General features: G+C 41.2%; 6 protein-coding genes across 9 annotated transcripts; 2 read left to right on the top strand and 4 right to left on the bottom strand.

The window, feature by feature from the left end:
• Positions 1-22,102: 22,102 nt before the first annotated feature.
• LOC125285602 lies at positions 22,103-29,874 on the bottom strand. The gene is made up of 9 exons (XM_048230129.1): positions 29,706-29,874; positions 26,993-27,147; positions 26,675-26,745; positions 26,409-26,557; positions 25,975-26,157; positions 24,856-25,022; positions 24,380-24,499; positions 23,829-23,923; positions 22,103-22,767 (listed from the first exon to the last, which is right to left on the bottom strand). Exons 1-8 carry the CDS (start codon positions 29,782-29,784, stop codon positions 23,852-23,854), a joined length of 996 nt encoding a protein of 331 aa, XP_048086086.1. The 5' UTR covers positions 29,785-29,874; the 3' UTR covers positions 22,103-22,767; positions 23,829-23,851.
• Positions 29,875-47,693: 17,819 nt separating this feature from the next.
• On the bottom strand, positions 47,694-56,604 carry LOC125285348. Its single transcript, XM_048229762.1, has 8 exons — positions 56,393-56,604; positions 55,474-55,743; positions 54,453-54,566; positions 53,910-53,966; positions 52,696-52,833; positions 52,300-52,413; positions 51,868-51,939; positions 47,694-49,131 (listed from the first exon to the last, which is right to left on the bottom strand). Exons 2-8 carry the CDS (start codon positions 55,567-55,569, stop codon positions 48,817-48,819), a joined length of 906 nt encoding a protein of 301 aa, XP_048085719.1. The 5' UTR covers positions 55,570-55,743; positions 56,393-56,604; the 3' UTR covers positions 47,694-48,816.
• A 648-nt stretch (positions 56,605-57,252) lies between these two features.
• On the bottom strand, positions 57,253-62,127 carry LOC125285362. 2 transcript variants are annotated; one of them, XM_048229780.1, is made up of 9 exons: positions 61,859-62,127; positions 61,140-61,318; positions 60,610-60,732; positions 60,214-60,270; positions 59,733-59,870; positions 59,507-59,557; positions 58,975-59,088; positions 58,600-58,677; positions 57,253-57,925 (listed from the first exon to the last, which is right to left on the bottom strand). In XM_048229780.1, exons 2-9 carry the CDS (start codon positions 61,233-61,235, stop codon positions 57,836-57,838), a joined length of 747 nt encoding a protein of 248 aa, XP_048085737.1. In that variant the 5' UTR covers positions 61,236-61,318; positions 61,859-62,127; the 3' UTR covers positions 57,253-57,835. The 2 variants fall into 2 exon arrangements, with proteins under 2 accessions (XP_048085737.1, XP_048085736.1); XM_048229779.1 differs by having other exon boundaries at positions 61,140-61,295; positions 61,859-62,120.
• Positions 62,128-64,218: 2,091 nt separating this feature from the next.
• Positions 64,219-101,710, bottom strand: sema4ab (sema domain, immunoglobulin domain (Ig), transmembrane domain (TM) and short cytoplasmic domain, (semaphorin) 4Ab). Its single transcript, XM_048230160.1, has 15 exons — positions 101,438-101,710; positions 90,764-91,056; positions 79,035-79,195; positions 78,466-78,525; positions 76,551-76,649; positions 73,683-73,788; positions 73,305-73,427; positions 71,868-71,995; positions 70,672-70,853; positions 70,214-70,376; positions 69,111-69,255; positions 68,667-68,782; positions 66,585-66,748; positions 65,783-65,877; positions 64,219-65,286 (listed from the first exon to the last, which is right to left on the bottom strand). Exons 2-15 carry the CDS (start codon positions 90,858-90,860, stop codon positions 64,343-64,345), a joined length of 2,583 nt encoding a protein of 860 aa, XP_048086117.1. The 5' UTR covers positions 90,861-91,056; positions 101,438-101,710; the 3' UTR covers positions 64,219-64,342.
• Positions 101,711-102,489: 779 nt separating this feature from the next.
• LOC125285203 lies at positions 102,490-109,535 on the top strand. 3 transcript variants are annotated; one of them, XM_048229514.1, is made up of 8 exons: positions 102,490-102,728; positions 105,804-105,888; positions 106,108-106,443; positions 106,538-106,837; positions 107,228-107,326; positions 107,566-107,613; positions 107,744-107,784; positions 109,258-109,535. In XM_048229514.1, exons 1-8 carry the CDS (start codon positions 102,666-102,668, stop codon positions 109,360-109,362), a joined length of 1,077 nt encoding a protein of 358 aa, XP_048085471.1. In that variant the 5' UTR covers positions 102,490-102,665; the 3' UTR covers positions 109,363-109,535. The 3 variants fall into 3 exon arrangements, with proteins under 3 accessions (XP_048085471.1, XP_048085472.1, XP_048085473.1); XM_048229515.1 differs by having other exon boundaries at positions 105,722-105,888; XM_048229516.1 differs by having other exon boundaries at positions 102,663-102,728; positions 105,738-105,888.
• A 1,243-nt stretch (positions 109,536-110,778) lies between these two features.
• Positions 110,779-113,122, top strand: LOC125285756. Its single transcript, XM_048230350.1, has 7 exons — positions 110,779-110,862; positions 111,081-111,395; positions 111,484-111,783; positions 112,094-112,195; positions 112,450-112,500; positions 112,661-112,701; positions 113,035-113,122. Exons 1-7 carry the CDS (start codon positions 110,793-110,795, stop codon positions 113,077-113,079), a joined length of 924 nt encoding a protein of 307 aa, XP_048086307.1. The 5' UTR covers positions 110,779-110,792; the 3' UTR covers positions 113,080-113,122.
• Positions 113,123-119,287: the final 6,165 nt, after the last annotated feature.

The raw sequence follows: 119,287 nt of genomic DNA, 5'->3' as shown, positions 1-119,287 counted from the left end.
GCTCGGTGGTCATTAACGGCTTCGCGGCGACATGCGAGCTGCCATGCCCCAGCATCGTGTCGCTACTCCTTACTGGCGTGGCGAACGTTAGGGCCGCCATCTTGGATCGGTCATCCACTCCACTCAGTATCAATCTCTTTGGCCTGGTACCAGCCAGGCTGTCAAGCGCTGTTAAATTAATCATACCTCACTGGGCTACGAACAGATTTTCAACGCGGTTTTGTTTTGCTGCAAAAGGTCATACATGTAGCTATGATACGAAGCCACATTGGTGAAAATACAAGTAACCAATAGTGCGGTAATGTTAAATCTTGTAGCGAAAATAAATCCCAGTATGGTCCGCCCGATTTAGGCACTGTCATAAACGTGTCAAAAACAAGTCATAAAAATGTATGACATAACGCTTCTGTTATTAACTGACATTCAATTTTTGTCATAGCAAGTTAGGGTTAGGATTAGAGTTAGGTATAAGGTTAGGGTTAGGATTAATGTGTCATGACAGTGTCATGTCACTCTTATGTCGATACTGTCAAGTAAAGTGTTACCGAACATTCTTTAAACGCCCCCTAAAGAGTTTTTACCTTAAAATAACGTTTCAAAAATCCTTTTGATGGTACATGAACTATTAATAGGGCGAATGACACTTCTGCCGCACTCTGAGCAAGTGTTATCGGTTGTAAAATAGTCTCAACATTTGTTGCTAATGTGCTAACACTGCGACTACAATTTCCATCCATTGTTTTTTAGCACCAATGAATTCCTACTTTGCTTATAAAGGCATAACTTGTATCAGTGTAAATTAGTTATTACTGCCAAGCCCATTGTGACATTTTCTAGAAAGATTGTTAGCATCTCTTTACATATCTATAGGCAGATCACACTCTTATTATACACACCTCAAGTATTTCTCACATGTGTATTTAACATCAACAACAACACATTACATTTTATAGCACTTTATCTAAGCACCAAAAGCGCTTTACAGTGAAGAGGGGAAGGGTCACCTTAGCCACCACCAATGTGTAACCACCTCGGTGATGCATGGCAGCCATTTTATAACAAAATGCTCCACACACAACAGCTTGAGGTGGAGACTGAGGTTAATTATCTAATAATACAGGGTGGCCAAATGAAATGAGCCAGTTCTGGGAATTTATCCAGGATATTGGGGAACCCCTTACTCTTTCTGATGGGTATCATTTTATGACATAGGTGACTATGGACAACATCTGATTAACGTCTCATCTCCTCTGAAGGACTAGAATTCTGAATTAGACAAACCTGTTGGCAAATTGGAACTTGCTCTGCACGTCCATCCTGAAAGTATCCCATTAATGCCTGTTTCTGAATAATGAGACACCCAGGCTACAATTACAATCGCTTATCCAGCATGGAGGGAGCTTTATATGATGGCAGGTAGAGAAGTGAATTCAACACAACACAGCTACGCTGATGGCAAAAGGGTTAAACTGATATGGACGTGTATTTTCTTTGGAATTAAGTAAACGACTGCATTTAAAACCTTTGTTTATAGAAAGCAGTAACAGGGGAAAAAAAGTTTGGAAAAGTGGATTAAATCTGGTATTTTCACTAGAGCCAAGGACAAGCATATAAACATGATAACTTCTGTATAGGACATACAAACACCCCGTATAGGACATGTAAACATGATGGCGTTTGTTCTCAGGATGACGTCCCGCAGACCCCAGAGAAACCCAAGGGGAACAGAACCGGGATGTATGTGGTGAATCCCTGAGTGTGAACCTTACAAAAAGAAAGGTAAAGTTGAAGACTGTCAGAAATATTTTGGATGTTCTAACATTTTCTGGAGAACCCTATGGCCTCTAATGATTTTATACCGTTTTTGCATTTCATATCCACATGAAAACTACAGTGCACAACACTGTAAATAACAGTTTGTTGTAAAGAACATCCAATTTAACGTTGTTTGAAATGGGTTATACAAACAAACATTGTCTAATTTGGTTCTGCATAATTTGTCTAATTAATCCAAGTTTTAGATAAGGATGTATGTTGCAAGTTGACTACTCCAGTGAATTGTTTCCTGTGAAATTGTAAAACTGAAATGTTTTTTTTTCTCTAGATAAGCACAGCAACAATTCTGCCTTGGGGCTGTGGAGATCTGTGAATGACTACGAGGAGCTGTCCAAAATAAAAGTGCTATATCTGTAATAACACTGTGTAACACTCAAACTATTTAAGCGATTTCATTGGCATATTGGTTGAGGATGTTTATTTATTAAGCATGTTGTTTGAATTATGATGAGCAGAAAATTAACCTTTCACTTTTAATAGCCTCAAATAATATCTGCTATTGTATTCATTAATGTTGTATATTTCTTACATTTACATACTGTACGCATGTAGTAATGATTCAGATTCAAGTTAGTCAGTCAAACCTTGAAATTGATTAACTACACCTACAGTAAAGCTTTGAATGGGGTTGTTTGCTATTTGCTCTCTCATCCTATGGCAATGCAAAGAAGTTGTGTGAAGCTCATAAAGCTCATGCTATACATGCTGATAAAGGAACACATAACAGAGCTACGAACAAAATTAAGCTCAATTATTGCTGTTTGAAATGGCCAGCAGTGATCTGTATGCAGTGGCGCAAAAAGTGGGTATGCGTTTGTCTCTTGAAACATAGCCTATTCCATTCAGATAGCTAGGTGGCTAGCATGCTCATACTGCGCTTTTAATGGCCAACTGCAAACAGAAATGTCATGCTAGCAGCAACTCATTACATGTTTCCATATCCTAACAATGAAGGCTCCTTGTAATAACTTAATATTGTGTTGACAATGTGGTGCAAACAAACAAGGCTAGAGTGCCTATCAGCCTTATCCATTGTGAGCAATAACTGGCAAAAGGACATTATGAGAACCGTTTAGACTCTCTTAAAGTGGCAATGCACCATTTATCAATACTTATCAAGTATAACATCAAGTTAAACATCAAATTGGCAGCATTTCTTTAAAAAACATATTCAATAGACACTAAATGTACAGTAATGGTGTAAATTATTGGCCTTTTGTTTTGCTTTAGTTGTTTGTGTTTTTTTTTTTTTTTTTTTTTTTGGGGTGATATTGTTGTTGCATACCCCTCAAAAATGGTAGCATGCGCCCCTGTCTGTATGCATTGCAGTTGTGCTCTCTAGTCCTATTCATGAAATCAGTTCCAATGCTTTGCCTTTGAATATTATTTTGATTGGTTTTATTTTTGATATTTGTTGCTTATTTTTCTCATCAATGCCAGATTGGTGCATTGTTTAGTGTATAAGCATATTGTTCTCAGTAAAAATGTCAAGTTTTTGCCTGAAATTGCACTCTGCCTATTTACAAGGGCATTGTTCCCACCTCTTTTGGGGTCAACCATCAAATGTTGGACCTCTATAGAAAGCTGAGAACTAGAATATAGTTTTTTCTTTCTGCCGGATTACAAGCATCTCTGAACTGACCACATTTCAGCCCTCTAGGTCATTTGATATCCCTTAGAAACACAACTGAGCCCTAGCACCAGGTCTTGTGAAGCTGTGTGCAAAAGTAGATCAATATAGAATGAAAATATGAGTGCTTTAGACTATTATTTGCCAAGGTATGCCCATGAGTTTTGTAAAATGCCTATGGATACTCTCCATAGGACTTTTTGTTATCCAAAATGCATACTGACAATGAAATGCTTACTGCACATAAACCCCTTTGTGTAGAAGCATAATCCTGGTCTCAAATGAAAGGTAACACTTTGAGGTTTCTTGCTTCTATTTAGATTGTATGTCAGGTGTTCTGATATAGGCTGACTACACAAAATATGGAATAATTACAAAAAAGTCTCTATTTTTGCATTTACTTTGTTGGTTCAATGAGTGTGTATAAGATAGACTATACATCTGTACAACTAATATTGGATAATACAACATGAAGATTCAATTTCTATGGATTCTTGTGAATATTTCAGTACCCAATATGCTGCATCTACTTATTGTGCTGCAGCTACACTGCAGCCAGAAGTCAGGGTAGCACCAAAATCGCGTGCGCAAGGCTTCACGACACCAATCTTGCTCCAGCGGCGAGTTCACAACACATGATTGGCATGATGTCTTCACAACACACCATATGATTGGCTCAATGTATTCACATCACACCACATGATTGGCTCAATGTGCTAAAAAACAAAAAAGCCAATACAATTCTTAACAATTTTCCCATTTATTTATAATGTGCATTGAAAACACAATATAAAACTAAAATATAATAGACACTTCAGTGGAAATACATTGATATAATTGAAACAGAAATCATACACACATTTTTCGTTCAATAAAACTGTTTCCCCTTTTGTTGATAAGAGAAACTACTTTCACTGCCAGTTTGCGTACATTAAAACAAACACACACACACACACACACACACAGCATGTGAGCAACAACTACATCATATTTACACAATTTTTTCAACAACTTATTTGGAATGGTCTTTGAAGCCACCGTCTTGCTTCCAGTTAGAAAAGCCTGATTCTGATTTGAAGACTGACGATGGGTCATTTGAAAGCGAAAATTACGGAAGGGGTAGCAAAACACTAAAGATGGAATATTCCTACCATTTGAAGTTTTTGTATCAGAAGTCATTGAGTGGCCTCTTCCTATTTCCGTGCTGCATCTTGCGGAATACCAGTTTAGGAGAGGTTGCACAGAACCATCTGCTCTAGAATGGGAAATGTCTGGAGAGAAGAAAATTAAACAAGCTTGAGTAACTTAATTATTATTAACTTTCATAACCCACTGTCAACCTGGCGTTTCTAAAATGAATGACAAAATATGTTCACTGTAGTGGCAATAGGAAATAGCATCATACCATTAGGAGCAGCTATGCTTGGTGACTGGTGGTTCTGAAGACTGTGGGTTGAAGTCAGCTCCTGCGCCATCCCAGTCTGTAGGTGTAGGTTTCACAAAATCCATGCTTGTATTCAGCATGTCGTCTGGCAACTGTAAAACCAGTTATTACAGTGCATGAAAATGCACTGTACTGTTATTCCAAGGCTTTTTACAGTGCATGAAAATGCACTGTACTGTTATTCCAAGGCTTTTTCTTCTTCTTCTTCTTCTTCTTCTTATTCTTCTTCTTCTAACGCAGTTAATGCAGCTTAAACCGTGTAACGTAGAAACTTCATTCAAACTATGTTACGTAGGTCTTACTTAGGACATGTGGGCTTTGTATTTTTTCAACTTTGTAACTTTTATACTTTTTAAACTATTAATTAAAAACTAGTCAAAATTTCCCCATAGACTTAACATGGGCTGATGACATCACAATAGAGCCGTTAAGCAATTAGAATCCTATGGCAGGTGTTCGGGCCACCTGGACCAACTGCCAGTCTCAGGCTTTAAGCATACAAACTGGCCCTATTAAGACTACACATCCTGTTCAACTGCTTCCTCTGCCAAAAACTGTTTCAAAATAAAAGTCCTCACTACAATATTTCACTGTTAAACAATTTAACGCTTTAAACTACTGAACTTTTTAACTGTTCAGCCATTGTAACTGTTACTTGTCATCAACTATGACTCCTACCCACTGTAGCTAGTTAGCTAAGTTAGCTAAGTAACATGGTTAGCATAGTTAGCATGCTAGCATGTTAGCACGCTAGTTAGCATTTTTAGCAAAACTGCTAAAAATGATTAGCTAAGTTAGCTAAGTCACATGGTTAGCATGCTTAGCATGTTAGCATGCTAGTTAGCATTTTTAGCAAAACTACTTATAATGATTAGCTAAGTTAGCTAAGTCACATGGTTAGTAAAGTTAGCATGCTAGCATGTTAGCATGCTAGTTAGCATTTTTAGCAAAACTACTTATAATGATTAGCTAAGTCACATGGTTAGCAAAGTTAGCATGCTAGCATGTTAGCATGCTAGTTAGCATTTTTAGCAAAACTGCTAAAAATGATTAGCTAAGTTAGCTAAGTCACATGGTTAGCATACTTAGCATTTTAACATTGTTAGCATGCTAGTTAGCATACTTGGTTAACATTATTATCTTTGTTAACATAGTTAGCATAACTGCTAGCAAACATTAGAGCCATTCCAAGTGTCAGTTATCGTCAACTATCTACCTAAATAATTTAACCATTTAAACTATCCACTTATTTAACTGTTCAGTCATTCCAACTATATTAAACCTCATCTACCTAGCAACCAATATAGTTTGTTTTTACTCTGTATGATATTTTACATCATATTTTTGCATTTTCATGCACTGTATTTCCTTCAGGAAATGCTTTTCTAGTTCTTCTTCTTCTTCTTCTTCTTCTTCTTCTTCTTCTTCTAACACAGTTAATGCAGCTTAAACCGTGTAACGTAGAAACTTCATTCAAACTATGTTACGTAGGTCTTACTTAGGACATGTGGGCTTTGTATTTTTCAACTTAGTAACTTTTATAATTTTTAAACTATTAATTAAAAACTAGTCAAAATTTCCCCATAGACTTAACATGGGCTGATGACATCACAATAGAGCCGTTAAGCAATTAGAATCCTATGGCGGGTGTTGGACCACCTGGACCAACTGCCAGTCTCGAACTTTAAGCATACAAACTGGCCCTATTAAGACTACACATCCTGTTCAACTGCTTCCTCTGCCAAAAACTGTTTCAAAATAAAAGTCCTCACTACAATATTTCACTGTTAAACAATTTAACCCTTACTGAACTTTTTAACTGTTCAGCCATTGTAACTGTTACTTGTCATCAACTATGACTCCTACCCACTGTAGCTAGTTAACATAGTTAGCATGTTAGCATTGTTAACATTTTTAGCAAAACTGCTAAAAACGATTAGCTAAGTTAGCTAAGTAACATGGTTAGCATAGTTAGCCAGCTAACATGCTAGTTAGCATTTTTAGCAAAACTGCTAAAAACAATTAGCTAAGTTAGCGAAGTAACATGGTTAGCATAGTTAGCAAGCTAGCATGTTAGCATGCTAGTTAGCATTTTTAGCAAAACTGTTAAAAATGATTAGCTAAGTTAGCTAAGTAACGTGGTTAGCATAGTTAGCATGCTAGCATGTTAGTTAGCATTTTTAGCAAAACTACTAAAAATGATTAGCTAAGTTATCTAAGTAACATGGTTAGCATAGTTAGCATGATAACATGCTAGTTAGCATAACTACTAAAAATTATTAGCTAGGTTAGCTAAGTCACATGGTTACCATAATTAGCATTTTAACATTGTTAGCATGCTAGTTAGCATAGTAACTTGGTTAACATTATTATCTTTGTTAACATAGTTAGCAAAACTACTAGCAAACATTAGAGCCATTCCAACTGTCAGTTATCGTCAACTATCTACCTAAATAATTTAACCATTTAAACTATCCACCTATTTAACTGTTCAGTCATTCCAACTATATTAAACCTCATCTACTTAGCAACCAGTATAGTTTGTTTTTACTCTGTATGATATTTTACATCATATTTTTTGCATTTTCATGCACTGTATTTCCTTCAGGAAATGCTTTTCTAGTTATTTTTTAAAATCATATAAAGCTTGAGTGAATAGAGTAGAACATTTAACCAATTTATCTTAATGAAACTCTCCTTGTCCTAACACTTTGAGACAGAATTCATGCGAAGCCCATGAATCAAATAAACTCAGAATAGTGGTTAATAACTTTGCAATGATAGCTCATTTACTAACTTTAATTATTATTTAATGATTAACTACAAAAACGTAGCGTTAGCTATTAGGCATGTATTCTCATGTTCATGTTAGCAGCTGCCAAACGTTTTCCTCAAGCAAAAAAAAATCGAAAGTTACTTACATTTGGTAAGGCTCACGCACTAGTGCATGTAATATTATTAATTTCGGACCCCAAACAAACAGGATGTTCTGCATTTCATATAACACCATTTCAAACACTTCATACATTACCTTTCCATACATAAAATCTATCAGCATGCTAACAAACAATCAAACCTCAACTCAAGTAACCTAACGTTAAGTTAATGTTAACAGTTCCCTGATTCACATATTGTGACAGCAACAAATAAACGTCCCTTTCACATAATGATGATAACCAACATAGAGAATTGTGACTCACCAAGAAACTTCTGTGGAGGATGAAACGCTGCCATCGGTTCTTCACGTTCTAGCTGATACTTTCGTTAGCCAAATGTATCGGTTCTTCACGTTAGCTGATACTTCCGTGAGCCAAATGTATCGTTTCTTCACATTAGCAGAGACATTTCTTGTTAGCCAGTTTTACAGTTCACTGTGTGCTTTAGCTTTAGCATTACTGCCACCAGTTGTTTGGGAATGGAATTGCATCTCTGATCGTCATTCTCAACAAGTTTGACACTTATTGATGATTGACGGTACAGGGGCCAGTCAGGGGCCACTGAGATTTCAGATGGGGCCCCTGTGTCCCCGCCCCTGCCTCTGCCCCTCATATTGATTAATGCTACTTCATATAAGTAAAGCGCTGCAACGTGAGAACAGTCTAGTAGGCTAGCCTACATAATAATCTGACTTCAGAAACGCACCGTCACCATCAGCACTGATGCTGCTGACACAGTGGATGCGTGATAACTTAATTTGGCCTTGATCGTGCAGGACATTTCAGAATGTCGAGTGTGTAATCCATCATAAATGGCTAGGTTCAATGGAAAAGTTAGCTGGACAAATGAAAGAAAGCGAGAAGGATTCAGTGAAGCATAATAATGTTTTAGAACCTTCAAAATTAGAAAACTGATGCAACTGAGATGGAGGACAACTGCACGTAGAGTAGAGCGTGGGCCTATTGTCGAAGGAACTTACATTAAATGAGGAGATATTTGCTGATTGTCACAAAAGTGTTACAGAAATTGCTTGGCATCGGCTTATTCAATGGCTCTCACGGAAACACCTGTAGTTTGGCGGAGGAACGAGAAAAGCACTCGTTTGATAAATCAGCCAGTAGTAGACAAATAACTTTTAGAAATAATCTGTACTGCAAAACGAATGTTGGTGGGTATTTAAACTATCTAGCGGGTGTTTTAACAGCTGCAAAAATAGAACCTTCATGGTCTTTATGTTCTGGTTCGTCAATTATTTTGCCCTATAGTTGCCCTATAACTTTACTCTCCAAACTCTTCACTGCACTGTAGGCAATTAACTGACAGTATGATAGGCTATTTATTTTCTGTAGGCTACAATAAACACATTTATTTTTCAACTTTTGCAATATTGCGCACTTGGCTACTGAGCATAAATCAGCAGGGAGAGAGAATGCCGCGTAGCCCTCGCGGCGTGTGGCGCAATGTGTAGGCTATTTGGTTACCAACTAACACTGTTAGCCAATTCACTAACTTAAGACTTCAGTGCCATCATATACAACGTTTTTTTACACAACAAATACAGAAAGGATGGAGGCAGCAAAAGTAGAGAAGTCATTTCAGATGGGGCAAGAACATGGTGAATTTGTATGCTTGTCTAAACGTAGTCCTACCCTGCATTAGAGGAGCTGATCATCACGGTAAACTAAAACTAAAATGTTACAAAGGTGGCAGAAATAATATAGGGTATTATTAGCCATGACATTACTAGGCTATGAATGGATTAAGTTAATTTTTTTTTTTTTTTTTTTGGGGGGGGGGTTTACAAACTTATTCAAAATCACCCCCTCTGGTTTTTACAGAAATCGCACCCTGTATAACATTACTATGCTACATAGCAATATGGTGCATACAATTGATTTAGAATGTCCATACGGTTTCGCAAGCAGCCTCCTTCAAATGCCCATTGAATGTCAAAATACCGATGCATTTATTTGACATCACGCTTTGCGCCGTTAAAGGGAATGACAGATGTCATTCTCATTGGTTTAAATGATGTTACGCCCCAAACACACTCATATCTGATTAAAAAACCTAGGAACACCTTGTTGCACCATGCGCTCGACGTTTAACGAAAACCCTCCCAATGTGGACTGGACATCCTACTAAATTTGAATAAGCTTTTGACGAGTGACGATGCGCTTTAAAATGTCATGATAGGGCCCTAGAACTAAAACACAACGCAACAACCAGAGAATCAAACAATGTGCATCTTTAACCTCCCTCCATGTTTCTCCAGATACCAATTAGTAGCCTACAACCGCTCAATAATGCTCGATCGCTCCCTGTACTGTCTCAATAAATGGTAACAATGGTTCACTTGGATAGTCCACCCATAGATATTTAACAGTTCATATGTAAAATTGTTGTTGAACAATTACTGAACTTCCCCTTAACCAAATCCAACTCCCAACCTTAACCTTAATTATTAATTGTAGATAACTGTGTCAGCACATAGTTTGTTGATAATCTGATCATCTGTAGACAGTCTGTGGGCGGACCATCCAAATAAAGTGTGACCCAATAAATGAGCAAATATTGGTATCACCACTTGTTCTCACTATATGGTTTCCATTTCACAGAATTGTGTGTTGGGGTCTCAAATTAGGGTCACTTGTTGTGTGTTTGTATTGCTATTGAATCCAAGAAAGATGTCAAAGTGCTAAAAGATCTCTTGTTTGTCAGTGGCTGAAACCAACGTACCCATCACCACCACCACCAGGTCTCCCAGCACCTCCATCTCCAGAGGGGTGTCCCCCAGTGAGAGTACGTCCCCAACCACAGATGCAAAATCTTCCAGCGCCAGCAGTGAGTCAGCCTCTACTACTCCTCATTCACTGAGCACTGACAGACGACATTTGGAGACAAGCGGCACAACCTCTTCAGCCGCTACTAACCACACTACACCTTCACAAAGTCACACAACAGGTGAGTCCAGCAGCGGCAATAGACCTCTAAAGTTTGCCTACAAAAAAGAACCAAAACGGCCATCTTTGCCCATATTAGGAGATCCGGTTGTTAATTGAAGCTAACTACCTATGGCAAGTTGCATTGCAAGTTAGCACTGGGGTAGCAAAAATCTAAGTGTGCCACCTTCACGTACCGGAGATCACAGTATCTACTCGAAGGCAGAGGACAAAAGTGTGTTCAGGAAAACGTCTGCATTTCAGACTTTTTCATCCCTGCGAGAGTTTAACAGGTGCGATAATTCAAAATCCCCATGTTATTTTCCCATAGGAAAAATTGCCAGATACCGGATGTCAAAGATGGCAGCTTTTTTTCTAAGCTAAAATTCAGAGGTCTATGGTAGACCGGCCACTTCAGTGTTCAGGAACTAAAGGAAGATTAATTTGTTTGACTTGCTCTGTGTGTGCTCTGTTTGTGTTGACTTTGTAAAGTGACCTTGAGTCTGAGAAACGCACTATATAAATAAAATGTTTTTATTATTATTATTATTATTATTATTATTATTATTATGTTTTTTTACCGCGGCTCTTCACAATGCAAGTAGAAGCGTTCCATTGACTTGAATGGGATTTCCCAAAGTTCTAGCGGTCATTATTTTCGACTAAAGGACTTCTGAAAAAAATAATGACGGCTGTCAATGGCAACGGAGTTGGGGATAGTACAACTAATTTCCATTCTGGCCCTCATATTTCAATCAAGGCCCTCAAGTCATCACCATATATCAACTGCTTAGCCAGGATTCCAGTACATTGCCCAAAGTGAGCTTAATTTTGCAGACTGTCCTCTTAGGCAGAAGCTTTCAGAAACTCCTTGGCCATTCTCCCTAGAGCAACTCAAGGTTAAGTTGGTCTTACTCAAGGGTATGATGGTGGCAATCATGAAATTAACCCACAACTTTCCTGGCAGCTGGGGCAGTGGTAGCGTAGTGGCTAAGGATGGGCTAGTAGTAGCTTGAAAAGTTGTGGGTTTAAATCCCAGCTTCCACCATTGTGCTCTTGAGCAAGGCTCTTAACCAGAGACCTTCTAATGAGGAGACACAGCACTCAAAAAATCCTCCATAGAAATGCATAGGGTTAGTTTGTAGCGCCAATAAGGCAGTTGTCTACACATATCCCACCCTTCCGTGGGAAAATGTCGACATGTGAATACATTGAGCCAATCATGTGGTGTGTTGTGCAGGCATCGTGCCAATCATGTGTTGTGATCTCGCCCGCTGGAGCAAGATTGGTGTCGTGAAGCCTTTACGCATGCATTTCTGCCAAAATAGATGCCCGATAAGTGCCCAAGAAGTGATGGCCGCCGAGTGGAGGGACTTGCCTAAAAGGACTTTGTCTTAACTAATAAATGTACATGTGTAAAGCAGCTTCTTCGCTACTACCACCTCCTCTGGATCGTGTTCTGTCTGTGTGCAGATTGGATCTCTACTCTACCCACTACGGTCCCACCAGATCCTGCAACCTCCAGCGTTTCTAGTCCCACCCCAATCAACCAGACAGGGTCCAGCACCACGGGCACCACTCCATACCCACTCGTGCCTTACTGGCTGGACTGGGTGCGAGGTGGGGTATCGCTCTGCTTGTACTGGCCTCCCTCATCCTCCTGCTTCTCATCATTCTGATAATCCTGCTGGTAAGACCAACATGCTCTAAAGAAGAAGAAAAAAAGAAAAACAGAAACAAACCAAAAGAAACTAAAGAACCTCAACATCTCGCACAAAAGCATCTTTCACCATCATTACCAAACTTGTTGTTTAATAATATTGTGAAGCTGATATGTCTTCATATTAAATGTGTTTTAATTTCTTTCATATTGACCTGTTCTCCTTACAGTCTCACTGTAGTATATCTCCACACTGTTTCTTGATGTCTCCTCAGCTGCTGCGCTGGTGTTGTATGGATGAGCCTGAGAAGGAACCTCAACCCAGATATGATCCATACTCACATGAGCCATATTCATCCCACTCTCCAGCCAAAACACCCACCCTCAAACACATGGTGAGAGAAATGAGTACAGGAACACACACACAGTATATATATATATATATATATATTTTGCAGTCTTTGCATGGTTCTAATGGAATAGTTATTAGCCACATTCTGCCAACTTCTCCTCGTGAACTTTTGCATAGATCATTGAGTATGTGCAGTCAAAAACACTGGCTCAACAAATTGGCCGGAGTCAATGGCCAGAGTTAGGTAGAATTGGTAGAATTGTTACATATTGTTGCTTTAACCAATGCATTATATTTTTTATAGTGTCAGCATAAATCGACCCGTGAATTAGGTGTTACAATCTTTCATTAAAGCATTTTTAACTTCATTAACTTATGACACATCATAATGCTGATCTAGCCATTAAGCTGTTCCTAGGAAATTATCATCTCTCTTTCCAGAGAAATACAAACAGTGCAACTAATTCACTTATCAGTACACTGATTTAGAGCCGATTGTGGTTCTTTGAGATAGCATAGATAAAAGATTTTAAAGGGAAGGAACACAATGGAGGCTCTCGTCACCTCTTTGTCTAAGCAGTTCAGTTACATTGTTTATAGGATAGCCATTGAGCAAATATATGACACAACTACAAAGAGATATAAACAAAGAGTGAATTTCCCTGAATGTAATTGTTTTGTGTTCAGCGTCACATAGCTTAGCATAGCATTGAGTCTCAACATGTATTGCTAACACTGGTACTACAATTTCCTTCCTCTGTTTTCTAGCATTAGTGAATTCCTACCTTGCAAAGGCATAGCTGATATCAGTGGAAATTAGTTATTATTACCAAGCTCATTGTGACATTTCTAGAAAGATTACTAGCTACTGGTACTGGTTGCATGTAGTTCACACTCCTCATAGTTTTTCACACATCTGTAATTAACACCACCAACAACAAACTACATTTTATATCACTTTGGACAAAGGTGTCTGCCAAATCCATAACCATAACCATAACCATAGCACTTTATCTAAGCACCAAAAGCACTTCACAGTGAAGGAAAGTGTCACCTTAGCTACCATCAATGTGTAGTCATCACCTCAGTGATGCCGCGGCAGCCATTTTATATGAAAACGCTTACCACATAACAGCTTACCAACACAACACGTCGACTTTCAAGGCACCTAACCCTTAACCTGACTCTGCCAGATGAATTACGTTCCGCCTAGCTCCACTCATCCATCTGGGATCAATCTATTGAAGTGTTGCTTCAGAAGGCTGGGCCTAATCAAAAAATGCTTGCATATGATTGGATAAGCCACTTGTCCGTCATCTATTGGCGTGCTACTTCAACCACTCACATGAAGCCAACCCGTGGCGCTGATAACAGTCTCACAGTCGCTTCAACGCTATGTCACATCTATGAAACTCCCGCCCTGCGTCCTGATTGGCTCTACCATAAAATCTGGTGCAGAAATCACTCTCAACGGAAGAGGTCCCAGATGGATGTGAGTGGAGCTAGGCAGAGCTAAAGCGGAGCGAAATTCATCTGGCGAGAGTCAGGTTACCTAACCCTAACATTAACCCTAACATTGACCATTGCATAACCCTAGTGCCTTCCATGCAGCGCTGCCTGGAAGACAACGTTAGGGGCTTAAAACACCAAAAGGCAATAATAAAGTGTGTCTAGTTGTAATGAGACAGTTATGGTAAACTATCCAGGATATTGAGGAACCACTTAATCTTTGTGATGAGTATAATTTTATGACTTCAGGGACTAAGGTAAAGTAGGGTGCTTGCAAAGGTCTGCAGAGTCTGGAAGATGAGTTCTGAATTACTGTTTTCCTCAATGTTTTGCTCAATGTTTTGTTTGAATTCATGAAATAAATTGTACAAAGAGCAAAAAAGACAATGTTTGTTCTCAGGGTGATGACATCCTTGGGTTGAACAGTTTGCACTCCTTACACAAGCATCGCTTGCCCTGGATGGCCTCGATGGAGGGGAGAGGAACGGTGATGCGCTTGGCAGTTTTCACCACCCTCTGCAGCTTTTCAGTCGTGAGGCAGAGCAGTTGCCATACTAAACTGATACAGTTGGTGAGGATGCTCTCGATGGTGCAGTGGTAGAAGTTTACCAGGATCTGAGGAGAAAGGTGGACCTTCTTTAGTCTCCTCAGAAAGAAGAGACGCTGGTGAGCCTTCTTAATCAGGGTAGAGGTGTTGAGGGTCCAAGAGGTCCTCAGAGATGTGGACACCCAGAAACTTGAAGCTGGTGACAGCTCAACCTCAGTCCCATCGATAAGAATGGGCCTTTTATATTGATAGGCTTTTTGCCTTTATTGTGATAGGATACAAGGATACAAGGATACAAGGAAGTTTATTGTCACATGCATATAGTTACTGGAAGTAAGAAATGCAGTGAAATTATGTCTGGTGTCAGCCTATTTGTGCATTAATGGGGGTAAAAAGTGCAGTAGAAGAGGGTTTAGTAGATTAAGTGGCAAGGGCTGCATAAAAAAGGTGGGGGAGGATTGGGATTGGGTGGGGCGCACCAACAAGGAGCACCCAAGAGCTCCTTGTTGGTGCCCAGGATAGTGAAGAGAGTGACAGGAAGCAAGTGGAAGAGAGAAGTAGGGAGGGATTACTGAACTTCCCCTTAACCAAATCCAACTCCCAACCTTAACCTTAATTATTAATTGTAGATAACTGTGTCAGCACATAGTTTGTTGATAATCTGATCATCTGTAGACAGTCTGTGGGCGGACCATCCAAATAAAGTGTGACCCAATAAATGAGCAAATATTGGTATCACCACTTGTTCTCACTATATGGTTTCCATTTCACAGAATTGTGTGTTGGGGTCTCAAATTAGGGTCACTTGTTGTGTGTTTGTATTGCTATTGAATCCAAGAAAGATGTCAAAGTGCTAAAAGATCTCTTGTTTGTCAGTGGCTGAAACCAACGTACCCATCACCACCACCACCAGGTCTCCCAGCACCTCCATCTCCAGAGGGGTGTCCCCCAGTGAGAGTACGTCCCCAACCACAGATGCAAAATCTTCCAGCGCCAGCAGTGAGTCAGCCTCTACTACTCCTCATTCACTGAGCACTGACAGACGACATTTGGAGACAAGCGGCACAACCTCTTCAGCCGCTACTAACCACACTACACCTTCACAAAGTCACACAACAGGTGAGTCCAGCAGCGGCAATAGACCTCTAAAGTTTGCCTACAAAAAAGAACCAAAACGGCCATCTTTGCCCATATTAGGAGATCCGGTTGTTAATTGAAGCTAACTACCTATGGCAAGTTGCATTGCAAGTTAGCACTGGGGTAGCAAAAATCTAAGTGTGCCACCTTCACGTACCGGAGATCACAGTATCTACTCGAAGGCAGAGGACAAAAGTGTGTTCAGGAAAACGCCTGCATTTCAGACTTTTTCATCCCCTCTTAGAGTTTAACAGGTGCGATAATTCAAAATCCCCATGTTATTTTCCCATAGGAAAAATTGCCAGATACCGGATGTCAAAGATGGCAGCTTTTTTCTAGGCGAAATTCAGAGGTCTATGGTAGACCGGCCACTTCAGTGTTCAGGAACTAAAGGAAGATTAATTTGTTTGACTTGCTCTGTGTGTGCTCTGTTTGTGTTGACTTTGTAAAGTGACCTTGAGTCTGAGAAACGCACTATATAAATAAAATGTTTTTTATTATTATTATTATTATTATTATTATTATTATTATGTTTTATTACACGGCTCTTCACAATGCAAGTAGAACGTTCCATTGACTTGAATGGGATTTCCCAAAGTTCTAGCGGTCATTATTTTCGACTAAAGGACTTCTGAAAAAAATAATGACGGCTGTCAATGGCAACGGAGTTGGGGATAGTACAACTAATTTCCATTCTGGCCCTCATATTTCAATCAAGGCCCTCAAGTCATCACCATATATCAACTGCTTAGCCAGGATTCCAGTACATTGCCCAAAGTGAGCTTAATTTTGCAGACTGTCCTCTTAGGCAGAAGCTTTCAGAAACTCCTTGGCCATTCTCCCTAGAGCAACTCAAGGTTAAGTTGGTCTTACTCAAGGGTATGATGGTGGCAATCATGAAATTAACCCACAACTTTCCTGGCAGCTGGGGCAGTGGTAGCGTAGTGGCTAAGGATGGGCTAGTAGTAGCTTGAAAAGTTGTGGGTTTAAATCCCAGCTTCCACCATTGTGCTCTTGAGCAAGGCTCTTAACCAGAGACCTTCTAATGAGGAGACACAGCACTCAAAAAATCCTCCATAGAAATGCATAGGGTTAGTTTGTAACGCCAATAAGGCAGTTGTCTACACATATCCCACCCCTTCCGTGGGAAAATGTCGACATGTGAATACATTGAGCCAATCATGTGGTGTGTTGTGCAGGCATCGTGCCAATCATGTGTTGTGATCTCGCCGCTGGAGCAAGATTGGTGTCGTGAAGCCTTACGCATGCGCATTTCTGCCAAAATAGATGCCCGATAAGTGCCCAAGAAGTGATGGCCGCCGAGTGGAGGGACTTGCCTAAAAGGACTTTGTCTTAACTAATAAATGTACATGTGTAAAGCAGCTTCTTCGCTACTACCACCTCCTCTGGATCGTGTTCTGTCTGTGTGCAGATTGGATCTCTACTCTACCCACTACGGTCCCACCAGATCCTGCAACCTCCAGCGTTTCTAGTCCCACCCCAATCAACCAGACAGGGTCCAGCACCACGGGCACCACTCCATACCCACTCGTGCCTTACTGGCTGGACTGGGTGCCGGGGTGGGGTATCGCTCTGCTTGTACTGGCCTCCCTCATCCTCCTGCTTCTCATCATTCTGATAATCCTGCTGGTAAGACCAACATGCTCTAAAGAAGAAGAAAAAAAGAAAAACAGAAACAAACCAAAAGAAACTAAAGAACCTCAACATCTCAAGACAAAAAGCATCTTTCACCATCATTACCAAACTTGTTGTTTAATAATATTGTGAAGCTGATATGTCTTCATATTAAATGTGTTTTAATTTCTTTCATATTGACCTGTTCTCCTTACAGTCTCACTGTAGTATATCTCCACACTGTTTCTTGATGTCTCCTCAGCTGCTGCGCTGGTGTTGTATGGATGAGCCTGAGAAGGAACCTCAACCCAGATATGATCCATACTCACATGAGCCATATTCATCCCACTCTCCAGCCAAAACACCCACCCTCAAACACATGGTGAGAGAAATGAGTACAGGAACACACACACAGTATATATATATATATATATATATTTTGCAGTCTTTGCATGGTTCTAATGGAATAGTTATTAGCCACATTCTGCCAACTTCTCCTCGTGAACTTTTGCATAGATCATTGAGTATGTGCAGTCAAAAACACTGGCTCAACAAATTGGCCGGAGTCAATGGCCAGAGTTAGGTAGAATTGGTAGAATTGTTACATATTGTTGCTTTAACCAATGCATTATATTTTTTATAGTGTCAGCATAAATCGACCCGTGAATTAGGTGTTACAATCTTTCATTAAAGCATTTTTAACTTCATTAACTTATGACACATCATAATGCTGATCTAGCCATTAAGCTGTTCCTAGGAAATTATCATCTCTCTTTCCAGAGAAATACAAACAGTGCAACTAATTCACTTATCAGTACACTGATTTAGAGCGATTGTGGTTCTTTGAGATAGCATAGATAAAGATTTTAAAGGGGAAGGAACACAATGGAGGCTCTCGTCACCTCTTTGTCTAAGCAGTTCAGTTACATTGTTTATAGGATAGCCATTGAGCAAATATATGACACAACTACAAAGAGATATAAACAAAGAGTGAATTTCCCTGAATGTAATTGTTTTGTGTTCAGCGTCACATAGCTTAGCATAGCATTGAGTCTCAACATGTATTGCTAACACTGGTACTACAATTTCCTTCCTCTGTTTTCTAGCATTAGTGAATTCCTACCTTGCAAAGGCATAGCTGATATCAGTGGAAATTAGTTATTATTACCAAGCTCATTGTGACATTTCTAGAAAGATTACTAGCTACTGGTACTGGTTGCATGTAGTTCACACTCCTCATAGTTTTTCACACATCTGTAATTAACACCACCAACAACAAACTACATTTTATATCACTTTGGACAAAGGTGTCTGCCAAATCCATAACCATAACCATAACCATAGCACTTTATCTAAGCACCAAAAGCACTTCACAGTGAAGGAAAGTGTCACCTTAGCTACCATCAATGTGTAGTCATCACCTCAGTGATGCACGGCAGCCATTTTATATGAAAACGCTTACCACATAACAGCTTACCAACACAACACCGTCGACTTCAAGGCACCTAACCCTTAACCTGACTCTCGCCAGATGAATTACGTTCCGCCTAGCTCCACTCATCCATCTGGGATCAATCTATTGAAGTGTTGCTTCAGAAGGCTGGGCCTAATCAAAAAATGCTTGCATATGATTGGATAAGCCACTTGTCCGTCATCTATTGACGTGCTACTTCAACCACTCACATCGAAGCCAACCCGTGACGCTGATAACAGTCTCACAGTCGCTTCAACGCTATGTCACATCTATGAAACTCCCGCCCTGCGTCCTGATTGGCTCTACCATAAAATCTGGTGCAGAAATCACTCTCAACGGAAGAGGTCCCAGATGGATGTGAGTGGAGCTAGGCAGAGCTAAGCGGAACGAAATTCATCTGGCGAGAGTCAGGTTACCTAACCCTAACATTAACCCTAACATTGACCATTGCATAACCCTAGTGCCTTCCATGCAGCGCTGCCTGGAAGACAACGTTAGGGGCTTAAAACACCAAAAGGCAATAATAAAGTGTGTCTAGATGTAATGAGACAGTTATGGTAAACTATCCAGGATATTGAGGAACCACTTAATCTTTGTGATGAGTATCATTTTATGACTTCAGGGACTAAGGTAAAGTAGGGTGCTTGCAAATGTCTGCAGAGTCTGGAAGATGAGTTCTGAATTACTGTTTTCCTCAATGTTTTGCTCAATGTTTTGTTTGAATTCATGAAATAAATTGTACAAAGAGCAAAAAAGACAATGTTTGTTCTCAGGGTGATGACATCCTTGGGTTGAACTGTTTGCACTCCTTACACAAGCATCGCTTGCCCTGGATGGCCTCGATGGAGGGGAGTGAGGAACCGGTGATGCGCTTGGCAGTTTTCACCACCCTCTGCAGCGCTTTTCAGTCGTAGGCAGACCAGTTGCCATACTAAACTGATACAGTTGGTGAGGATGCTCTCGATGGTGCAGTGGTAGAAGTTTACCAGGATCTGAGGAGAAAGGTGGACCTTCTTTAGTCTCCTCAGAAAGAAGAGACGCTGGTGAGCCTTCTTAATCAGGGTAGAGGTGTTGAGGGTCCAAGAGAGGTCCTCAGAGATGTGGACACCCAGAAACTTGAAGCTGGTGACACGCTCAACCTCAGTCCCATCGATAAGAATGGGCCTTTTATATTGATAGGCTTTTTGCCTTTATTGTGATAGGATACAAGGATACAAGGAAGTTTATTGTCACATGCATATAGTTACTGGAGGTAAGAAATGCAGTGAAATTATGTCTGGTGTCAGCCTATTTGTGCATTAATGGGGGGGGGGGGTTAAAAGTGCAGTAGAAGAGGGGTTTAGTAGATTAAGTGGCAAGGGCTGCATAAAAAAGGTGGGGGAGGATTGGGATTGGGTGGGGGGCACCAACAAGGAGCACCCAAGAGCTCCTTGTTGGTGCCCAGGATAGTGAAGAGAGTGACAGGAAGCAAGTGGAAGAGAGAAGTAGGGAGGGATTGTGAAATGACCCGGGTCACCCTTGAACCCAGGGCACTTGGACCCGATTGTGGGATGGGCACTGTAGCCAGTTGTGCCTCAGCGCCCTTACACATTGTAATTGTTTTTAATTATAAGCCTTAAATAGAAATGCTAGCAAGTGCTAGTTGGTCTGTCGAGTGAACATATAGCATGATGTTTAGTGAACAAAAAAATAAATAAGAAAATAAAAAAAATAGACTTATTAAATAGACTTCCACTGTGGATGCCCAGGAACCGGAACCGGAAGTCCGAGACCCTCTCCACACAAAGTTTGTAATCTTTACTAAGAAGGCCTCTCAGCTTTAAACTTTCTGCTGGCCATTAATACCACTTTTCTTGACCACTGATTCATAAGACTGGAATAACTATGTTAGAGTCGTTGCATGGTAGTGGTAATGTCATAATAAGTTATGACAGTCAATCTGTGTCCTGTGGTGTGAAGGCCAATGCCCAGTGGTGTGAAGGCCAATGCCCAGTGGTGTCGTCGTTCTGTCTTCCACATTCATGAAAGGTTTGGTATGAATGTTGAGTCATGTCTCATGAAACAGTCATTAATGCCTTATGTGCAGTTTATGACAGCTGCTATGAATGTGTTATGAACTCACCCGTCAAGTGAAGTGTTACCATACATTTTTATGAAACAAAAATGATATGCTTGACCATGTTCTGTCTTTTTGGTACTGGAGTAGCCCATTGACTCAGATGTGACATGATCAGGTAAGAGATCTGGAACAAAAACGACAATGCTGCTTTGCGATTGTTGGACTTTTATTTTGACAAGTTGTTGTCGTTCTGTCTTCCACATTCATGACACGGTTTGGTATGAATGTTGAGTCATGTCTCATGAAACAGTCATGAATGCTTTATGTATAAGTATAAGTATAGTATAAGTATATATACTCTTTTGATCCCATGAGGGAAATTTTGGTCTCTGCATTTATCCCAATCCGTGAATTAGTGAAACACACTCAACCGTGTCATATCAACATGATCAGTTATAGTCATGACGGTATAATGGTGACACCATCAATGATGGGTGTTGTGCCCTCCTTCACGTACAATGTTGCTTGTAGCCTGCCCAAACAAAGCACCATGAACTCCAATAAGGCTACCTTTGTGAGCAAGTAGTAAGTGCTTGAAGTGCTTGTTCCCTGTTGATGCAGGATCTAAGCAAAGTCAATAACCAAAATGGACAACCAAAGAATCGAAACAGCAAAAAAATCACCAATGGAGCAGCCAGAACATCATTGATTGTTGACATGACAGTATGATGCTATGACAGCACCTGCTAGCATCTTTATTTTAAGGAATATATATATTTATTTATTTTTTGGGGGGTGGTACCACACCATTGGCTCCAATCTCTCTTTACTAGTAAAAAAACAATTACAATGTACAAACTACGAAAAGTGTTTATTTAGAGGGTTCACATGAACAACATTTAGAACAATCCAAAATGTTATTGATTCATTGTCTATTTTTGTGATATAAAAACAAGAATACTCATAAATATTAGGAGTACACCTTGATTTAAATACGCTTATACACTTAACACTGTCACCAATCTGACACTGATGAGAAACATTAGCAAGAAATATAAAAAAATAAAACCAATACAAATAATATTCAAAGGCATAAATAGTACTAGAGAGCACAACTTCAATGCATACAGATCACTGCTGGCCTTTTCAAACAGCAATAATTGAGCTCAATTTTGTTCGTAGCTCTGTTATGTGTTTCTTTCAGCATGTAGCATGAATCTTATGAGCTTCACACAACTTCATTGCATTGCCATAGGATGAGAGAGCAGAATGAACATAGCTAAAGTAACCTCATTCAAAGCCTTAGGTGCAGTTAATCAATTTCAATGTTTGACTGAGTATACAACATTAATTAATGCATTTTTAGCAGATATTATGTGAGGCTATTAAAAGTTATTATGCCCATCATAATTCAAACAACATGCTATACTTAATACATGCTTTAGATAATAAATAAACAGCCTCAACCAATATGCCAGTGAAATCGCTTATATAGTTTGAGTGTTACACAGTGTTATTACAGATATAGCACTTCTATTTTGGACAGCTCCCCGTAGTCATTCTCAGATCTCCACAGCCCCAGAGCAGAATTGTTGCTGTGCTTATCTAGAAAAAAAAAACATTTCAGTTTTACAATTAAATTCTATTTCAATCAAAGGGAAATTCACTAGAGGTGTAGGAATTTAATACATGGCAGACATCCTTATCCAAAACATACACTACTAGTAAAATACAAGTTATGAGTTATCCCTTTAAAAACAAAACAGTCACAAAGATCGGTGCAGGTGACTTGACCATCCTGGCACTCTTGAGTCACTTGTTAAATACACAGGTGACGACCAAGTCGGATCAAAAAGGCCCCACCCGGACACTCCTTATAAGAAAGTCACCACAGGATGTTCACAAGCAGGCAGGTTTATATGTTGGAGAGACTCAGTCAATCAATCAAAAATCATTTTGCAGTTCTGACTTTACAAATGGATTTTTATAAAAAATAATAAATAATAATAAAATAATTAGTAATAGAATAGTAATAATCTTCCTAGTAAACAAACAACACTTGTCCAACACTTGGCAGTGCTAGAAGGCTCTAGGATTACCCTGGAAACCCAGAGTTCTCGCGAGAGCACAATTTGAATTGTGCCCGCAAGATACTCTGGCCACGAGCAATGATCCAAATTTCTTCTATCTCTCGAGCGAGAGGGACCAATCAAATCGGTGTAGGCGGGACAAAGGCGAGCTACACTGATGACTGACACTGATGAATTGTTGTGATTGGTCGTAGCGTTATCCAACTGTGTGCAGTGAGAGTTTCAAATGCATGCTTGGTGCCGCCCCTCGAATTGGGCCATTTTCATTACTCGTGGCCAGACCCTTAATCTGAAAGATTCCAGGGTCTGGTTTACCAGGCTACTCTAGGGTTAGGGTCAGGCAAGACCTACCACCTGCCTTGAAGTCACCGGTGGGGGCCCAAAACACCATCAAGCTCAATTTGAATCCATGAGGTCTGTGTCAAATATGACATTTTCATCAACTAAATGGTTGGACCATTTCAGAGTCTAAAGGTCTACTAAATTTAAATTTAAAGCTTTCTCTTTCTGTAATTGTAACAAAACAGCATCCAAATCTCACCAGATGAAATGTGTTACACAGAATATTAAGTTTACCTTTCTTTTTGTATGGTTCACACTCAGGGATTCACCACATACATCCCGGTACTGGTCCCCCTGGGTTTCTCTGGGGTTCGCAGGCCAGGGTCACCCTGAGAACAAACATTATCATGTTTATATCTTACATTCACTCATTTGACAGACACATCTATCCAAAGTGACTTACATAGGTCAATTATTTTACAAGGGCCATCGTGCCTGGAGCCATTTGTTGGGGTTAAGTGCCTTGCTGGAGGGCACAGGGAGTTCAAAGGGAATTGAACCCAAAACCCATGTTGCTAGGCCAGCTCCTTAATCACTATGCTACCAGCAACCCAGGCGCTTCGCTTCCACCCCATATTGTAGAGTTTTATTAGGAGAAGTTGGCAGAATGTGGCTAATAACTGTATTCCATTAGAATCTCAAACGGCTCCTTAGCCCTCAAAGCCTCCCTGCAAAAGGAATACTCTTTTCCTAAACCATGCAAAGAGTGCAAATATATGTGTGTGTGTGTGTATGTGTGTGTGTGTGTGTGTGTGTGTGTGTGTTCCTGTACTCATTTCTCTCACCATGTGTTTGAGGGTGGGTGATTTGGCTGGAGAGTGGGATGAATATGGCTCATGTGAGTATGGATCATATCTGGGTTGAGGTTCCTTCTCAGGCTCATCCATACAACACCAGCGCAGCAGCTGAGGAGACATCAAGAAACAGTGTGAAGAAATACTACAGTGTGACTGTAAGGAGAACAGTGTGGAGAAATACTACAGTGAGACTGTAAGGAGAACAGTGTGGAGAAATACTACAGTGAGACTGTAAGAAGAACAGTGTGGAGAAATACTACAGTAAGACTGTAGGAGAACCGGTCAATATGAAAGAAATTAAGTCAAAATTAGACATATCAGCTTCACAATCTTAAAAACAACAAGTTTGGCAATGATGGTGAAAGACTTTTTTTGTGGGAGATGATGATGATGTTGAGGTTCTTGGGTATTCATTTGGTGTGTTTGTGTTTTTCTTTTTTTTTTTTAGAGCATGTTGGTCTTACCAACAGGATTATCAGAATGATGAGAAGCAGGAGGATGAGGGAGGCCAGTACAAGCAGAGCGATACCCCACCCTGGCACCCAGTCCAGCCAGTAAGGCACGAGTGGTTTGGAAACGCTGGAGGTTGAGTGGACCGTGTTGGGGACTCCAGGTGCAGTAGAGGTCCAATCTGTAAACAGAGAGAGAGCCGATCCAGAGGAGGTGGTGGTAGCGTATTAGCAAAGGAGAAAGGAAGTGTTCTTTTTTTTAACAGTTTTTTTTTTAAAGTTGCTTTAGAACAGTGTGTTTTGGACAATGATTCATGCCATGTTTCTGTGTGTACTATATGTGCTATACTTCCTGCAAAGAGTAATTTGGATAAACTGGCTAATATGAATTTGGCTAATATGCATTTACATGTATTAATTTAAAGGCGAACTATGCAGGTTTTTTGGCTTAATATGCATGCTTAATTTATGTTAACTTAACAGCTTCAGAGTCATTGGAATGGTTATATGACTTATTTCGGGTTGAATGGTGGCCGACTCGCTTCCCCCTCGCACCACCTAGCGGAAAAACCACCCTTGCAACTGTGGGCCGGCGGGCCGACGGTCTCAGTGTCAGGAAGTATAACGAGTGTAACGAATTGCTTTACTGCATTTAAATACACATACACGCCAGGCACCGGCTAGAACAAGGTAGTGATGGAGTTTCTCAGACATTCGTCATGACAGAGCCAGTGAAAAAGAAGCAAAAACGATAAAAACAACGAAGAAATTGCCAATACTGCATAGTTTCTCTTTAACTTACAAATGCCAATTATATTACAAGGGCCAGAGCAACTTGGAGGTAAATGCCTTGCTCAAGGGCACAACGGGAAGGCAAGGGCACAAGGCAGGAATTGAACCCACAACTTTTCAAGCAACTGCATGCTAGCCTAGCTCCTTAGCCACTACGCTAGCACCACCTGAATCAAATCAGAGCTTTTGGCTGTATTAAATCTGAACACTGAAGTGAGAGTGTGAGTGGGTTGGTAGTAGCATAGTGATTAAGGAGCTGGGCTAGCATGTAGTAGCCTGAAAACTTGTGGATTCAATTCCCTTTGAATTCCCTGGTGATTGGTCCACCATTGCTGGACTCACCTGTTGCGTTATTATGCAAAGGTGTAGTGTGGTTAGTAGCAGCTCCCGTCGGATCTTGTCTATGGGGGCTCATCGAATGAGGAGTAAGAGAGGCTGGCTCACTGTTGGACCTGGAAGCTTCTGTGGTTGTGGTTCTGGAGGTGGTGGGAGACCTGGTGGTGATGGGTACGGTGGTTTCGTTCACTGACAAAGCAGAGATCTTTTAGCACTTTGACATCTTTGTTGGATTCAGTAGCAATACAAACACAAAACAACACAAAACAAGGTACCCAGCCCAGGCTCCGAAAACTGGAATTCTGGGATTATTTGTTTGGTCCTTGGTTAAAATAATAAAAAAGAGAAGGCCCTGGTCTATGCTTTTACCTGGGAATTAATGTTTAAAATGTAATTTAAATTTGTAAATTAGTGATAAACTATATATCAAAATGCCTTACCGAATGTTTGAATAGGGTTAATTTGGATCGGTGAGCTTGATGTTTGGACCATAAAGTCCAATAATTCGTTTCTAACCACAATGGTTCCTAGGGTGCTTGGACTTAAGGAGAAAAGAATAGTTGTCTCCACATGAATATGTTTACCTTCCCTGCAAGAGAGGAGATGAGCATGAGATGGACATCATCTGATAAATAAATAGTAAGATGTTGTCAGTAAGGAGGATATGTGTGCATATCAGACTGACTTGGTATGAATGAATGCTTACGTGAATGACATGTCAGTAGTTCCCAAGAAATGTCCTTCTGGGTCAATGGAGATATTGTAGGCTTGAATAAACTGCACATAAATAACAAAACAGTATTTTCAAAATCATCCATAAGTTCCTGTGAGGCAACTGGCAGTGTGTATGTGTGTGTGTGTGTGTGTATGTGTGTAGACATTGACCTCACACATACAATACTAGACCCATATCTGAACAGATGAATTTGTTCTCTGTCACACCAGTTGGCCAATACATTTTTTTCTACAAAAAGCATGCTACACATCAGCACCATGTAGAGTGTATACTGTAATTTCCTCTTACCACAAAATCAACCAAGGACTTCAGGTAATTGTAGTAATTACTGCTGGAATCGAGGAGGGAGTTAGAGAACTCAAAGTTGGTGATCTCTGTGGACAATGAATAAGCAGCCATAGCCACTGCCCGTTGACTGCGGATCCGTCCATTCGGTTGTGTGGCTGGAGGAGATTCAACAAAAGAGTGGTTTCATAAGATCTCCATTCCTCCCCACTATCACTGGTTAACATATAGCAGGAAATGCTATCTATAGGCCTTTATTTTTGGGTTAATTTAGTTGTTCAGCTTTTAAAGTATGTTTACAGGCCCTAATTTAAATTATGAAAGTGCAAAGCCAGTCAATGAGCAAAGTGATTTTTTTATGTCCTAAGACGTATTTGTTACATGTGATTGTTACATTGTTAGTTGTGGGGGCTAACTGTTTTGCTTTTTGCTAGTTTTTGTGCTTGTAACTTTCTGTTTAGCCTTAAATCTTTCGGGCAAGCTTCGAAGGGAGGCTGGGTGCCATTTTCGTTTAACCTTGTCATTTTTCTCCTGTTTTTGGTTAGTTAGAGAGTGAGGTTAGTTTATGTTGTTAATTTTATCTTTTGTTAATTAGTTAATTCCTCTCCTTGTAGATATTTGGGTTGGTTTATTATTTTGGCCTTTCCCCCTCCTGAAGTTTTATGTTAATGCTTCCTGTGTTTTGTGTAAATGTAATAAATTCAAACTTTATTTCATACATCTCTTGTGTTGTGAGGCGCTGAGGTCAGGAGAAGGTATAATTTCTACTTTTTCAGTTATATCGCCCTAACGCCTAGCACCAAAAGGGGGGCTGCTATACAGTATGTGCTATACTACCTGCAAAGAGGAATTTGGAAGTTGGAAGTCTAACACAAGTGGTTACTTGTTACTGCATGTTGATTTAAATCAGCTGATGTCCTCATTAATGTGTTGGCTTAGTACTGCAGATTCTTATATAACAATGCAGTCCTGCTACCTGGTTAAGATTCAGGGTCTCACTCTGGCTCAAGTGGGAATCGAATCCGGAAGGATGACTTACCATGGAGTTATGGACAAAACTGCAGTTTTGACATGTGTGAGAGTTTATACAATTGAATGGATACAGATTGTCAATATTTTAGATGTTTTTTTTTTATTTTATTTTTTTTCATTTTACAAGTGTAGTGCAATACTGCAAATTAAGTTTTGTGATGATGAGATATGTGCTACAAAGTCATCCTGGGACACTTCCTTGTATGCTCATTGATGTGTAACTGAAAAATAAATCAATAAACGAATAAAAAATTGAAGGAATAAATCAACGAACAATTCAACAAATGAACAAAGTCATTTTTGTCAGCATAGTCTATATATGAAGTAGAATGAGTTGCAAGACAATGGATTCAAATGGCCGCTGGCTAATTCATTTTGCTTTCACTTCAATTAAATTATTTGAAAATTGTGGGACAAGTTGACAATTTTAGAGCAGAAATCCAAAGGGGAAAATCGCATATGAATATATGGAATAAAATGATGCAAAACTGGTGAAGCTAGGACTCATTGTTGTTGAGATATAAGACAACATGTAAAATTGATTATTATAGCACCACCTATAGGCGCAGCTACCCATTTTTTGAGGGGTATGCAACAACAACTTAAGTAAAACAAAAGGCCAATAATGTATTACATATTATTATTTTTAAAGAAATTCTGCCGATTTAAACTTGAAGTATTGTTAAATGTCGCATTGTCACTTTAAGATAGTCTAAACGGTTCTCATAACATCCTTTTGCCAGCTGTTGCTCACAAAGGATCAGGCTGATCTAGCCTTTGTTTGCGCCACATTGACAGCACAATATTAAGTTATTACAAGGAGTCCTCATTGTTAGGAAATGGAAACATGAGTTGTTGCTAGTGTGACATTTATGTTTGCAGTTTGCCATTAAAAGTGCAGTATGAGCATGGTAGCCACCTAGCTATCTGAATGATATAGGCTATGTTTCAATCGGCATATGCTTAGCAAACGATAGTTAGTCACATAAATAGGTAACATGAATAACATGAACATGAAACGTGTGCCTCCAAGCACAGACGTCACACTTTAAATCCTACCTGTTGCTTTTCAACATCCACTTATTTAGCTACTGTCGCATCCCTTGACATGCCATCTCATTTTCCCTTTCTTTTTCTATTTTTAGCCCCCGACAGCTTTTTTGCTTTATCCACCTTTTTCCACAGACGAAAACTCACTACTCGTATCTGCTCACTCAGCGCTCAAGGCGCCCCCACTCCCTCTTCTATGTAAAAATTCTATGATAGAAGAAAAGTTGCAATTGGTGGATAAACTCGTTTGAGAAGTGGATCAACTCTAATAAGAGGTGGATAAACTGTGTTTACTTGAGCCTCCACTACATCCCTGCTGCTGAGCTACTACCACAACTGTCCACTTAACAGATCAGAGACACCACAACTTGATTTATATTTTAACCATTTCACAAAGTATAAGTCCTATTCTTGCTGCCATTCCTATGTCTACAGTGTATGGCTTTTGCAACCATTTCTGTATTTCTTTAATTTCCTTCCCATTCCTTGTAAAAACAATACAATGAGGTCCTACTACGGGGTACAATGTAAAGAACTCCTGCTGTAGTTCAGGTTCAGTCTTAGTCATTAAAAACCTAAATTAACAGCAATACACGTAGATGAGGAAAGAGCATGACTAACCTCCACAACCCACCTGAAACCAGGAGTATCACTGCGCTTGTTAGGAAAACCCACACAAGTCCTCTTGACCATAGATGTGATAGTTGTGCCATTGTCACAGTTCTGAATGTCGCCAAAACTCCCAGGTTTCAGCAGTTTTCTTGTTCTTCGTCTGCTTCCTCTTGCTGCAGTGATACACTGATGTGCTGATGGCAGTGGGAAAAGCTTTGTGTGGCAAGGTCCTGATATAGACTAAAAGCTAATTCGTCAATTTTTAATTTAAATTTAGGCGTGTCATGTAACGTATTTAACGGTGTTATATAACTAGCCTATCAGCGATCATATTATATCACAATCAATCTTCCTTGTGATAGAACATGGTCATGTTGACATGTAATCACACCTGTCATTGTAGCCTAGGAAATGCGTAATGTTTGCTGCTGTCATAGCATCATAATTCCGATTGCTATGTAATACATGTTTTTGAAAACGGGATTGTAGACCTCCCTCACATTCAGGGTGGGGGATTGCATGCATAGCCGTGGGGACGGGGCTGGATATAAGGGTTTCTGCTTCGCAAGATTTCCCATTAGCAGCAAAAATTATGCATAGGCTGCTTATGAAATTGCAGCACATTTCTGCAATCTGCAAACGTGGGACGGTGGCAGCAAAGTTTTTATGGAGCAGTAGCCTGCAAAGTTGTAGGCTACGTTCAACTCCTAGCTTCTGTTGTGCCCTTGAACAAGACACTTAAACCCGAGTTGCTCCGGGGACAGTGACCCTTGTCATATAAAGGTAAAATGTGTGTCGCTTTGGATAGAAGCTAAATGTATAAAGTAAATTTCTACAGGGTTTCCAACTTTGGCCTGACATTCTAATGTAACAGCTCCCCAACATAATGAGTTTGCATTCCATGTCAAGAAGCAAAAGTTTGCGATGCAGGAAGTAAAGGGCAATTCCACGGAAAATGGATTTTTTGTCACATCCAACGTCAGTGAAATGCCTTGGCATTTGTATGATGTGAATGATAACATTCATTTGTTTGTGCATTTTCTCTCATGTACATCCTTCAGCCAAAAATAGCAAATGCTCAAATTTAATGTAATCATTCACATCATACCATACCATCACATTTTATTGGTGTTATGGATGTTACAAAAAACATAATTTTCCATGGAATTGCCCTAAAAAAATGTCTCATCTTACCCTGCTCTCCCCTAAGCCATTGTTTCTGTTGCCAACAATAAGGCCTCTAGTCAGAAGATGCTTGTTCATACTACAACCAAAATCTTATCCCTGTGCACAACTATAAAGTGTCCTTCTAAAAACAGACCAGATAAACCAGATAAGATTAACCAGATAAATCATAGTGTATTAAAATGATGTAGTGGTGATTCTCCTCAGTTTAAACACATGTATAATAATACATTAAAGTGGCACAATCTCACAAACTGCTAGATGATAGCTGATTAACTGATTAAAAGCAGTTATGTTCGAGTTACTGACCTTTCCAAATATGATGTAATTGGGAATGCTGTACCCATACAAGAACACAGCCTAGCAAGAGTGAGTGTAGAAACAGACATCCATCTCCCCGAGCCAACTGAGGCTCTTTAACAGATTCTGATGCTAATTGCTCTTCAATGGCCTGTGTTCTGACGCAAGCCTGTGTTGGATTATTGCACAATTAGTGCCAGTCAGAGCCAGAGATAGCGGCAATAGGTGATAACCTTGCTTGTGGATATAGTGCCTGATAAAGTTGTTTTGCGTAATGTTTTTTTTTTTTTTCATTTTCCCCTTTTTGCAAATTTAAATCATCTATATTCATTATTTGATTAACTGAGGAAATTCAGTTTGATACATGTGCATAGATATTGGCATATGGTGAAACATATGGTGTCCGTTAAGAGTGGACTTGCATATCACAGAGGCTCGATCAGTGTAAGTATACTCTTTTGATCCTGCGAGGGTCTCTGCTTTTATCTCAATCCGTGAATTAGTGAAACACACTCAGCACACAGTGAACACACAGTGAGGTGAAGCACACACTATCCCGGCGCAGTGAGCTGCCTGCATCAACAGCGGCGCCTGGGGAGCAGTGAGGGGTTAAGCTTAGGTGCCTTGCTCAAGGGCACTTCAGCCGTTCCTACTGGGTTCGAACCGTCAACCCTCCGGTTACAAGTTACCCCATTATTTAATTAACTGAGGAAATTCATTTTGATATATGTGCATATATTTTGGCATATGGTGAAACATAATGGTGTCCGTTAAGAGAGGACTTTCATATCACAGAGGCTCGATCACAGTATCACTCTTCCCTCTGTTGTTTAACTAACCCTAACCAGAGATGTATTTCAGAATATTCAAATTGCCTATCAGCATCTTATCTGCATTATTAAAAATAAACAAAATATGTCACTCCTTTTCCCAATGTTGGTATTTGATAAATGTCACTGATGTAATTCCCAGAGGAAAGAAAATGTTAAAACGAGAGCTCCTCTCTTTCTCAATTGTTTCTCCTATAATGAGATCACAGTGATATAAAAATGAGATTATTGCTTTTGTCTCCCGCTTCTCAGGTTTGTCTCTGGAGCAAAAGAGTTAAGTTATCTCAGTGTAGACTCCCTTTAATCTACAAATGAGATCTCATCAATATTTTAAATAATGCTCAGTGTTGTCTAATTTATACATCTCATATTTTACTCAGGCTGATCCACCAGAGAGCTCTCTCTGTAAACTCATGCAATTCTCATTTCAGATATTTTTGGTAAATCTCAGATTAGGCTCCATCAGTTCTGTAAAAGAGATCTCTTCACAAGCTTGAACCGTTCTCATTCTAGTCATCTCAGTTTAGTCCTTTTTGATTTACAAAAAAGAGATCTCAGCAAAGGCTTATACAATACTCAGACTTGCTCAATTTATATATCTCATATTTTACTCAGGCTTATCCATCAGAGAGCTCTCTAAGTGAACTCATGTAATGCTCATCCAGACCTATTTGTTTTATAAATTAGTCTGATCTGTAAGAGCTCTAGCTGTTGTACAACAATTCACAAATGATTTTCATTGGCTTATTTGTTTTAATTGCACATATTTTCAAGTTCACATTTGCAAACAGTAGGCCTAACCATGTGATGTGACCACCACACATGACGATGCTCTGACAGACCTCTGAAGTTCGCCTACAAAAAAAGCTACCATCTATGCCCATATAAGGAGATCACCTGTTAAATTTTCGCGCAGGGAGACAAAGAAATTGGAGATGCATGCAGACGTTTTCCTGAACGCACTTTTGTCTTCAACCTTCGAGTAGATATTATAATCAATGGTACGTGAAGGCGGCACAATTTGATTTTTGCTACCCCAGAGCTAACTTGCGACTTGCAAGTTAGAGAAATCAAGTTAGACTCCAGAGGTCTATGATGGTCGGACGTGACAAACTTGTCTGCAGAAGACTCCTACCAGAAAACGCAGTCTAGATTTGGCGCCCAGTGAAACCAAGTGAAACGATGTGTGGGTATGAAGGATTGTGCCACCACGAAAACTCAGAGAAGGTACATTAACATTTTGGTAATTTGCTAACGTTCTTGCATATTTTTAGACTCAATAAATCATTGAACAACCTGACGAAGCAGCACATAAAGTTAGCTAGCTAGTTACAGTGCAGTGCATGAAAATGCACTGTTCTGTTATCCGAAGTCTTCTTCTTCTTCTTCTTCCCACCAAATTTCTGCGTCTAATTCAGCTTTAACCGTTTAACTAGAAACTTCGTTCAAACTTTGTAACGTAGGTCTTGAAAAGGACACGTGGGGAATGTATTTTTCACTTTTGTAAACTTTATACTTTTGAGATATTAATAAAAACAAGCTTTATTTTTCCCCATAGACTTAACATGGGCTGATGACATCACAATGGGCTAATTACCTTGATTTGCACCTGTATCAACTTCCAGCTGCTCACTACTAGGACTCATCAAAGGGCCAGTTAAACTGATTGCACCTGTATCAACTGCTTTCTGCTTAACTAGGGCCAACTCTCTGTGTCTCTCCATTCTACAAGGATATAAGGCACATTCCATCCAACTTTCTATCCATTCATCCTCTTCAAACCATTCACTCATCCACCCATTAAACAATCTGCCTATCAACATCCATTCAACTTTCTGTCTATCAACATCCATTACACTATCTAAATTCAACTTTTAAACTATATACTCTGTCTCAGGCTTTAAGCATACAATCTGGCTCTCTTTAAGACTACAGATTCTGTTCCTATTTCCTCTGCCCACAACTGTTTCAAAAATAAATGTCCTCACTACAATAATTCACTATTAAATAATTTAACTATTTAAACTACTCAACTATTTAACTGTTTAGACATTTAAACTGTCAGTTGTTATCAACTATGACTCCTGCCAACTGTTTCCAAATAAAAGTTTGTTTTGCATTTTATGTTAATATACAGTATGTTTTTATTTTCATGCACTGGTAATTTCCTCGAAATTACATTTTCTAGTTAATGTTAGCTACTTGTAAGTTACATCACTGGCCCGCTTGTATATAAAGCTAACGTTAGACAATTTAACGTTGCTAGCTTACTTTGCCTTATACAGCTTTAGTCTGTATGTTTTGAATGGTGTTAAGCCATGCTGTAGCCAAAATGCACAGAATTTTAAAATGTCTTTGGGATGTCAGTCAAGATGACGAAGCTAACGTTATTGCCACTGGTTCCAGCTCAATGCCACTGAAAAGAGACTTCTTAAAAAAGACTGCGCTAGACCATCTGATCAAATTGCTGAACAAACAGCGTACCAAAATGGTATATTTTCCCCCACAATATGTTCTCACTTTTGTTTAACCTGCTATACATTACAGCATATTGTAACAGGAGTGAAAGGGCATTCTTGTAACCCAGGTAAACTAGGAAGTAGCGTTGCTGCGGTCGGGTTGATCGAAAATAGGCAAGTCAGCATCTGCAGTCATGAATAACTTACCAGTCAACATTTCTTTTGCAATTAATAGAATCTGTAGCATGCAAATCAAACCAGCTATTAGCCTAACTGAAATAAAACCATGATATATCTAGGTATGGTGAAAGGTATGTGATGTGGGGCTATCTATCTATCTTTTAATTACCAAGGGAACTTTATCAGGATGCATAGTATCCTGAGTCCATTCAATAACTGGCCTTTAAAAATAAAAATCTGCCTATGGGATTTTAACATAGGGGGTTCCTTACCTATGCCCCCTGTATTTTAAGGAATAACATTTATTAATTTACGATACCTGGTTCATTCACAAAGAATATTGGTGTGTTTAAAGGTTGGATTTTTTCCTCATTTGTTAATTGAGGCATTAAGATAAATTTCCAACAGATGATTTATTGTATTCCTCTTTTAGTCATTTCAGCCTGGTTGTCTTACCTTATGCACAGTTGATGGTTTTATAAAGACACCCCTACACCAATAAATAGTTCATGTAGACTGTCACACAATGGTAAGTGGAACATTGGCCACAGCTTGTAACAACTTTTTTACCATTCTTTGCGTAGGGATGTATACACAAGGATGTGTAACCTTGTGTAAGGTTAACTTGGGAATTACAACAGAAAGGAACACGTTTCAGCTAATCAAAATCAATGACTGGAACTGTCAGTTTCAGAGCTATTATTACCACACTGATAGATTGATTTTGATTTTTATTTGCAGCCTACGTTATGCACTGTGGAGCGCTCTGCCTATGGACAGCTGTGGAATCCGCAAAGGTCAAGAAGGCTTTTGTTACGAGGGCTGGAGGTTCCAAAACATCCATGATTCTGGGGTAATTTTCTCTTATTTTAAATTATTTCCAATTGTGGTGAGCATTATTGGTGGGCTTTTTATAAACGGTAGGCCTCTATTGCACTAAAATTATTCAACCTTTATACAGTTAACGCCAAACTGTGTAGCTACGAAAGCTACAAAATCACATTGTCATAGAAATGATAGAGGTGAAATTTCCACTAGGTTTTATGAAGATATTTTACAGATGGGCTGAACATACATCAAAAGTAAAAAAAATGACATGGCCAAAATGATTAACGTAAAATGATTAAGTATAGCCTAGAGCCGTATAGAAGTACTTTTGGTATTCCTGACCTAATGCAGGGTAGCCGTGGGGTCTTAAAAGTCTTTAAACGGTCTTAAATGTCATGTTCCTTAATTAAGGTCTGAAAAAGTCTTAAATTCTGTTGCCGAAGTCTTAATTTTTTAAACGAAGGTCTTAAATTTTAACTAGAAAATGTAATTTCGAGGAAATTACCAGTGCATGAAAATATAAACATACTATATTGACATAAAATACCAAACAAACTTTTATTTGGAAACAGTTGGCAGGAGTCATAGTTGATAACAACTGACAGTTTAAATGGCTGAACAGTTAAATAGTTGAGTAGTTTAAATAGTTAAATTATTTAATAGTGAAATATTGTAGTGAGGACATTTATTTTGAAACAGTTGTGGGCAGAGGAAATAGTAGTCTTAAGAGAGACAGATTGTATGCTTAAACCCTGAGACAGAGTATATAGTTTAAAAGTTGAATGTAGATAGGATGTTGATAAACAGAAAGTTGAATGGATGTTGATAGACAGATTGTTTAATGGATGTTGATGGATAGGTTAATGGGTGGATGAGTGAATGGTTTGAAGAGGATGAATGGATAGAAAGTTGGATGGAATGTGCCTTATATCCTTGTAGAATGAAGAGACACAGAGAGAGTTGGCCTAGTTAAGCAGAAATCAGTTGATACAGGTGCAATCAGTTTAACTGGCCCTTTGATGGGTACTAGTTGAGCAGCTGGAAGTTGATACAGGTGCAAATCAAGTTAATTAGTCCATTGTGATGTCATAGTGCTAATGCAAAGTCTATGGGGAAAAATAAGCTTGTTTTTTGTTAATATCTCAAAAAGTATAAAGTTTACAAAAGTGAAAAATACATTCCTCAAGTGTCCTTTTCAAGACCTACGTTACAAAGTTTGAACGAAGTTTCTACGTCAAACGGTTGAAGCTGAATTAGACGCAGAAATTTGGTGGGAAGAAGAAGAAGAAGAAGAAGAAGAAGAAGAAGAAGACTTCGGATAACAGAACAGTGCATTTTCATGCACTGTAATTATACTAGCCTAGCCTAGAAATCTAGACGCACCCCTACATTTGCTGCCAGGGCTAGTCTAGCAACCTCCGTTGGCTTGTGAGCTCCAGAAATCAAAACTCAATCAGGCCAATGAAATCGCGGTATAGAGTCGTTAGGTGGGCTTAACATAATGATTGATGGCAGAGTTGCAACGGTTTGGCTTGAATTCCCCTGCTACTTGAAAACAAATAAGATGGATGTTGCTGTTGGCTTAACAGTGTGACACGAAGTTAAGCTTTTATTAAGTTGGCAAACGTTTGAACTAGCCAACTAGCTCCGCTGGTGGGAAACGATGGGACTCATAGTGCTGCCCCTGTCCCATTAAGTGCAGAGGGAATTTGAAAGACAATTGATTATCCCGCCCCTCGGACTGAGCACTGCGAACGGTGAGTGCCCAGACCCTACATTTTAATTATAATTTTAACACTTTAACAAGCAAGGTGAAATCGGGAAAAACAACAACAATGTGAAAATTCAACAGGGGGTTGCGTAACGTCAGAGATCGTCTAATTTAGTGTTGTACGGTGCACCGATACTACAAAAGTGTCGCAATAGCTATTAGCAGTTGTCACAGTACCTAATTTTATTAGTATCAATACTTTTAAGAATGACCGTGTTCTTGTTCGTGTGCACAAGGCATGCTTCTAGTGCCTCCTCCCCAAGCCTGTGGCTGTGCTGCCTTTCTCCTCACACACATACGCCAAGAGCTGTCGTGCCATAAACAGCGAGACATGGCTGCTAGTTTAGCTTAAGTGATTCTGTGGTAACACATAATAATAGGCTAATATCAAGTTGATTTGCTCACTTGCACCTCTCAACTTTGTGTTGCTAACCTACCTAGGATATGAGATGTACGTAGGTCTATTATTGGGTTTAATGTCATTTAGAAATAGGCAGCGCAACCTTTGCAAACTTTTACATCTGGAGAGAGCTCCTTGCTAACTAATTCTGCTAGCTCAGGTCATGTATGTCATTCGTCATTAGTGCTAAAATCATTATTGAACATGATCCCTTCTATGAACTTGATAGCTTTTCATTTACATTTATTTTATCTAATGACAGACAACAATAAATTGCATCCACATATCCTTATACATTATGTGCAACTATTATTCAATAGCCTAAAACCGTGAGACTGAAGGCTACAGTAATTACTCACGTATTTCTTAAGATAGATAGAGATAGATAGATAGATACTTTATTGATCCCCAGGGAAAATTCAGCAGCAGCATACATACAACACAAACACATTCTTTAACAGCAGAAAGAGTAATTAAAGTATATAATATAAAAACACAACTAAGCATTAAGGACAGTAGAAGATAAAGAATATGCTAAATATACTAAAATACAAATTATACTAACAATGCAATGACTTGCATTGTTAGTATAATTGGCAATGACTGAGGCAGGGACTGAGCCTGTGATTCTCTGTGCATAGTAAGGTATGGTAAGGCGCTCTAAGGTGCTCTGTGCGAATGAGTGTCGTGGTGGTAGTGCAATGGTGATAGTGGTCATGGTGATAGTGCAAATGAGTAAGTCAACAGTGCAACAATGCAGAAATAAAGTAAAGTAAAGTCTATATATCTATATATTTAACTATTTAAGAAAATGTATAAGTGTGGCCACAGTTTGGCTGTGGCATGGAGGGGGGGGGGGTTATGCATATGTGCTAATGTGCTAATATAGCACGCAAAACAGTGAGGCATAAAGACAGTGGTACAAGTGGCTAGTGGACAGACAGTACCAAACATGGAGGGGGGTGAAGAGGCAGACAGACTATGCAGAGAAGTCTATCTCTCCTCTTCCCTTAAGTGAGGCATTGAACAGTTCAATGGCCCTGGGGACAAATGACTTTCTCAGTCTGTCAGTTGTGCAAGGCAGTGAGCTTAAGTCTCCAGCTGATCAGGCTCTTCTGCTTAACAATAGTGCTGTGGAGTGGGTGACAATCATTGTCCAAGATGTTGATCAGTTTGTTCAGGGTCCTTTTGTCAGATAGTGAAGTGATGCACTCCAGTTCAGCTCCCACTACAGAGCCAGCTTTCCTTACCAGCCTGTCAATTCGCCCCACATCCTTCTTCCTTGTGCTTCCTCCCCAGCATACTACTGCATAGAAGAGGACGCTGGCAACAACAGACTGGTAGAACATCCTGAGGAGCTTACTGCACACATTGAAGGACCGCAGCCTCCTCAGGAAGTACAGCCTGCTCTGCCCTTTTCTTGTAGAGTGCATCAGTGTTGGCTGACCAGTCCAGTTTATTGTCCAGGTGGAGACCCAGATACTTGTAGGTGCTAACCACCTCCACATTGACCCCATCAATGTGGACTGGTAGCAGAGTGGGCTTAGACCTGCAGAAATCCACCACCATCTCCTTTGTCTTTGAAGTGTTAAGTTGAAGATGATTGAGTTTGCACCATTGCACAAAGTCCTCCACCAGGCTCCTGTACTCCTCCTCCTGCCCGTTCCTGATACACCCCACAATTGCAGTATCATCAGAAAACTTCTGCATGTGGCATGACTCGGTGTTGTAGCAGAAGTCAGATGTGTACAGGGTGAACCGAACTGGAGAGAGCACAGTTCCCTGTGGCGCTCCAGTGCTGCAGATCACAGTGTCGGAGAGACAGTTCTTCAGTCTGACGAACTGTGGTCGCTCGGTCAGGTAATCTGTAATCCAGGTTACCAGGTGAGCGTCCACACCCATCTGCAATAGCTTGTCTCCCAATCTGAGGGGCTGGATGGTGTTAAAAGCACTTGAGAAATCAAAGAACATGATTCTCACAGCACTTTTCCCCTTGTCCAGGTGGGAATGTGTCCTGTGTAGAAGATAAGTGATGGCATCGTCCCACCACTTTCTCCTGGTAAGCAAACTGTAACGGGTCTAGTGCATGGCGCATCTGGGGGTCTGAGCATGCCTAAGACCAATCGCCCATTGTCTTCATCACATGTGATGTAAGAGCCACAGGTCTGTAGTCATTAAGCTCACTAGGGTGTGGCTTCTTAGGGACAGGGGTAAGACATGATGTCTTCCACAGTGTTGGAACTTGTCCAAGGCGTAGGCTCAAATTGAAGATGTGCTTCAGTGGTTCCCCCAGTTCAGCAGCACAGGCCTTGAGTAGCCTTGGGCACAGTCTGTCAAGCCCAGCTGCTTTATTGCTGCGCAATTTCTTAAGTTGGACTGTCACTTGATCCTTTGTAATGGTGAGGGGTGTAAGGGGAGGGAGGGGAGGGTGCATCTGGGATCTGTGTGCCTGATGGCTGTTGACTGAGGTCGTTGTCACCTCATTGTTCGGATCGCCATGTGGGGGAGGGGTGCAAAATCCAGTGATGGTGGGGGTCACGATAGCCTGTGATGATGGAGGTGAGTGTTGCGCTGGTATGGAGGGGGTGTGAGGGTGGGGGCTGGGGGATGGTGGACAGACCACCGCCATTGGAGCTGGAGCAGGGCAGTCAAACCTGTTGTAGAAGTGGTTCAACTGGTTTGCCCTGTCCAGGTCCCCTCGAGCTGCTGTTCTTCTTCAGGCCAGTGATAACCTTCATGCAGTCCCATGTCTCCTTCAAGTTGTTTTCCTGCCGCTTCTGTTCCACCTTCTTTCTGTAATCCTCCTTAGCTTCCTTCAGCTTGAATTTGAGTTCCCCTTGCACGCGCCTCAGCTCTGCCATGTCCCCCTCTCTGAACGCCATCTTTTTCGTGTTGAGAAGGGTCTTGACATTGCTGGTTATCCAAGGCTTGTTGTTGGGAAAGCAGCGTACAGTTCTGGTGGGAACAACAATGTCCATGCAGAAGTTCAGGTAGTCAGTTGTGCACTGTGTGACCTCCTCCAAGTCCTCTCCATTCTGTAACACACTCCAGTCAGTACACTCGAAGCAGTCTCTCAGAGCCTCATCCACTTCGGGTGTCCACTTCCTGAAGGTGCGCGTGGGAACTGGTAGCCTCTGTACTTTGGGCTTGTACATTGGCTGGAGATGAATGAGGTTGTGGTCTGACTTTCCCAGTGGGGGGAAGAGCTCGAGGTGGAACGTAAACACAGACAGCAATTGCGTGCGAGAACTCCCTCTTAAAGTGACAAGCACTCAATTACACCTAGGCCTACACACCACATTAAAATTTGCCTAGGTGTAATAGTTAAAAAATAAATGTTAAGTATTCAAATGACTAAATATGTTTAGCAATTAAGCAGATTAATAGTAATTATGCAGATTAAAAAAATACTATACATTAACTGTACACTTTATATGAATTTGAAGGTGTATGATATAGAAACATATGAAATAAGCCATAATTTTCCGTGTGTGTGGAAAGATTCAAGCAGAATCTAGGATGCCCACTGGTGTGAATGATAACACTATATTCAATATTACTGATGATGTGAAGGTGGTCTGGGCCCCCAAATCAAATAAATTTTTTCGTTATCGAATTATCAAAGAAGTATCGAAATCGCTATTCTTAATGTGGTATCGGTATCGAAACAATAATTTTGGTATCGTGACAACTACACTAGTCTAAATTCTTGGAATATGCGCAAACAATACTTTGGGTTTTCGCACCGGCAGCAATGAATCAACATAATCAGTCGAAAGGAGAGGACAGCACATCATGGGGAAGTGTTGTTTTAATTGTTATTATGGATTTGATCTGGTGTTTTACAACCGCATAATGGGTGTAAAACACCAGATCAGCTTTACTTTCTTGTCCATAACTTGTCTAGGTTATGACACATTTTATTGTTCTTTGTCCTTTGGACAGTGCCTGGTGAGCTCGAACAACAAGGCTTTGAATCAGTTTACACCAGATTTGCCCTTCAATGAGACTGTGTGACATGTTCCAGCAATACTCATCACTTAAACCTCACTGATCACAGGAGAAATGTTCCTGTTGAAACCCGCTATCAGAACTAAACAAGGCAACGCTGCATTTAGTTGTTATGCGTTCGGACTATGGAGCCAGCTCCCAGATGACAAAAAAATTGCCCAAATTACTTTTTTGACATCAGGACTCTGAACTAAACTATTTTCAGATACACTGAATAGGCTTAGTCCAACCAAAACAAGGTTTTGCCTAGCGGTAAACTGGATAGGGGTTAATCCTAGCCTGACAATACAGTTTACTCACTAGATGAGGTGAGGGAATTCAACAAACTTGTTTAAGCTTGACAAATATATCAATAAAATCTGTTTTTCAATTGGGCAACATAGCAAATGTGAGTGGTAGCTATCACATCCCCCATTCTGTAAGTGATTAATAAGGTGTGTCTGATCTTTGTGCTGTATCAAAATTCCCACAGTTATGAAAGCAGACGGTCAAACAAATGTCTTACTTTGTATTTTTGAGTGGCTCACAGACTAACAATGTTCTATTTTCTGCTCTTCTCTCCCTCCTCCCTTTGGTTGGTTCCACCACCAGGATAAAAGACGCAGATTGACCAGCCCACGCTTTCATCCACCATTGTACACAGTATGTCACACTGTAAAAAGTTTAACGTAAAATTTACAGCAACTTGCTGGCAGCAAATAACCAGCAAGTTGCTGTATTTCACTCTACAGTACACCTACTGTATATGAAATCACAGTACCTATGCCTGATACTGTAAATGCAAACTACAGTAGTACTACCAGTGCTGTAATGTATACAGTATTGAATTGTCTACTGTATTTTTAATCACAGTACTTATGGATCATACTGTAACTTAGTACAGTAGTAATACCAGTGCTGTAATATTATATACAGTAATTTTGGGAAATTCATATCCTGCTTTATCTACAGCCAGGATAAATTTGACTAGGCCTAGGTATGGTTTAGGCTACACAAACTTGCATAAATAACCATTGACAACCTGTTATCAGTTTGAAAAGCAAGTACATTTATTCACTTTTTCCGTTTAGAAATTCTCGTGTGCTGCATCCTAACGTTAGACCAATGGTTGCAGTCAGCCTGATCCACCACCAGTAGCAGAGTGAAGCAGCACCTACCAGAAATAGAAGAAAAAAAGATAAACAGTGTTAGATAACAATTTTCAACTGAAACTGAAGGCTACTTACAAGTGAAACTTTAGAATAATCATTTATATATATACTGTATGTTTTTTGAGTTTACTGTCAAAATGCCAGGCTGAAGATGGTGTTAGCATAACTCAGTTTCGCAAGGTATATTTAGCTGCTAACGTTAGCCAGCTGGGTGAGCTCATTGATGATGTTTGCTTGCAGCAACACATTTGGCAGCAACAGCCATTCGCGCTGTTCATCCGAACAACGGTTAATGATAGTCAGATGTGACTTAAAGTTAACTTATATCAATATTGCTAAAGTTAGCCTATTAAACTCACAAAACCGTACATGATTACGATGAGTTAACGTTACATAAGTTAGCTGGTAGCAGCTAAACCTCCACGTTAACGTTAACCAGCAGCACATCATCTTCAGCCTAACATTGTGACAGTAACATACTAGGCCTAGCACTACTAGCGAATGTTTTATATAAATTATATGAATATAATAAACTGTAACTTACTGAGAACTAAGGTAGGCCTAATATAAATGAGACTGCCAAAACGTTAACGTAACATAAAACATTAACGTTAATGCCACCTTCACAGCAACTATGATAGCTAGCCTAACGTTACTTAGTTGATCCAACAAGAATGGATGAGTTTGTAAGTTAGACAGTACAACGTACATAGACTGTACACATGCCCGAATTTAATGTAGTACAATTTCACAATGAAACATTAACGTTACATAAATAAATGCTTGCTTACCATTAAGGTGGAGCTGCGAACTTGACAGTGCTGAACACTGTTGGTCTGACTGACTGAACTGTTGCTCAAAAATGATCTCCCGCCGCCGGACAGTTCAAACGTCGTCGCGCGGTACACGTTTCAATCACCACGTCAACATTTCCCAGTAAACCATAAATTCATGACTTTTCAATATCTTTTCAAAATGATGATTTGGATGGAAAAACAACATAATATCAATGTCACCTTGCTATCTGGGAGCTTAACTTTGTATTTATGTGCAAAAAGAAAACAGAAAACCCCAAATGATTTTCTGCCATGTTTTTTCAAAATTTTTCAAAAAAGCTGACAAGTGAGGGAGGAGTCAGATTTATTACTGTGTTATGATTCGCAGCAAATTTTTATTACTGTAGTTTGACCATTTTTGACCATAATTCATAGCGAAACTACAGCAACATACTGTATTCACAAATACAGTACACATTTTTCTCAAAAACAGCAGTGATGCTGTGAAAATCACAGAATCTTGTTACAGTGCACGCTTTGGCACAAGTTCAGTTTGTTTATGTTATTGTTTATTAGTTCATTTCTCCATGTTGTATGATTTATAGATAGACTTAAATTGTCATTGTGCAGTTGGTCCGTACAATGCAATTTGCTATGTGTCTCATCTTTTGCTTGTTTTATTTCTCCTAAGGCAAAATTAGGAGAAATAATTGTGACAAAAGTAATACTTAAATGATCCTTAAAAGAGAATCACCATTTTGCCTCTTTAGCAACAGAAGGGATACAAATGAGAAGCAAAAGTTTCCTCTGGGTTGATGGTACTTAGAAAGAGTGACACAAGAGTGTTACGTTTATTACATCCATTCACATTGTTTTAATTTAGCTGGCACTTTTGTCCACAGTGACTTTCAAAGGGGATAACAATCAAAGTAGGCCTACAGAGTATGAAAATAACAATAAAACTGCCTTGTATATGACGCAAAATGAAATAATAACTCCTTCATTTCAACCAGCAATCCATCGCTGTACAATAAGACTTTAAAGGTGTTAATTTCCTCTGCTATGTGACATGCCATGTAATAGCATCACATCGCTATCAGTGCAAACAATTCAAAGCACAATTAGCTTCAATGTGTAATATGATAGCCTGTCATGCGGGTCGCATTTGATATGCGTCATTTGCGTTGTGATTAATGGGGGGGTAATTGACAAGAGAGAGAAAGCGGTAGAGAGAGAGAGCCCCAAGACAATGGACCAGGAGAGGTCAGCCGCACAATGGAGGGTGTAACTAAACACAAACGAGTGGCCAAGGTCCCTGCCTTGTGAACCTAAACAGGTTAAAAAAAAAACATAGTAGGACACACACACACACACACACACACACACACACACACACACACACGTGCTGCATCAACAAACATGTGCATTCCTCAAGACATTTCCAATGGCACATAACAAAACACTGAGCTAATGGTAACTCGGGAGACAAACAAACTAAATTTGACCTTTTTGTAGAATATTATGCTAGTCCGATTAATTTGGTTTTGAAAGTTTCAAACAGAAATCCTCCAGGAACAGATTGAAAGGGTCTGCATACACATGCACACACACACACACACACACATGTATATACTGTCTGACAGATGATTATTGATATCAACATTTCTCCCTATACGTTCACATTTATATAATCATATAGTCATACAGTCATATTCTGATATAGTGTGACTATCTCTTTCACAATGTATTGGCTTCGATTATTGTTTATTTATTTTAACATGAAATGCCAAGGATGATGATAGGGGACTATTCTTCCCATGTAGGCCTACTCCCTTCCAGCTGAGCATGGAGCACCTTCCTATGGTCACTCGCCCCTTACACTGTCACTTCCTTCTCCTTATATAGTCATGGTCAAACATGTTGCATGTGAAAACTAGATAACAACAACCAAAACTGAGTTGTGCCGTGTCTATGGAGCCTGGACATCAAGGTACAGTGCTGTAGGTCACCCAAATTAGTTTAATGGAACTGGTCCCAATTCCCATGCAGGTGGCTCAGCCAATTCTTTGACAGACAGAAAATCGCTATAGTGCCAAACTGTGTGAGAATTGGTTTGTTGGCCACAAAAATGGCATGTGCCTTTTGTTTACTTTACGCCACCCCCGAGAGGCTTGCCCGGCACTGGATAATGTGCAGGTCAAGCCAACAGCATTTGTGCACAATGTGTTCTATCTTTGGAAAGGTCTTTGCGTCACTGTGATACAGGAGCTCTGAATAGGTGAAGTGTTCATTGATAAATAAATAGGAGGCTTGCTATTAAAGAATCATGATTACTGTGAGCAGGGCACCAACGCCCATGTGAACTGGGAGTGGCGATTGGTGATTGGTGTGTGTGTATGGTGGGAAGAAATCCTGCTGCATGGACACACATGCTTATGCCCAAGTACACACACACACACACACACACACACAGACAATCACATACTTACACACACACACAAGCAGATATAGAAACACACACACATTTCACTAATATCCCTACAATAACAAAAACAATACATTTGTGTGAGCTCTGATTTCTATGTCAGCAGTGAATTGCATAAATTCTGAAATAATTCTCATGTTATGCCCCATAACATGAGAATTGTCTTTACTTCTCCCACTGTTTGAGTCCACTGCCCGCAACACATGTCCCCTTGTTTTATCACTTGCCTATCTGTGACTATTTAATGCCTATCCAATGACTATAGGCACACTTCACCTGATACAGCCAATGTGACGGCATTTCAGCGCACAATATGTTCGACATCTGCTCTGTATTTTAATATGGGCTTTCCTTTCTTGTAACATTATCAGAATGCTTTTGGATTGCAACACCAAAACAAAAGGCTGCTGAGTTCTACAATATTGACAATAGTCCCACTACAATAACTTGATGAAGAAATATAATTTGACAGGGCATAAAAATAGATGAAAAATGTTAATAAATAATGTTTGTGCATGAAGGAGATAAAATGTAGTTGTTTTTATTGGCTGTCTCTATTTAGTTTTTGGTTTACAATGCGTTACTCCCAAATGAGGGCCAGCTTCCTCACACTGCACATATGAGCGTTACAGAGGACTGTTACATCAACATCAAGTCAGCTGACTCTGCCTCCATCTAGTGGGCTCTTCTGAAATTACATCTCCCTTACAGTATGGAAATCAATGTCAGAAATAGTTGTATAACTACTCAATACTACTACCACTACTACTACCACCACTACCACTACCACTACCACCACTACCACTACCACTACTACCACTACTACTACCACCACTACCACTACTACCACCACCACTACCACTACTACTACTACTACCACTACCACCACCACTACTACTACTACCACTACCACCACCACTACCACTACTACTACTACCACCACCACTACCACTACCACTACTACTACTACTACTACTACCACTACCACTACTACTACCACTACCACCACCACTACTACTACCACTACTACTACTACTACCACCACCACTAGACCCTTTCAACAGCATAAACGAAGATGTGTCTTCCTAAGCCATTTCCAGTAGTACACAGAAAACAACGCTGAGCTAATGGAAACAACCAAAATAAAATACTAAAAAAAGTCGACATTTTGTAGCGCATTACGCTAAAGTCTGATTCATTTCCATTTCAAAATATCTGTGTTGGTTTTGAACGTGTCAAACGAAAATCTTCAGGAACAGATTGGAAGAATCTATTATAATAATAATAATAATAATAATAATAATAATAATAATGTGCACTTTCACTGATTTTTTACATACATTCAAAGTGGTTATTGACTAGGCCCAGAGCCATATAAAGGTATCTATCTATAAGGCTCTGACTAGGCCTATTACCATCTATTGCTACATCATAAAGGGAGGAAATGGACAAGAAATGAGGGGAAAGAGAAGAGGCAAAATGATCATGTAAACAAGTAATAACTCCTTTTTTTAGAAGATAAATGACTCACTGACATTGGTTTGCAGTGGATTTCACCTAACCATCATCTCATTAATTTCATTCAAATCACTCAACTGTTTTTTCCCCCCACAAAACCATACATGACAACATGAGAAGAAAAAAAACCATTTAATATTTCTAATCCATCTCTTGTTGACATTTTTTTTTTTCAAAAATATAACCTTGACAATTAGTGATGACATCATTTTGACATGTTGATATCCTTTGAGAGTGTCAGCTGAAATGCAATGGTGTGAGGGTGTGTGTGAGTGTGTGTTTGATTGCAAATGAATTTGTGTACTTTAATGCCCAGTGTGAACATGTGATGTTTTTGTGGGAGTGCTAAGCCTATGGCTGAAATAGCATAAAATGCCTTTACACAAACTAACTATCTCAGTGAATTAAGTATGTTGGATCAGAAATCTGACTGATAAAATGGCAAATCATCGAGTCTGATACATTTGTATTTCATACTGACACATGAGTTCCCTCGGTTTGCTGTGCAGCATTTCAAATAATTAATTTATTAGTCCCTTTCCCATTCGTGTTGCGAAATCGGAATGTCGTCCTAGGAACAGCAGCTCTTTGTGCACCTAACCAGATATCCTCTGTCATAAATGCCACATATAAGAGATTCATTAAAGAGACTTTTTTTCATTACCATATCTAAACTAGAAATATCACACACTGGCATTCAGAGTCATTGCAGGGAGATGAATTGAAAAGCAAGCAGAACAAAAGTATAATGTATAGTATGTTGCAAGTTGAAAGCTGTCTACGAGGATTCTAGCAAGAACAAATCAATTGAGGATTGCAGGTACAACTGGTCACAGTTTATCCCACAGAGAGAAGCCAAAGGACCATAGATATTAAATAGCACCTTATTACAGTACAGTACACAGTATGGAGATTTAGCTACATTGGTTACAACTCAGAACAGTGGAACAGTAATTTGCCACAATTTTGAATGATCAACACAAGAGCGATTGGGTACCTTGAACTAAATTACTTTCGCATGTGGATTCCATGACAGAGGAGACCATGTTAGGCGTTCCTGCGCAATCTTCACCTGATTCCACTCTTTTGATTTAGATGTCACCCTTCACAGGTTCCACATTTTGTCCGAGAGTCCCTTTCCTCCATGTTTACCATTTTACCATTTCCCACAATCCACCTCTCTCCCTCAGGTCACCTAGACGATGACTGATTGTTCAAAGCCTACTCATTGGCTGTTAGTTACAGAGGCTCGACCTGGGGTTCCAATGGCACCACCTGTGGTTCCATAGATACAACCTGTGGCTCCATCATCACCATCTGAGGTTCTATTGGGACCACCTGTGGTTCTATTGGAACCACCTGCGGTTCTGTTGACAGCACCTGTGGTTCTATAGGCACCACCTGTGGTTCAGTGCTCTCCATAGGTGGGGATGGAACTTTCACAATGGGCGCCGGTACTACTGCGGCATGCACAGGTTTTGGTGCCGGCTCTGGCTCAGGAGTGCACTCCGGTTCTGCTTGAGGTTCAGTCACCACCACAGACACCTGGGCCATCTACACACAGACAGGGAGAGAGAGAGAGAGAGAGAGAGAGAGAGAGAGAGAGAGAGAGAGAGAGAGAGAGAGAGAGAGAGAGAGAGAGAGAGAGAGAGAGAGAGAGAGAGAGAGAGAGAGAGAGAGAGAGAGAGAGAGAGAGAGAGAGAGAGAGAGAGAGAGAGAGAGAGAGAGAGAGACATTACCACAGACACCTGGACATCTACATATGGACATATGGGGGGGGGGGGGAGAGGAAGGGAGGGGGGGGAGGTAAATGAGACAGAGAGAGGAGAAGAGTGGGAGGGAGGGGGAGAACAGACAGAGAGAGAGAGAGAGCGAGAGAGAAAGAGAGGCAGAGGGGAAGAGAGCGTTATGTTGAGGGAAAGGAGAATGTTTAGGGAGGAAGGTGACAGTGAGATAGAGAGAGGAACAAAATATAGACAAACATAGGAGGAGGGCAGAGATAAAGGACAACATCACATATCAGCATTTCAGTGAGAGAGAGAGAGAGAAGGAGAAAGAGAAAAAGAGAGAGAATGACAAGTCAATGACATCTTATTATGGTGTGTGGGTTTCTGCAAAATCAGGCATTTTTCCACACACACACACACACACCAAGGACATGACGACCTGTATTTGTGTACTTCACGTGATGTGGATTCTATTTCAAAGAGAGGCCCAATGCATTGACATACTGTAACAGTACAAAATGCCTACTGACGTAATCAAACACATTTGGTGAACACATTTAAAGGTACAGTACACAGTCCTACTGACGTAATCAAACACATTTGGTGAACACATTTAAAGGTACAGTACACAGTCCTACTCCATTTATCTCAAATTCAGCAAACCGCTCATTTCCTTTCAGTGCGAGGTCTGAAAAACAATTCTAGTGTCCGTAACATGTCCTGGCTCTGTGAGTTGGAATTAAGAAAAGTTTCAGCCAATCAGCATGTTGCTTCAGAAGCACGAAATGGAAGCGTGCCATTTTATTGACTAAAATATAATGAGTTTTTTGCCATTATTGCGGACCACACCTTAAAGTTGTGGCCCGATGAGTTGTTTACATGTTGCTTTTTTCCTGAAATAAACTTCCCAGATTGTAGAAGTATCAAAGAGAAGGCGCCTTGAGACATCACCAACTGTTGTTATAAAATTGAACTAAACGGAATTGAATTGAATTAAATTGAAGTCACCTGAACTAAATTGAATTGAATTGAGCAAAACTGAATTGAGGTGGCCTCAGTGAGCACCCTACCTGGTCTGAGTGAGCACTTGATCTGAGTGAGCACCTGAACTGAGTGAACATCCTACCTGAGCTGAGTGAGCACCCTACCTGGGCTGAGTGAGCACCCTACCTGGGCTGAGTGAGCACCCTACCTGGGCTGAGTGAGCACCCTACCTGGGCTGAGTGAGCACCCTACCTGAGCTGAGTGAGCACCTGGGCTAAGTGAGCACCTGGGCTGAGTGAGCACCTGGGCTAAGTGAACACCTGGGCTGAGTGAGCACCCTATAAGTACAAAAAAGAACGCGCACATCCAGATTCAAACAGGTGCTGGACCAGAATACTTCAGAAATAAAAAATGACGTTAGTCCGCACACTGAGAACTCCTTTTTAAAAAAGACTTTAATCACCACATGTGATGTTTCGGGCTGAATACTAGGGGTGTGAATCTCTCATGTAAAAGACGATACTATTCGCATCTAGATACATGGGCACAATTCAATACAAGAAAAGATACATGTTTATAAAAAACGATTCAGTACGATTCGATGCGATTCGATACAGTTCAAGAATGGAAAGCATTCTGAAAGATTTGTTATCATTTGCTCATGGTGCACATTAATTTTATATTATCAATTATCATGGTCATGGTTGTCAATTAGGCAAAAAAAATGTGTGAATATGATTATTTAAACTGAGGTTTGTTTCATATACTGTATTGAAATGAAAAAAGAATAGTCTACATTTCAGTCAAACTCAGTCAAACACAGTAGCCAAATACAACATAAAAATACATTTTTATAGACTTTATAGATCTTTCACAGATTTTATAGAGTTATATCTGATTGTTTTCATGGAGCTGTAGCCTTGTTGAGGTAAGACAATACCAAAATAAAAGTGCTTAAGAAACTCTTGGCCTTTTCTCATATAGCCTCGCCTACCCTACAAGAATAAAATAGGCCTACAAATCAATAAACTCTCTGGGCTTATTTTGTTCCAACAGTAGACCTAATGCAGAAACCTATAATGCCACAAGTCTGAGTGAATATGAACAAAATCATGAACAAATTATTATTTAACATTAAGGAAATCCCTTCATCAAAGGTAAGGCTACTCTACAGACTATCGTTGCTGTTTAGGAATGCTATAAGTGTTTAATTTGGCCTGGATTTCGAAAAGCAAAAAAGCCGAATCGAGTGCAAGTTGTCACATGCTTAAGTTGCAGTAGATGTATGGGTAATGAGGTCATTTGACAACTTTGGGCAATGAATGTAACCAAAAACGAACTGCATTACCCACAATTCCGTACCACGTATAGTTTGATGTAGCCGTATCTTACACGTTAAAAACGGATACCGATACGTATCGGTTAATCTTTACACCCCTACTGAATACTCTTCTTCAGACATGAAGACAGCAAAAAGACAAGGCACATATATACACACACCAATCGAAGTCACCTGACAGAACACCTGTTACAGGTTATTATGAGTGAGCACCCTACCTGGGCTGAGTGAGCATCCTACCTGAGCTGGAGCGACCATGACAGGCTGCACTTGTACGGGAGGCGTGGTCAATCTCTGGCTTACTCCAGGAAGCTAAAAACAGCAGAAGGACAAAAACAAAGCAGTCTTTCAACGAATTCAATAACTTAGCTTGTCATATTACTAACGTTCTCTATGAAAACATCAAATAAAAAAAGTAAGTACTTACAATGCATCACTTTATCAGCTATTTATGCTGATAGCAATTTATATACCGGTATCAGCTATTTGTTTTTTTATCTATTAATGCATCAATCTATTATTATATTAACCATTAACAAAAATAAGATCAAAGATTCAAGTCTTAAAATAGTGCACTTCTGTTGTGTACACTTTTAAAGACTTACATCCAGTATAAGACTTCCTAGGGAGCCATTCCCACCTGGGCCTCTGAGCAGGCTGTGTTTTGCTTACCTGAATTCCTCCTTGAGCAAGGACACTGAGCCCGACCAATATGGCCACAATGCAGATCACAAGCTCCACAATCAGGAACAGGACTAGTGTACCAAGGATGCCATCAATAAGCAGCTGAGAGAGGTAGAAAGATGGAGAGAGAAGACAGGAAAGAAAAAGAAAGAAAGAAAGAAAGAAAGAAAGACAAAAGAGAAGAGAAGAAGAGGAGAGAAAGAAAAATGCAGATGCATCAACAAAAAAGAAGAGAAATGGAAAACATATCTGAGCTTATCTATTGTGCTACCAAAAGCCCTGTATTCAACCCAGTGTATACTTGTCATCACAGCACAGCACTCTTAATTAATGCTAAAAACTTCAAATCCCATGATGCATGCTGATGGGGTCTTCCTTACTCACCACAGAGAAGATTTCAAAGCGACGGCAGTGTTCACAGTGGTAAGATAATTGTCGGAAAGGCAGGTTCTTTGACAGTAGGCCCAAGGCTGCCGTAGTGAAGGCCAAACTCACCAGGTGGACCACCAACATTGCTTTCAACTGATCAGAGAGAGAGAGAGAGAGAGAGAGAGAGAGAGAGAGAGAGAGAGAGAGAGAGAGAGAGAGAGAGAGAGAGAGATAGAGAGAGAGAGAGAGAGAGAGAGAGAGAGAGAGAGAGAGAGAGAGAGAGAGAGAGAGAACATTAGAACATTATGGCTTGGACCCAACTCAAAAAGTACACTTGCTGGGGTAGTGATGGGAGTCAAGCGGAAAGCTTCCCAGTATGTTTCCCTTTGTTTAAAAGTCAATAAACATTGCATTACAAAAAAGTAAGAGTTTTAAACCTCACGCTTATGTGTCAAACACCAGATATAATGTGATTGACTTGATTTGCCCATGTGGCTACTGATCTTCACGGCTAATCAGCATGTTTATGATGTTCCTTCTACCTCAGCTCCTACCTTCCACTGGTCAACTGGCCTTGTGGTGAGGAGCCAGCTGTTTGTAAACACACTACGCTGACACTTTACTGACGCAGACTACGCTGAAGCTACTCTTTGGAGAGTGGCACAGGAAAGGAGCTATTCAAACTGATTGATTGATTGATTGATTGATTGATTTGTCAGCCTCTGCTATTGATTGATTGAAGTTTTCAGCTGGAGGCTGCATCAACTTTGCTATAATAAAGACCATTATAGAAAGTCACTCCAGCCCACTCTAACAATTTACATTGACACAGAAATGTATTTATTTTTGCTGCTGTAACACCATAATTTCCCTTTAGGGATGAATAAAGTAATTTATCTAATTATCTATCTATCTATCTTGATATATATTGAGGGGCAGCCGTGGCCTACTGGTTAGCGCTTCAGACTTGTAACTGGAGGGTTGCCGGTTCGAACCCCGACCAGTAGGCACAGCTGAAGTGCCCTTGAGCAAGGCACCTTACCCCTCACTGCTCCCCGAGTGCCGCTGTTGTTGCAGGCAGCTCACTGCCCCGGGATTAGTGTGTGCTTCACCTCACTGTGTGTTCACTGTGTGCTGAGTGTGTTTCACTAATTCACGGATTGCAGACCAAATTTCCCTCACGGGATCAAAAGAGTATATATCTGTCTCTATCTATCTATGCAACTCACCCAGAGGAGAGTAGGATATAACCCCGTGGTAATCAGGATGCACCCAGAAAGAATAATCTGTGAAGAAAGAAAAAGTACATTTTGTCCCAAAACTCCAGCAGAGGCAGGCAGAGACAGTCTCGTTCAAACCCTGGGATAAAAACATTGCATTTCACAAGTATATATCTAAAAATATGCTTCAAGCACCAGAAGGGTTGCATAACTTGGTGTAGTCTTGCATGTTAGATTTACTTGTACCACCCAACTGCTACTAGAGTTCATGACCTACCACTACAGTCCTTAAAGTAACATAATGTAGGTCTTTTACCTTAAAATAACGCCTTCACTCTAATGTTGATGATATGCAGAATCAGCAGAATTGTGTCTCAACATCAGTGTGTGCCGGGGACCCTTGGTGTTGCACTGTGTAGCTTTGTTATTCTGGACCGAACATGACCCTATTGGTCATTGTGTGATGAATTGGTAACACCTGAGTGTGAAATGAGTCCTAATGTAAATGGAGGTGAAGGGGGATTCCTACATTGTATTCTTCAGATGCCTCACCTCCAGGGCAAACAGCAGCAGGATGACGATATCTCCAAAGAAGTGCAGCTCGGTGATCTGCAACAGGGTGGCACTCAGACACAGGGTCAAGATGCCGATTAGCACCTGGATGGCCTGAACATACCATGGAAAGATCTATGTTATCTTTAGCTGGGTTTCCACCTTTTCCATGCAAATTTTGACTATATGAATAGGAAATCTTGAGTAGAAACACTTGCAATTAGCATAAAGTCGAATAAGAAATCGATTTGCTAGAGAGGTGAATTAACTCCTGATTTGCATTGGGCATCTTCCCTTAAGATATGGGAATGAGTTGTACAGAAACCCAGTGAGGCCTGTGCAGATCCTACAAGGCTATGATGGCCAAGAGCAGCCATACACATGCATGCTGCTACAGCCATTCAACACTTACCCAACACTTACGTAACATTGTAATAACTGTTATTGTAGAATTGCTATTTGTTACTTGTCAGATTGAAAGGAAATATTGTGCAATGATAAGAAGACAGCAATAGACACAGGACATAAAACTACATTTTCTGCAGATGCTATAGTTAAGAGTCAGCGCCATCTGCTTTCCATCAGCAGCTGCATGCAGCATGCAGCACAGAAATCAGAGAGATCTGCTCCTTCATCTCTTATCTAATCTCTAACGGCTGACACTGAATTCATTTATTATACTCACAACCCACAAATCAAAATTCCTAATTAATCCAAAGCATCTTTTTTCCCCCCTCACTTGTGATACGTCATTTCCTACCTTGCCTCTCTCTTGCAACCCCCTTCAACCCCCCCTCTCATTCTTCATTATTTCCCCTCTGGCACCACTAACACACGCACACACACACACACACACACACACACACACACAAAGTCAAAAAGTCCAAATGAATCAATAAGATCTTTTTTCTCACATGCTACACATCATTCCCCTTGTGCACCCCCCACCCCACCCTCTCTCTCTCTCTGACCCCCCCCTCCTCTCTCTCATATGCCTGTATGTGTAACAGCGGTCACTCACCCCCAGCGTCTTGGGCTCCAGTCTCAGGTAGGTGTCCACCTGGGTGATTTTTAGGTCACCGGGGGCTGGGTTGGGGGTCTGGCTTTCGAGTCCCATGTTGTTGCCGGGCAGGATAGGGTGTGGCAGGAGATGTGGTGGGTGTCAGGGAAATGATGATATGGGATCTCAGGTGGCAGAAACTGTAGATAGGATTGTTAAGGCACAGCAGGTACTGCACAACTGTCCATAGGATGTTGGAATGGAAGTTGGAAGAGAAGGGAAGGGCACTTTCTGTAAAGATTTAAAAGCACATGAATATACCGTTAATCAAAATGAAAACAGACATTAAAAACACTGTTAAATGTAGGCTACTGATGATTACATTTCAGAATTAATTCAAATTCAGAACATATGCTATAGCCTACCTGTAGTACCCTACATCACAATATGAAATGTAAAGGTAGGTGGGTGTTTCAATTGGCTTAACTGTTTTAACTTTAAGGTACACTATTTGTACACTTAAGTTACACTAATAGTTACACTATTTGTAGGCTAAGTATTGTGGTCGGGATATGAGGTACAGAAGACTGACCCACGTGTTCTCGATGAATAAAATACAACGCATGTGTTTGATGAATAGATTACTTATATTACTTATATTTTGTGCAAAGCCTGTCACAAAAGGCAGGCAAATCATACAACTTGACCCTAGGTGTGAGCTTTACTCAGTGCATCTTATTGTAGAGAAATCAAAACCATAAACAGAACAATACCGAAGTGCTTATACGCGAAGGTCGAACGGAATTTGGATATGAAGAGGGCTACAAGCTACACGCGCGTTTCTTACGGAATTATGTCCGCAGTGCTCTATGAAACGGCTAAGGTACGTCCCATGTCACGTTTCTGCCAATGCAAGCCATTTTAAATGTGTCTCGCTTACCTCGCCTCCTTTAAATTTACAGTCTTCTTCTTAAACCGGGTTTTAGCAGGAATATAAGACGCGAGCCGTTAATCCTAGTGCCTTGCAGAGGTGACAAAAATGAGTTAAATCAATGGGCGTGTGCGGTGCTGAAGTGCATGGACCGGTTTTTCTACCGCATTGAGTACGGAGGATGCGCCGTGCCGGGATGGGGGTGTTTAAACGAAGTGCTACTGCGGCGCTCTGGCAACTTCCATGACTCTTTTTTCGAGATGCTTTCGTGTAATGCGCGTCAGTAGAGAGGAGGGGTTTCTCCATTGACACTTAACGTAATACTTCTGAACACTGGAATAAACACTGCTCTTTAAACGGGCTACAGAAACCTGAATGGACGTTTGTTCATTTCTCTCAAGGAATATATATTTGTTAAAATATGGAATCTGACAGCAATTTCACGGTCGTTAAGGTATGCATTCACATTTCCCTAGTAATTATATATCCTAAGATGACGATACTTCCAGAACATTTTGTTGCTTGTCTGTTTGCAAGTGCATCCGCAGAAAGAAGCAATTCGTCATCATTTGACGGATCGTCCTAGACGCTGGCAGTCTGCCATTATTGACAACCTGGGGACGGCGGCACCTCATGGTTTACGCGCTATTCTGCAAAATCTGCTTGCAGCAATAGCACAGCTTCAATTGGCAGTCATAAACATTTGTACATAACCTTTAAACATGGCAGACATGCCGGTATAAAACTCAATAACTTACATGATACAAGTTAATATACGAATCCCGTCTTTTTCAGCAACACACTATCTAGGCCTATACATATAATTATAAGACTAGCCTAAGGGCCACCCCAAAGAAATGCCAATGCAATTTCTTAATCTGGAAAAATCTTTATTTGATTTTTGACAACAATAGTTTATAAAAAATAAGCACAAAACAAATATATAAAGTCTGAATTGTACATGGTTGAAATGTGTGTCAGATTTATGAATGTGAATCTGAAAAGGAACAGTCTGTAATAAACAAAAGCTATACAGTAATGTGCCATTACACACTTCTCTGGGTAACCATCAATTACATTGTTCTTGCAAGCGTGACACTACATAGGATATGCATACATTCCCCATCACTACACCATAGTAATAGGACACACAGGTGTCTACAATGCAGTCTATTCTCCCGTATGATCACAACAGACATGCCAGATCCAGTTACAGAAAAAAATATACATGAACATGGAATATTTGCATTTACTTAGGTTATACACTGATTAACTGATCCACATATACATACAATATGCAGGTATACAGTTAGGTTAGTGGGTTTGCCATGTTAGTGGGTTTGCCAACAGAAATAAAGCTACAACAAAGCAATCTTTCAGCATTTCTCTAAGCACCATTTTCATTCTCCCAGAAGCCTTTCACTTCGTGTGGATGTGTGGAGGATGGTAGCCTCAGGACTTGTACTGTGGCGGTGGATCCACCTGAGGTTCTGCTGGAAGAGTCTCTACCTCCACAGCAATAGTACCCCCATCCACTGCCTCCTGATAGATAGATATATAGACAGACAGAGAGATAGAGACAGAAAGAGAGAGAGAGAGGCAGTGGATGGAGAAGAAATGAAAGAAGAAGAGAATAAGAAAACAAGATGGATGGGTGAGTAAGGGAGGGACAAGTGCTGAGGTGTCACTCTCACTGTTGCCATTCTGTATTTTACTGTAATCGTGGTTCAGAGGGTAGAAGCTGACATTTAGCCTTCTACATTTATATGGACATTTACTATTTACATTTACCATTTACATCTACTATTCCGATTTATTCAGAATATGACAATATTGTGATTATGGGGTTTACATGAGTTGTTGATAGAACATTCCATTCATATTATCGTTTACATATTAACACAGCATAGACTAATCAGCAGAGACAGTTGATTCTGTAAAAGTTTCTGAACAGAAAATTGTGATAATGCAATTAAGGCGTACACATGCATGCAACACAACTCAATAATGCGACTAAAATCAGATTATTCCGTCTTAGTTTGATTATTGTGTATTCCGACTATGACCTTATTCGGATTAAGGAAATCAGAAAAAGCTGTTTACATGGCAGTGTCTTCTTCAGAATATTGTCTTAATGGAGGTAATATTGTAATGTTAATGTTCATGTAAATGCAGTCATTGGCACTTTTGGCCTCTTAGTTGAAACTGTACTGTACCTGTGGCTGAGACTTTGGATCCTCAATAGACTGGCCTTGAACTTCTGTAACAGCAGTTTGCTGAAGGAGGGGAGGAGGCTATATAGCAGAGTCAGAGAGAGAGAGAGAGAGAGAGAGAGAGAGAGAGAGAGAGAGCATGACAAGTCAAAAGAAAGAGAGCATGTAAACCTTGTCATGCCAATAAGCTCACTTGAATTGAACTGAATATATATATAGATATTTAGCCTAATGTTAACGTTAGAACATACTTGTTTGGCTGTAGCCAAATTGCATATGTCTAGGCCCATCATGATATTATATATACACACAAATATACAAATATATACAAAGTATACAGATCTCACTAAATTAGATCTGCAGAGGAATTGCTCTCACCTGTGCTCTACCTCGGATAATCACCTGCAGGCCGAACAGAATGGCTATGATGCAGATCACAAGCTCCAGAACTATAAACACGACTATGGTACAGAGGAGCCCGTCAATCAAATACTTATAATAAGAGAAGAAAAGAGGGGGAGGAAGGGGGGAAGAGAGAATGTTCATCGTTTTATGACTTCTTTGACCAATCGTAGATCATAAAAGAATGTCCACAGAAATTCTGATAAGGGCTTTAAATGTTGTATCAGAGATTTCAGGCCCAAAAAAGGCCCAAACATAAATAACCGACGAGATGCACGTTTAGGAGAGTTTCAATTGCACGGGAGGGAGGGAGAGGGAGTAGCGAGCCAGCTCTCTGTTTTGTTTGCACATCAACAGAAGTGACGTTACCCCGTCATCGCTGATACAACCTTTAAGGTGACAAAGTAGTGGAAAGGGTGGTATGTTCTCAAGGATCATGGAAACCATGATAACCATGTGAGTGCAGTTTGTCTGTTTGTATTGTAGATGAGGATAGCAGCATGCTTACTTTACAGGGCTTTTCGATCTTGTACGTGCACATCTTGAAACAGTGTTGTTGCTTTAAAAACAAGCAAAAGAAGAGCACATCTGAAACATGACTCGACAAGAAGAGTACTAAACAGGCAACAGCAATCAATCCAAAGAGTAAAATGCCCCTCATCCTCCCTTTGCCATAAATCTCAAAACAGCCATCGTGTACGGTGCATTGGTTGGACCCTCCAGTTGAAACCTACCGCCACATCGAGCTCCAGTTGACTGCAGTGTTCACAGTGGTACATGTTCTGTCGATATGGCAGGTGGTTGGACAGTAGAGCGATGATCGTCGTGCTGAAGATCAGACTCACCAGGTGGAATATCAGAGTTGCTTTGACCTGCAGGGATAAACAGGCACAGGGATGAAGACCATTCATTGCAGCTATGCAGTCATTTAGCAGTACAGTATAGTATATATATGAAATGGTATCAATTAGATGTCCAGTAACTAAACTTTATTATACATCATTAGAAACAAATAAAGGCCCACGTGGACTTTATTTTGACAAAACTGACACTATTTCTGATGTTTTTATCCATGCTTGGTGTATATTGGTGACATTTTACAAAGTACAAATGAGAGTAAGTGCAACTAATTCATCAATAGAATAATCAATAAAGGCGATTACTCATTGATTCACCAATATATTGATTCACTGAATTCATGTCAGCCAGACTCACCATGCAAAGCGAGGGTCGTCTCCCTGTGTGAATTAGAATGGCCCCTGATACGATTAGCTGGGGAATTAAACAGTGTTATGGGATGCATGTAATGGGATCAGTACAGATGACCAGGGGATCATTTTCAGATTAACATTAACATACAGTAAAAGACCATGATTTGGGTCCATTTATCAGATATCAAACTGAGGATGCTTCTTGTGAAGCTGTGGACTAATTGGTGTTTAATTAAGTCAACCGATCTGGTCATTAGACCAGACAACTTATGTTAAAAAAAATAACAGTTCTTGCAAAATTCCTTGTGTCACAACCGATCGACATGACATCACCAACAGCTATGCAGGTGAGCCCCTGGGACAGGTATTGTTCTCGGGCACGGCAAAAGCCCAGGCTTACCCCGGCTGCACCTATGAGCATCACAATGCTGTGTGTGATGAAGTCTTGGGACGTGAGGTCATAGGGCGTCAGCAGAGAGACCCCCAGGAATAGAGTCAACACTGCAATCAAGATCTGGATGGACTGAGGGAGAAGATAAGTTGTTTACTGCACATCTAAATATCTATTGGTGCCTTAGTAATAATAACAAACAAATAAACTATTGTTTATTGTACAACATGTACTTAACATATTACGCTACTAAGTAAACGTGAAGCACACACTGTAAGGCCAAGCACTAGCATTTGTTTCAATATTGCAATACAAACATCAATACAAACATCAACACCAACCCCACAAATACAAACAAAAGTGCCTACTGCTCCTAAGAATGTATATAGCACTGCATATAGCTTGAAGTTGCCTAGTCACTATGACACATTTCTGCCATAGGAGACAGCAAAGGCCAATTCTAGCCTATCCTACCATCTTCTATCATATCCTATGATGTAGGCCTATTAGCATGCCCTAGCTGTAGAACTGGGACTTACCCCCAGCGTAATGGGTTCCGATCGCATAAAGCCCTTCGCCTGCGTCCTGGTGAGGTTCCCAGGGGGTGGCAGTGGGTCCTGGCTGTCTATACCCATACTTCACCCAGAGGGATAGTACAGCAGGTGAGTACTGTGGTGGTCAATGGCACAGGCGACCTGAGAGATTGTGGATTTTAGTCCTGGTATACGATGGTTGATAATGATTAAGGAGAAGGAGACATGTTTGGGTGTGTAACTCAGGGTAATAAAAAGTAAGAGAAGGCAAGTGAGGAGCACTGCATTACATCTGGTCCATAAGTGATGTAATAGGCTACGTGATGTAGGCTAGGGTATGCAAGTGCTCATCAATACTTAACACCCAAGACCCACACGTGCATATAGCCTACTTTAGTCGGATAATGATGCGAGGGTGGGTAGATTTCTTTCAATCCTAATACACAAATTAGTGTTACCCTATGTCAGAGTCTTAACAAGGTGGGGATGCCTCAACATATCAATTGTAGAATAGTTTAACAGCATCCTATCTGCCTTGCGTATACAGCCTCTATTCTCTAAATGCATTTCAAGCACACAGCTAGGATGGGTAGACATAAAAATTATATGCAATGCCGACTCAACTCAACCATTCGACTGCAACCGCCGTCCCATCAGAGAATCTATCTGGTGGACAGATTCATTATGTTCGTCCGAAAGAAAATGTCCCAAATGATGTCGCTTACCTTGACGTATTCCGTGCCGGATGGTCGTTTTCTCCCTTTTAATTAGCGGCTATTCTTGCTGTTACTCTAAGCCTGTTACAGTTGCAGACCCCTAACAAGCTCCATCAGTGGGTGTGTGCAAGTATGATGAAGGAGGGACTGTTTTTTCTACCGCACTGAAGATGGGAAACTGCGCTAGTGCAGCTCTGGCAGCTCTGGCAACTTCCATGACTCATGGTATTCTAAGACCGGGCGATGGACGGACAGAACTTAGACAGCGCATCAATAATACATCACTATTTTCTAACATGTGATAGGTTTGTCTTCCATAGAGCTTGCATATCAATTGAAAGGCTCATGGAATGAGATCTTCTTTTATATTATGTTTCCATTTGTATGATAAAATCAGTTGATGCGGAGGAAGTTGCCCACACTGGCTGAGTAAGCGTTTCTTAACATACAAATGACTTGGAGAATGACATGACAAATGCTACATTTTGCGTTGCATTCGGTCCTGCGATACCAATGTAGATAATGCCTTTCAAACACTCCCAAGGTCATCATCGAGTAATAAACAAACAGAATGTATGCCCGAGGCCTATCCTACTAAACCTCAATGACATTCTATTCCATGACTTCGAGCATCACCGTAGCAGCAGGATGCGCTCCGCCTTAAAGCGACAATTACCTGTGAAATCTGTTACTGCCATCGGCATCGCCGCCAGTAAATGAATGTTTGAACTAACTAGGAATAGGCCTACATACATTTTAGAATAAGCACCTAACAAAACAATTAGAATATCTACACCCCAAATTAGTAATTAAAGAGAAGAATGTATAGTGGTAAGATTAGAGCAAGTTGGTCATCATATGACTACAAAGAGAAACCACACCAGACTGGAGATGGTTGCAAAATGGAAAGGACAGCATGTGTTTTTATTTTAACACTCAGATAAACACTGTAAAAAAATAAAGACAAAATAACTCTTTAGAAATAACAGTGGTCGGTTGATTTTGATCTGTACCTTGTGTTCAGATGTAAGTCACTTCCAAACAATTTCTCACTGAACAAAAAAAAGAGAAGATATTATGCCGGTCTAACATGTGGTTGCAATAGTTTAAAGTCTTTGTACCGATACATTTAGGAAATGTTCGCCTTTGGCAATCTCACATCTTCCAGGTGAAATTCATATTTGTGGATTCTACTCCAGTCTGTGCCTCATTGTGACATCAAATACGTGAGCAGAGTGAAAGCACACAACAACAAATACAAAACAAACGCTCCAATTTGACATCACTAACCACATCTTGAGAAATTCGTACCGATTTCTGAGCAGCATGACAGAGAGCACGATTGAAGCACGATTTCCAAAGTGGTGGCACCTCTTCAAGTAAAGAGGCAAGTAGGATACCAATTCCCACTATAGTCTTCTTCACAGTGACCTTCAACCATAAGCCACTGTGAGCAACGGCTAAGAAAATGACTGAACTGATGAACGTGAAGATGTAGCAGATGATTTACATTGGCAGCAGAGATGAAACATTTTAAAATATTTGCAAAATAAATAAAGCTAGAAAAGTGGTTATGCTGTGGAGCCTCACTCATGTCTGGGAGTCGAAGGACAGGAAGATGTGTCCCTGTTGGCATGCTGTGATAAAACACCCTTTCCATGGCCATTTTGATGGTACCCTTAAGGTGTTCTGATCCAAAGTGCGGATTCATTACATCAACATATGTTGCTCTAGCTTTATCAGTGGTTTCTAGAACACTCAGTGAAGAAGAAGATATTCCTTAATTTCTGTTTTGATACTAAGTGTTGGTAAAGAATAGCTGACTGAAGTTTCGAAGAATAGCTGAAGTTTTTGATTGTGGATAATTAATACAATAAGTATGCTCATTAAGCACAAACACAGTACCAACGTTTGATATCACTCTTTCGTCGAAGTTAACGGTTATGTGTTTCTCTCTACACTCGGACATTGATTGGGGGTAGGCAGTGTACCGCTAGTGCCTTTCATATACATTCATTCACATACATTTCAGAACATTTAACTTACATTTAAATATGCGCACGCACAGAATTTACACAGGTATGCAAGGAAAGAAAATAATCGTTATTCCAGTATTCTCAACGGTGAGGTCAGTCAGACAAGACTAGAAAAGAGAGGAAGCGATTTTTTAAATCTGGATTGGTTGAAAGGTCCACTCCGCTACTTTCTTTCTCTGAGAGTTTATTCTCTGAAATACAAAAGGAAGTTTTTGCTCTTTTTCCCACCACAGGTGGTGGTTGTTTGTAGGAAAAGTGTGTGTGTGTGTGTGAGTGTGTGTGTGTGTGAGTGTGTGTGTAAAGCAGGCTGTGTGTATGTGCATTAAAGGGGGTTGGGGGTTGGTCTTTCTGTGGCTCAGTGCAATGTTCCGTACATGAGGTTCCATCGTGTGCTAGGGGTGCAGGGGAGGTACTAACTAAAGTACTGAGGGATGGGATGTTGTGCTCCACGGCGCCCTCATATGGGCGTGTTGGGAAGGTGCCCGTTGGAACCGTTGGTCACGCCGTTGCACAGGGTCTTCCCGCCGTTTTGCGCCTGGCCGTTTTGCGCCTGCCCGTTGCGTTTCGTCTCCCGCGGCGACGCCCTCAGGGACTCCCTCTCCTGCGGCGTGGAGGCCGCCCCCCCGGCCGCGTTTCCGTTGCTGCCGGCCCCCCCTCTCTCGGCGTCGCGCCGCGACGAGCAGCCCTGGGGCGCGGTCCGGCTGTGGCAGCGTTGCCTCATGCCGTAGAGGCCAAAGGTCAGCAGCACGCTCACGCTCAGCACCAGCAGCACCGACACCACCACCAGCTCCTGCAGGTAGCACGCCGTGGTGGTCTGCAGCTGATGCTCCCCTCCGTCGTCTTCTCCTCCTGCCTGCCCCTTGGTGGGCGGGCGGTCCCTCGGCTTCGCGTCCGCCTCGGCCTGCAGCACCGGGTTCAGCCAGAAGGTGAAGTTCCTCTCCTGGCGCGGCGTCACGCCCGCCGTCTCCCGCGGTGACAGTGTGGGCGCGAGCGGTGGTGGCGGCTGGCGGCCTCGGCCCGCTTTGCCCTCGGTCCTCCGCGGTCCCCAGGCCGACGTGGCCGGCAGCTGGCGACCCTGCGTGGTCTGCGTCGTCGTCGGTCCAGCGCTCACCGGTTGGCTCGTGGGGACGCCGCCGCTGGCTCCACCTCCGTTGCTGCTGCTCTTCTGCTTGACCTGATAGACGGCCAGCACCTGCTGAAAGCCGTTCTCCACCGACAGGCACAGGTAGTGGCCGAGTGTGATGGGCGTGGCCAAGAAGCGGAGGCTACCGTCGTCCTGCTGCAGGTAGAGGTCCGGCGACAGGCGGCTATTGGGCCGCTCCCAGTGGCGGCGGGCAAGCCGCGAGGCCTCGGGGCACTGCAGCCGGACCACCTCGTTCAGAGAAACCGGAACCAGCTCACCTGGGACACAAGTAGCTACAGACATCAGAGATCTACGCGTCACACACAAACACGAACACTGGCACGGGCACAGCACGGACACAGGACAGGACAGGACACGTCACAGGGGCCGGCTCTCTAAACGCACACCAACATTACAGGAATGCAGCATACTTAAAATAACTAAAAAAAAGTCAAGTATGTTTACCGGTAAGTATGTTTTCATATAAACATACATAGAGAGAAATGTCTTAGAGTGAAATCTCTGAGATCCTGCTTGAAGGAGAGTGCAGAGAATCTGATGTAGACGTTTTGAAAGACGGCCAATGTGCACACAGTAACACAACGCACAAAACAGCTTCGCTAGAACACCACAAACATTCAAAACATGCAACACATTCAAAACATGCAACACACACATAACACCACAAGGGGGCAGTGCAGTCCACATATCCACAGAGCCCATAGAGATACAGCTCTGCCTGTACTGTATATCGATGTTCCACATCACACACACCTGTGGGGGGGCGAAGAGGTGGGAAGCTGGACCTGGGGTTAGGAGCTGGGGGCTTGCACTTCTCATGCACATTGCCTTTCTCCACGTCCTGGGCCCTGGAAGGCATCCAAACACAAGCATGGTTTACATTGGCAGCAGACAGGCACATTCAGTTCATCCCAAAGTCTATCGGTCACTATTAGACCAGGCCACATAACACTTCACCCTTTAAGACTTTGTCAAAGTAGAAGTAGTAGTAGGTTTTGGTTTAATGCCATATGAGAACCTGCGGTTTCATGGCAAAAAGGTATTAAAACAATATACTAAAATGAACAAACAAATAAAAATGACATCCACAATATTCTCCAGCCAACAATGGGCGTCGCCATGACACCTCAGCATTCAGAAATCTGATTGTCTATTTCCGGCCGAAGCTGCGTTGTATTGGTTTTAATGTGATGGCAGAGAGTGCTTGACCCATCCCAAGCCATGTAAAAGCAAACTTTTATATTTCTCTGTCAGTCGTATATTATATAGAATATCCATATTGAGTACAGAATTGTCAACATTTCAAAAGAAAGTTGAAGCATATTCTAGTTAGCCTGCTGAGACTGCACGTTATAATGTAAACAGAATGGACAGAAGATGAAAACCGGACAGATTTCCGGTTTCATGAATAAGGCGGATAAACAAACATGTACTCTGTCAAAGAGTTGCACAATTGGAACTTTTCCTTTTCCTCGGGTATGCAAGTCGGACATTCTCTGTGGCTACTTGGAATCTGGGCAATGAAAGGGGTTAGTGGAGTCCACAGTCCACTCACGCGTTAGACTGGATGCTTGTGATGTCCGTGCAAATACGCAGAGAGGGATCCCAGCCACAGAAGGGGTCTCGGGCGAGCACGCACTCCGCACAGCTCCAGTAGAACGAACAGTTGGCCACGGGGACCTCCGTCACTCCCTCAGACGAGCCGACAAACAAGGAACCCTGGGCAGAGCCAAAATAAAGAGGAGTTAAAGATGCGGCCTGCGATTCTACAGAGAGGTTGTTGACATTTGAGCTAAACAGCTGATTATAACGCTCCCTTCTGTGCCGCCGATGTTACATTATTTATACAAAAAATCGGAATACTGTACTGCTCCGTAGACACCACTGTGTTTCTGCAAATTCATAAGTAAGATCAATGACATGGTGTTTTTTTTTCTCCATGTATAAACAAACTGAATGACCAGTGATCAATGATTTTAACCCATTTAGCATCTACACTAATCATTCGATACAGCAATATGCAAGTAGATCTATACAGGATGGCATGAAGACAAAAAGGTTTAAAAGAACCAGCAACAAGGTCCAGATAATGTAATATTCCCTTGAATACGGAGAATGTATTTGAGCCCCATCGTACATCTGCTTTAGAGGAATGCATGAAGCCACAGCTGTTTTATTGGTGGCAAGACCCTCAACCCACAAACTATTTACAATCCAAAAAGGACGAGAGTCACTCGCAGCAAGAACAACACTCCCACTGTACGTCAAACCTTCCCCGGGTCTGCAAACTGTCTACCACTTCACATTCCTCTTAAATTAAATTCCCATATAATGTGAAGCCTAAGAAAAATATAGTTCCACAAAATCACACAGCCTAATCTATCTGAATGAAGTCCAGGTGTGTGGACTGCAAGAAGCACTCGAGCTCAACATGCTTTTAAAAAGGAACATCCTGCCCTCCAGCCCAATGGATGGCTGCTTTTCAGTCTCCCCAACTGTTAACTGCATGGAGCCTATACGGGTATATGCTCACAGAGGAAGACATCCAGTGTCCCATTGTCCACAACCCCACAACAACCCTGCGTGTTGAGACAGATGGTGCACCATACAGTCAGTGTGTGTGTGTGTGCGTGCGTGCGTGCAAGTGATCACAGGGTTTAGAGCTGGGGGTGGTTCACAATATCTGTACCTGAAGTTGAAAAAGCTGCGATTATCTATTTTCAAAAGATTTTCAAGAATCAGAATGATGATGCAGTTACACGAGAAACAGCGTGCAAGGACTTTCTACGAGTCATCTCAGCAATGCTGGCACTCACAAGCGCAGATGGCAAGCAGCATGCCTCCCACATCTATTAACACAACACACACGTAGACAGACGGCGAATTAGCCTAAGCCTCACAGCCCGACAGGTGTCAATCACAGGTCAGACCAGTCTGGACCAGCTGTTCCCATTAATGCATTTTCTCCAGTTTAATGAGAAGTGTAAATACACTTAGTTCACTAATGTATTTACACAATTATGTTTCTAATGCCTTTATGTAACCTGAATGTGCACATCCTGTACAAAAACAGACAATCCTCAGTTTATCGTTGCTGCTGTCAGCCATCATCAACTAAGGATGTAACAAAGCACCATGAATCGGCCAAAAAATCAATACCAGTGTTTCCCACAGAATTGAATTCCATTTGTGGTGGTTGGTTTGCAGAATTAACTTAAATACAACAGTTTTTAACAAATTAGCACAGCGTGGTTATGATGCTAACCAGATTTAAGCACAATTTAGTACAACCTGGAAAATCATTGTGTGGTGGGCAATGTTGATATTGTGGTGGGCCGCCACAAATAAGTCAATGTATGGTAAACACTGAATACAAATGTCTAAAGATTGCAACCGGATGAGATAACATCCCCATCATTAACGTCAGAACATTCAACATTCACTGACTTAAATGTTTTTCGTTTTTAAAATATAAGGAATTATTACACTGAACAAAAGCATGTACGGAGTCCATAAACACAAACATAGTCAACCTGTGGATGCACAGAGGACCAACACTCAATAGAGAGAGAGTGCAGAAGGTCCGACTGAAGGAATAAAGTCTGACTGAAGGAAGGGAGAGAGTGAGGAGCGTCACCTTCGATAAGGACAGCAGGAGGTTCTTGACTGGCTGAGGCTGGCGGAACACCTGCACCTCCTCTATGATGTGAGGTCCGTTCTCCAGCAGAACCGTTTTGTGCAGGTAGCCCGATTCTGAACAAGCAGGAAAACCAGATTACCCACTAACAATCCACAAAATACTGTCATTACAGATTATAATCTTGTGATCAAAACATGTGCTTGGCATTGTTTTCAGTGCAGTTTTATTTGTCTGTTAAGATACGCTGCGTGGGCAAATATACAGTTGCTACAGTACCTGCATATTGCATGCAGTACTAAACACAGTGAAGAAACCGTTGGCTAACCGTTGGCTAATGTGAGTACCAAGTCTACAACCTCTGCAACAACCAGAGCAAACTGGGCATCGTTACAAATAAGAAGACGCTGCAGTCACGTCATGGCAACCACGTTTACGTCGCACCTGTGAGCAGGTAAAGCACGGTGTAGTTCTTGCCCTTGGCACCGCGCACCCTCTGCACGGCGATGTTGCTATAGCGATAGTCGGGCGACACCATGCTGACCCTCTGGCCGCTGGGCAGGAAGTTCTCCTCGTCGGTCAGGAAGTTCTCAGAGAAAGGTAGAGAGAGAGAGAGAGCGTGTTGTCTGAGAGGAGAGAGAGAGAGAGAGAGAGAGAGACAGAGAGAGAGAGAGAGAGAGAGAGAGAAAGAAAGAAAGAAAGAAAGAAAGAAAGAAAGAAAGAAAGAAAGAAAGAAAGAAAGAAAGAAAGAAAGAAAGAAAGAAAGAAAGAAAGAAAGAAAGAAAGAAAGAGAGAGAGAGAGAGAGAAAGAAAGAAAGAAAGAAAAAGAAAGGAAAGAAAGAAAGAAAGAAAGAAAGAAAGAAGAGAGAGAGAGAGAGAGAGAGGTGTCCTGGGTGTGACCTGTTCAAAAAAAAACACACAACACGTGACAGAAAGTCGACATCCATCTGCAGTAACAAAGCTGAAAAATCAAATCAAATCATCATGAATCATGTTACAGTACATTACGATGTTTTCATAGAGAATCACAAGCCTGACATTCATCCTTTTACAAACACAAGAAGGCAAATAAAGAAAAGTAAAAAAATAAAATTCCCATAGTGCCCAGGAGGACATCATAACTTCCCACGTGACGTGTTTAACCCAATTCAATTAGATGGCTTTACAAAGCTGCAGTGGACTGTTAACCACCACCTGAGGAAAATGAGGCCAAACTGCCTGAACACTTGGCTCCATTCACAGCCTTGGGTGCTCACACAACGGAAGACAGATTAACCTCATCATCAACATGCTGCATCAGCGACTTCAGTCTCCCCTGACCAGCAACAACGCTCCTGGGGGCAATGCAACTTCTCCTCAATGTCTTAAAACATTTTACCTGACTGAAGACGGCTTGACGCCGAAACGCGTCTAGTCAAGGGCATGCTGCAATAAATCCTTTTAAAAGTAACACACAAGAGAGTGCGGTTTCCTCCACTTTTAAAACATTTTACCCTCATGGCCTTAATCTATTTTGACAAAGAAATATAGAAATAAAGTTCTCAAACAATAATTGGTGGACTCACTGAGCCAGGGTTGGCCACTTTCTCCTGCACCCGGGTGCTCCACCTCAGGGTGTCGCGGTTCAAGACCTTGTAGTTCCCCGCAAACACGGCCTTGATGTCGTCGAGGCTGAACACACACACAGCTGAGCGCCCGGAGTTAACGGACCTGGGGGAGGGGAGGGGGTGGAAGAGAGGTCAAGTATATGTGTCGATATAACGATTGGCTGAGATAAAAGGTGGCTTGTACTGAAATGTTTCTTATTCAAACAAGTTTTCAGTTGACATGGTTTGGGGTTAGATATTTCAGTTATGATGCATGATAATGTTACAGGCTACAAAGTGAAATCGTATCCCCAAGAGAAACAAAGGACCCAAAGTTCATGGCCAAAGATACAGTCAGTCATACATACAAGAGGTACAATAGTCCTACATAAGAGATGCAATGGTTATTATTTCCTCACCACTGTGAACTGAAGATGCCGTAGAAGAGTGTGTCCTCCTCAGGAGCTCCCTCTAGTGGCTGGAGGGTGAACATGTCCTCCAGCACGTTGTATGGCAGCTCCCCCTGCGACTGGCACAGCAGCTGGGCTTTGGCAAAGGTGGTCCAGCGCCGCTGCAGGGTCCGCTGTCCACCCACGTCACTCTGGGGCACAGGAATAGCATACACGTTTTTATTCACCGTCATCCATTCAACTCACTTTTAACCAAAGCCCCCCCAAAACAACACAGTACAGTAATGTATCATGGCATGACAAACATGTGTTTCCTGGGAAATGCGCACACAAGAAATAATTACAACCACTAGGACACTCTGCGTGTAGACCCTTTCAGCCTGTTCCTAGAGGGTTTCCGGTTTAAACGTTCAAAACAAACGCAGATACTTTGAAATGAAAATGAATCAAACTAGCGTAATGCTCTTCACAAAATGTGGAGTTTAAAACTTTCCATTTTTGTTTGGCCCCAAGAAACAGTTAGCTCGATGTTGTTTTCGGTGCCACCGGAAAGGCCTTAGGAACACACGTGCTTGTTTATGCAGTTGAAAGGGTCAGTAGATTCTGACCCTTGTGGAGCTCACATTGACCTGACCCTAACAAAAATGTATTAGCAAGATAAGATGAAGGCTTGTCTGATGTGGCAAAGTATGCTATTTACAATCTCAGGCTGAGTCACAGCCCAGTAGAGATGATGCTTGGTACAGTATAGCACTGGCTGTGCTTTGGTACACAAACGATTAATCACACTTCTATAGACACCGACAAAGCCCCAGGATCACAATACAACAGCACTGTACACAACCACTGTGTGCATTGGGTGTGAGAAAATGGGTGTTAACGCAAATAACTTTCTCGTTCTTTCAATTCTTTCCTCTGCTCTCAATTTCAACACAAAAAAAAACACCCCCCCACAAAACAACAGAATACTACAGAGACTATCAAACTGAACCACAAGTATGCAGAAGGGAAATTATGCTCCATTATCAAAGCCACGCAGCACAGCTTATCAATAATGAAAGCACAACTGACCACAAACAGTCACGCTCAAAAGACTGTGTAGAACAAACACGGGTCCTATTCTCGTTCTAAAACAAACTCTCTCTTTCTCTCACACACACACACACACACACGTTTTTGTGAAATACCGCACACAGCGGTCTCACCGTGCAGACTTGTGCGACGCGGGACACTGTGAGCTTGTCGATGAAGTCGTACTCTCGTCCCACCTCGCTGAAGAAGAAGTACACCTTCTCTTCACTGGGCACGTAGCTGGAGCTGATGAAGGTGGGGTCTGCGGAGGAAACAGAGCGACAGTTGAGAAGAGGACACAACACTGCTGTCAAATAAAATAAAATCATCATCATCAAGAATAAATCATGTGATTCTTAAATAATGGTCTTTGTTTAATTATTTTACAATACTGTTTGTTAGCAGACATTCACAAAACAACTTCCAATGTAAGGAACATGCACATTTCATCTGCATTGAATGACCTTTGACATTTTTGATGTTAATAATAAGAAAAATGTTTTTAAATGATTAATTCAGAGGAAATAATAACGTGACAAACTATTGCAACTTGAACAAATAAATAAAAACTCCTCAACTGTTAAGTTTTTCCCTCACACAGCAACAGTCACTTCTGTGTATTTCTGTGTATCATTCATGTGCATTTTTCAAAACAATCTCTGCAAAAATAAGCTTTTACAATGCACACAAGTGACTAGATAATGTGGAGGTTGAAGGAGTGTTTTGAGAATTTCAATTCTGACCTGAGATGTCCCAAAGCGACTGAGGAAAAACTGTATTAATTCATCAAAACCAGTACTACTGCCCTAACACACTGGCTACAAACATTTACATGTATTCATTTAGCAGACGCATTTATCCAAAGCAATGTACGAAACTAAGCAATAACATTCAAGCTACAGTGCAGAGGAGACCTTAGGTAGGGAATGATACTGCATCAAACAATACTATAGTCATTTCCTGAGTATTTGCCACATTGTGTATAAACCGCAGGAAAGTGTTTTATGCAAGTTAAAAAAACTAAACCATATTAATACCATTTTAACTTCCCCCGTGTATTAACCTAATAGCTGAGTAAATTTTGCAAAATCTATGTATAAACCTCGGCTAATAGTTGGGAAATTAGGGTATAACTATAGGATGAGAGTGCAGACGTTATAAGTGGCAGTCAAGTGGGGTAGGAGGAGAAAGTGGTAGAAGAAGATGGAGATGGAGATGGGGGAGAGACAAAGACGCATCCAGCGCTGCACAGGATTAATGTAAACGTAAATGTAAATCAGGTTTCTAGGCCAAGTATACTTGCGTATACAAGGAATTGTGAGGGCAGTGAGGGGTTAGGTGCCTTGCTCAAGGGCACTTCAGCCGTGGATGTGGACATGGGGAGAGCAGCGCTCAACCACTTCCCCCGCCCACATTTTTCCTACTGGTCGGGGAATCGAACCGGCAACCCTTTGGTTACAAGCCCGAAGCCCTAACCAGTAGGCCACGGCTGCCCCTCCGTTATAACTCCATCACGAGAGGAAAGGGGGAGGCCTGAGGAGAAGGCCTGAGGCGTCCATGCGCCGACTCACCCTCCAGCCAGCCAAGAGTGTCGTCCAGCTTCAGGTCAACATGGCCGCCCTCACTCAGGTGCCGGGAGATGACCGGCCGATTGCCCCGGTAGTCTGCTACTGTGCCTGTGTAGAGTTCTCCGTCTGTAAAGCACGCGCACACACACACACACAGACACACGCACGCACGCACGGTGAGCTATCAGAGCAGGCGTTTGTATTGGCACTGTGGTCACGTCACACACCCAAAGATAAGCGGCTAAGGACAGGGGCTTAAAAGCAAGAGGATTTGGAGTGTCTGCTCTCCCATGCTCTTTCTCCCGCAGCTCAAGATTAAAACAACAGGGCCTTGTCATGGCAAGAGTTATCCTGTGTGTGTGTGTGTGTCCTGTCTCTTACCCACGGTGATGGCGGTGTTTTTCTGGTAAGGGTCGTAAGGACAACGACCTCTACCCTCCTCAGGTTTACCAGTAGGGCCCAGCACCAATGAGAATGTCTCAGAGTTCTGAGAGAGAGAGAGAGAGAGAGAGAGAGAGAGAGAGAGAGAAGAGAGAGAGAGAGAGAGAGAGAGAGAGAGAGAGAGAGAGAGAGAGAGAGAGAGAGAGAAAGAAAGAAAGAAAGAAAGAAAGAAAGAGATTAGGGAAAGTCAGTGCTCTATATGTAGCTTCCAGTATAGTGAGGAGTCTAGCACAGACGCCAATTCTTAACAAAGACATTATCTTTTATAAAGTGGACCACCACATATAAAGCCTAATATTAGTTGCCCAATAAAGTCTTGTAATGTCAAGTCAGCACATTTTAACTTTATCCAACACATTTTGTGACTAGTACTGAGGCAAGGGGCACCACAGCTGTGTCTGGCTTTACACAATTGGATTAGAGTCATTCAGGTGAAAAGGTCGTCCGTTCATATGATCTCCAATCTACCAAGAGTACTACGTTTTTTAGTAGCCACTCTGGATCCCGTGCTTGACAAGTAAGCTTCTAACCAAACGGCCATTATTTCTGACGTGACCACTTAAAGTATTGCGTACCAACTAGTTCTAGAGGGCTTTTCATGCAAATTTCCTCTGACAATTAAACCGGATAATACCCAATCCCATGTGCACACACGCATGCCAACACACACACACACTTCATTTCATACACTGCACACAAAACATGGTCTCAGGCAGCTAAGCATGCCTCACACACAAGGGGATTAGAGAGCAAGTGGTCAGGAGTGTGTTGTGTTTAGGTTTAGCACGAACTTTCCAGGAGGAACAAAAGTTTGCATGACAATGCAATAAGTGGATGAACTGCAGCGAGCAGCAACGACCTGTGGACCGCCAAACGCACGGCAACGGTCACATAGTTCACGAGATGCCAGGGATGGATTACTGCACGGGCCTACCGGGCCCAGGCCCAGGGGCCCAAGGGGTCAGGGGGCCCTGAAGCCTAAGCCTTTGCATGGAATCATTGCCTCAATATCAACAAATCAGGATGTACTGTAGCCTATGAATCTGATTGAATTTAGTATTGGCCATCCCCAAAATGCACCAGAATACAGGAAATCACATCAAACAAATTAAAAAAATTCTGGGGGAGGACCCCCAAACCCCCCCCCTCCCACATATACAACAATAAGTGGGGGCCCGAAAGTTCATAATCCGCCCATGCGAGATGCCGACTAAGGACACTAACGTGTGTGGGAGAAAGTAAATGAATGCAGATGTGTACCAATCTAAAACTGACACACTCACAGTGTTTCAAATTAGACGCTTCACATCTCCCAATGGCCAATAAAAACGATCCACTACTCCCAAAACTATGGGACAGATATGGGCGGCAGCTTCTTGTCCAATAACACGGACACACCGCCCGCCAGAAGCCAGACAAGAACCAGGAGCCGTTTTGGATTTCCGGAGGTTTCCTCGATCCAAGTTCCTGAGCCATGGGCCATCCACGGTCCACAGAGTCCACGGTGGAGGGAGGCTGACCAAAAATGTCTGGAATGAAATGTGGGGTGCTGCACTGGTCTGTGGTAGCAAAACACTAATTTGGCCTTGTTTTTTATTATTTTTATTGCTTTTTTTCCCCTCTTATTAAATATTCTTTATTTTTATGTTTTCTTTTTATTATAATCTTTACCTTTGACTATATTGCCATTCTATGCTTTTATTTGTTATTTCTGTTTGCTTTTGTTTACGTAAAGCACATTGAATGACCTGTGTATGAAATGCGCTATATAAATAAACTTGACTTGACTTGACTAATGCGAAGAGCAGCAGCAGAAAGATGTCCACCATTGTTTTCTGCTGGTGTGGACAGAGGTGGAAGCATCTAGTGGAGCGCTGGAGCGACAGCTGAGGGACAGGATATGATCCCTGACCCCTGATGATGAAATGAGATCCAACATGCTGGGCCTCAGCCTGACGTTGTGCTATTAGCGCTGCTGCTGTGGCTAATGGTGCTGTCGGCTAAAAGGATGGTCGTCCACTAAGGAGGACGAGAGCGTTCCGTAAATGACCAAAATGTACACGGAAACGCATTACTGCTAATGGAGGGTATGTACAGTATGGGAATGTACGGGAAGTGGAGGGATGGTTGAGAAAGACAGAGTCCAGATATCTATTTCATTGGAACTGATGACCCACCCAGGGACCACAAAACCACTTTGTTTATAGACTAGGAAATCCCAGTGCCTTCCAGATTTTATAATGACAAATACACGGAGAACGAACGTTCAACAAAACAACTTCTTCAAACAGATTTGCACTGAGTACTTTCAGGGTACAATCATTATCAGAATCTATATAATATATAAAAACCACATCATACATACCGGAGCAGAGATACATGTATAAAGTGAACATCTAAAGCCATAATACTGTAACAGAACAATAGTGACAACAACGTAAAAAAGTCTAGTGTGGGAGTGAAGAAGAAGGAAAGATGGAGAAAAAAAGAAAAGTGAAGAGACTGAGAATGAAAAAATAAAAAAAGGGGTCAGAAAGAGACAAGAGGAATGACATGGGAGATAAAAAGCAAATGAGTGAGTGACAGACAGATGTGAGAGTGAGAGGAGGCTCATAGGTGCTAATCAGATGAAAAAAGAGAGCAAAAGAGAAGTGTTTGTGTGTGAGAGAGAGAGAGAGAGAGAGAGAGAGTGTGAGAGAGAGAGAGAGAGAGAGAGAGAGAGAGAGAGAGAGAGAGAGAGAGAGAGAGAGAGAGAGAGAGAGAGAGAGAGAGAGAGAGAGAGAGAGTGAGTGAGTGCTGTTGCCTTACAATGTAGGTGCAGCGCGGGCTGAAGGCAAAGGTTCCACAGGCGTACATATGGGTGGAGTTTAGGACCTGGAGAACACGGACAAAGTTGGGGCAGTCAGCCTGCAGGGGGCGGGAGAGAGGCGAGAGAGGGGAGAGAGGAAGACATGGTTACCAAGGACACGCCGTGGCTTTGATCCCATTAACCCGCCTGGGAGAGACAGCACGTGTTGGCCCAGCAGGACGTCCCTCTCTCTCGCTCACCGTCAGTCAGACAGACAGACAGACAGACACACAGACACAATTGGCCAATTCTATTCATGAAATATTACAGACATAAATAGACAAAAAACTATCACAACATAAGAAATGTGAAGTCATTACGAGGACTCTGACTTGAAGGAGTGTGTTAATATTGAATGGGCATATATGTTGTAAACACACTCCAATAAAACATTTACAGGATATCATTCCTTACAACATCCCTTAAAATAACACAGCATCATTCATTTAAGCCATTTAGTCTTTAGAGTAAAAGCATATGCACATTTTTTGCATACATATGTAAATGATAAGACTCCTCATATTCAGTAATGGATTTTTTTTTAAAATAAATAAATAATAATAACGGCTTCAGGGCAATTAACACAAAAACAAACAAACAAAAAACGACTTCTGGGACCAAAGAGCTGGAGAAGATTGACATCAGCAGTTGTGCCTGGAGGGCAGGTCCACTGCTCCACTGGCCTGCTGGAGGGCCCTGCCAACGGTCTTGGCCCAGGATGAGATCAGTGGGCCTGTGCTGGGATAAGCTGGATGCTACTTAAAATGTAGGCTCTCCCATCCTCTGGTATTAGTATTGACAGATGCAGTGGTGATTCCTAGCTATTGTCTCCCATCCTCTAGTACTAGTATTGACAGATGCAGTGGTGATTCCTAGTTAAAATGTTATTCTATTGCTGTAGCTTTATCTGTAGTTATGTAGCTTAAATGTTATTCTATTGCTGTAGCTTTAGCACAGATCCTTAATATACTTTATCAACAGTCTCTGGCTGTTTATGTAGCTTGCACGTTATTCTATTGCTGTAGCTCTGTAGCTTAAATGTTATTCTATTCTAAGTAGCTCAGTAGCTTAAATGTTATTGTTTTTGTTATTATTTGTTGTTATTATAATTGTATTATTATTCTATTCATGTAAGTCCCTTTGGAAAAAAAGCATCTGCCAAATGAATACATGTAAATGTAATGCTGGCCTGGGACAGCATCTTCGTGTATGTGTGTGTGTGTGTGTGTGTGTGTGTGTGTGTGTGTGTGTGTGTGTGTGTGTGTGTGTGTGTGTGTGTGGGGGGGGGAAATGAGCTGAAGTCAAACTCTCCTCTCATCCAATCACAGGGCTAATGGGATCCATTAGACCACTGTATGAGGAACGCAGGTGAGGAAGGACAGGGTGGACAGGGTGGACGAGTTAAACCAGGGTGGACCCAAGAGGGTGGACCCAAGAGAGGGATGTGTGTGTGTGTGTGTGTGCGTGCGTGCTTGTGATTAAGTTTGTTAGTTTGTGTGTGTGTCTGTGTTTTAAGTTAGTGGTGGGTGTTATTGTTTTGTGTGTGTGTGTGTGTGTGTGTGTGTGCGTGTGTGTGTGTGTGTGTGCGTGTGTGTGTGTGTGTGTGTGTGTGTGTGTGTGTGTGTGTGTGTGTGTGTGTGTGTGTGTGTGTGTGTGTGTGTGTGTGTGTGTGTGTGTGTGTGTGTGTGTGTGTGTGTGTGTGTAAGTGTGTGTGTGTGTGTGCGTGTGTGTGTGTGTGTGTGTGTGTGTGTGTGCATGTGTGTGTGTGTGTGTGTGTGTGTGTGTGTGTGTGTGTGTGTGTGTGTGTGTGTGTGTGTGTGTGTGTGTGTGTGTGTGTGTGTGTGTGTGTGTGCACACACACATGTTTCAACTTGCCTTTTTCTTGCCTTTCATTGCACAGTCATTTAAGTCTTTCTCTGTTGGTGACCAGTCCAACTAAAAAGTAAAGAAAACAAATAAAGAATGTCAGAAAAGATTGACAGCATGTTCTGGCCAATCACAGCCTACTATTTGGAACCAGACCTGAATGTCTTGGTACAAATTAACTAGAAGTAATCAAAGGGTGTGTCTGCAGCTACGGGTGTGTCTAAAACATTTTAAGTGTCAGTTCTGCTGAGGCATGTAAGCATCATGTGTACAGACTTCAAACTAAATCCTTCCCCTCTGTCCCACAAATTGCTTGGACCGTGTATACTCATTATCAGACGTATAATGAGCATTTTAATGAAGTACATGTGTACGTACACATGCACACACGCAAAACACATATATGCATGCATGCAGGCGAACACAGACACATACATGTACACACGCAAACACACACACACCCCTGTTCATTCACAGAGAGCTCTCTAAGGCTCTTTTAGTGCACACTAAGTATAACCATACTGATTTTGCAATAGCAGATGCGGATTTTGATGACTATGGGCCAAGGCAGTACTGACCTTGTTCTTCATCACAACAGCCCTGGGCTCACTGATGTCCAATGAGACGATGGCATTGCGCGCACCCACAAATAGCGTGTCCTCATCGCTGCTCAGCAACAGGGTGGTGGTGTTGCCAACCTCTAGACTGGTAAACTGGGTTAATGATCTACCAGGGCTATCTGTTGGAAACAAAACATGATGAAGATTAAAAGTTAGCCTGGTTAAATTAAAGCAAAGGCATAGTTAGTAAGTGAACCATCTCTCAATCACTACACACGTGTAATAATAAAAAAAAAAAAGTTAAATAAAAAAGCATATGACTACTTGCCTGGAGCTTTAATACTATGTAGGTAAAACCTATACAAATCTCACATAAATAATGCTTGGCTGATCGCCGTCATTTGTAATTTCTCCCAACCAGCTCACTTGGCCCGCTAATGCTCTACTTAACTTCATAAACAATTAAAAAAGACCTGCGGTCAATGCAGATGATGTCAATAGAATATTTATGGTGTTGAACTACTGTCAGGGCTAACCACTGTAGGCTCTGTAATGGAGTATAATGGATTGTGACGTGACTTTACTGACAGTCCCATCATGCCTCACTCATAGTAATAATAATAATAATACCCAGCTCAGTGAGGTGGCGAGAAGTGAAAATAAAGAAAGCCATCAATAATAATGGCCATCTTACATCAATAATAATGGCCATCTTACAACAATAATAATGGCCATCTTACAACAATAATAATAATAATAATAATAATAATAATAAACAACAACACCAATGCATATTGTGAGAAAAGTACCCTCAAAAGTTTCTGTGGAATCAAATGACTTGGTTTCCATGGTAAGCATGAACATTCATCGGAATAGAGTCAGTTCTTGAGTGAACCTAACCAGTGCTCTGGTCATTATGCATGCTCTTGCTCCAAACAGACACCTACTAGGAAGAATACTTTTATCCATACGATATAGCAGCTTTACTTCTGACTTAATTTCAATGTGACGCAAGGGCACACCGGCATGCTGTCCATGTTAACACTTTCCACCCGTAAGTGCAAAGGTCTGGAAAAAAATTGACGGTCATATTCAAATTTGCAGTGGAGAGAGAGAGAGAGAGAGAGAGAGAGAGAGGGGAGGGAGAGGGAGAGGGAGAGAGAGAAAGAGAAAGAGAGAGAGACCTGGTTAGACCTGGTAGTTTGACCTGGTTGGCCAGACATATTGTGAGTGTCATACTGAAGGAAAGCAAACAAACAAACAAAAAAAACAAACAAACAAGGTAAAGTGGTATTTCCACCCATTGGCTTATGGGAAATTCCATCCAACTTCCCCAGAGAGTTTTAGTCACAGGGTCAGTGATGTGCAACACGCCATTGCAATGTTCATCAGAAGCCTGCTTGAAAACCACAGATTCTGGAGGGCTCCATTCAGGCTGAGAGGAAGTAGAAAGTAGTAAGTAGGAAGTGGCGTGTAGTGAATAACAGCAGGGGGCAGCCAAGAACCTGAACATTATACTCATCAGGAGCAAAGGGAATAAATACTGGGGTATTTAGATTATCCCATAATACACTCTCAAAGTTCATATTGATAGTTTCATGCATGTTTACTGCACTCGCACATACTAGGCCTAGGTTTCTGGAGTTTATTGATGAAAATGTATATCTGATGAACATGTATCTGCACTAATCGTAAATGCAATGGACAGTCACATATTATGCTTTTTAAAAAAGTTAATATTGAGTAAAAATCAATACAATGCTTTGATACTTCGACTACAGTGTTAGAGCAGTGCTGTGCTCTTCCTTAGAAAGATTTGCTGTTAACATGCATTTGGCCATAATCACAAAGAAGGAACTAAAACTGCATAGTTTGACAGACATGTCACCGCATGAGCGGTTTTGCATGTTTCAGAAAGATAAACAACCAGGCAGGAACATATAAATGTAGCTAGCAAGTGTGACACGTTTCCATATGTGCATGTTAACCCAATCTGTTCACACCTATAACAACAAAACAAAATGCTACTTAAGTCTAACAGATGACAATTCTTTCTTGATCCTCCTTTCACACAAGACAAAGATCTACCATGGTCAAGTCACACAAAGTGAGCAGATCATATCTCAAAGAGTTTTTTCTTGATAAAATGAGAGTGCAGTGTGTGTCTGGCTAAGGAGGACTAGATGTTTCACAGGAATTGCTGACACACACACACACACCCACACACACACACACACACACGTCACGGTAGCTGTTGTCCTCAGACAGTAGTAGCCTACCTCATCAAGATTAGACACAGTCACCCGAGTTAGCCAACCGCAGCCAAAGGTAACAGAGTACTGCAGAGCAAAGGGGAAAGCAAAGGGGTCTGGGTCTGTGTGTGTGTGTGTGTGTATATATATACAGCGTCTGAGTGTCTGAGTGTTCGTTTTCAACCAAACCCAGGCCAAGTCATTAGCCTAACAAATGAGGTAAGTTCAGGAGGGGAAAATGGACAAAGTCTGAGTGTGAGTGTCTGATCCACACACTTTCTGATTAGCTTGACTGATTAACATTCTCTGAGAAAAAATAAAGGCCATTTTCACTGAGGTCACCCTCTAGGCTATAGCAACTAATCCACCTCTCATCTCTGCACCAAGTGGTTTGCTTTCAATACATAAAAACATTTTGAATTCTTAATAGCACCGTCGATCTGAACACACACCACCTCCTCTCGTCTTCAGTTCTGTCATGTGCTTGAGTCACACAGATACCGACAGACAGGAAGTGTGTGTGAGTGATGGGGCGATGAATGGTGCAGATCGGCCTGCTTATCTCCGTGCGTGACTCAGTCTGTGCAGGTCCAGTGCACAATGTGAGGGGCGCGAGATAGGGGCGCCTTTAGGCTAAACGCTAACACTAGCGCTCTGACGCTACGCTACGCACTGACTTGCATATCCAAACATCCTGTGTCCCAGGAGTTGCACATGACAAAGCACCTGATGTACTGGTTGCAGGGGCGGTGTACTGTAGTACATCAACAAACTCTACATCACAGCAGTAGGGAGTGGAGAGTGTGTGTATCTATGAGGACAGAGAGCCATGGATCACTCCTACTCTGCATGCTTAGATTATTAGTTTGGAGGGTCAGCCAAAACCACCAGTTCAGTCTCCATGCTCAGGTCAAGGTTGCTTCCTCCCACCTCTGTAAGCATGTACACAGATACGCAGACACACACACACACACACACAAGATTGATGCAGTTTCTCTGTCCACGAGTCAACACGCCATTAGGCACTGACCACTGCTGCTATCCAGAATTTGTACACACATGATAACACAGAGAGCCCTCGCAGCTGTTCTAGGAACTGGCGCGCGCCAGCACACACACACACACACACACACACACACACACACACACACACACAAAACAAAACCGACTCCACTAACGACTAGCTGTGTAGAAACTGCCATTCCATAGAGGCCAATTATCAGTGTGTGGATAATTCTTTGTTAACGTTAGTTCATTTGCACCTCTAGCCTCCAGAATGGGCCAGGACAGAGACGACAGCCCTATGATGGGCGACTTAGACATAAACCTACATCACGGTATTTTTTGAATTAACAATATGAATCACAATGCGAAAACAGTGCTAAACAGTCCCATCGTATTGCCACAATAAACAACAATAGCATACCGTCTTGAAAGCCAGAAAAGTAAATACAGTAAAGTGAAACAGTAAAGCATTCCAATTAACTAGGGTAAACAAATTCATTTGTATTTTATTCACAAATGACTGTAAAACTCCAGTGAAAACGCAAACACAAATGAGCGCTGTATATCATGCCAATGGCTAGCCTATTATCACAGACGATATGATATGGGCCATGACAGGCCCTGCTGCTGCTGGGTTAATGACACCAGTCAGAGCTTGTGAGGGCAGCCCGGCGGAGCCAACAAACTCACAAGCCTCCCTGAAGACATTTCAGGCTAATGGTGTTAGGGTGCCTGGTATTGGAGGTAAGCTGTGTGTGTGTGTGTGTGTGTGGGGAAGAGGGAGAGGGTGAGTGTTGATGTATCTGTTCATTTAGGAACAAGGGAATTCGGGGGACATATAAAAACCTCTATATGATTACCCTATAGATGTGTATTTGTGTACAAATGTACTCGAAGGGTGTTTTATAATCCCTTTTAAAAGAACCAAACTCAGTCCACTTAAAGGGGACTAGAAAGTGGACCAAAACAAAAAAAGAGTTCATTTTGTATTCACATTATAAGAGGGCCTGGGTCTCTTTCTGGTGCACTTCAGCTTTGATGGGGCCTAAGTTTCCTTCCTGTTCACACTATACCTTCTCTGGGGGTGTCATGCTGCGTTCCAGACACAATTTTTAGCCCGTAAGTTACGACTTCAAGTCATGTCTCACGACATCCAGGCAAAGTCATGAGAAGTCACAACAAATCCTTCTGCGGCTGTTGTTTATATGTGTGTGACGTTAAAAACGGTAACTGGGAGTACAGTGATCTGGTACGAGTTCACGGGTAGTATGTTACAGGTTTGACTGCCGTTCCAGGGCACTTTCACGGGTAGAAGGTTGTGAAAACACGGGTTACGGGTTGCCTGGAACGAGCCATTAGACCTTAGGCTACTGCTTTGGATTGTAGGCTATGTAGTTGCTCATTTCCATCATCATTCATTATCAGGTTGAAATAATTATCATAACTCATAATTGGTGTGGTGATTTTGTTTCATAAATACATCTCTTTTCTGAAATATATGTATTATAAAATATTTCAGAATGACTTCTGATCTGAATTCATTCTGAAAATATATTATAAAATATAATAACCTCTTGAACTGTCAGTCAACACGCCAGCAAATCACACTTTCTAATTCAGTAGTAGGTAGGCTTGCCTCACCTGGTTACCGTTTAGTTCATGTCCAAAATGAAGTGAAAAGTGAAAAGCGCTGCACAGTCTTATTGCACGTTTTCCACATGCAAGAAGAGTTCGACACTCGACAGAGATAAGGCCTAGACAAGCCTAGCTAGCAGATCATGAAAAATAGTGAGCAATGTAATCCAAATGATTTCTACATTGTTAGTTACCAATAGCTTCGAGGAAAAGATATTTAGCCTAATGTTAACGTTAGAACATGCTTGTTTGGCTGCAGCCAAATTGCATATGTCTATAGGCCTATAGTGATAATATTGTTATATATATATTATATATATATATATAAAATAAACGACATGACATGACTTCTCTTTTGGCAATGGTAAGTCTGGGTCTGAGTTCGGTTGGCGTGTTCACAAATGCACAAGTCATTGAATGCTGAGTTTGTTTAGAAGCCTGAAAGGGACCAAGTGTGAAAACACCCTGAATGACCATCCATTGAACTATTCCCACATAGAAGTCATTCATCTACTATCTACCGTAAATGCCATTTAAATACTATGAACATGTTGTATCCTTAATATCAATAAAGCATTGTATTTGCAGACAAAATAGTGATTGATGCCATGTGGAAACAAAACATGTAGTATGTAGTTCAAACTTGTAATGTCCAAGTCATACTGAAAACATGTTGGTATTCCATCCTACAAAGTTTGACCAGGCTAGGAATACTATCTTTAATTTTGGAATATGTATGTGTATATGTAAATATTTTTCAGGTCTTAGTTTTGGGACCTACATGATTATGTAGCAAATTCTGAGACTGTGCAGCAACCATTTTCTTGAATTCTGTCTGATTTGACTTGGGTTTCACCTAAATAGCAAAAAATGAGACCGTTTATAGTCCCCCATATTGAAACTACTGCGTACATACCTACTTGTGTGCGTGCAATGGGTCTAAACATACATGCACGCATATGTTCACAAATGGACACATAGCATGCACAGATGTAGACCCGGCTGTGTGCGTGGGGTCAGACAGCTTTGGTGTGTATGCAGGGGTGTGTGCATGTGTACACACTCGAAAGGCCACAAAGGTCCAGGTAGCAGTGAACAAACAGAGGCCCAGAACGTCTCTTCTCTTTTTACCCAAAGCAAAGTTCATGTAAAACGGTGCATTAGCGCTACACAGAATGCTGGAGACTCTAACAGAGAGCTGCCGTTTGGAGAGGTGAACTGGACACCCAAGCCCACTTTGTTGTTGACTTTGTTGTGTAATAACTTGGCCTCAGGCAAAGGGGGGGGGCATGCAAAGACTGCTCAGGTTGATATAGACACAGACCGATGGGAAAAGTTCAAAAGAACTCAAAGTGCTCTGGTGAGAAAGAGAGAAAGAGAGAGAGAGAGAGAGAGAGAGAGAGAGAGAGCCTAGTGTGCACGAGCGAACAGAGACTGTTACGAAACAAGCAGGCTACCACGTGTGCATTTTTGGTAAGAGGGGATTGATGGCTTCCCTTTCCCATGAGCTGTTGTTACCTGGGGGAATTAGGAGGAATCCCTCCCTCTACCTGTCACCACCCCCCCCCTCCGGGTCTGAGCAGCCTGGAGCCCTGGTGAGACCTAATCCCCAGCCATGACTCAACCCTGACCAGCTGTTTTCCCTCTGGGAGGGGAGGAGCCAAACGGTAGCATTACCACGTGTTCCTTCCACGCACCGCTCGCTATGCTCACACTCACTCCTCCTTGGCCTCACGGCCTGCATACATACAACGAGCAGGTGGCACTAACACTGAACACAGGCGGCTCAAAGCTCTTCTTGTGAGGAGCTGGCAAAGTGCAACTTCAGCATGCTTGGCTTACAAAACAACGTTGTGTTCAAAAGTGTGAAGGGGCGAAAAAGGAGAAGAAAAGCACTGGTTAAAACGGTCTAGCATGTCTACATATGGCTGTATTTATCTTTTAAAGGTGTTATGCTGAGAAGTAACCATAGCGGACAACCACTTCCCACACCAAACAGGCGCCGACCATCGAGCCTCCGGTCCTGTGGTTTTTCCAGGGCCTCATGGGACTGAAGTTGCAGGAAGTGAAATATACACTTCGGGTGCATTTCCCTAAACATTTCAAACAAATATCTGTGCAAGTTGCTTCCTCTTCTCCTTTCTGCACATCAAAATAGAGTCTTCTGAAACATCCGCGCTCAATACAACTCTGGAGTTACAGGAACGCTAATTAAATCAACAAATCACGTCAGCTTCCTGGGCACTGACTGAGCTCTCAAAGCACATAACCAGACACTAGATGGGTCTCCATTTAAGACTGTTTGATTTTGTGTTTGCTGCCAGGCAAATGGTATCAAAATCCGTTCAGTCACTGTTCTACGGTAAACATAAAACAGCCGCTAAGAAATTGTCAAGAGCTTGGCATCGAGAGAGGAGCATTGCTCCAAACAGCTCGATGACGTCCAATTCTGGATCCACACCCATGACATCAGCACTCCGCTGAGGAGGCGGGAGCCCCGGCTGTCCCTGAAGAGCAACTCTAGACTCTGCACATCAAGTGTGTGTGTGTGTACTGAGAACACTACCAATAACTAAGCCCTTTAACCCCAAAACAGGGCACTGGGGAGTGGGGTGGGGTGGGGTGGGGGTGCCTGCCTGCCTGCCTGCCCGCCTGCCAACTCGCCCCTGCAAACACTGCGTTGATCCCTGCACAGGCCAGTGTTGGCCTCTAGTGTGGTCCGACATGTTCAGCGCGTGTGGTGCCAGGGGAATGCTCTTAGTGGAAAAGCCGCAACACAGGAGGCTGGCTTGATTGTGGAAACCCACTCTGGAAATCTTGAGGAAAAGTGGGGTGATTTAAGCTGAAACAACTCAGAGGACTGATTATGTGTGTGTGTGTGTGTGTGTGTGTGTTTTGTTGTTGTTGTTGGTTTTGCTTTGTTTTCAAAGCCCACTAACCTCGTTTACCCTCCTCGGAGCTCTTGCTTATGAGAAGCTTCAAATTAAACACAGTGCCCTACTAAAAAGAACAAGGCCTCCATTCTTCGCTAACCGCAACAAGGCAAGGCCAGCAGTGGTCTGGGGGGGGGCGGCCCAGGTCAGCGATTAGCCAGCGATCTTGGTCTGAGACCCACCACTTACCCACTTCCTCCTCCTGCTTCTCTTTCTTTGACCTGCTTTCGTCTTCCTGTGCACTTCTTCATGACACAGGTTCTCACACATGCAAACAAACGAACATGCACTCGAGTCCAGATCACATTGGAAAATAGCAATTGAAGGGTTATTTTCCAAAACGCTATAAATCCATTTTCTGAAACATGAATAAGTCATGTTATTTAGTTGTATTTTAGGTAATATCAGTAAAAGTGCTGCTGTGTTGTTTTGACTAAATAACAATAACCCAATTGCAGTACCACTTTCAAATTACTTGGAAAACAAAAAAAAAAAAAAAAAATGATTTGTGAAAATGCATAAAAATGGAGGATGTAGCATTTTGGAAAAAAAAAAAAAAAAAATTTCTTTTCAAAGAATTAGGCCTCTAATATGGCTTAAAGCAAAGGAAACGCATCTGCCTAAAATGTGTTCAGAGGTTACATAGAATAATAGAATAACATACAATGATGCCTTAGATACTTTTATAAGCTTAGAATTAACAAAATATATTTTAAATGATGCCCAGGTTGTTTTGTTTCACTTCCCTTATGATTACTGTCTTGTGTTGCGGGCTTAGAAGTTGATAATGGTTGGTTCCCATCAGTTCGGCAATGATTTAAATAAATAAATAAAAATGTGCAAGGTGCTTGGTTAATGGTTAAGACACAACTGTAAGACACAACTAAATAAATGAACCCTTACAAATACACAGTGGAAACTGAGGTCATCATAGACAAAGACCAACCATTACTGGCGCAGATGAAATCACTGCCCCAGGGTGATTTTCTCAAAGCCTGTAAAGCCAGATAATCTTGGAAAAGTTCACGTCTTTTAAAAGAATTAGGCTTCTTAGTACAACTTTAAGTTCCAAAAAACACATTCATAATGGGCCTTCATCAGAGGGCATACGGAGAACAAGGAGATATGTTGTTATAAGAGAGGAAGTGAAGAAAGAACTTCCTGAAGCACTTTATCATAGTAACTACTCATGTTCATCAGACAGCGGAAGGAGGTATAGCTTGTTTCACATCCTCTAAAAAAAAAAAAAAAAGACACACATCCATTCTCTTAATCTGCCATTCATTTGGCAAACAAAAGTTCTTCCTGTGCAATTTAAGTGGACAAAGAGAAAGAGGGCATATTATAGCAAATGTATAACAAAATTGGACTTTCACGGACTGAGAATCCTCTACAGCTACCTCATTATAATTCCTGTATAGCATGCAGGGTGGATACAATTCTCCAGAAAGTATGCCAGAACATTTAAAACATACCCAATCAAATTCCGTTACTTTGAATTTGAGCCTGCTTACTGTCCTAATAGCCGACATTTTGTACCAATAATTTAAATTGTTCAAACTGTTGCGATGCTTCCGACTCTACCTCTTATTCCTGACGTCAGTTACAGCTTGTTAGTGCATCGTTAGCGTCGGGGGTTAAAGGTATTATTGGAGGCAGTTCAAAGGGGTCTCGCGATGTACCATCGGACAGGACACAACAAAGCCTACTTGCTCCACTGAACTTTCCCTGGCTCAGACCACTACATGATCCACGAGAGAGGAGGACATCTTGTGCTTCTTAAAGCTAGCCCACACAACAGTGATGTAGGCTGTGTCACAACCAAGGACATGCATCAGAGATAATACACCAGTGCAACTGGTGCAAAAAAAAAAAAAAAAAAAAAAAAAAAAACCTTTTCATGCACAGGAAACTCAGACACGGCAACCAGGTGAGTTCAGTCAGTCATTCAATCATACTTCCTTCCAGAGGAAGACCCATGTCTGAAAAACTACAGCCATTGCAATCTCCCAACCGTGCCACATGTACACAAAAACAGCACAGATGGATTAAAGGGGTTACAAGTGCATAAAACAAAGGTTAGCCAATTAACTGGAACCAATACATGGGTGGAATGTAGACAGACTGTCTTGTCGCCATTGTCAGTGTAGCAATTCTGATCTTGTCTGTTTTGGTTCCCTGTGGTCACGCAGTGAGGCCTTCACGTTGAGTTGAATCCCCAGTGAGGGAAAAAAAAAAAAAAAAAGGAACCAACTAGTGTGGTCACCTACATATTTTACACTCAATAAGGCTCGAGATGCCACCATTTCCTTCCCTGTTACCAGTCAGTAGCTCTTTTCAGACATGTCCTCTGCACTATATGCGGATCATTGTCAAAGGGATGTCCGACCCATTGCGTGATTCAGATATGATGCTTACATGCGGACATTATGTGTGAACGACACCGACACACATGAACATGGTTGAACACGCACATGAACAGAATCTCCGCATGTTCTTTGATTCGTTCTGACATGACGCGATTTACATAATGTCCGTACGAAATACTAGGAGGGAGGTAGTGTAAGTTCGGAGTTCCACATGTCCGGTTATGTTGTTCAGATACACGACAGCAGCTACAGTCGACCATCCCCAAGGGTAACGGATTTCCTTCAGCCACCTGATATATTGACACTGCGATTGTCCAATTGTGTACAAAAAACAACACTCAAAAACAAAAAAAGAATGATTGAAGGAGAAGTGTACTTTTGGTTTTTAGTGAAATATTATAGTATTAACTAACTACATAGGCCAACTCATTCAACTGTATTTTGCTTTGCAGACCCAAACTCACAGACAAACTACTATTTTACTGACTATAAATAAACATGCAGGAAGTTTAGAACCCAGAATTGACCTGCACACTACACAAATGATTGAATGTAATGGATTTTGCCATAGTATCGTTTCAGTATTGAGTATTGAGATATTTATGGCAGGTATTGTATCAAAGTCATAACTTTGGTATTGTGACACTACTTCAAACTCATTTTGCTGCCCGACTGACTTACAATAAGGAGAATGGGGACTCCTGCAGACGTATGCCCAGATCGCCTGGCATTGCCCCGCGTAACGTTGCTGACGCGAGTAGGAGTACCAGTATGACCCCTTACGTCAGTATTGAACAACTTGGGTATAGCCTAACATGGGTACCCAGTAAACAAAGAATTCCTACATTGTGTTTAATACGCAAACATGCCAAAAATGTCATAAATGTATAAACATGGGAGCTAGTTCATGATAAGTCTGATGAAGAGTGTGAGGCTCAAAACGTGACTGGGAAAACAACTAAAAGAATAGCTAGGATGTGATTTTACGGCTAGTTCATGATCACCATTAGCAGAGAATGTCAGCAAGCTTTGAGGAAGAACAGAGAGGATAAGAATCCAATTTGCCTAAAGAATTGATTGACTGCACTGTTTTCTGGAGCCTAGTGCGTAGTCTACCATCTTGGACCTGGGTCTAAACTGTCAGGCTACATCTGTAGCATCTGCATGGATTTGGCATGTCCCATCATTTAAACACAGCTACAAAAATGTTGAAAAAGCTTATGCTAAATCAGGCCAACATCATTCACATCTACAAATTAATTCATCAATGAATTCTACCACATACAGATACACACCAGGGCAACACACAAGCATGTCAGTCTCTGCCATTCTGCCAGTCACCATCAAGAGTTTGCTCAGCCTACCTGTGATTCTAACAAGTTGAAGCTAAGTATGTACATATATATACACATACATACACACACACACACACACACACACACACACACACATCACACAAACATATACACAAGGAGCCTTAATGAATCTCATGTTGGACACTGCATACACACACACACACAAACACACAAACAAGAGGTTTAGCTTGGACTCACCAAGTGGGAAGGACACCCTTGGGATGGCATTGGCCTGATGCCACCCGAACACAATCAGCAGTGTGCGGACAGCCCAAAGGGAGGCTGACCGGGCCATCCTGGCCAGAGGGTGGCAGAGGCAGGTGGCAAACGGAGGGCAGATGGCAGCACAGAGAAGCGGGCGAGGGGGCAGACGAGCCTAGCGGAGAGCCCAGCCTAGCGCAGACGCGTGGAGTGTTGGTCCTCGGTGTCGGTGTCGGTGTGGAGACGCCCGCGGCACGTCCTGGGTTCACTGCAGGCTGCAGTCATTGCATCTGTCAAAACAAGAGAGGGTGATGATGAGACGGCAGAGACGCACCCTCCCACTTCAGTTGTGAGTGGGTGGAGAGAGAGAGAGAGAATGAGAGAGAGAGAGAGAGAGAGAGAGAATGCAGGCTGCAGAGAATGAAACTAAGAGAGAGAGAGAGAGAAGAGAGGAAGAGAATGAGTAAGAGAATGAGTAAGAGAGAGAGAGAGAGAGAGAGAGAGAGAGAGAGAGAGAGAGAGAGAGAGAGAGAGAGAGAGAGAGAGAGAGAGAAGAGAATGAGTAAGAAAGAGAGAGAGAGAGAGAGAGAGAGGAAGAGAATGAGTAAGAAAGAGAGAGAGAGAGAGAGAGAGAGAGAGAAGAGAGAGAGAGAGAGAGAGAGAGAGAAAATGAGAGAGAGAGAATGAGTAAGAGTAGGAGAGATCCTAGTTAGTTAACCTCTGACATGTTTTCACATGCCTAATTCACATAATTATGCTGGTTATACTGCAACAGGATAACTAGTAGATCTCCTTGAATTAAACAAGACCAAGTGCATGAGTCACAGTGGGGATCAGAGAGGCAGAGGATGGGATTCACGGCGGGTGTGCTGAGGCTGAGGCTGAGGCTGAGGCTGTGCCGCATGCTATGATTCACTTCTCCTGGTCTTGGGCAGGGCACTGAGGAGGCATCCTTCCTCATTCGTCTCATCTCCTACTCGCTGTGTGGAAATGAGTCATGTGGACCCCTCAAGTCAAGTCAAAAACCACACTTCTTCTGTGGCCTGCCATGGCCTCATGTGATGTCAACAATGCTAAATGGTTTGGTTAGGAGAGGCTCGAAACTAATGGTGGAGGAAGAGAGAGTGGACAAAGGTCAAGCCAAATGACCGCCCCCCTCCCCCCTTTAGAAGTGTGATTATAGGCCAAAGGCTACATCCTTGTAATGAACTTTGTCAATTCAGCATCAATTCACCATTTTAACAAAGAGCCATTGATGATATCGATTAAAGTTGATGATACAAGCAAGCAACAACACTGCCATTATTTCAAGACCAACACCAATAAGTGATTCATGATGACTTCTGAAGAGCAGAGAAACAGCAGAATTTTAGTTAACTTTCAGTGTCTGTTCCAATAAAAGAGAATTGTGTGTTTAATATGGGCATTCCCATATTACATATTAACATGATGTAATCAGTGCAGGCCAACATTTCCAACCCAACGAATGGGCAGAGAAAACGGAAACAAAGTCATCACAATCATGAGATTCTGAGGAGCCATGTGACTTTGAATCCACACCACTAGAAGATTTCCAATCAATACCCTGCATTTCCCATTTTCACAGCATACCAAGACTGAAACCTAAAAGAAAATGAAACCCTGTACGAACCCTGACCCTGCCATTTAGGACACAGGAAATCGCTCCCAGATACCGGCGTACTGTGGAACAGAGACGACCCAGATCTGGGGGTGGATCCAAGAATGCGCCTTCATCTGCAACAGACTCCAGTTCGACTCGGCTTTCCTTAAAAGATGACTTGCCACTGCCAAACCCAGAGTCCACCCCATCGCTGCCATACACATAACAGGATTACGGAGTGATACTGCAGGCGTCAGGATTAACACAGATATGTCGGCCTTTACCCAGCTGCAGGCCAACGGGGAGTGGCCACTCCAGAGTCTCAGAGTGCATAGGCAGGAAAGGGTTAACGACGACCTGGGATACATCCAGCCATTAATTCCATTCATTAAGCAGCTTCAGCTACAAACACAGCCCTCAGCCAAATACATCCACTGATTATATACAGCCTTTACTATAAGGCGGCACATATATAGACACAAACCAAAGACATGGAACTGAAACAACTTATTAGGGTGTAAAGGTAGACAGAATGGTCGCACTCCAAAATTCTTTTCTTTCTTACTTTTAATCCATTTAGCAACAGGGGTTAACGAACAAACGTTTTGGCCTGATGGCCTTCGTCAGTGTGTAAAGGTAAAGGTACACAAAAATCACGATTTGGTAGGTGTACCTTGGTGTTACCTAGGTTACCTAGGTGTACCTTGGTTCATTTACTGTAATTTCCGATACATTAAGCCTGTAAGTACTGACAATATTGCTGACACTCAACACATAAGCAGGAATAGTATTTCAAATTTGTTTTGGTTTTAATTAACTGAACTGACATACGGTCCCCTACTTCATATGTTTCTGTGGTAACTCAAATTTGAATTGTCTGCACCATGTAAGAAAGCCTACTGTTGATTACAGCCACATCTAACCTAACCATCGGTGAGGAGAACCATGTGAGAGAGTTCTGTCTCATCTTTGGGAATCACAATGCTGTACATCACACACTATAAGACCGACACCTGACAGTGAGTCAGAGGGTCAGGGTGACTGATACCTTTTATGACTATGATTTAAGTGGCCAGGACTGTTTCAAGAGCTCCAAAAATCAACACGAAAAGTCAATGTCACTTTTTGCATCATTTGTGATACCTGTGATAACTCTACACACTATCTTCAATATCAGTGTCTTCAATATCAGTGGTCAAAGGGGAAAACTAATCCAGACTCTGAGTGACATGGTTCCTAGAAATGCCTGAGAACTTCAGAGAATTTCTGAATTGCTTCATCTTCAGCCGATTTTGCAAGAACAGTAGTGTGTCACACTAGAAATTACTTCAAAAGAACAGAAAAAAAGCCACCAAATCCCCTGATCCACTACTTCTTTTCTGGTCACAAGGCACAATACTAATTTTTCAATCAGCATTTGCAAGTTCATTATCCTCAAAGTAAAAAAATGAAATTAAATGAAGAGCGCAACAACACTGCTTACTTCACATATAGGGCCGGTTTATAATGAAACTGACATTTTGGTCAGTCAGACCTTCATCGGACCAGTAACTTAGTCAGAGTAAGTTCATTACCTTCCAAATTTCCAAAAAGCCCCCATTGTGATCTTGCAGTCAACTGCAAAGGTCTGGGAGCCTATGAGCTATTGAACCACAGTAATCCCAATCAAAGCTTCCACTCAGAGAAAGGGATGAGACACCTTTGGCATATCAGTCTATTTTAATCTGGCTCGGCAGTGGAGAGGCCCACGACTCCAGGTTCACAACACCCAGCCCAAGGGATCAGAGAGGCTAACCAGCAGACTGCCCTTGCTGGCGCCCCTGCACTGGACTTCAGTCACCATAATGGGTTTAGCCATGGGAGGCCAGCCTTTTCCAGCTCCGAGTGTAAATATATCCGGCAACTGCCATACTGTGGCTGGCTGTGGGGGTAGATTACGTGGAGCCACTTACCCAGGCCCATCCACACACACACACACACACAGCCCCAGGGGTTTTGGAATTCTTTCTGACATACAGGATTTCTGTCAGTGTGAGAAAAGCAAACCACACCCAAATCCAGTGACCATGAGAATCACCCATGTGCCAATCCATGTTGCGCCGCGCCGCATACTTGCCACATCCGCACAACGCACACACACACACACACACACAATACACACAGGCACACCGAATGCAAGTGTCATTAGTGTCAAATCACCACAAATCACCCTGGTTCATCCTCTCCATCTCTTCCATCTCTTCCCTCTCTCTCTCTCTCTCTCTCTCTCTCTGCTCTCTCTGCTCTCACTTTCTGGCTCTCTTCCACAGAGATCTCCGGCTCTCTCTTTCTTTGCCATCTTTCTCTAACATTCTCTTCCATCAACAGCCTCTCCCATCTCTATCTTCTGTTCCATTTATCCATCTTTTCTTTCTGCCGAGCCCCATCTTTCTCTATCATTTCTCTTCCACAGCATCCCCATCTTTCTCTATCATTCCAGCATCCAACACCCTTTCTTTCCATGCATCCCTTCCATCTTTCCATCCATCCTTCCACAACAAGCCCCTTTTTCCATCCATCCTTTATCATTCCATCCATCCATCCAGCCTTTCTTTCCATCCATTTCTCTATCATTCTCTTCCACCCCACAGCCTTTCTTTCTGCCTTTAACCCCATCCATCCATCCAGCATCAACACCCCCTTTCTTTCTGCCTGCAAACCCCATCTTTCTCTATCATTCTCTTCCACAGACAGCCTTTCTTTCTGCCTGCAAACCCCATCTTTCTCTATCATTCTCTTCCACAGACAGCCTTTCTTTCTGCCTGCAAACCCCATCTTTCTCTATCATTCTCTTCCACAGACAGCCTTTCTTTCTGCCTGCAAACCCCATCTTTCTCTATCATTCTCTTCCACAGACAGCCTTTCTTTCTATCTTTATTTATCCCATCTTTCTCCCATCTAATGCTATTAGGTCCACATCCAGCTATCCATCCAGCATCCAACACCCCAACTTTCCATCCATCCTTTATTTCCATCCATCCTTTATTTCCATCCATCCTTTATTTCTCTTTCTTTCCTTCTTTCTTTCTTCCTTTCATTCCTCCCTCCTTTCTCTGGTCTGTGTAATTCTGCAGCTAGGGGCCTGATGAAGCTCCATTGCTGGGGTGAGGCCTGGACATGGGCACGCAAGGCCACATTCTTTCCGTACGCAAAGCACCTCACAGAGAGCAGAGAGTAGCGCGCGAGGGGCCTTTTATCAGATGGCCCAGGATGTGTAAAGGGATCATCAGTCGCGATCAAGGTGGTTATCTGCAACGCAACCGGTTTCTCCACAAAGTTGCAACTTGTGATGGTGTTACGTAAGTGCCCACAGGGGGCTAGCATTACCCATACAAGTTCAACCTTAACTACCGAGGCAACGACTACGGGGAACACCTTGGCTATATATATGCCGCCCGTTTCCTTTTCCCAATGGGACTTCAACTGACCACTGAGGCTGAACCTATTAGGAAACCAGCAGAAGAGGCAATAAATGGAGAGCCCAGCTATGGAGCTGCACAAAGTCCAATCTCTAAGGTTGAATCTTTTAAGGATTCAGAAAAAAATACATTATTATTGTCCATCATATAATGACAACATTGTATTGAGTTAGAGGCTCACAGTGGCTTGGGCTAGAGGGACATAAAAACAACATTAAAGAAAGCAGCATATAAAATAACATTAAGATACAGACAAACGCGAAAAAAAAAAACAAAAAAAAAAAAAAAAACAATAAAACTTGAGGCTGTGTGAAAAACAAGCCTCTAGCAAACTGGTGAAAAGGGTCGCCCTTAAAAGGTTGTATCAGCGATACGTCACTTCTGTTGATGTTCAAACAAATAGAGATAGCTCGCTACTCCCTCCCCCTACCTCCCGTGCAATTAAAACTCTCCTAAACGCGCATCTCGTCGGTTATTGGTTGAAACACTTTATTTTGCCTTTGAGTGGGTTGCCAATGCTTGTTGGTAGCAATTGTTTTTTGTGTACAGATCTCAGAGCCTAGGCTGCCTACAGAGACAAGTTTTTTTGACGGCCTGCTTATGGGGAGGGCAGCTAGCAGATCGTTAGGAAAGAATATATGAATGTGATTGTTTATGTTTGGGCCTTTTTTGGGCCTGAAATCGCTGATACAACCTTTAAGTAGAGCTGTCCCATACAGCCAGCCGCCTGATGGAGGTTAGCTACAAAACAGAATCAAGACAACGAAACGAGAGGGAGTATAGAACAAAGAGATAGAGGGACGCTGACGGAGAACTGAAGGCGGAGAAGTGAAAAGGGGAAGGAGCAAGAGGCCAGGGGAACAGGAAGGGTCAGCAGAGCAGCACACTGCAGCTAGCTGCCCACGACTGAAATCACTAATATCGCAAGTCTATGATGTGGGCTGTGGTAAGAATGGTACTGCAATTCTAGAAAATTCTTGAGGCAGTGAGTGAGTGACTGTGTGTGTGTGTGTGTGTGTGTAACATGATGACACGCTGTGCTCTTTCTGAGAAGAACGAGACACTGTATACACCTTACTTCACAGCCTGCATACGAACATGCCCACAGACACAAGACCATGAGCTATGTCTTCAAACCACAACACCAAAAGTCATGCAAAGCACTGACAAAAATAGACATCATTACATCTCTTCAAATGTATATTTGTATATATGTATATATCCAATATGTAGCCGAATGAATAGCATGTGAAAAGATACCAATCAGATTACAGACTATTGGAAGTATAAGTTTGGAAAAAAACAACAACAAAAACTAGCTCTCCGTGTTCAGCGTTTTCAATCGGAGATGAGATCTGCCCTAGCCCAACTATGAATCACTGATCATTTTGTTTACGATGGCACAACACTCACAGGAACGCAAACCAGCCCACTTCACAAAGCCTGACAATATTTCAAATCCCTTTTCTTCCACTACCAGGAACCGAAATTGTAGAATCCAAAACAAAGAACCGACACCGGGACCAATGCGCAAAACCCATAACTGGTCAGAAAAATATGTTTAATATTTTTTTTTAACTTTTTTATTTGGTTGTGCCCATCAATCCCTAAACACAATAGCCCCTTCATTATTACAAACAAAGACTAGTAAAGATGTTTATAATCTATTTTAAGACAAAAATAACTATATAATCGATAAGCTTGAAACAGAAGAGAATTGATTTCAACAACACCCAACCCTATCCACTTCCCATAATGCATTACCCTATAAGTGTACAATATGTTGTGCCTCTTTGTACAGACATGTGTGCTTATCTTGAGAGTCTTGGCAGATGAATCTGTGTGTGTGGAGCCCATTTAAGTCACCCTCCCACACACTGACATACCCTAACACTGGGGCAGATATCTAATCTGTGCAAGTGACAGCAACAAGTAACCTCCTCCTCAAGGCACGCGTCTCCACACTCCCGACTCCAAAACAGCCCGTTAGAAAAACAAGGCGCTTGTATAATTACTGGACTTCGACAGGAGGCCTCGGGCTTGATTTGGGGGTGGCTATTATTAGTCAACAGGAGTGCAGGCTGCCGCAGCCAAATCAACATCTCAAAGACAAGCTCCTCTCAGGTTTAAATGAGGATCCTCGACCTTTTCATTTTTATCAGACCAGATCTTGATCCTAAAGATCAAGTGTGTTTGTGGGGAGACCTACAGTCAGACATTGATCATTATGAATAAGCTTAATTATGCAATAATTGACATTATGAATAATTTACAGCCAACACTATGATGGAACGGTTCCTAATACGGAAGAAATCCTATGGCAACAAACAGCGATGACATGCACGCACATGCACGCACCAAAAATAACACTGAAACAGAGACAAAGCTGCCTAACCTGAAACCACAGACACTGAACTGTCCCTGCAGGCTAAAGAAAAACAGGTCTGTATTTCTGGCTTTGATGTGCTGCTGTACTGACCAATTACACAGAATGATCGGTCATCTGAAACTCGCAGCCACGGCCACCTAAGGCCTTCTTAAGAATGCAAGAACTGAAGTTACAGACAAAAAAAACATGATCTTCAAAAATAGACCCAAATAAAAAATAAATAAAAAAAGCACCTTGAGGAGGCTATTCTGGGCTAAAAGCTAAAGGAGGCCTCAGAGGCCAAAGAGAAGCCTCTGTAATCCAACTCAGCTCTGCTGCCAAAACACAGAACCCAAAATGGTGGAGTCCCTCCTCAACTCAACTCAACCCCCTTCATGAAGGGCTGCCTGGAGGGAGGGGTAGGTGTTGTGAACCCTGATGAAAGTGAGACGATGGAGGAGAGAGAATCGGGGAAGAGAGGGACTGGAAGGAGGGGTGGTAGTGGTGGTGGTGTGTGTGTGTGTGTGTGTGTGTGTGGGGGGGGGGGCTGTAGGGTTAAGTTAACAGGGTGAAGGCAAAATGATCTCCAGGCTGCTAAATTCTTCTTCATTTCACACCACCACTCCACGCCGTTTACTCACTAGGTTCTGAACAGCTCTAAAGCGAGGCTCGGTCAGACACCACTATTTTAAAAGCAAACAGCTGATAAAACACATCAATAGACCAGATACCCTCAAGTTTATGAGATAAGGAAGTCTGTCTGAAAAGAGTAGCATGCAAAAAATTAACACCCAGATATGACCTCCCAACATAACAATGCTTAAGGCTGCACGATTTGAGGAAAATATCTAACTGCAATTTTTCTGACAGATACTGAGATTTGATTTGCAATAGGCCTACAATTTTTCAGTTTAATATTCCAAATTTCACTTTATGTTGGGCCACATCTGATTGGTGAGTATGCCTAATGCATTAGAAGCACCACGCTCCTGTTAAGAGTGGGACAAGCTGCACTATTAATTGCAGCCTTGGCAATTGCGTTCTAATTGCGACTCAATGCGAGCAAGTGAATAAGTTTGAAAGAGTGAGAGATTTGAGAGAAAGAAAGAAAGACCCTTCTGGAGACTGTTCATTCACGTCGTTCTCCTGCCTTGCGAGTTGATGTGACAGTGAGGGGAGAGAGGAGGGGGAGTCCTGAGGGGATAACTGGTGAACGGCAAAAGGCCTGATCCCTACTCTAGACCCCGGTAGGGTTGCCATAGCTACAGCAGATCTGGGCTTTGGGTGTGTGTGTGTGTGTGTGTGTGTGTGTGTGTATGCATGCGTGCGTCCGTATGTGTGTTTCACAGGGAGCATACTGCATGCATGGTCAGATTCAGAAGTGATGTGTGTGCAATCAGTTATTCCTATTATTATACTTATCATTAATAGAATAATCACAACTCCTCTCCTCTGAAACCCTCCCTCTCTATGTTCCAGCTTCTCTCCTCCTGGCCCAACAGCAAGCCAGCCTTATACATATCTTTACACACACACACATACATCCTCACATACTCACTGCCCTCACCCCCATCCCCACCCCCATCCCAACACCACCTCATTCCCACTCTTAGAGCTACCATCCGCCCCCCCATCCCAACACCACCTCATTCACACTCTTAGAGCTACCATCCGCACCCCCATCCCCTTCTTTTCATTCTGGTCATCAATTTCATCCCTGATAATCATATCTGTAATCATCCTGGACGCAAATCATCCTTAGCCTTTCTGTTATTAATGTTATGTTGTGTTATGTTTGTGGAAGCCAAGTCAATGTGATGTCTTGTTAAGTTACAGTATGTGTTTATGCAATGTACGTCTGTTTGTCGTATGTAGTATTCATGTGCATGTCGTAGTGTTGCATTTTCTGTAATGTCAATGATGTTTGCAAATAAAAAATTTTTTTTTTAAAAAAATTAAAAAAAAAATAAAATAAAAAAAGAAGTGATGTGTGTGTGTGTGTGTGTGTGCATACGAGCGAGCAATGGCAGAGTGACATTCATGTGCATCCAAGAACCACCCAATTGCCACACACCAGCTCACTTCCAAGAAACCTGTGACAGCAGACTGAGAACAACTCATTACTCTAAGACAACAGAAGAGGAAACCTTTTCACAATGTTCGTAATTGTCACAAGGGATTTTTCTACAAGCAAAACCATACCCCTACCTCCACACATTGATTCTGATGTATAACACAACATGGATATAGGCATTCACTTTCATGCAGTGAGTCAGGCAATATAAAAACAGGACTTGCAGACAGATCTGTTTATGATGTTAGCCAAAACACATCTTTGGGAAGTGAGTATCTGCTGGCGATAACAAAATAACACGTGTGGGCCCAGACACACGGAGCCTCGGTCTATTTCCAATTTTCGAGGAGTTCTTTTTTTCTTCAGTTCTAGCGTAGCTTTCCCTGTACTTTATAGTTTGTCATTCAGTCCTGTAATCACGCCGAGTAGGATAAGTATGTCTGGGCAGATTATGGGTGAGCATCAAAGCAACAAAATGAATCCACAAAGAAAGATCAAAAACAAAAGACAAACGTTATCAGCTACATAGGACAACGTGAAATGATAGGCCTACATATCTATATTCGTCACATGTCATCGTTCACACTGTACCGCAACTGTTAAGACTACACTAAGCTTTTCATTTGTAAAACTAGTAAAATCATTCAGTGTCCTGCATCGTCAGTCTTAAAAACATAAACTTACAAAAAATAACAAATAACGTGATGACACATGATGTTGTCATAAATTGTTAAATCGACGACTTACATAACATTTAAAGTGCAAGCCCATCCAGCCGATTCAGAAGAAAAACATTGAGCACATTCCACTTCCAAAAACATTCCAGTCCAACTATAGGGCAACAGGCACGTGTTTTCCCAAACGTTTTCCTCATACTCTTGCACCGTAGACTGCGGTACCGAAAGCAAATATTTGGGAAATATTATGAAGTTTTGGGGTGAAATAACTAATACTGCTGTAAAAGTAATCTAACGCACCAATATATATCCAACAACAAGAACAACCAACCAACAACTACTTCTATTATCTTCGTCACACTTTGGTCAGTCCATGTTGCAGTTTCGCTGAAATTCTGATAATAACTTCAATATGATTTACGTGTGTGGTAATACTTGTGCATTTAAAGTTGTTTCCAAAAATGGTGACTTACCTAAACTCGTAACTTACAGTATCCTACGTTTGCGGTTGTACAAAAAACACAACACCGTTGTAAGCTACCACTCTCTCGCTCGCGCAGTCACCACCACAGGTATGTTGGTTTGTCTTGCTTGTTGAGATTTAGAAAAGGATTACGCGCAAAAGCGAATCAATCCTTGCAAAATCTAATTCGATTCTAAGGCGCGCGTACACACTTCCTAAATTTAAGAACGACGCACGTATTCTCTTTCTTTTCGCCGAGTACATACTACTCCACTCACCCCCGCGTTTTACTGATGAGCCAACCTCGCTAGCTCCACAGCCTTCGCCAATCAGGCTTTGTATCGTATGCACGAGCATGCTGGGCACACAATAATAGATGGCGATGTCGCCATCTAGCGACCGCTTTGGAATCTAACAATATTCTAAGTATTGCAGGTGAAAATGTCCCTTAAAAATTGACAAAAATGTTGCAGACAATAGTCTTAAACGGTCAACTGAACAAGTTTTTAATATAAGCCAAGTCAACGAGATAAGTGTCACCCGCTGGGTAGTGTGCGCATTATGTTTAAGAAAAACAACACCTAAATTATTTTATAAAAAAAAAAAGATTAGCCTGCCAGTCTATGTGCTTCTGTCATGGCTTTCTCACAAGAAGATATAAATGCTGATTTTTACCTGGCTTACCTGTTCGTTGATAGGTAATGGGTTATGATTTGGATGGTTCTCTTCAGTTAAGAATGCAGTGAATTTACTTGGCAAAAAAAGCCACAATGCTGGTCTCGGAATTTCTTCATCTCAGAAATTTAGACTTTGGCGCCATAGGCATAGCCTATCTTTCAAAGGCAGATGGGCGTACCTGACATAAATCGACTTCGTCCACGCCTTAACACTTCAAATTCGGCTACTCATGTGTTTTTGTTTTTTTTTCAGTTCGTGGCTATTAGTTTCTTTGTTACGTCTTGGAGTCGGAGTGACGCATCGGTGGCATTTATCACATTCTGTGGCTAGCCAAGCCTAATTCCATTCTTCTCAACCTCCACATATACGCCGAATAGGCAGGCACAGATGACAGTTATCTGCAGTTTTTGATAATTCAACGTTCACCTGGCTTCCAGTAAATTCTCTAATAGCAAGAAATGCAACTCGAAAAAACTCCAGGTCCTCTTCTCTCTCCTGCTGTGCCTTGTTAGGTAGCTAGGTCATGAAAGCTGTGCGGAGAGGGCCAGGTAATATCCCTAATGACAGAAAAGAAGATTTTCAGCTTACCTCCGACCTCGACACAGTGCATTGCACTACCAGAGGTACGTAGGCCTGCAACTTCTTTGAACACTGAAGTAGGCCTACGCAGTGGGAAAATAATGTTTGGATTTTGTTCTTTTTGACGGAGTTAGGAAAGTATTCTTCGTTGTCCTGCAGTTGGTGAATCCCAAGGATGTAGAAATAGTCTAAAATGCAAATGGGGTAGGTTTATGCCCCATGTTTTACTTTGAGAATATGCAACACTTCGAGGCCCTATCAAACTGACGATAAAGGCTACAACTAATAACATAACTAAAACGAGAAGTGTGTATGTTTCATAATACAGGTCCCTATGCAAAATGTGGCTTCGGGTTTATGAGTAAAGGGCGCTCTCTGCTGGCTCTGCATGGTTTGAGTAATGAGAAGTAGCCTACCCCGGTACTTACATGTACATTTTTTTCTCAGTTGCTTTGGCACATTTCTCAGATCAGAATGGAAATTCTCAAAACTGTTTGTTCAAACTCCATTAACATCCACTTGTGCACATAATTGAAGCATTTTCTCCCCATCTTGAACAAATAGCAATGCTTGTTTAGTAGCCTACATCCATGCAATTGATTTTTTATAAATTTCTGATGTTTTTTTTTTCAATGGCTATGTCATGATGTTGGTCTGGCTAATGGCTAATGCACTATACTGGTTCCCTGCTGAAAAAAATCCTACCTCATGCCACACATTGGCCTTATTCCATCGCTTGTGTCATTACATGCAAATGTTTTGAACTAGCTGGCATAACTACAGTTTTTCTCAGTCGCTTTGATGCTTTTTTCAGATCAGAATGAAAATTCTCATAACTATTAGTTCAACCTCCACAACATTTAGTCATTTGTGCACATCATAGTAGCAATTTCTCCTTCCTCTGAACAAATTGCAAATACTTTTGGACATGTATCAGTTGCTTTCATACAATTCTCTGCTGTTTTTTAACATTATCATTTGCTTATGTCATGTCAGTCAAAATGAACTATACTTATGAATGCTGAATAGTCGTTCCCAATAAAACGAATAGGCTTCATTTCATTGCTTGAGTCATTACATACAAAATTGTTGAACTAGTTATCAAATTCTGTCTCAATGCTGTAGAATTGCAAAGAGCATACAGTAAAATATGCATTATTCAGTGTCTTGTACTCACTTACTCCGCGTAACTACAGTAATGTGTAACTTTACTGTAGTTTTCAAATGGCTGTACAAGTACTGTATAGTGCTGTCTTGAGCATGTTCAGGTAGTGTCACCAAGTTCTGACCTTTTTTTGCATTGGAAAACACTGAGAGAACTGTCATAATGAAAACATGACAAAGCCATTTGACTATCTTGTTCATAAACGATGGTGTCAAGACTTCTCATTTTGATGACACTGACAGTTTCATTGACATGAATACCTGCTTTTGAGGAATGGACTATCCATTTTGAGCAAGTGGCGATGCTTTTGCAGGTCATCCACTAGGTTTTGCAGTTTGCACTAATTGTTTTGAGAATTGCACTAACTGCTGTGCAAATGTTAATAGTGATGTGAGAAAAGCACCAAAGCGACTGAGAAAAACTGTAAATGAACTAATTGTTGTGCAAATGTTTATTATGATTCGAGAAATGCACCAAAGCCACTGAGAAAAACTGTAATAAAGTTGGCCTTGTTTTCTACTTATTTTATGATATCTTAAAAACACTATAATGTATCCAAAATCAGTTGAGTGGATTAACTGAGAATCCCTGCAGGTAATCTAGTTAGTATATTTCGTGTTCCCATGGACTATATAGAAAACATTTTGGTCAATCAAATATTGACCATAAAATGTCCAGTTACACTCATCTAAGAGAGCAGAATGAAATGTGCACTCATTGTATTCCCAGTTGAACACACAATTATGAATTGAACACAATTCATGCTGATAATACATGGAATGCACAGAATAATGATAGATAGATAGATAGATAGATAGATAGATAGATAGATAGATAGATAGATAGATGGATAGATAAATAGATGGATAGATAAATAGATAGATAGATAGATAGATAGATAGATAAATAGATAGACAGATAGATGGATAGATAGATGGATAGATAGATAGATAGATAGACGGATAGATAGATTGATAGATAGATACTTTATTGATCCCCAAGGGGGAATTCAATAATGTAGGACCTACAAGATAAAGATGGAGATAGCTAAAGGTAAACGATAAAGATAATGATAAAGATTAGTTTTAGACCACTGATGATCATTTCTAAAAGAAAATCATTAACAGATGACCCGACGTGCAGACTGAACGAAAAATGGCCGGCGAAAAATCGGTCAAACTCCTTGTAGGCATTGCAGCCGCCGTCGGTACACTCCATGTTTATTGGCCGTCCATCCATCACTCAAATAATCTAACCTGGAGTCATATTGGAAACCTAGTGTGTCATAATATTGAGTATTAGGCTATTCTAGGTGGGAGTAGCTTGAGAATGCAGAATCAAAACATTTCAGAAGTCAGTGTTGATTCGGTGTGCAAAACACATGTCCGGGGTACCCGCATAAACAAGTCCCTCCAGGGTAATCATACAATCTTGGAAAATTATTTTCATTCTTAGCCATTTAATTCTTGGCCTACTGCAAGCATGCAGGAGTGAAAGAAGAATTGCATCGGTAGGATGGTTTCTACGCAGATTTTATTATATAAAAGGAAAATCCTGGCCTCTCGCTCACTGCAGCACGCAGTGCATTGCGCACTGAGGCTGCACCAAGTGAAGGTTGTGAAAAAGAGTAGAAACTTGGTACAAAGAATAACATCGTACTACTTGGGTATGTGTGCTGGCCGCTGGACTATTTGACAGCATTGTGAAATAGTTTGGCTATTGTGTGACCTTATAAATTCCGAATTTGCGTGTAAACTACAGGTTACTTATAGCCTTTGGGAATGTTGGTACTGGTAATTTGGCAATTCAATTTAGTGTTGATAAATATTCATAATAAATACATATTGAGAATTCAAAGAGATATGTTTTAAGTCTTCACATGTGACAGCGGAACTCCAACGCACACACCCATAGACCAACACCTTAAAAGGCTATGCACATTTACCTCACCAAGACGCAGAAGCAGGCTGGAAAGATGAGCACCAACAACCCCGAGGACTGGTGCTTACGGCTGATTCTTCTTTGTTGTTCCTTAAAGAGTATGTTTGGTTCGGAAACGTTTTAAAGCCTACATATGTAGGCTGTATCTACATTCTTAGCCTATATGATAGCCTACTGTAAGACTTACTTCTTAATTATTGTTCTGTTTAAGCTTTACAAATTGGTAGGCTAAGATATTATGATATGATTTTGTGCAAAGTTCCTTTTCAATTATGCATTATTTCGATAACAAATGTCATTGTTGCTCCTGTTAACAGCACTTCATGGCTCAGGCTGGGACGTGTACCAGTCCCCTGATTTCATAGAGGAGATGGTGGGTAACTCCATTACACTGAAATGTCACATCGCAAACATCGTATTTGAAAACTCCTGCGAGTCCATAATTTGGGCTAAAGTACACCCAAGGAACGGGGAATTGGTTGTTGCGGACCCCGCATCAGATAAAAACTTTGATGCAGCCAAAAACGAAACTACAAAATCATGTGATTTAATAGTCATAGGCCAGAGCCAGGCATATTCTGGCATGTACTATTGTTGGGCTAAAGTAGCGAGTATAAGAATTCAAGGAAATGGATCAAGAGTGTCATTCACAGGTGAGCTCTTTTTGGGTTGTTAAGTTAATCTCATCTCTCTGGTCATCCACAGCCTTTGCACCTATGTAAATGAATGCGACAAACTCTGTTGCAGGAACTTTAACCGCTTCTGTGGAGCTTTTTTCGCCACGGAACAGTAACGCCTCAAGTGTCCCGTTTATCTGTTGGGCGAAAGGAGTTGTCCCATCACAAGTCCGTATCTTCTGGATTATGGATGGAAGTGAATATAATGGACACACTGAATCTATTTGGTCTAACGACAGTCATTCAGCAGCAGAATTCACTCAAAGTCGGACTTGGACCCCCGACTGGACAGGTGTAGCTGGGATAGAGTGTACGTGTGTGGTCGAAATACGAGGAAAGAACATTTCAAAAACCATTCAATATATGCCAGGTGAGTAGCCTAAACAATGTGAAATTAAGTTGTAGGATAAGTATTTCATTAGCGTGTCAATGCATCACAAGGCTCTCCAAACTTTATCCTGAACTCACCAAAATTGTATTATTATGAACTCTGGGTATGTTCTTGTATATGATATTACATGCGTCAGACCTATATTAAGATTCGGGTTTAAGGTAACTTGGCCTATCTTTGTCATGCTTTACTGTAGGCTATTACGTAGACTTGTCTTATTCATGTGGCTTAGCCTATATGTTCCCAGTCCTCTTTCAAGAGATCCAATTCCTATGCGCCTGGTGCGCATTTACATAAAAAAGAATGTTGAAAAGAACAGTTCAGATTTTCAGAAATTATCTAATTCATGCCTACAATGCACGTACACAGGATCAGCTCCGAACAGCGCGTGCTTAGTCCTTGTGTATGGAATCTCTTTTACATCACTTTTCATCGTGGCAGGATGGCTTCTGGTTGTTATATATCATGGTAAGTAGCCAATGTATGCGATTACCATGAACCTAGACCTATTACCTATTGCTAAGTGGCAGTACATTCAGTGTTGGTAGGCCTACAATTGCATAAACATATTATAGATTATTTAAGATTATACAATTATAAACATGGATCTGTTGAGGGAGAGGAACATGATATTATGTTAACAGTTATCTCACATCCTGATGAAATCTTGTATGTGTGACAGATGTAAACTAATGTTCATTTCGCAGGGCAAAAAAGTAAGAAAACTCACAAGATAGACCACAGACATAAATTCAGTAAGTGTGTTTGCACACAGATGTTTGACCTCACAACTCATTCTTGTTTGTTATGTTGTTGATAATTGTTTGAAATGGAGGTCAATAAAGCTATAAAGCAATGTGTGAGTAAATCTTGGCATTTTCTCAGGTAAACATGGAACAGATACTCTTAAAGGACCATCTTACAATGTAAGTCATGTAGAAACATCAGAAAATTAATAGTAAATTGTAATGGCATTTTAATGTTAAACATATTTATTTTTCCCCAAAATACACTAGGCAATTTTAGGTTGTTTCTAAAGCACCCCTAAATTTGATCTCGGCTTCCTTGAAAAAATAAATAATTGTGTGCATAGATCGATCCCAGGTGTGCTCAAGCTCTCTGACTTGCAATGAGTTTAGTTTCACATTGAAGATGTTAAACTATTTATCATGGCATTCGATGAAATGCTACTATTGCGCTCTAATTCCGCGAGACCGCAATCTTGGCGCCTATACCAAACTTGCTGCTGGTCTGCAGTTCCGCGCCCGCTCCCGCAATATTATGTCCCGCTCCCGCATTAATGTGTAATTTTTAGTCCCGCTCCCGCCCGCATCTGTAAAATGATGTCCCGCTCCTGCCCGCTAAAGCCCGCATGCAGGAGGGATAGCCTAGCTTTTCTTTCTGTCTCACGAAAGGAGCACACACACCTGAGAAAGACTCCAGATGTCAGTTTCTTGGTTCTGAATGTAAGCTAACAACTGAACTAGGCCTAGCCTGGTGCCCTCTTCCTCTGTCATGCTTTCGATTTCAAGTTTTGACAATGAGTAGCAGGAACAAATTGAACCCACGTAAACGACAATATAGGCTATAGGCCTGCTATCCATCAATTATGCTTAAACCCCGTTATTTAATGCTGCCTAACAGAACATCCAGCTGAACTATAGTTATGAACACTACTTTAATCATTTCCATATTTAATTTTACGCACATATTTAATTTGCGGGAGTGCAGTGAATCATCGGTTTGTCCCGCACCCGCGAACGCACCTCTCTCATCCCGCCCGCTCCCGCAAAGAGCTTTCAAAAGTTGTCCCGCGCCGCACTCTTGCGTCGGAACCCGCGGGTCTACTGCCGGAGTGCAGACCTCTACTTGCGGCAGAAGCAGACGCCGAAATTAACGTGCATGCAGTGCGCCTGGTGGAGCAGCGTTCATGTCTCCCTGCCCTGCCACTTATTGGCGACAGATAAACACACAGATTGTCCTAAGTGTCGGCAGATATACCGATGTGTTGCCATCTAGATTTTGTTATTTTTTCAAGAGGCTAGGCCTATACAACATATTTGCTAGCTCACCAAACTACAACCTGTGCCATCACAAAACTTTACACTTTACCAATGAAATGGTAACTATATATCTAAATAATAAAATGAACTAATAATAAAACATGGAAATAATGATTAGACCAAATGAAACTGTTAGTGTAGAGTTTTCACATAATGAGCCAAATTCTGCAAAAAGTGTGTGAGCAATAGGCAAAAACTGTCAGCTGTTTACTGTCAGCTGCTCATTAGGGGCTGAGCACCCCTAAAGGTCTAATCCTAGAATCGCCCCTGTCCTCAACAGTTTAATAAACCCAAATGACAACTAATGCTTTTGATGTGCTGTGAACTAATTCTCAGGAAGTGCTGTATTCCAGTCTGAACAACATCCAGCCGCCAACAAGTGCTGGACTTCAAAGGGATTATGTGGCAGAAAACGGAGCGGAAGTTATCTGTTTAGATTAGATGGACATATTCATCTGCACAGTGTCAGTTCCTTCATTTGGTTAATTGTGCAGTAAAATACTTTCAAATATAATGTATTGCATATTAATTAACATTTTATGCATATTTGCATTTTGTGTGTATTGCATTATATGGCTTTGTACTTTGCACAATGACAATAAAAGATGACCCTATACTGTTCCTACTGATATTTTCATAAACGTGAAGACTTTTGTGACGCGAAGAGTCCATACACCGACGTTGCCGAAAGGCATGCATGTTGAAAGATAATGTGAATAGTTTGCAAGGAAAATATGGTCCATGTTACGTTATTATTCCCCAAAAGCACACAAACACACACACACACACACACACACACTGATCACTGTTGTCATCAGCCAGACATAGGTCCCCCTCTTTACATTAACAATCTGGGTCACCAAGTGGACATATTTTAACCAGGTAAAGCTCAAGCATAAAGGAGATTAGTGAGTGGAAAACTGTGGAGTTTATTTAACAAAAATGTGCAAGATGTTATACAGTATGTGCCTATACAATCCCAGACAAATTTGCATTATTTTATTTTTACCAGGAGTCTGCATACAGTAAATGTCAAATTATCTCATGCCTTAAACATTGTGCAGTTTCATCATGACCAGGCACTACCAAGTGGGCAATTCTTAGGTAATAACAGAACATAGTTACTGTAACTTTGACTAATCATGACCATAGGCACCAACCACCAAATGGTAAATTATCTTAGGTATGACCTAAAACATATTGCAAAGTTTAACCTCTGACTGGTCGTGGTATAGACTGAGTCCTTAGGCAAAATCTTAAACTATTAGTTTCCATCTCTCACGTTGTAGCTTACTTTAAAGTTTAGTTTAGTGTCAGTTTAGGGATTTGGAACACTAAACTTCACATATACCCTTTATTCTGCCTTCCCCGTTTGCCTAACCGCGATTATTTTAACGAAACGTGCAGTGTCCTGTCAATTAACTGGGGTGGCATCTGAGGTGTCCAAGCAGGTTCCAGAGGTCTCCGCCCCTGCAAAACGCACACATCTAGCATTTGTAATTGGGATCTAACAGAATCGGAAGGCTATTTAAGGTTACTGCCTTACAAACCGACTTATTTTCTTTGTTGGAAATGTGCACATTGCCAATGACGTAGGCTATATATTAATTATGAATTATTTTTATGAATTATTCATTATTCATATTTATACATAAATTCACACGAACTAAATTCAGTAAGATGTTTTAATGTCAGGCTTGTAAAACCAACACCGTTCAAGCTATAATTTCAAGATCTAAAAATAACAAGTCTTTGTTCTTTTGAGATCAGTGATCATGTGAACTCGAAATACGTGTCAGTGGTATGGTTATGTGCACGCCCCCAATTAAGCAGTGCCATGCTATGCACTTCTTTGACGCGACTATCAAAAGATGGACAACAAGAAACTCAAGAACTACTATAAGTGCATGTGCATAATCTTACTTTGTTCTCCTCTCAAAGGTAAGCATGGTTGATATCATCACTGACCAACAATTTTTGTAAAATTAGCAACAATGTGGTGTTTTATGGCCTTCATTATAACATTTCGTTTGCAAGAGGCCTATTTTAATCAAAATGCACAATCCTGGAGTTAGGCCTAACAAATTCATTCAGAAACAGATTGTTGGGACTTGCAATGGTTTTGATTTTCTTCGCGCTCTCTTTATCTCTTTCCTTAGCATATCACGTCTCATCCTTGAACCCAAATGTAATAATTGGCAGTTCAACGACGCTGAAGAGCTACAACGACGACAGTGTGGCCTCCAGTTCTCCAAACTGTTTTTATCTAATTTGGATGAGAGTACATCCAAAGAGAAGAACGATGGATGTTATCAACGTTGATGGTCATAAATACAAGACACAATATAATGAACAGACTAAATCATGCGATTTAATAATAACCACTGCAACTCTGGAAGATACTGGAATGTATTACTGTTCCGAGACAGATGCCAGGCCATTTATAGGGATTGGCACAAAACTAACGGTCGTGGGTAAGTTTAATGATTTTAGTCTAATTTAGTATACAACATGGCTGCTCCATGTCAATTGTCCCCGTTTACAATATGGACTGTTTCGCAGGTAACGATGGTGTCATCCTATCTGTCGAGGTTTTCTCACCATCGGAGTTTCTTGACCCCAACATCCCACTGATCTGTTGGGCGACGAATACCCTCCCATCTCAGGTTCGCGTCTTTTGGGTTGTAAATGGGAAAGAACACATCGGTTGGACCGAGTCAGTGTGGTCAAAGCAGAGTGATCAAACCACCACGGAGTTCACACAGAGTCGATTTTGGCTGTCGAAGGCGGACTGGGAGGCTGGGGGAAAATGTACGTGTGTAGTCGAAGCTGGCGGGAGGAACGTCTCCAAAAGCATCCAAAGTAAGTCCAGTTAATTAATATAGTAGCATGCTGCGGTAGAAATTAATGAGGGTAAAAAAATAATTCTTAACACAGCCTTTCATTGAGTAATTTGTTTTGAAGCATATTGCGCCATTCCTCGGAAGCTGGGGAATTGCAGCTTTCCCCAGCAGGCCTCTTTATGTTGTAGAGGTCCATTCAGACTTATACACATTTAAAATCTGAAAACATATAGGAATACTTATCTGATCATGCATATAGCCTATAGATGTATAACAGTACTACTATAATACAATCTACCAACGCTATCTTTGTTATATTTTACACGCAGGGGTTGGGAATGACATGTGCCTATTCCTGGTGTATGGGATCTCTTGCGCAGCATTTTGTATGATCTTCGTAGCCATCACAACAGTCTTGGTTTTACGCGAGGGTAAGTAGACCTACAATACACAAGCTGTAATAACTATTGCACACAAATAGCAAACATAAGCCCTCTTTATCCTGCACAGTAGGCTATACTGTAAGACAACGATAAAAAGAAAGTCGTGCGTAATTTAATCAGGCTTGCTAACTGAGAATTGTAATTGTTGGTAACGTCTTTGGTGTCAGGTATTTCATTGTTTTACAAAAGCGTGGAATAAAGGTTTGACAACTCAATGCTAAAACCTTGTGGTTTCTGTACAGGGCATGGGGTTAAAGAAGTTCGGGAAAAGGACCGTAGAAGGCTCAACACTGGTAACAGCAGTACTTTGATAATGACTTCACTGTAACTTCAAGTCTTTGAATTAATAATTATCACCCAAAACTGTACAGGCAGCACAGCATACTCAATACAACTTTAAAAGTATTAAAACCATTAACAGTATATCACATTAATGCAATTACTTTTTTTTAGACAAACATGGGAAATACACAAAAAAACGATCTTCTCTCACAGTGAGTATAGTGTTGAATTAAGAGGTTTAAAGGTATAGGTGATACAGTAGCTATATCCGTCTGGAAACAGGCTGTGTATGCATAATAAATCTTTGGAACAGTGCTTTGCTGTTGTTGTTAAATGTTAATTTCTCAAATGGAATGATGATCCCCTTCATCATGTTCATATTTTGGGGGGAATTATGTATGAAAGGGGCCTTACTTAGTAACACACATTTTATAATTTTCCATATGGGCATAAAGCTATACTGCTACTACTCCATCTCATAGACTGTGGCTCATAACCAATTTTTGTATTATTAAATCCTTTAATAAATAAAATCTTGTTCACAGGAAGTGCAATATGCCAGCCTTGACAACATTAGACAACCCCAGTAAGGCCCACAGATCAACAGGTCTTCGATTTGGACACTGAAACTGCATGGCTAGTAACCTTTTTCTATTTTATCTTCTTACTCAAACTTCACATGCATGTATTGTCTTTTAATAGTATTCAATAATAAACAGTGATTGTGTTGATGTGTTCTGTTTGGGATTTTTTTTTTTATTGTTTTTGTATTATCAATGTTTGGCATTAGAAAAACAAAAAGCACTTTTTCTGGTGGTCTGAAAAGTCATGCAAGACACAAGGTGGTCAGAGACGCAGCAGTCCACAAACCACAGTTCTTGCTGCTCCGAATGTTGAGCTTGAGTTCCAAGCAATCTTGTTACAAGCAAGCAGGTGGTCAAGCAAGCAAGCAAGCAAGCAAGCAGGTGGCAGCAGTCCACAAACCACAGTTCTTGCTGCTCCGAATGTTGAGCTTGAGTTCCAAGCAATGTTGTTACAAGCAAACAATCTGAAGATGCAGTGTCTGGGTTTTTTTTTTTGTTGGGGGGGGGGGCAGTGTCTTTGGGGTTTTTTTTTGGGGGGCAGACCTGCGGGTGGAACAAACAACACATCGGGTGGTAAAGTAAAGGCAACAAATATGACCAAAGTGAAGCTGTGAGAAACGCGTGCGTCTTGTGCATCCTGTACAGGAAAAGGATAAACTCGCATTGACGGTCAGAGTCACACTAAGTGGTAAATGCGACGAGGCCCTATCTCAGTCACACACACCACAACTCCATCCATTACTTCCTGATTACTGAAATCAGTTATGAGAAGCCTCTAACCCAGCTAATGTTTAGTGTAATGCAGCAGGGAGCTGAGATAATGTCTTGGGCAGAGACATCGTCTATTCCAGGCAATTATTTAACTGGGAGTAGGCATACAGAATGAATAATTTGATTGACAATGAGGTCAAATAGAAAAAAAATCAGAAACACAGACTCTACCGTTAATTATTGATTAAGTATTGAAAGGTACAGAGGAGAAATAAATCAAATAAGGGAAAACCTTTCATTATGGCCATTTTATAAAGCTAAATACAATACACAGCATAGACTTTCACATTAAACCCTTTTCAAGACTGATCCACTACTGAAACGGCTTCACAGAACATGGGTGAAGAATGAAGACTAAGGCAAGAAGAGGGTGGGGGGTAAACATATCACATCCCCCTCACCATCATTTCAGCCTGCTTTATGCTTAGTTTCATAATGAGAATATGTTTGTTTTTTCTACTTTTCATCTTTTAGTATTTTCAGTACATTTTTCTTGCAGTTTGAGACAGTAGCCTAAAATAAGTTGACATATTTTGAGTTTTTAGATCAGAGGATTGAGATGCTGGTCAGAGCCAGGAAGGGTGGAACAAGCAGGATGTGGGGTGAGGCTCACTGGCTCACTGTAGGGCCTGGAGTGTGTAAGGTGCACACAGACCCCTTGATCTCACTGACTTCTCGTCTCGTCTGCATGTCTCTGCCCCTGTGTGGTTAGATCGAAACTGAACATGTAGTACGCTATCTCAGTGAGATGAAAATGAGCAGAGATACTATAGGGCCATGCAGGCTAACAGACATAAGGTGAGGTGAGAGTCCTGTGCACGAATGGAGTAAACACCCCTTTGACACTGAAAGCCAAGCTAGTAAAAAAAAGGTTATGTCATAGCACAGAAACTTAATTTTCATATTCAAATCATGCATTTTTTAACAATTTGAATATCTTTCTGAGATTTTCTTTTACACCTTTTGTGTAAACCTATGTGTCTATAACAGGCTGAGGGGATGCACACAGCTCTGGAAAAAATTAAGAGACCACTGCCCATTTTTCTGATGTCATCCTGTTGATGAGTGACATTTGAATGAGTCGATGATCATATTCAAAATTAAGAGACCGCTGCAAACCATGTCACTCAGCAACTGTAGGATGACATCAGAAAAATGTGCAGTGGTCTTTATAGCGGAGTATAAATAAGAACAAATTAATTTTGAGGAAAGAAACTAGGAGACATCTGCCTGACCTCAGTGTTGTAAACAGTCCATTTTAGGGTGTGAAATGTCCTTTAAAGGAGAATTCCGGTGTGATATTGACCTAAAGTGTATTGAAACATGATACCGAGTGTGAACGTATGTCTCATAGCCCATCTCGGCTTGTCCCCTGCACTCCAAAATCTGGCGCTAGTTAGCCGATTCTACCAACAGTTTTTTCAATAGTGGTGCTTCGGCATCGGGCTAGCCATGCAAATAAATCACTGTTTTACACCCATTTACGAGGCTCAATGTATCTCCACACTTCATTGGTAGACTTCCGAGGGCCCTGACATTTAAAACGAGACATTGAGAACTTTGAAAAAGCACTGGTAGTTTACTTACAAGACGATTTATACAGACAGTATCTTCACGAAGTTTAGCGTTTGCAGCCATCTTGAATTTAGTCTCGATAAGTCGAGCAACGAGTAAGAATGAACAGGTATGATAAGGGATCAGATTCCAAAAATAATTTAGTGGAAATGCATGGATTCCAGTTTCTTCCAGTAGCAGCAACTGGAATCCATGCAATTCGAACTATGTCTGGAGTCCATTAAGTGTCATGAAGGTGTGAAACAGGCCCCTTTCTCTCACCGCCTTCTTATCTTTATCTACACAATGTGGTTGAGGTGTGCAAACTAGGCATGCAAGCAATGATCAAAGTGGCGCTGAGCATTTTGTAAACCTTATGTGAGAAGAGAACCCATACCCTCACATCCGCAAGGTAAATGCAATGATACATGCTTTCACAATACAGACAGACATTTAAAGCCAAGCTAAATGTTATTTTAAGGGCACATTTGAAATTAACATCTCTCAACCAAATGTATACACAGAGCAGGCCTATATGGTAGATAATCATACAATCTCAACATAAAAGTAGTAAAACCAAAACTTTCTAAAGCTAAATTAATTGTAAAATGGGTTTCATCACTTTTGGTAAGTTTATACAATATACACTGCATGCCTTCATTGTTTTTGCAGTTGTAATTCTTTTTAAATTAAATATATCAGTTAAAAGTCAGTGACATGGTTTCCTGTAGACATCAGTCGTTGTGTGGTGAGAACACAAAAGGCACAACTCAACTGTGTCAGCACAAACGGGACAAAGGACACATCGAGCTACCTTTTTATTTCATGTTCATATTATTTGTAATTTAATTCTCACTGTATTTGAGATTCTCTGTTTTAGCTGAAACAGTGACAATATCTTTCAGAACGCAGGGACCTCTGAATCATTCAGGTGAGGAAATCAAATGCCTTTGGATAGGCCTTAGTCATCACCTCTTACTCATAGAGAGGCATTTCAAGAATTATGTTCAGTGTGGTTAGGTCAATTGACAAGAAATTGTGCATAAATCAAAAACATTGGGCATGTCTTATTTGATGGGAATGTTACTGTAAATGGCATATTTGATATATTACTGCAACTTTAACTATTTTAGGTGAATAAAACTTTACATTCTAAAGTTTAAAATGTTAACTTTAAATTATTATTAACGTTGGGAATATTGACTTGAAATTTAGCAATAATCTAAATATTGATACATAGGCTAGACTACTCTCATAATAAATGGGGTTGGGTTGTAAAAAGATAGGTCTACTAAGAAAATAAAGGTGGTTCTTAAGCCTCAATGAAGAAACCCCAAACCCACACCTTAAAAGGCGATGCACATTTAGCTCCTGGAAACGCAGAGGCAGGCTGGAAGGATGAGTGCCTACCAAGAGAGATGCTGCTTATGGCTGATTCTTCTTTGTTGTTCCTTAAACAACTGCCTTAAAGAGTAAGTTTGGTTTAAAACACTATTGTAGTCTACATTTGTACCTCATATTCATAGCCTGGATGAGACTGTAAAGACTACTGATTTATTGTTCTGTTTAAGATATGCAAATTGGCAAATTAGTTTTTTTATAAAGACATCACGTCATGCTTTAAATTCCTGTTTTAGTATAATTTGTATTATAGCTATTTGTTTTATTGATAACAGCATGCATCCTAAACATGTCATTTGTTGCTCCTGCATTAAAACATGGAGCAGAGTGTGCGTCATTCTCTTTATTTTCTTTAACATTGTTGCTCCTGTTAACAGCACTTCATGGCTCAGGCTGGGATGTGTACCAGTCCCCAGACTTCATAGAGGAGATGGTGGGTAACTCCATTACACTGAAATGTCACATCGCAAACATTGTATTTGAAAACTCCTGCGAGTCCATAACTTGGGCTAAAGTACACCCAAGGAACGGGGAATTGGTTGTTGCGGACCCCGCGTCAGATGAAAACTTTGATGCAGTCAAAAACAAAACTACAAAATCATGTGATTTAATAGTCATAGGCCAGAGCCAGGCATATTCTGGCATGTACTATTGTTGGGTTAAAGCATCAAGTATAAGAGTTGAAGGAAATGGATCAAGAGTGTCATTCACAGGTGAGCTCTTAATGGGTTGTTAATTAGCCTATTACAGTGACACTTCTCATTTCTCTTATCCATATCTGTGTGTAGGCTAAATGAACATCAACAAATTCTGTTGCAGGAACTTTAACTCCTTCAGTAGAGCTTTTTCCACCACGGAACAGTAACGCCTCGAGTGTGCCGTTTATCTGTTGGGCGAAAGGAGTTGTCCCATCACAAGTCCGTATCTTCTGGATTATGGATGGAAGTGAATATAATGGACACACTGAATCTATTTGGTCTAACGACAGTCATTCAGCAACAGAATTTACTCAAAGTCGGACTTGGTTCTCCGACTGGAACCGAGAAGCTGGGATAGAGTGCACATGTGTGGTCAATATAAGAGGGAGGAACATTTCAAAAACCATTCAACATATGCCCGGTGTGTTCAGTTACATTACTATGAATTATTACTATGTATTAATTATTACTATGTATTACTCAATATGCACTTGACCCTCAGTGTTACTCGCTTATACCAAAATATGTCTATATTAAGATTTAGGGTTAAGGTTTAAGATTTAAGATTAAGGTTTGTCGTAAATTGGTTCAGATAGTTAACCCAACTTTTTCATGCTTTATTCATAACATTTTAGACAGCATTTAATTTTTTATTTAATTGGGACAGTGCTCATTAGCCAACAAGCAAGTTAATCCATTTGGCTTGCGTATTCCCAGACCTCTCTCAAGATATCCATTCCCTGTGCGCATAAAATGGCTAAATAAGAGCCTTTGCAATATTATATTTCAAAGAACATTTCCAAAAAGACAAAGATTATCTAACGATTAAACTATCAATGCATTATTGTTTCAGATGCAGGATCTAACAGCAACGAGTGTTCAGTTCTTGTGTATGGAATCTATTTTACATCACTTTTCATCGTGGCAGGATGGCTGATGGTTATGCAACAGGGTAAGTTTTTACGCAATTCATTAATCATCATTCAACACGTTAAAGTAAAATAATCTCCATGTAGGCAGTATGTTAAGTATTTCAGTCCACTGTCTATCGTTGACAGTGCATTATTGCATGAAATAAGAACAAAGTTCGATGTGTAAAGGAAGAGGAACATGATAATCCACAACTGTTATCTCCATCAACTTTCAGTTATTTATAGTGCCTGAAGTATTCACCTCCCGTGAATATTTTCCCCTTTTGGTCAATTTAATTCGCCCTTAATTTGCTCTCTTTAATGTCAAAGTGAAAACAGAGTTCCACAGAGTAGACTCCATTTTATAAAAGCAGTAAAAGGAGAAAATATCCAAGGGGGGTGAATACGTTTGTATAGTCAAGTCAAGTCAAGTTTATTTATATAGCGCATTTCATACACAGAGGTCAATCAATGTGCTTTACATAAACAAAACCAAATAATAATAACAAATAAAAGCATAGAAGGGCAATATAGTCAAAGAATAGTTCAAAAGGTAAAGATCATAATAAAAAGAAAACATAAAACACAAGGTAAAATCATTTTTAAAAAAAGGCACTTAAAACAGGCAAAAATGATTGAAACAATCAGATGAATTCATAAAGGTGATGTTTTGTTTTCTTAGGTAAACATGAAGCAGATGCCATGGCAGGATCATGTTTCACATTGCATAATGTAGTCATGTTTTGAAAAGTTACATAGTGCCGAATTTAAATGTCCTAGTGTAATTAAGGTGACGACAATACTATTTCAGATTGTACAACAGTTAGATAAACCAAGATAACATGCATCTTTCATAAACCTTTCATAAACCTTTTCATG

The sequence above is a fragment of the Alosa alosa genome, chromosome 20 (genome assembly GCF_017589495.1).
Source record: "Alosa alosa isolate M-15738 ecotype Scorff River chromosome 20, AALO_Geno_1.1, whole genome shotgun sequence".
NCBI lineage: Eukaryota > Metazoa > Chordata > Actinopteri > Clupeiformes > Clupeidae > Alosa > Alosa alosa.
The sequence above is the reverse complement of the archived record's forward strand: the minus strand, read 5'-3'. Positions and strand labels throughout refer to the sequence as shown.

Bases quoted from the DNA above. Each gene is read 5' to 3' on its own strand.
- LOC125285348 (XM_048229762.1), bottom strand. From the start codon at position 55,569: ATGGGACTCGAAAGCCAGACCCCCAACCCAGCCCCCGGTGACCTAAAA. The intron at 52,414-52,695 runs GTGAGTAAGGAA...TACCTCTCTCAG, and splicing joins GCTTTGAAATCTTCTCTGTG to CTGCTTATTGATGGCATCCT. The intron at 49,132-51,867 runs GTAGGATGCTCA...GTCTGTGTGTAG, and splicing joins TCATGGTCGCTCCAGCTCAG to ATGGCCCAGGTGTCTGTGGT.
- LOC125285756 (XM_048230350.1), top strand. From the start codon at position 110,793: ATGGACAACAAGAAACTCAAGAACTACTATAAGTGCATGTGCATAATC. The intron at 111,784-112,093 runs GTAAGTCCAGTT...TTTTACACGCAG, and splicing joins CGTCTCCAAAAGCATCCAAA to GGGTTGGGAATGACATGTGC. The intron at 112,196-112,449 runs GTAAGTAGACCT...GTTTCTGTACAG, and splicing joins AGTCTTGGTTTTACGCGAGG to GGCATGGGGTTAAAGAAGTT.
- LOC125285203 (XM_048229514.1), top strand. From the start codon at position 102,666: ATGACAGAAAAGAAGATTTTCAGCTTACCTCCGACCTCGACACAGTGC. The intron at 102,729-105,803 runs GTACGTAGGCCT...TACCTCACCAAG, and splicing joins AGTGCATTGCACTACCAGAG to ACGCAGAAGCAGGCTGGAAA. The intron at 106,838-107,227 runs GTGAGTAGCCTA...GCACGTACACAG, and splicing joins AACCATTCAATATATGCCAG to GATCAGCTCCGAACAGCGCG.
- LOC125285362 (XM_048229780.1), bottom strand. From the start codon at position 61,235: ATGGGTATAGACAGCCAGGACCCACTGCCACCCCCTGGGAACCTCACC. The intron at 60,271-60,609 runs GTAAGCCTGGGC...TTAATTCCCCAG, and splicing joins TGCTCATAGGTGCAGCCGGG to CTAATCGTATCAGGGGCCAT. The intron at 57,926-58,599 runs GTACAGTACAGT...TCTATCTATCAG, and splicing joins ATCCAAAGTCTCAGCCACAG to GAGGCAGTGGATGGGGGTAC.
- sema4ab (XM_048230160.1), bottom strand. From the start codon at position 90,860: ATGGCCCGGTCAGCCTCCCTTTGGGCTGTCCGCACACTGCTGATTGTG. The intron at 76,650-78,465 runs GCAAGTTGAAAC...CGCCCCCTGCAG, and splicing joins CAATGAAAGGCAAGAAAAAG to GCTGACTGCCCCAACTTTGT. The intron at 65,287-65,782 runs GTGTGTGTGATG...CTTGTGTCCCAG, and splicing joins ACCTCTTCGCCCCCCCACAG to GTGAGCTGGTTCCGGTTTCT.
- LOC125285602 (XM_048230129.1), bottom strand. From the start codon at position 29,784: ATGGCACAACTATCACATCTATGGTCAAGAGGACTTGTGTGGGTTTTC. The intron at 26,746-26,992 runs GTAAGAGGAAAT...ATTTATGTGCAG, and splicing joins AGTCCTTGGTTGATTTTGTG to TTTATTCAAGCCTACAATAT. The intron at 26,558-26,674 runs GTAAGCATTCAT...CCTCTCTTGCAG, and splicing joins ACTACTGACATGTCATTCAC to GGAAGGTAAACATATTCATG.